We start from the raw sequence: 121896 nt of genomic DNA on the forward strand, positions 1-121896 counted from the left end.
AATGACTATATAGGTCTTGTAGAGGATAAACAGGCGCTTCTTTTGCGCTAGGTATCGAAGGGCGCTATGTTCAAAAATCTGAAACTAGAGCTCAAAATTTGAAAAAAATGTCAAAAAATTAGGGGGGTCTGCCTATTCTAGGACTTCTAGAGAAAAATAATGAGGGGTGTCACGGGGTATGACTATATAGGCCTTGCAGAAGAGAAACAGGCGCTTCTTTTGCGCTAGGTATCGAAGGCCGCTATGTTCAAAAATCTGAAACTAGAGCTTAAAATTTGAAAAAATGTCAAAAATTAGGGGGGTCGGCCTATTCTAGGACTTCTAGAGAAAAATAATGAGGGGTGTCACGGGGAATGACTATATAGGTCTTGTAGAGGAGAAACAGGCGCTTCTTTTGCGCTAGGTATCGAAGGGCGCTATGTTCAAAAATCTGAAACTAGAGCTCAAAATTTGAAAAAAAATGTCAAAAAATTAGGGGGGTCGGCCTATTCTAGGACTTCTAGAGAAAAATAATGAGGGGTGTCACGGGGTAAGACTATATAGGTCTTGTAGAGGGGAAACAGGCGCTTCTTTTACGCTAGGCATCGAAGGGCGCTATGTTCAAAAATCTGAAACTAGAGCTCAAAATTTGAAAAAAATGTCAAAAAATTAAAGGGGTCGGACTATTCCAGGGCTTCTAGAGAAAAATGATGAGGGGTGTCACGGCAAATGACTATATAGGTCTTGTAGAAGAGAAACAGGCGATTCTTTTGCGCTAGGTATCGAAGGCGCTATGTTCAAAAATCTGAAATAAGAGCTCAAAATTTGAAAAAAATGTCAAAAAATTAGGGGGGTCGGCCTATTCCAGGGCTTCTAGAGAAAAATAATGAGGGGTGTCACGGGGAATGACTATATAGGTCTTGTAGAGAAGAAACAGGCGCTTCTTTTGCGCTAGGTATCGAAGGGCGCTATGTTCAAAAATCTGAAACTAGAGCTCAAAATTTGAAAAAAATGTCAAAAAATTAGGGGGGTCGGCCTATTCTAGGACTTCTAGAGAAAAATAATGAGGGGTGTCACGGGGTATGACTATAAAGGCCTTGTAGAGGAGAAACAGGCGCTTCTTTTGCGCTAGGTATCGAAGGGTGCTATGTTCAAAAATCTGAAACTAGAGCTCAAAATTCGAAAAAAATGTCAAAAAATTAAAGGGGTCGGCCTATTCTAGGGCTTCTAGAGAAAAATAATGAGGGGTGTCACGGGGAATGACTATATAGGTCTTGTAGAGGATAAACAGGCGCTTCTTTTGCGCTAGGTATCGAAGGGCGCTATGTTCAAAAATCTGAAACTAGAGCTCAAAATTTGAAAAAAAATGTCAAAAAATTAGGGGGGTCGGCCTATTTTTGGACTTCTAGAGAAAAATAATGAGGGGTGTCACGGGATATGACTGTATAGATCTTGTAGAGGGGAAACAGGCGCTTCTTTTGCGCTAGGTATCGAAGGGCGCTATGTTCAAAAATCTGAAACTAGCGCTCAAATTTTGAAAAAAATTGTCAAAAAATTAAAGGGGTCGGCCTATTCCAGGGCTTCTAGAGAAAAATAATGAGGGGTGTCACGGGGAATGACTATATAGGTCTTGTAGAGGATAAACAAGCGCTTCTTTTGCGCTAGGTATCGAAGGGCGCTATGTTCAAAAATCTAAACTAGAGCTCAAAATTTGAAAAAAATGTCAAAAAATTAGGGGGGTCGGCCTATTCTAGGACTTCTAGAGAAAAATAATGAGGGGTGTCACGGGATATGACTATATAGGTCTTGTAGAGGGGAAACAGGCGCTTCTTTTGCGCTAGGTATCGAAGGGCGCTATGTTCAAAAATCTGAAACTAGCGCTCAAAATTTGAAAAAAATGTCAAAAAATTAGGGGGGTCGGCCTATTCCAGGGCTTCTAGAGAAAATAATGAGGGGTGTCACGGGAAATGACTATATAGGTCCTGTAGAGGAGAAACAGGCGCTTCTTTTGCGCTAGGTATCGAAGGGCGCTATGTTAAAAAATCTGAAATTAGAGCTCAAAATTTGAAAAAAATGTCAAAAAATTAAAGGGGTCGGCCTATTCCAGGGCTTCTAGAGAAAAATAATGAGGGGTGTCACGGCAAATGACTATATAGGTCTTTTAGAAGAGAAACAGGCGCTTCTTTTGCTTTTGCGCTAGGTATCGAAGGGCGCTATGTTCAAAAATCTGAAACTAGAGCTCAAAATTTGAAAAAAATGTCAAAAAATTAGGGGGGTCGGCCTATTCCAGGGCTTCTAGAGAAAAATAATGAGGGGTGTCACGGGGAATGACTATATAGGTCTTGTAGAGGAGAAATAGGCGCGTCTTTTGCGCTAGGTATCGAAGGGCGCTATGTTCAAAAATCTGAAACTAGAGTTCAAAATTTGAAAAAAATGTCAAAAAATTAGGGGGGTCGGCCTATTCCAGGGATTCTAGAGAAAAATAATGAGGGGTGTCACGGGGAATGACTATATAGGTCTTGTAGAGGAGAAACAGGCGCTTTTTTTTGCGCTATGTATCGAAGGGTGCTATGTTCAAAAATCTGAAACTAGAGCTCAAAATTTGAAAAAAATGTCAAAAAATTAGGGGGGTCGGCCTATTCTAGGACTTCTAGAGAAAAATAATGAGGGATGTCACGGGGTATGACTATATAGGCCTTGTAGAAGAGAAACAGGCGCTCCTTTTGCGCTAGGCATTGAAGGGTGCTATGTTCAAAAATCTGAAACTAGAGCTCAAAATTCGAAAAAAATGTCAAAAAAATGGGGGGTAGGGTCGGCCTATTCCAGGAGTTCTAGAGAAAAATAATTGGGGGTGTCACGGGTAATGACTATAAAGGTCTTGTAGACGGGAAACAGGCGCTTCTTTTGCGCTAGGTATCGAAGGACACTATATTCAAAAATCTGAAACTAGAGCTCAAAATTTGAAAAAAATGTCCAAAAATTAGGGGGGTCGGCCTATTCCAGGGCTTCTAGAAAAAAATAATGAGGGATGTCACGGGAAATGACTATATAGGTATTGTAGAGGAGAAACAGGCGCTTCTTTTGCGCTAGGTATAGAAGGTCGCTTTGTTCAAAAATCTGAAACTAGAGCTCAAAATTCGAAAAAAAATGTCAAAAAATTAAAGGGGTCGGACTATTCCAGGGCTTCTAGAGAACAATAATGAGGGGTGTCACGGAGAATGACTATATAGGTCTTGTAGAGGATAAACAGGCGCTTCTTTTGCGCTAGGTATCGAAGGGCGCTATGTTCAAAAATCTGAAACTAGAGTTCAAAATTTGAAAAAAATGTCCAAAAATTAGGGGGGTCGGCCTATTCCAGGGCTTCTAGAAAAAAATAATGAGGGGTGTCACGGGAAATGACTATATAGGTCTTGTAGAGGAGAAACAGGCGCTTCTTTTGCGCTAGGTATAGAAGGGCGCTTTGTTCAAAAATCTGAAACTAGACCTCAAAATTCGAAAAAAATGTCAAAAAATTAGGGGGGTCAGCCTATTCTAGGACTTCTAGAGAAAAATAATGAGGGGTGTCACGGGGTATGACTATATAGGTCTTGTAGAGGATAAACAGGCGCTTCTTTTGCGCTAGGTATCAAAGGGTGCTATGTTCAAAAATCTGAAACTAGAGTTCAAAATTCGAAAAAAATGTCAAAAAAATGGGGGGTAGGGTCGGCCTATTCCAGGAGTTCTAGAGAAAAATAATGGGGAGTGTCACGGGATATGACTATATAGGTCTTGTAGAGGGGAAACAGGCGCTTCTTTTGCGCTAGGTATCGAAGGGCGCTATGTTCAAAAATCTGAAACTAGCGCTCAAAATTTGAAAAAAAATGTCAAAAAATTAAAGGGGTCGGCCTATTCCAGGGCTTCTAGAGAAAAATAATGAGGGGTGTCACGGGGAATGACTATATAGGTCTTGTAGAGGATAAACAGGCGCTTCTTTTGCGCTAGGTATCAAAGGGCGCTATGTTCAAAAATCTGAAACTAGAGCTCAAAATTTGAAAAAAATGTCCAAAAATTAGGGGGGTCGGCCTATTCCAGGGCTTCTAGAGAAAAATAATGAGGGGTGTCACGGGAAATGACTATAAATGTCTTGTAGAGGAGAAACAGGCGCTTCTTTTGCGCTAGGTATCGAAGGGCGCTATGTTCAAAAATCTGAAACTAGACCTCAAAATTCGAAAAAAATGTCAAAAAATTAGGGGGGTCAGTTAGCAGCGGCATAACAAAAAAACTCATCATAAATACCAGACGCGCGTTTCATCTACAAAAGACTCATCAGTCACGCTCGAATCAAAATAATGGTTGAAAGGCCAAAATAAAGGACGAAGTTGAAGAGCATTGAGAATATAACATTTCTAGCAGTTTTGCCAAATACAGGTAAGGCAGTCTATTCCTGGTGTAGAAAAACCTTAGTTTTTTCAAAAATTCAAAGCGGTGTTAATTTATAAGGTTATATCAATGGTAAGCCAAGTCAATACAAGTGCTGACTACTGGGCTGGTGATACCCTCGGGAAAGTAAATCTCTACCAGCAGTGGCATCGACTCAGTGGTTGCATTTTAAGTTTTAATTCATCATAGATACCAGTATTTAAATTCTATATTTACGCCAGTCGCGCATTTCGTCTACAAGATATCAGTGAATGTCCTGTGAAGGGAAAACAGGCGCATCGTTTGCGTAAGACTTCAAAAGGTGCTATGTTCAATTTTGTCGAAAGGAACTAAAAAAATTTAATGAAAAACTCAACTGTCAGACAAGAACGCGAAAACCAAAAAAAAAAAAAACATATCATAGTTAGCAAAGACTAATTTTCAATTTCTTGTCGAATAAAGTCATAATTTCCCCATCCGAATGACATGATAAAAGAGTTTGTAGAATGTGTTATGTAAATACTGATAAAAAGAATGCTGATTACTGGCTGATTTTCTTTTTCAAGGGTAAGTCGAAAAGAAAACGACGAAGATGAAAGAACTTTAGTGCGAATGCCAGCTGGTATATAACCAAATTGGAATTGAAATTAAAAAAACACTCTTTGTCTTTTTCTGATATAATTTGTTAAAATAAAACTAGTTAAAAACACTATTAAATTTCACCTGAGTTTGATCAATAATTATCGACTCGATAAGTTCTTATCTGCACATGCAGCTCCTGTACCCGTACACAGCAAAACGTGTGTTTCATCTTCATTGTTTTCAACACTTTAAATAACCAAGTTTATAAAGTTATGTGATTGACACCTTGAAATAGGTCCTCCACAACTCATAACAGCAGCAAGATGGCAGATTATCAGCATGAGAGAGGCAGTAATGTCGCTGTGTCAATTGCACGTATTGTCGGTCATCATTTTCCCACTATAAGTCGTTTAGAGAATAAAAATTAGGCAATACACGATATATAAGACTATCCGAGATCAAAAAGAACCCCTATGCCACCTGCTAGGGAAAATCAAGCATGATGAAGCTTAGTCAGAAAGAAACCCATTGCATACAATACAATCCTAAAAAGAGAGGGATGGGCATACAGGAGCCTTTTAACAATAATTGTTCGAGATTGAATCATCTCTACTGGTTATTGTGCGATAAGACCATTTCAGGGACGTTTGCTTACGAACAGACACACAGTTATCCGTATCCAATGTAGTGCAGAGCTCGCCAAAATTGGAAATTAGCATCGTGGAGGAAGATCCAATATGTTCAAATGGAATTCGGTTCGTCTTCCTTGGCCAGATTGTAGCCCGGATTTGAACCATATCGAGCATATTTGGGACACTATTGGGCGGAAAGTGCACAAAACGACACACCAGTTCAAACACATCATGAAATAAACAATGCCCTTCATCCGAAATGGTTGCTGCTACCTTAACAACATATTAGCCGATTTATGGCAGGAATCAGAAGACGTTGAGATGCGGTAATCCGTTAGATTGGAGGCTGCGCACAAAGTACTAATTCTTTGGCGTATAACGACCAACCATGATGCGAACAGTCATCTGAAGATTAATTTTGAAATACCTGACATTGTAAAGTTCGACTACAGTAACAGTTGACAAATGCATTTTTTGTACAAAAAACACTACATTTTGTTATTAAAATTGTGGTTGCCAATGTTATCATAAACTATGTTTCAATAATATCATACACATATTTTTATTATATTTCATAAAAAAAAGAGGATGATTTTTCAAGTTTTAAAAAATCAAGGTGTTGCAATACTTTTTTCCATGTGTATAAAATACAGCCGTTCTAAAGATGGGCCCATTAGGTTTGTTAACTAAGCGTCATTTTGAAATAAGTCACTCGTCTATTGCAAATTAGCAGTCGATGCTCAACATAAGAATACAACGACTCGCAACTATGTGAGTTAAAGAACATGGGTTGTTAACTATGCACTATATAACCGACTTCATCTAGTCAGCCGTTTAACAAACCTCATCTTCACAAAAGTACAAATCGGTCTAGGTGTCTCTATAAAAAAGTTTGTTAAACGGATAAAATATTTCGACGTGTATTCGAGAAACGATGCTTGATCGGTGTTCGTTTGAGTGAAAATTGGATTACAGTTCTGTTTCAACAGAATAAAGAATTCACGTTTATTCTTCGCATCATTTATGTTTTACTTGCCAATATGACTAAGTGCCGCCCAAGACCAAGAAGTTGTGATGATCCAGGTTGCTTTTCATACCATATTCAAGTCAAGCATTTTCATAAAACTATGGACGGAAAAGATTACCGAATTCAACAACAAAGAGATCAAAGTACTATGTATAAAACACTGCGTTGATGTCTACTCTATCGATCCCGCAAGATTTGAGGAAACTCGAGTTTTTCTCGACCACTGAGATCATACCATGATGGGGAAGATGAACAAATACTTTAAAGCCAAATAGATTCGCACTTGCGTAATTGGTACTTTAGATGATCTCATTAACCAACAAAAACACCACCGAACAGAGATCGACTTAGGACATGTGGCCGCAACTTATAAGAAATATAAAAGATAATAAGGTGAAGTGTAACTTGTATGCAGACATACTAACTATACAGCAGTTTCAGTTCCGCGTGATTACCAATTCCAGAATTTTAACAATGAGAAAAAACAGGGTTCCCGAACTTCTGAATACCTCGTGTCGCATCTATAATCGTATAATTGGGGTGGTGTAAATGATATCTTGGAGGAATGGAAAGGTATTCTCAGTCATTTATTTCTTGGTTCAAACAATAAGACATGGAGTCAGAACCTCTATTTTCAAACACAAAGGTTCGTGGTTTCATCTGGGTCAGGATCCCTAATAGACCTTGAGATGAGGAACTCAGATGACGTAATTAAAAAAAATATTAGTCCGCCATACAATTGTGGATGCTGTGATTTTAAAAATGGACATAAATGAACAATAAGAACTGTTTTATAGAGCTGGTGTGATGAGAAAAGAAAGATGTAGATTTGACCTGAAATAAATTATTAGAAAGGACAATTTTTTTATTGAATTTTATGATCAGAATTTTGGGATTATTTCATGAGGAGACTGACATTTTTCACCATCTTCCGGGGTCCATCAATTTGCGAAAAAAGTAATCTCACTTGCCACCCCGAAAATTTAACCAGACATGTATAAATGTATCAGCTTCGATATGAGCCATCATACATGTTCAAGTAAACGATATGGACTGAGCAACGGAGGAAAACGTTACCATTACGGCCTATGGAGAATTAATTGTAAATGTATACCCAAATTAGAAGCTTAATTCCAGAAGTTTTCAGGCTGATTTATGGATGATTTCACCTTGTACACCACCGAAAATGATGGTTAGTAGTTTTTTATTTATACCTAGTTATTATAAATGGTTTAAGATAAATATTATTGATAAAGATCAGCAAAAACTCAATGAAACTTTGCTTTTAAAATGCATTACTGGCACGGGGCTGAACACTTTTTTTAGGCACAATCATCACTTTGTTTACTTCCGAGAGATCCGAAAGGAATTTGTTTACTATATTGAAAAAGGCAAGAAACAACTTTTAAATATTATTAAATTGTAAGTAAACATGACACAATATAGTCTTTGTTATGTAATTATCACTTCGGTCTACAGGAATACCTGATAATCAAGGGCAAGGGAGATAACACACTTCATACGAGTAAAGTGAGATACATCATCGCATGTGCTTTTATCCAATGATTTGACCCCTGGTCAGTAGATATCATATGCAAAAAAAACAGAAAAAACATGTACATGTTTTAAGAAAATCATGAACTAATATTTTTAATGCGCTTGAGCAAAACAATAGATATTGTCATTTCTCAGTGAAAAAGGGGGAGGGTCAAACCTTTTTGAAAACAATATTTCTGCACCTATTCAACTATTAAGCTAGTTAGCTACTACCCATTGCTTCTAAAATAAAAGGTTTAAATGAAGGTGACTAAGCCACAAGGGAGAAGCATTTGTCTTTCTTTGTGATTAAACTTTCAAGAATTAGATTTTTCTCTCTCAATAGTACTTATGTATTTAAATCAAATGATAACACAGCCTGAGTAATTTTTTTGTCTTATTTCAGTTCCAGACATATCATTACTTTTTAACCTGAGATGGCAAACTAGAGGTTTTAAAAAGTCCTGAATAACTGGTAAGCATTTTGCTTTATTAGGCAAGCTCTAAATTGTTTATTTATGGTATTTATGCAATTGAAATTACAGTCGGTATGTTAAAAATATGCAAATATGAAAACTGTTGCTATGGTCTTGGTATTAAATGAAAAGGCTTAGTTACAGATCGTATCGACTCAATATTTCGAGTTAAATCTTGCGGCAACTGTTTCTCACGTAACACTGCAAACTATATTTAGCTCTATTTTGATCTGTCGTTATTTAATGACGCCATAATACATGTGATGTCACAATGTTTCCTTTAAAACCTCATGTGGATTTCTCACTAATAAAAGGTTTTCACTGAAATACATGTTAAAAACATTTTTTCTCAAATAGAATTATGTGAAAGGACAAGTTTTGAAAATTTGCACTATATTGCACTCTAATTATATGATAAAGATGACTTTCCAAGTAGTTAAGAGTGCTTTCCACAGTTTTAAATACCAGATTTCCACTAGTAAGAATAATTATTTTGGTGTTGGTTTTTTTATAAAATCTTCATTTTTGCATAATTTCTCTGTCAAAATGCACTTTAAGGCACAAGAAAATTTTATAGAATGCTTTAACAGGGTCTGTGTATTGTAATTAAAGGTTATAATCAGAAGTTTTGTCCTTGTTTTGACTAGTGAAGGTATTCTGGAAGAAATTAATTATACAAACACATTGTATTCAAAATAAATGAATATAGCGACGAAAGTGTCATTGCCTTATAGTGCTAAAACAACTTTATTTTTTTTCAGAAATGGACAAAAATACACAGATTTATTCAGAATGTTATACCGATGAAGATCACATAAAAATATTTGGAAAAATCAGAAGTATGAATTTCAATATGGGTCAGGATCCCTAATAGACCTTGAGATGAGGAACTCAGATGACGTAATTAAAAAAAATATTAGTCCGCCATACAATTGTGGATGCTGTGATTTTAAAAATGGACATAAATGAACAATAAGAACTGTTTTATAGAGCTGGTGTGATGAGAAAAGAAAGATGTAGATTTGACCTGAAATAAATTATTAGAAAGGACAATTTTTTTATTGAATTTTATGATCAGAATTTTGGGATTATTTCATGAGGAGACTGACATTTTTCACCATCTTCCGGGGTCCATCAATTTGCGAAAAAAGTTATCTCACTTGCCACCCCGAAAATTTAACCAGACATGTATAAATGTATCAGCTTCGATATGAGCCATCATACATGTTCAAGTAAACGATATGGACTGAGCAACGGAGGAAAACGTTACCATTACGGCCTATGGAGAATTAATTGTAAATGTATACCCATCTCCGTTTCTGCGAGACAATTTCAGGGACCAAATTTTCGGCTCTTCCTTCACACCATTTGCGAGTATTGTCTTCTGGAACAACGATAGTCTGTCGGAAGGATACGCGACTGATCACGTGTTAAAAGAGAGCCATACCACTTGCACGTAAAAGACAACTTGTTAGCTTCCAAAAAAGAGCAAGCTAATGGCGCTACAAGGCATCACTCGCACAATAAAAGTAGAAAGGGGTATGATTAATTTAACTAATAATAACTTGTTTCCAAATACACTTAAAATAACTATGCTTAAACATCTCTAGAAGGTCTATAATCTTGATGATTCTCCAAGACTGTAAAGGTTATGAGAATGTAAAGGGTACTACTAGTAACCAATGATTCAGCGGATTTCTCTGATAAATCAGAGTAACTACTATGAATATATGCTGCATTCTATTAAACAAGAGATGTCGACGTGCATCAATTTAATTGGCGTGCCGGTGCTATTGAGAGCAGTGACTTGCGGGTACACATTGTCTGTAGGTGAATTTATGATATGTATTTGTGTATTAGAGGCAGTAACATGGCTACCTTGAAAACACGATAGTATTGACGGGTAAGTTATAACTAGATGATTGTGAGGATTGAATTAAAAAAATCTAATTTGACGGATTTCTTAATCTTAACGAACATTTACTGATTTGTTTGCTAAATCTCTTCCACCACCTTTTTATACGAGCAATCTTCTGCAATTTTATCATGATGACCTATATAAATATCACTTTTTTGTGAGTATGAATATAAAATTCCTCAATTTTTATATCGAAACTATCCAGTTATTTATCCAAAATTCTTCTAAAGTCTTGTAAGTGCTCGTTCATTTCAGGAACAAATGGCTTTAAGCTTTGTATTACTTTTCCTTCCTTGAAATAGAAATAAAGGACTTCTTAACTATGTGAGAGATGTATTAATCATAGAAAGATGTCAAAGTGACGTGACATTACATTGAGTGCGGCACATAGTAAACGCCATGTGTGTGGTATTTACGAGAGGTATGAGTATGATGCAACGTATTAACCTCAATTTTTAAGGTTTCGATATCTACTCTAGTTTGTCTCAACACATCTCACTCTGTGAATCTATTCAATTTCTCTTTCTTGTTCTTCTTGTTTTGCTTACCAAACATTCATCACCTGGATCTCAGCTGCCGTTTTATTTTCGTGAAGTTAACAAATCAATGGTTCTGCATGTTTGCATTTGTGGTCATACTTGTCCAGCTTCTTCATTATTTTTTCTCACGTTCTTTTATTGCTGCATCATATTCATTTTATATCCGTTTCATACGTGCTTTTGAATGAACCAACATTTCAGTACAGCATCCGAAATGGCCCTCAGAGATTTCAGGAGGGTGATATTGTGGTCATTCATGTTCCAGTATCTGAAGAAACTACACTTGATCGTCCCTTTTTATCAACGACCCTTTCTGTTGTTATTTTCCCTGAATTTTTTTTTTCAAGTTGGATGACCGTTTCCGATGGATTTGGGCTCTTTTTGGTGAGTCGTCCAAGTTCGTCCCAAAAATGTCCCATTGGCGATAATCTGAAGACATTACTGGCCACGGCAACACTCGAATGCATGCGATTATTCTCCAAAACTCATTAAAATGTGTTTACAACGGGCGTTTTCTGTTAAAAATGTAGTTTAACGATGCCTTCGGAGAAACTATAGCTAGTGGACCCAGAATTTCGTTCCTATACCTTTTTGCAGTTAGGTTTCCTTCACTAATTGTCAGATCGGGGCGTTCCTTGTAGGTTGTCCATTAATTCGCCACCCTAAAGCCAACTTGTTTCCTGTACGCACGCATCAAAAAGCATGCCTTGCACCTGCGGCAGACCATGTCTCTGCCGTCGATAAATGTCAAGTTGAATTTCGATTCAGCAGTAAAAAGGATTTGACTCCATGTTAGTCTATGTCATCGAATCTGTACCCTATCCATTTAACTCGCGACATCCTTCGATTCTGCGTAAGGATAGGTCACTTCAACGAACGACGAGCTCTTAGGCTGCCTAGATGAAGTTAGTTACAAACTGTTTGCGCATATAGCCTATTTTTGTTTCTTCCATGAGTTTCTCCAAATCGATTACGGAGATGAATAATGCGGATTTGCCAATCTTCACATAACTGCGTTTCACGTGAGTTACAACCTCGGGGACGTTAAAATGTTGTACCAGTATCTCTAAGACGAGTCTTTAGCGCCTTTCAAAGTCATTCTAGAGACATTGAATAGTGCTCGATACATTTAATGATCAAAAGGACAACTCAGTTCCATCTCTATAAAGGTAAATGGTTGAAAAAAATTTGTTTGAAATCGGAAAATGGCGTAAAGTTATCTTCGAATTTAAACAAAAATACTAAATGATCACGAATAAATTATTCAGGTTATTAGTTTTAATCGTGAAAATATTACAAACTAATATATTAAATATATTTTACTTAAAAAGCAAAGTAATGTTTCTCTTTTTATATGTACACATGGAAAAAAGTATTGCAAAATATTGATTTTTTAAAACTTGAATAATCATCCTTTTATTTTGGATGGAATATGATAAAATATTTGTAAAATAATATTGAAACATAGTTTATGAAAACATTGGCATTTTAACGAACAAAAAATGTTTGAAAAAAAAATATTTATCTAACCACAATTCTAAAAAACAAAATGAGGTGTTTTTTTGTACAAAAAACTGCATTTTACAACTTTTACTGTTGTCGAATTTTAAAATGTCAGACATTTCGAAATTAATCTTAAGATGATTGTTCACATCATGGTTGATCGTTATACGGCAAAGAAATAGTACTTTGTGCGCAGTCTCCATTTAAACGGTCAGCCGCCACTTAACGTCTTATGATTTCTGCCATAAATCGACTAATTTGTTGCTTAGGTAGCAGCAACCATCCAATTCTGATGAAGGGCATTGCTTATTTAATAACGTGTTTGGACTGGGGTGTCCTTTTGTGCAAAGTGTCCCATACATCCTTGATATGGTTTAAATCCGGGCAATGATTGGACCAAGGAAGATAAACAGAATTCCATTTGAACAACGGATCTTCCTCCACGATGCTTATTTCCAATTTTGGCGAGCTCTGCACTACATTGGATACGGATAACTGTGTGTCTGTTCGTAAGCAAACGTCCATGAAATGGTCTTATCGCACAATAACTAGAAGGGATGATTCAATCTCGAACAATTATTGTTAAAAGGCTCCTGTATGCCCACCCCTCTCTTTTTAGGATTGTATTGTATGCAATGAGTTTCTTTCTGACTAAGCTTCATCATGCTTGATTTTCCCTAGCAGGTGGCATAGGGGGTCTTTTTGATCTCGGATAGTCTTATATATCGTGTATTGCCTAATTTTTATTCTCTAAACGACTTATAGTGGAAAAGTGATGACCGACAATACGTGCAATTGATACAGCGACATTCCTGCCTCTCTCATGCTGATAATCTGCCATCTTGCTGCTGTTATGAGTTGTGGAGGACCTATTTCAAGGTGTCAATCACATAACTTTATAAACTTGGTTATTTAAAGTGTTGAAAACAATGAGGATGAAACACATGTTTTGCTGTGTACGGGTACAGGAGCTACATGTGCAGATAAGAACTTATCGAGTCGATAATTATTGATCAAACTCAGGTGATATTTAAATAGTGTTTTTAACAAATTATATCAGAAAAAAATAAAGAGTGTTTTTTTTTTATTTCAATTCCAATTTGGTTATATACCAGCTGGTATTCGCACTAAAGTTCTTTCATCTTCGTCGTTTTCTTTTCGACATTCCCTTGAAAAAGAAAATCAGCAAGTTATCAGCATTTTTTTTATCAGTATTTACATAACACATTTTATAAAATACTTTTTTCCATGTGTATACATCTATTTTTATCAGACAACACCCGCACGCGTACGTGGACGAGGGTACTTATACCGTCTTTAAGGTTGTGGCGCTTGTATTGTCATTGATAAAGTTCACTGGTCTGTATGTAGTTTTACTATCATACTTTTTTAACAATGCAGTACTCTTTGCTGATTTTGGTTATATGGTACAAAACCTCTGATATGAAAAAACTGTTGAAAGAATAAAAAGTAGACTGTCTATTAAGTCTGTAAGTGTATATAGAACTTTAGGTTATATACCAGCTGGCATTCGCACTAAAGTTCTTTCATCTTCGTCGTTTTCTTTTCGACATACCCTTGAAAAAGAAAATCAGCTAGTAATCAGCATTCTTTTTATCAATATTTACATAACACATTTTACAAACTCTTTTATCATGTTAATCGGATGGGGAAATTATGACTTTATATGACAAGATTTAGAAAATTAGTTTTTACTGACTCTGATATGATTTTTTTTTTTTTGGTTTTCGCGTTCTTGTATGACAGTTGAGTTTTTCGTTAAATTTTTTAAGTTCCTTTCAACAAAATTGAACATAGCACCTTTTGAAGTCTTACGCAAACGATGTGCCTGTTTTCCCTTCACAGGATATTCACTGATATCTTGTAGACGAAACGCGCGTTTGGCGTAAATATAAAATTAAAATACTGGTATATATGATGAGTTAAAACTTAAAATGCAACCACTGAGTCGATGCCACTGCTGGTAGAGATTTATTTCCCCGAGGGTATCACCAACCCAGTAGTCGACACTTGTGTTGACTTGGCTTATCGTTAATATAATCTTATAAATTAACACCGCTTTGAATTTTTGAAAAAAACTAAGGTTTTTCTACACCAGGAATGCACTGTCTTACCTGTATTTGGCAAAAATAGGAATGTTTGGTTCTCAATGATCTTCAACTTCGTCCTTTATTTTGGCCTTTCAACCATTATTTTGATTCAAGCGTCACTAATGAGTCTTTTGTAGACGAAACGCGCGTCTGGTATTTATGATGAGTTTTTTTTTTGTTATGCCGCTGCAGGCTGACCCCCCTAAATTTTTGACATTTTTTCAAATTTTGAGGTCTAGTTTCAGATTTTTGAACATAGCGCTCTTCGATACCTAGCGCAAAAGTAGCGCCTGTTTCTCCTCTACAAGACATATAAAGTCATATTCCGTGACACCCCCCATTATTTTTCTCTAGAACTCCTGGAATAGGCCGACCCTACCCCTATTTTTTTGACATTTTTTTTTGAATTTTGAGCTTTAGTTTCAGATTTTTGAACATAGCGCCCTTCGATACCTAGCACAAAAGAAGCGCCTGTTTCCCCTCTACAAGACCTATATAGTCATATTCCGTGACACCCCCGATTATTTTTCTCTAGAACTCCTGGAATAGGCCGACCCTACCCCCCATTTTTTTGACATTTTTTTTCGAATTTTGTGCTCTAGTTTCAGATTTTTGAACATAGCACCCTTCGATACCTAGCGAAAAAGAAGAGCCTGTTTCTCCTCTACAAGACCTATATAGTCATACCCCGTGACACCCCTCATTATTTTTCTCTAGAAGTCCTAGAATAGGCCGACCCCCCTAATTTTTTGTCATTTTTTTCAAATTTTGAGCTCTAGTTTCAGATTTTTGAACAAAGCGCCCTTCGATACCTAGCGCAAAAGACGCGCCTGTTTCTTCTCTACAAGACCTATATAGTCATTCCCCGTGACACCCCTCATTATTTTTCTCTAGAAGCCCTGGAATAGGCCGACCCCTTTAATTTTTTGACATTTTTTTTCAAATTTTGAGCGCTAGTTTCAGATTTTTGAACATAGCGCCCTTCGATACCTAGCGCAAAAGAAGCGCCTGTTTCCCCTCTACAAGACCTATATAGTCATATCCCGTGACACCCCCATTATTTTTCTCTAGAACTCCTGGAATAGGCCGACCCTACCCCCCATTTTTTTGACATTTTTTTCGAATTTTGAGCTCGAGTTTCAGATTTTTGAACATAGCACCCTTCGATACCTAACGCAAAAGAAGCGCCTGTTTCTCCTCTACAAGGCCTATATAGTCATACCCCGTGACACCCCTCATTATTTTTCTCTAGAAGTCCTAGAATAGGCCGACCCCCCTAATTCTTTGACATTTTTTTCAAATTTTGAGCTCTAGTTTCAGATTTTTGAACATAGCGCCCTTCGATACCTAGCGCAAAAAAAGCGCCTGTTTCTTCTCTACAAGACCTATATAGTCATTTGCCGTGACACCCCTGATCATTTTTCTCTAGAAGCCCTGGAATAGGCCGACCCCCCTAATTGTTTGACATTTTTTTCAAATTTTGAGCTCTAATTTCAGTTTTTTTAACATAACGCCCTTCGATACCTAGCGCAAAAGAAGCGCCTGTTTCTCTTCTACAAGACCTATATAGTCATTTGCCGTGACACCCCTCATTATTTTTCTCTAGAAGCCCTGGAATAGGCCGACCCCTTTAATTTTTTGACATTTTTTCAAATTTTGAGCTCTAATTTCAGATTTTTGAACATAGCGCCCTTCGATATCTAGCGCAAAAGAAGCGACTGTTTCTCTTCTACAAGACCTATATAGTCATTCCCCGTGACACCCCTCATTATTTTTCTCTAGAAGCCCTGGAATAGGCCGACCCCCCTAATTTTTTGACATTTTTTTCAAATTTTGAGCGCTAGTTTCAGATTTTTGAACATAGCGCCCTTCGATACCTAACGCAAAAGAAGCGCTTGTTTCCCCTCTACAAGACCTATATAGTCATACCCCGTGACACCCCTCATTATTTTTCTCTAGAAGTCCTAGAATAGGCCGACCCCCCTAATTTTTTGACATTTTTTTCAAATTTTGAGCTCTAGTTTCAGATTTTTGAACATAGCGCCCTTCGATACCTAGCGCAAAAGAAGCGCCTGTTTATCCTCTACAAGACCTATATAGTCATTTCCCGTGACACCCCTCATTATTTGTCTCTAGAAGCCCTGGAATAGGCCGACGCCTTTAATTTTTTGACATTTTTTTTCAAATTTTGAGCGCTAGTTTCAGATTTTTGAACATAGCGCCCTTCGATACCTAGCGCAAAAGAAGCGCCTGTTTCTCTTCTACAAGACCTATATAGTCATTTGCCGTGACACCCCTCATTATTTTTCTCTAGAAGCCCTGGAATAGGCCGACCCCTTTAATTTTTTGACATTTTTTCAAATTTTGAGCTCTAATTTCAGATTTTTGAACATAGCGCCCTTCGATATCTAGCGCAAAAGAAGCGCCTGTTTCTCTTCTACAAGACCTATATAGTCATTCCCCGTGACACCCCTCATTATTTTTCTCTAGAAGTCCTAGAATAGGCCGACCCCCCTAATTTTTTGACATTTTTTTCAAACTTTGAGCTCTAGTTTCAGATTTTTGAACATAGCGCCCTTCGATACCTAGCGCAAAAGAAGCGCCTGTTTCCCCTCTACAAGACCTATATAGTCATATCCCGTGACACCCCCATTATTTTTCTCTAGAACTCCTGGAATAAGCCGACCCTACCCCCCATTTTTTTGACATTTTTTTCGAATTTTGAGCTCGAGTTTCAGATTTTTGAACATAGCACCCTTCGATACCTAGCGCAAAAGAAGTGCCTGTTTCTCCTCTACAAGGCCTATATAGTCATTTGCCGTGACACCCCTCATTATTTTTCTCTAGAAGTCCTAGAATAGGCCGACCCCCCTAATTCTTTGACATTTTTTTCAAATTTTGAGCTCTAGTTTCAGATTTTTGAACATAGCGCCCTTCGATACCTAGCGCAAAAAAAAACGCCTGTTTCTCCTCTACAAGACCTATATAGTCATTCCCCGTGACACCCCTCATTATTTTTTTCTAGAATCCCTGGAATAGGCCGACCCCCCTAATTTTTTGACATTTTTTTTCAAATTTTGAGCCCTAATTTCAGATTTTTGAACATAGCGCCCATCGATACCTAGCGCAAAAGAAGCGCCTGTTTCCCCTCTACAAGACCTATATAGTCATATCCCGTGACACGCCCATTATTTTTCTCTAGAACTCCTGGAATAGGCCGACCCTACCCCCCATTTTTTTGACATGTTTTTCAAATTTTGAGCTTTAGTTTCAGATTTTTGAACATAGCGCCCTTCGATACCTAGCGCAAAAAAAGCGCCTGTTTCTTCTCTACAAGACCTATATAGTCATTTGCCGTGACACCCCTGATCATTTTTCTCTAGAAGCCCTGGAATAGGCCGACCCCCCTAATTTTTTGACATTTTTTTCAAATTTTGAGCCCTAATTTCAGATTTTTTAACATAGCGCCCTTCGATACCTAGCGCAAAAGAAGCGCCTGTTTCTCTTCTACAAGACCTATATAGTCATTTGCCGTGACACCCCTCATTATTTTTCTCTAGAAGTCCTAGAATAGGCCGACCCCCCTAATTTTTTGACATTTTTTTCAAATTTTGAGCTTTAGTTTCAGATTTTTGAACATAGCGCCCTTCGATACCTAGTGCAAAAGAAGCGCCTGTTTATCCTCTACAAGACTTATATAGTCATTCCCCGTGACACCCCTCATTATTTTTCTCTAGAAGCCCTGGAAGAGGCCGACCCCTTTAATTTTTTGACATTTTTTCAAATTTTGAGCTCTAATTTCAGATTTTTGAACATAGCGCCCTTCGATATCTAGCGCAAAAGAAGCGCCTGTTTCTCTTCTACAAGACCTATATAGTCATTCCCCGTGACACCCCTCATTATTTTTCTCTAGAAGCCCTGGAATAGGCCGACCCCTTTAATTTTTTGACATTTTTTTTCAAATTTTGAGCGCTAGTTTCAGATTTTTGAACATAGCGCCCTTCGATACCTAGCGCAAAAGAAGCGCCTGTTTCCCCTCTACAAGACCTATATAGTCATATCCCGTGACACCCCCATTATTTTTCTCTAGAACTCCTGGAATAGGCCGACCCTACCCCCCATTTTTTTGACATGTTTTTCAAATTTTGAGCTTTAGTTTCAGATTTTTGAACATAGCGCCCTTCGATACCTAGCGCAAAAAAAGCGCCTGTTTCTTCTCTACAAGACCTATATATTCATTTGCCGTGACACCCCTGATCATTTTTCTCTAGAAGCCCTGGAATAGGCCGACCCCCCTAATTTTTTGACATTTTTTTCAAATTTTGAGCCCTAATTTCAGATTTTTTAACATAGCGCCCTTCGATACCTAGCGCAAAAGAAGCGCCTGTTTCTCTTCTACAAGACCTATATAGTCATTTGCCGTGACACCCCTCATTATTTTTCTCTAGAAGTCCTAGAATAGGCCGACCCCCCTAATTTTTTGACATTTTTTTCAAATTTTGAGCTTTAGTTTCAGATTTTTGAACATAGCGCCCTTCGATACCTAGTGCAAAAGAAGCGCCTGTTTATCCTCTACAAGACCTATATAGTCATTCCCCGTGACACCCCTCATTATTTTTCTCTAGAAGCCCTGGAATAGGCCGACCCCTTTAATTTTTTGACATTTTTTCAAATTTTGAGCTCTAATTTCAGATTTTTGAACATAGCGCCCTTCGATATCTAGCGCAAAAGAAGCGCCTGTTTCTCTTCTACAAGACCTATATAGTCATTCCCCGTGACACCCCTCATTATTTTTCTCTAGAAGCCCTGGAATAGGCCGAACCCCCTAATTTTTTGACATTTTTTTCAAATTTTGAGCGCTAGTTTCAGATTTTTGAACATAGCGCCCTTCGATACCTAGCGCAAAAGAAGCGCATGTTTCCCCTCTACAAGACCTATATAGTCATACCCCGTGACACCCCTCATTATTTTTCTCTAGAAGTCCTAGAATAGGCCGACCCGCCTAATTTTTTGACATTTTTTTCAAATTTTGAGCTCTAGTTTCAGATTTTTGAACATAGCGCCCTTCGATACCTAGCGCAAAAGAAGCGCCTGTTTATCCTCTACAAGACCTATATAGTCATTCCCCGTGACACCCCTCATTATTTGTCTCTAGAAGCCCTGGAATAGGCCGACCCCTTTAATTTTTTGACATTTTTTTTCAAATTTTGAGCGCTAGTTTCAGATTTTTGAACATAGCGCCCTTCGATACCTAGCGCAAAAGAAGCGCCTGTTTCCCCTCTACAAGACCTATATAGTCATATCCCGTGACACCCCCCATTATTTTTCTCTAGAACTCCTGGAATAGGCCGACCCTACCCCCCATTTTTTTGACATTTTTTTCGAATTTTGAGCTCGAGTTTCAGATTTTTGAACATAGCACCCTTCGATACCTAGCGCAAAAGAAGCGCCTGTTTCTCCTCTACAAGGCCTATATAGTCATACCCCGTGACACCCCTCATTATTTTTCTCTAGAAGTCCTATAATAGGCCGACCCCGTAATTCTTTGACATTTTTTTCAAATTTTGAGCTCTAGTTTCAGATTTTTGAACATAGCGCCCTTCGATACCTAGCGCAAAAGAAGCGCATGTTTCTCTTCTACAAGACCTATATAGTCATTTGCCGTGACACCCCTCATTATTTTTCTCTAGAAGTCCTAGAATAGGCCGACCCCCCTAATTTTTTGACATTTTTTTCAAATTTTGAGCTCTAGTTTCAGATTTTTGAACATAGCGCCCTTCGATACCTAGCGCAAAAAAAGCGCCTGTTTCTTCTCTACAAGACCTATATAGTCATTTGCCGTGACACCCCTGATCATTTTTCTCTAGAAGCCCTGGAATAGGCCGACCCCCCTAATTTTTTGACATTTTTTTCAAATTTTGAGCTCTAGATTAAACAATGACATAAAAGGTGCTATATTTTTCAGGGTAGGACTACTTTTACATACGTTCTTAATTGAAGTGGCTGCATTGGTGGCCCTACACCTACAAATAATCCGTTGATAGATGCAGAGTTATTGTGGTACTGAATATTAGCCTAAAAAGTTATGCGACTTGTTAAATCAATGGATTGGATAAAACCATTTCAAAATTGAGTTAAAATTGCTCTATTTTAACTGATTTTCTGCCTTTTGAATATTTTTTTAATAACGGCCGTTGTTGTCTTATTCTGTTTTTTGGTTTCTCGATATATCGCCTTATTGTTCGCTGGCTTATTGTTCGCTAGCTATTGTTCGCTAGCTTCTGCCTGGTTGATTGCTAGACAGATTACGAAATGTGCATTTAACAAATTTGGAGTAAAGCTACCAACTAAGCACGGTCTCTGAAATACATGGAACATTTGTCACGTATGCGTCTGCTCAGTTACACACATTAAATTATACAGAACCTCAAATATATGCAATTGAATTTTAGAATGGCAGTGTCATGATTAATTCGTCAAGGACGCCGATTTCCGTCTGCAGACACAATTTTATTTCATTCTTATATTTGATATTTTACTGGGATTAAGCAAAATGTCTTTGGTTTTTGACATCACCAACTTGGAAAAACATTTACAAAATTTTATCATCGGTACAAGGACATCATTCGTCAATATAAATCAACGTTCAGACATCTGATACGTTCTGTTAATTCACATCCAATCTAAAATGTTGATATTTTATACAAAGCACAAAAAGGTCGTAATTCACCTTAAAATATTAAGTTAACTAAACATTTAAACATACTTATTCAGAAAGGAAATATAGTTACGATACTGTTGTCAGTTTATTCAAGATGGCATATTGAAATTGATATTGATTCAGTCACAGACTTTTTATACGACCGCAATTTTTTTTGAGGTCGTATATTGGTATCACGTCGTCGTCGTCAGCGTCGTCCGAAGACGGATGGTTTCCGGATAATAACTTTAGTATATGTGAATAGAAATCAATGAAGTTTTAACACAATGTTTATAACCACAAAAGGAAGGTTGGGATTGATCTTGGGGGTCCCATCAGTTTAGGAATAAGGGGCCCAAATGGGCCCAAAACATACATTTATCTAGTTTCAGGACAATAAGTTGTGTACAAGTATTTCAATTACTCTGAAATTGTACCACGATGTTTATGCCATTTAGTAGAAGGTTGGGATTTATTTTAAGGGTTATGGGGCAAACAGTTAAGGAATTAAGGGCAAAAAAAGGGCCAAAACAAGCATTTTTGAAGTTTCTGGACAATAACTTATGTTTAACTGTATGGATCTCCCTGACATTGTACCACAATGTTCCATATAATGAAGGAAAGGCTTGGTGTCAGTTTGGGGTTTATATCCCTGAACATTTAAGGAATAAGGGGCAAAAAAGGACTAAAAAGTAGCATTTTTCTAGTTTACAGACAATAACTTGTGTTTTAGTGTATGGATCTCTCTGAAATTATACTACACGGCTTCTTACTACAAAGGAAAGGCTGGAATTATGTTTTGGGGTTCTTGCTTCAAAGGGTGTTTCAATAAGTGAGGGGCCAAAAAAGGGGCCCAAATATGCGTTTTTGTAGTTTTCAGTCAATAACTTGTGTTTAAGTGTATAAATTTCTCTGAAAGTATACCACAGGTTTACATACTACAAAGGGATGGTTATAGGGGAAATGGATCAAATCATTAAGCAATTAGGGGAAACAAGGGTTTTTCTGGTTAAAGGACAATTTAGACAATTTGAAAGCAGTGTAAGGGAGGTAATCCAATTCCAATTAAAATTTGAAGAATACTGTTATTTATATGTTTGATTACTTGATTATCTCCCTTACACTGCTTGAAAATTCTGTTAAAGGAAGTGATAATTGTCTTGAGATGTGTAGCTGTAAATTTTTTTTTAGAAGTTACTGTTAATTAATATTCATTTTAACCATGACTAAGTTATTTTATATTTTAATACTTTATAATGTATTTTTAAAATGAGTAGTTATTGTTGCCAACTTGATTAGAAATGAATTGAGATTATTTTTTAATAAGGGATTTGGAGAGGTGAAAAAATAAATGGGGAGGGTTGAGGGTAACATTTTTCTCATTTCAGATTTCAGAAATTAAAAAGAATTTTTCTTCAAATATTTTTTTTTGAGGGGTTTTATATTCAACAGCATAATGTATGCTCAAAAGCAACAAAAAAATTAAGTTCATTAGACCACATTAATTCTGTGTCAGAAACCTTTGCTGTGTCAACTTTTTAATCACAATCCAAATTCAGAGCTGTATCAAGCTTGAATGTTGTGTCCATACTTGCCCCAACTGTTCAGGGTTCGACCTCTGCGGTCGTATAAAGATGCGTCCAGCGGAGCATCTGGTTTAATTTTTGTTTCAATTGTCACTTTGATTTGTTTCTTTTTTAACTTAGTAAAATATTGGACTCGGACTTCTTTTTAAACTGACTTTTACTGTGCGTATTGCTATGTGTTTGCCGACTTTATTCTTCATTGGCTAGATGTACAGGGGAAGCATGAAACATGTTTAACCCCGCCGCATTTTTGCGCCTGTTCCAAGTCAGGTACCTCCGGCCTTATTTAGTCTTGTATGCGTTTTTTTTAAATTTTGGTCAATTTATATGTTGAGTGGGAAATCTGAAGTATATCATATTGTGTACCTTCGGGTGTGGGAATTTTCTCGCTGTATTGAAGACCTATTAGTAGCCTTGGGATGATTTTATACTCTTCGGTCGGGTTGTTGTATCTTTGACATATTCCCCGTTTCCATTCTCAATTTTATTGCTATGATTTTTTTGTATTATGGCTTCGTCAAATTTAAGTCATATAAAGGTTGATCGAAGCCCTAATAAAACTCTGATTGGTATCTTTCATTACGATTTATTTGACATGGTGTTTGAGTAGTGTGTCAACGATGACAGTATCCTATATTTATTCATAACTTCAGATGCAAACTATAAGGAGACCGTGAATTGCTATGGTTCACAGAACCAAATTTCTTAAACATTTTCTAAGTGTGTATTTATATTTATGCAAGCGAATACACAAGAAATTGTTAAATTTAAGACTTTTTTGTTACCTTTGACCACCGGACCGTCCACTGTGAATGTCGGATCGTCATTTGTTTAGTATGTAACATACATGAAATGTAATACGGGAGAATACATGCATGAATTTAACTTAAAAATACATGTATGGAAACAGTTGGCTGTCACGGCTCAAGACAAATGCAAATTCAATGATGATTACCATTTGAGAACTTGCTTTGAAGAATAACAATAAGTAAAACATATTTAACTCTTCAATTCTTTCAAAGAATATGAAATTCAATAATGATAATGATAACTTAACATTGAATAGTGAATAGATAACTTTTTCATTATTCATAATGGAATTCAATGTTAAGTGGTGAATAATGAATAATGAAACATAAACTATTTCATTATTCATCACTTAACATTGAATAGTGAATAGTGAACTATTTCATTATTTATTATTGAATTTTGAATAATGAAAAATGAATAATGAACGTACTTCAGCGCGGTATTATTTCGTACACAAATTATTTTCAAAATTAACTCTTTTGTACTGTTTAATATACATGGTATATGCACTATGTAGATATTGTGCTATTCAATTTCATACATTACTTATAATACTAATGTTAACAATGGTTAATTATTGGTAGAATGAATATATTGAATCGGTTGTAATACGATACAAAAGGAAGTTTAAAAATTTCGTCTTTGGTATACCATAAACACCATGAATTTCCAATAATAAGGTAAGCGAATATGTTTGAATTAATATATCAATACATTTGTTTTATATCCGAATAAGTTAATTTTCAGCTGAGGGTCTGTCAAAGAGAATTAAAGATGGTGACTTAATATTATATTTACAGGAACTACGGTTCTATTTGTTATTATCTCATAAAGAATCGAGTTAATAACGGCCTTCTTTTCTTTTCTTATTTTGTGTTTGTATTTAATCGTAAACGAAATTACAATTCGTTGCCAGCTCCTCCTTTATTTTAGGTGTGGTGAATTTACTTTATTAGGGATTTCATTAATTGTAAAAAAAAATACAGATTGAAAAACAACTACCCCCCCCCCCCCAAAAAAAAAATGGCGAACTTAAATGTAAATATACTAGATTTACTAACTGGATGTGCGTTGAGATTATTAAAGCCGCAAATTACCTCCTTGACAGCATTTATGTACGTTTAGGCAATATAGTTTTAGGTATTCATATGGGCACCAATTGTGTTCCTTTAATATCAGACTTATTCCTGTGGTAGCAATACACAGTTAGAAGTTTATTTTCGCATTATGGCCCCTGTGAATTTTTTAAATATGAAAGTTTTTGTACAATAAAATTGATTTTTAGATAATTGAAGAATAATATAGCCTTCTAAGTGGGTTTATATGAACATTAAGATTGTTTTTAACATGTTTTATAGGCCATTTATATGATTGACAGTCCGTATTTTCCTATCCGTACCGTTCATAGGTCCATACATTATTGTAGTGTTTATCAACAAAGATTTTGCGCTCGATCTTTTCAATTCAATTTTATGGAAAAACGAGCAGATAAGCATATGATTTTTTTGGGACCACTTGATAGATATAAACCTATGGATTCAGGGAAGGTATCACTGTAATTGATTGAAATTTTCCTTTAGACCAAATTTTGGAGACTTTTGTGACATGTTCACCCCCCCCCCCCCTTTTTTGCTATATTTTGTATCTAAGAAATGCAGATTGTTGACATGGTTACACCCAAGACGGATTATATTTCACCCTTATGACCATTAGAAATCAAATCTATGGAAGATTCTCTTTCTATAAGTATATACATGCATAACACACATATAAAGCCTTCTTTGTTAGACAGGAGGGGAAAGAGGGTGTTTAAAAATTTTGAGTGTCAATTTTAAGTTTTTTTCCTAACTGTGTATTGCTACCTGTACTTAAACGAATAACGGTATATGCTTTAGAAACAGGAAAGTGGTCCATCAAGTAATCCCTAGTGTTATTTTATTTTTACTGAATAACTGATGACTTAAGTAGGTCCATTTCGAGGGATGTATAGCCAGTGAAGGTCATTAAAAACTCCAGTCATTATAGAAAGTAGGCAACATACCTGGTAAATGTAAGACAAGATCACGGTACACCTGACACAAAATTAGAACAAAAAAACAACGCTTTCAATCTTTTTATTAATCTTCAAACATGCATAATATTTATTTTACTTGTGAAAAATTCAATGTGTAGAGTACAGCACAATTCTGAAGATGTGAAATGCCAAGCACAACATAGACATGACCGAAACGAATAATGTTGATTCTATATGGAGGCAGTGTTCTGAAGATGGTAAAACAAAGCCCTGGTTTGTTATATCTGTCATTGGAGATACTACTAGTATTGTCCCCAGCACTTGGGAGAAATCAGGATTCCAGAGTAGTTTGATAGATACAGCTAAAGGAGCAAAAGGTAATTCACTAATAACGCTGCAATTTTACTCGCAGGAGTCAGCCATTTAATTTCCTTAAACATTGTTTTTTAACATCTTGGTTTCCTTAACTAAAGAAGAAGAGTATAAGCTTCATTTGACAATAAGACTAATAAACACACACACACACACACACACACACACACACACACACACACACACACACACACAAAACTATGCGACACGCAACATTCTTTAACAGTTAAAGAATTTTCATATTCATGTAATGAGTAAAAGAAATCCAAAAGATAGAATAAGGGACACCCAAACTCATAACTCATAAACAAACTGAAAATGTCAAGGCAAAAAAGGGAAAACGACAAAAAGACAAACAACTCCAAATAGGACAACCGTCTTGTTGCGTATGTAAGAACATACCCAGTGATAAGTCTAGTTTGTTTGGAGAGAAAGGGTTAAATGTAAATAAACTCATCATAAATACCACGACTAAATTTTGTATATACACCAGACGCACGTTTCGTCTACAAAAGACTCATCAGTGACGCTTGAATCCCCGAAAATTAAGGCCAAATAAAGTACGAAGTTGAAGAGCATTGAGGACCAAAATTCCTAAATGTTTTGCCAAATCCAGCTAAGGTTATCTATGGCTGAGGTAGAAAAGCCTTAGTATTTCAAAAAATCTAAATTTTGTAAACAGTTAATTTATAAATATAACCGTATCAATGATAATTCATTTCAACACAACACAAAAGTGCTGACGACTGGGCTGGTGATACACTCGGGGGAATAAATCTCCACCAGCAGTGGCATCGACCCAGTGGTTGTAAATAAACTCATCATAGATACCAGGACTAAATTTTGTATATACGCCAGACGCGCGTTTCGTCTACAAAAGACTCATCAGTGACGCTCAAATCCAAAAAAGTTAAAAAGGCCAAATAAAGAACGAAGTTGAAGAGCATTGAGGACCAAAATTCCTAAATGTTTTGCCAAATCCAGCTAAGGTTATCTATGGCTGAGGTAGAAAAGCCTTAGTATTTCAAAAAATCTAAATTTTGTAAACAGTTAATTTATAAATATAACCGTATCAATGATAATTCATGTCAACACAACACAAATGTGCTGACTACTGGGCTGGTGATACCCTCGGGGACATAAAACTCTACCAGCAGTGTCATCGACCCAGTGGTTGTAAATAAACTCATCATAGATACCAGGACTAAATTTTGTATATACGCCAGACGTGCGTTTCGTCTACAAAAGACTCATCAGTGACGCTCGAATCCAAAAAAGTTAAAAAGGCCAAATAAAGTACAAAGTTGAAGAGCATTGAGGACCAAAATTCCTAAATGTTTTGCCAAATCCAGCTAAGGTTATCTATGCCTAAGGTAGAAAAGCCTTAGTATTTCAAAAATTCCAAATTTTGTAAACAGTTAATTTATAAATATAACCATATCAATGATAATTCATGTCAGCACAATAGTGCTGTCTACTGGGCTGTTGATACTCTCGGCGAAATAAATCTCCACCAGCAGTGGCATCGACCCAGTAGTTGTAAATAAACTCATCTCAGATACCAGTACTAAATTTTGTATATACGCCAGACGCGCGTTTCGTCTACGAAAGACGCTCGAATCCAAAAAAGTTAAAAAGGCCAAACAAAGTACGAAGTTGAAGAGCATTGAGGACCAAAATTCTTAAATGTTTTGCCAAATCAAGCTAAGGTTATCTATGCCTGAGGTAGAAAAGCCTTAGTATTTCAAAAATTCCAAATTTTGTAAATGAGACGGAAACGTTTTGCAGCGGATTTGCAATATACTATGAAACACATGGTTTACTGGAGTAACACTCTCAAATACACTAATTTCAGAATGTTGGATCTTTCACAAAGGCGGAAAAGGAAAACTGAGTGAGACTGTAAGAAAAGCAGTAAAAAACTACAGGGTGATGACAGGACAGAGGATTCCAGATGACAGATCGAACAGAATCAAACATTTCGATATCTGGAAAAATGTAAACAGAGCTAATATTAAACTTATAGCTATACAGTCCACTGAAAAACGACAGTCTGTGAGTAGCAACCTCATATAGTTTCCTAATACTATATATATAGCTTTTCTCCCAACTGACATGTAGCTTTTGTTTGCATTACTTTCGTATTTATTTGTATATATTCAGTAAGCCGGGTCAGGGGAAAGCAAATTTAAGCGTTCCTTTTTAATGTGTAAAATGTTAAATAGGCTTGGAAGCATAATATTATCTCTCATTGACAACGATACGTGTATACTGATATTGACATATTAAATAAAAAATATTTCTTGCAGTTAGATTCCAGTATACAAAGCGATAAATTCGACAAACATTTTGAGATAGCTGATGACAAATTTGCAGATGTTCATACAAATCTACTGAAGAAAATTGGACATGAAAGGGTGAAAATTATGAAGCTGCAAAAGGATCTCAGTAAATATTTAGTTATAATCAATTCACCTTCATGCTTTTCTTGATGTGCTAATCATAAATTGTGAGTTTCATGTAAACAAAATTAATTTACCTCAGAATAAATTTCAAAATGGATTGACGAGTTTTGAAAATCGTTATAACTACTGTAGCCTCTTACTAAATGTTTGTCGTTGATGGAATATGTTCGTTGTTGTTCTGCAGTTCGCTTATTGTGTCGACTATTATATCATTTGTGTGTGCGTTTCTCTGGGATGAATGTGCGTGTGTTTCATTTATGTAGTGTTGTCATTTTAGTGAACTATTTTTTTAACATTGTCATAAAGCGAGAGGTTTGGCGAGTAATCAAACCAGTTCAATCCACCACAATATTTCTGGTTATGTATTGAATTTCCTGTACCAAGTCAGGAATATGACAGTTGTTATCAAATAGATCGTTTATATGTATGTTTGCGTTTGTTTTTAATGCACTTCAATGTTCCTGCTGTTCCTGTGTTTACCTCTTAAAGTTGGTAAAATTAAACTCGTCATAGATACCAGGAATACATTTTGTAGTTACACCAGACGCGCGTTTCTTCTACATATGACTCATCAGTGACGCTCGAATCGAAAAAATAAGTTAAAAAGGCCAAATAAAGTACGAAGTTAAAGAGCATTGAGGACCAAAATTCCTAAAAGTTTTGCCAAATACAGCTAAGGTAATCTTTTCCTGAAGTAAAAATGCCGTAGTATTTCAAAAATTCAAGCATTTTGTAAACAGTTAATTTACAAATATGACCATATCAATGATAGTTCATGTCAGCACTGAGGTTCTGCCTACTGGGCTGGTGATACCCTCTGGGAATTAAAACCCCACCAGAGGTGGCATCGACCCAGTGGTTGTAAATAAACTCACCATAGTACATTCTCCGTTTTAATACTGTGATGTATTGCAGCTATCAGGATTCCAGTTATAGTGATTGTAGCAGAGGGAGATATAAAGACAATCAGACATGTAGATCAGATTCTCCAACAGGGAATACCTGTAGTTATCATTAAAGGTTCTGGGAAGGCTGCAGATGTTATATCAGAGTATCTTATATACGGGTAAATATTGAGTCTGTCAAATTCTATTTACAATTTACCCAAGTGTTTTCCTAACTTTTATCGTCACCGTTACGCCAAACATTTAAGTGAAAAAATATAGAAGTGCAGTTGACAACATTATAAAAAAAGTGTTCAATTATTTCCAATTGTTATTAAAGGCCATATTTGAAACACCATATAAATTTTAATACTCTTCAAATGAAAGACAAAATATAGTACAGGGACGTTTGAACTCATAAATCGAAAACAAAATGACAAAAAACGAAAATACGACTAAAAGACAAACATCAGTACACAAAACGAAACATAAGAAACTGAAGACTGGGTAACACGTATATCATATCAAACCAGAGGCGAAATCGTATGCTACGTAATTTAATTTACCTTGCAACTGTTTTGATTCGAGGACTTGTAGATGAAATCAGAGTCTTATGTACTCAATTAAAATCCAGGTATTTCTTAAGAAATTTTACAACCGCTAACCTTGAAAAAAAAATCGTTTCCGGCAACAACTTTCCTCTTAAACTTACATATTTACATCATTGTATATGAAAAGTGGACATATTCAATTAAACATGTACACATTTGATATGAGCATAAGATTAAACCACCTGAATTTTGTGAATTATGCCTGGAATCATTGAAAATTATTGTACTTTTATTAATATGTTTTTGTTTTATTGTTCTACATTGTGTTATTTGTTTTCTTTTTTTGTATTGTTTTTGTATAAATATACTCCATGTATCCCCTTAATCATTGTATGTTAGATTATAATGTTTATTCTCTGTACATTTGTTAATTTGTTTTAGAGAATAAAGTATGATCTATTCATCCATCTGAAACACTAATCAGTTACATTATTTTGACGAAATGTCGCGTTTTTGGTTATGAATTTAAGTTTTAACCAAAGGGTCTGGCGTTAATATAAAATTTCAATCCTGGTATTTATGACGAGTTTATTTACAACCACTTGGTCAATGCCACTGTGATGACTTGAGTTATCATTGATATGTTCATAATTATAAATTAAGTGTTAAAAAAACTTTGAAATACTAAGGCTTTTCTACCTCGGGAATAGAATTACTTTAGCTGTATTGGCAAAACGTTTGAGAATTTTGGTCCTCAATGCTCTTCAACTTCGTACTTTATTTGGCCTTTTAAACTTTTATTCCGACGTCACTGCTGAGTCTTTTGTAAACGAAACGCGCGTCTGGCGTAAATATGAAATTTTAATCCTGGTATTTGTAATGAGTTTATTTACTGTAAATTCAACATTTCTTCGACGGAAAACAAGTCTTTTAATTTGATGCACTTCTAACCTTCCACGTTTAGTTTGATACTGAAAGATCCAATCAATGTCATTTTGGTTATATATGTGTACAAAATACCGTAATGTTCTTACTACATGTACACATGGCCATATCATTGTGTTAACCCGTTATATATTTGTTTAAGAATGCTTAATTCTCCAATCAGATGAATTGAAAACTTTAAAAGTATTTAGGTTTTAAAAACTGAACAATTCATGTGTTTTATTTTCATATAGATTTCAATATAGGCTTTTTATTGGAAAATTGCACTTGTTTAATGTTTCGCCGTTTTCAGTGAGGATGTATTAAAGAGTACAGCACCACTTTTGCTCGGTACATACACACATCAAGATGATCTCATGAATATAGAATTATTAATGAAGAGCATTCAACGCCAAGGTCATATGGTAACATAATTTTATCATAATTTGTTCTATAAAGTTAATAAACCACAAATGTCTGCTTTACATTGGTTTACTATTGTCGCCTTTGTATATCCATGTCAGCAAATATCTACAAAATACATGCAATTACAAATATGTACGGATATTGCCCTTATTTTAAATTATGCACAAGCAAACATTTTAGTCTTGAATTTTTTTAAACGACAGCTCTACTGTAATTTCAAAGAGACTGTTTTGTATCGAAATTGCAACATATACAAACAGACAATAGTAGAATACAGCTGTTCAATAGTCATGAATCGATTTGCTTCAAACAAAAAAAACAGGGCCTCAAACCAAAACTACCAAATAAATACAACGGAACAATAAAAACACTGTACTGCTACAAAAACGAACGCCAACATACATAGAAACGGACTATTAAATAACAACGGCAATATTCCTATATGCTTCAATTGTGAAACAATGTAGAAAAGCAATTTACATCTATATTCAAGCATTCTATTTTCATTTTGACTTATGTACTTTGTCAATATGACATTTTATTTTGTTTTTCTGTGGAACATATTTGTTTTTTACCTATCAACACAGGTTGTTTTGTGCACATTCACATCGTTGGCAATATAATAGAATTTCATGCGACTGTCAAATAAGTGAGAGGTTAAGCTAGCTATAAAACTAGTTTTAAAACCACCATTTCCTACATACGGTGATTCCTGTTTAATGTCAGGATTATGACATTTGTTATTCGTTCGTTTGATGTGATTGAGCCTTTGATTTTGCAATTTGAATAGAAACTTTCTGTTTTGAATTTTCCTCGGAGTCTCGGTATTTTTGTGATTTTTTTCTTCTATATCATGTTTGTTTCAGATATCCATATTTGACATTAAAGACCCGACGCAACGTTCTCTATCTGACACAACTACAGATGCAATATTACGAGCTTGGTCTATAGGGACAACAAACAATAGTCTACCGAACACACCAAGTCCAATAAACATAGATGCCATGAAACAGACAGGAAACAGATCAAGAATTCAAAATGAAAAATACCCAATACCAAACTTGAAAGAGATCGCAAGTAATTGTCCACCCTTTGTATATAAATGATTATCCACAATGGTTTATATAATAGCAGTTTAATGTGTTATCAAAGATCACACAACTATATCCATAATTGTGTCAATGCAATGTTGGACAGTTTTAAATGTTTAAAAAGAAAACAATCATATAAACCCAATAAAGTTGCCAGAATAATTGCTAATTAAAAGTCTCCACTAGAGACTTAATGATGTAGTCGAAAGCAGCTTTATTAGCAAGCTATTAAAGACCCCAAAATGACTAATGTACAACAATTCAAACGAGAGAACTAACGTTTTTTTTTATGAAAAAGAAAAAAGTAAGCCAAATATGACACAAAGCAACAAACGACAACCGCTGATCACAAATTCCTGAGTTGGGGCAAGGACACATCGAATTTTGCAGGATAAATATGTTTCCGAGCGTCGAAACATTCCCCTAACTGGAAATAGTGGTGTAACAGCAAATAAAAAGAACAAACTATGAAAACGGTTATAAAGTGCTTTAGCCTGTAGATCGAAATAAAGCACAAAAATAACTAGCAAAACCATTTCAGACACAAAATTTAAGTACAAATCTGAGAGTACTCGGATTTGGTAAAAATTAGTCCAAGGTCAATGCCAATTTATTATAATTATGTGTCTAAGAAAAATGGTTTTATTTTATAAAAATACATCTGTTATCTCTTCTTTAACCGAATAATATTTTGCGAATAGTCACTGAAATTGAAGTCTAACACAACAAGTAAAAGTTAAGAAATCCAGAAAGAATCTTTCATATAACTAAAATCAATAATATGAATGATTATTTACTGTTATTTTTTTTTTTTTACAGATTTTGAGGAAATTGAACCAGATAGTTCAACAGAAAAATTGAAGAGAAAGTCAAATTTTCTTGCACCTATGACGAATAATCGGGACACAGGCTCCCCGGTACCATTAGCTGAAGAACTTGCAACCCCTGCTTTTTCCAGATCAAAAACACTAAACCCAATTGGAGTAAAGACGTGGTTAAACCCATCATCATTTCCGTTATACTTTTTCATTGCATATCAACTTATTCAGCTAAAATTTAAGGAAGACGAAAAATTGTGTCGCGAGGTGAATAATCAATTTCTTACCTAAGACATCCGTGCGTATGTTATTTTTTTTCTGAAATATAATTGGTTTTATGGACGATTGTCAAAATAACTTGTGAGCCTTACTTAAATATAAAAAAACTTTTGAGAGCGTATCAATATAAGATCCTTATATATCTGCCTCAAGTTCACATTGCCATGTAGGATTCCGGTAAAGTTAGCTATACATTTAAACACAAATTGATCATCATATTTAAATAATGACAGTATCAAATCAAAAACAAATGTGCAGATTGTAACGTAATATTTTGCGTAAAACAATATAACAGACATAACCCAATGACAACCACTGAACTACAAGCTCCAGACTAGGGGCAGGTACTTATAGAATGTGACTGGGTTAAACATGTTTGTTAGCGCCATACGTAATGCCGACTTACAAATTAGAAACTATATCTTTACGCCTTATTTAAAGTCAGAATTTAACGTATCTGTTATAGAAAGCAATTGAAGAATGACGAGTACTCATACTTTTCATTTCAGAATCTAACTTACCTATTAGAGAAAGCCATTGAAGCAGATAAACTAGACTATGTTACTGTCTTACTTCAAGAACACGATGTACAGTTTGACACAAGGTGTTTCCCACATCTTTACGCGGAGGTATTGTTTATGTTCGTAATACGTCTGTCTTAAAAATATTTTGACTCCTGTATTCGAGACATGATCAAACAAATAATGCAACCTTGTGATACTGTGTCTAAATAGTAAATCAATGATGAGGATGTCAGATTTGACCACATTATAGAAAGTAGCCATATAATCAAATTCAGCCTTGAAAATGGTTGACAAAGACAGCATTACAGACATTCAGAACCCCCAAAAACTTATTTGGAATATGATAAAGAATTTGATTTTTGATTTGATTTTTTAATACTCTCTCTATTCTGTCATTAAAAATGTCTTTAATTGTTCTGTAATCTATTTAAAAATGGTAACAAATGGGAGAATTCACTGAAAAAGAAAAAAAAATGATATACTTTTCTTTATCTTTGATTTGTTATTCTTTGTTTGTTTATAAAACAAGGAGATGTGATATGATTAAAAATTAGACAACAGAACAGTACTGGGATGTAAACAGAAAACTCTATGAACCTCATCTACACTTCAATTTATTGCAAAACTTCAAAACTGCCATAAAAGCCTATTTAGGTATGATTAGATATGAGCAAACTCTTTGCCTTAACACATATAGCGTCAATGTATTCATAATACAGTTTTTGCTGAAGTCTTGACTCATATCTATTTTGTAAATTCATGTTTAATATGACAATTTCAACATTTGCATGATGTCATATTGACATCACAAGTAACTTTGTTGCGCATTTTTGCATTATCCGTTACCATCATATTGGAAATAAAACTAATTTTAAACCACGCGATACACACGTGTACATTAAAGAAAATAATATCATACGTTTTTACATTTCATATTATCAGAAATGTGCATTTCTAAAATTATCTAAGAATTAAAAGGGATTTTTTATGCCCACCTAGGCGCATTATGTTTTTCGTCCGTAAATTCATCAATCTGTAAATTCGTCCGTTTGTCACGTTTCAGACTAAGTTTTTTGGTCAAGGTAGTTTTTATTTTCAATCAACTTGAAAAATTTATATTCATGTTCCCTATGGTATAATCTATAATTTTTATGCCTAATTACAATTTTTGACCTCAATTTCAGGGTCTACTGGCCATAGAAAATGATAGAGGTGTTGGGCATCAGTGTATTAAGAACTTAATTTTTGTTTATTCAGTTTGTTACTGAAGTCATTTGTCAATCATCATTTCTATTTTGTAGACAGTAAAATGCAAACTTTGTGAACACGACTGTCAGCATCTTTACTCCGTAATTAAGGTAATTAACTAATGATAAAACTTAAAGTTTCTATTTTTATATAGCAGTTGAATTTCAAACTTTGTGAATTTTCAGATCAGTTTATTTTGCTATATCTTATGAATAAAACTCTCCAGTTTAAACAAAAAACCTTTGAAAAAAGTGGCAAATGTACTAGAGGAACATTCAAACTCATAAATCGAAAAATAAACTCACAACACAGATATTCCATAGCAATAACACAAACTGTGTTGGCTTCAATTAAACTTTGGAAGGGATAAGAGTTGTCTAAAATACTTTCCCGGTTTTTTTTTATATTTATTGTAGCAACACCGAATAAACTTATCACCAAAGTTTATCCACGATATTTTGTTGAGTTCGTATTGCTCAATTGTTATTGTTCTATGTATATTTTGTGGATTTATATTTTCGATGTTTTATTTTTAATTTTCCATAACGTTGTCGCGTTGTCTTCGATTTATACGTTCAAAAAATGTCCTATTGTCATTTCCCTTTTCTTTTTATTATTCGTAGTTTTTGGTTGTCAATCTGAGTTACATAGCAAACTTATAAGCAAATTCTATTTTTATTGTACATCAGTATGTAAATTTTGTATTATTGTTAAAAAGAATATTTGCTATTTTGGTGGAATGTAAAACGCTTTTAGTTTCCTTTTCTAGATGAAAAGTGGATCAAGGATTCTTTTTGATGAAGATGACGACGATAATGGTCATTTGTGCATAGATTCTGCTCGAAGCATTTGTGCAACATTTCTTCATTATCCAAGAGGTAAACTATACTATCGTTGATATTTATCTTTGGGAGATAATGTAGTGTAGAGAAAGGATGTGATGAATTGTTTAGAAGAATTTAAAAGAGGCAAAAGATACAAACCAAAGGGACTTTCAAACGCATATGTCGAAAATAAACTGACTGCTAATTTCTGTGTCATTTTGGTCTCTTGTGGAGATTTGATTCATTGGCAATCATACCACATTTTCTTTTTTAGATTGACAACGTCTTGGCTAAAAGAGAACAGACAAACAACAGTATGCAATACACAACGAATGTTTACATCACTTTATGTATAAATTGAATCCAACAATCTGTGATGCGTTAGTTTCAGAAATTTATGTTACTAGCAGTTTTGAACTACAACTATATGAAAAGGAAAAATGTGAGAAAATACCTGACATAAAAACAACCAAAAATAAACAAAAATATGGCATTGTCAGATTAACCGTGTTGCCAACATTGATTGACTGTTGACAAGTTTCCGAATTTTCAAGAAGTCTTTCTTTGCATTTTTTTTTGTATTCGCTTCTTGGTAATAGTTGGTATATAAACATACTATGTTAATATACCCGTAAAGGTTATTACTATTCCAAATCATAAAAGCCTTTCAGTGCTAATTACTAATTTTATCACATGGTAATCAATTATCCTGTTTATTTTAATTTCAGTCCACGGAGAATATAAAGAAGCAATTTTTCATGACTTATTGATATGGTCATTATTTGCACATAGACCAAAGTTGGCGACAATGTTCTGGAAAGCATGTGATGATCAGCTATGTATGTTTATAAAGGTTACAAATTGTCAAAGTCTAAGCATGAAATATTTAGAAAATGAGTCTTTCTAATGTATAAAAATACGATGAAAACTTCTTGTCCTCGTATCAGTCTGTAAATACAAAAGCATACTTGAAGTCAAATGAAAGGTCTTAATATTCATCCTATATAAATATAGGAAGATGTGGTATGAGTGCCAATGAGACAACTCTCCATCCAAATAGCAATTTATAAAAGTAAACCATTATAGGTCAAGGTACGGCCTTCAATACGGAGCCTTGGTTCACACCAACTAACAAGCTATAAAGGACCCCAAAATTACTAGTGTAACACTATGGCTAGTATCTGTAAAAATCTGCCTGAACATGAATAAAATATATGAATCTGGACGTTAAGCAAACACTCATAAAATCAATTATAAAACTGGGTTTTGTTTTCATGAATGGAACAATTCCTATCTGTATTTCTTTACTTAAAATGCAGGAATCAAATTGCAATTTCTAAATTCTATGAAACATTTTATGTCTTCAATGTATCACAGCTCAAAAGGGATAGTATTTTTGAACGAGAGAATATAAAACGTGGGGCAACATCTAAAGTCGTCATCATTATGACTTGCTTCACTGTGTTCTATGAACACCAAGAAGCACCTAACAACTCACTTATCCTTTTTGTTTGTTTCTTTGGACAATTAGTTGCCAATATCAGATTAAGACCAAAATACAGAGGGAATATATTCATTGCGTTTTAGCAATAAGATGACTGTTATCGCGTCTGGATTCTACATTGTTTCTGGTCAATATAAACATGCACGTTGTTTCATTTGATTTGATTGTTTGTTATACATGAGGCTGAACATTGAATAAACAATTTGGATTGCAGTGACCTCTCTGTTAGCAACTGGTATTTTGAAAAAAATGGCGTCCAGTGCAAAGGAAAACGCAGACCAGTCCGTCTTTGAGGATCTAATGGAACATGCAAGGCAAGTCCTTTATATTTTATATTTTTAAAAGCTGACAAGAATATGAAAAAAAATGATAGTCAATAAAATGAAAAATAGATTTAAAACAAGTTAAGATATATGAAACTTCAACCGCAAAAAAACCCCAACAAAACCACAACACAAAATAGTGTTTTTGATGTATATCATTTGAAACTATATCTTGCACGACTGTATCACCCACAACAACTTTGCTATAATCAATAATAATTTAAAGCTCATACTGACACCCCAAAAAATTGCTTCATTTCATAATTTAACATGAATAAATAGACAGTGCTGCTCTTATTTTAACTCAAGTTGTTGATTAAAGTATCTATATTTACTTAGTCTCTTAGCTCCTACGGGGAGAATATACCATTGACAAAACTACCTCCATCTAAATCTGTCAAGCGCTTATTTTATTTAAAAGCGTTCAAATTATGTTCCTGTTGTTTCATTCCAAATTCTGTGTCACTGCGTCTGGTGTTTCTTCGTCTTCTTCGGTTACGTTTTTTTGTTTTTGTAATAATGTTTTTTCTGTTTTCTGTCTATTTATTGTCTTTTATTCTTGATTTGAATGTTAAAAGCTTCTAGATCAGCTTTTCATCATATACCAGTAGGTCATCTTTCTTTCCTTGTCAAACCATCTGATGATGATCATGATTTTCCCAAAGTAGTAGTTAATGTACAATTTGAGTCTTGACAACATTGTTTGAGTTTTCTCTATGTTTCTGCTCCGTCCTAGAATAAATATTTTACATTTGAGTTGAATAATTGTTTGTTTGTTTCTTTAGGCACTACATACTTTCCGTAAAATGTGAAAGATGACTCTGGCTTTAGCGATTCTTGATTTAACATCAGCGTCTGTATCGACTTCTTTATTGTCAATTCTTAATCCGAAATAAGTACACTCCACCTCCTAAAAAAGGAATGGATTTTTTTCTGGGAATTGTGTTTTGCACTGGATGTGATTGCTATATCATCCGCAAAAAAAACATGTTTTAAGTGGTTGTCATATCGTCCATTGGATTCTATTTTTTATCCCTTCAGTTGATTCTTTTATAATGTAGTATATTACAAAGAAAACAACGTCGAAAGCATGCCGGCTTGTTTTACTCCAGCTTTGACATCAAATCACTCGCTTGGCTTTCCTTCATGTATAACTCTGTATTTCATTTTATTATAGGATGACGTTTATGAATGTCCGTGGTATTCCATCTATAATGACCCTTCCTATTCCAAAAGGTTTCTATGACCAGCTGACAAATGCTTGTTCAAAGTGTATAAACTTAATACATATCTATATTTACATATACATAACATTAATTTCAGAGTATTTGAACGTCGATCCTTGGAGATGCAGTCCACTTTGTACAAAGATCATCCAAAGGAAGCTATGGAATTGATGACCACTGAGGTCAGTGTCTGGGATATCCATATCAGCCCTCTGCAGTGTGCATATGACAACGATTTATATGACTTTATAGCTCAGCCATGTGCACAAAGATGTTTGAACACCATATGGTATAACAAACTAGGCACTAATTTCTGGGCTTCGGCAAAGGTAAATACTCGTATAAAAAAAGTAAAATCACAAAAAACTGAGCTCCGAGGAAATTCAAAGCGGAGAGTCCCTTATCAAATTATTTGCTCTTGTAAAATTTTGGAAATCATTTTGTAGTAAGAAACACATCTCCCAGTGCAAATCCTTTTTTTTTTCCTTGGCCATTGAATATCGTTCTCTGCTTTAGTATTTTTCATTTAATGTGAACTATGAAATATAGGTATCTTATCCAAAGCTATAATTTCATTAGTATTTATGACTACGCGATTATTCGTAAATGAATAATTTTCAATTAAATAATTGGATGATCACATGTAGTATATACAATATAATATTCCTCGTCGCTTGATGGTGACTTCTCAGAATAAAAATTGGAATATATACGTTTAATGAACACGGAATTCATATTTCAAACTTTTGTGAGAAATTTAAAAGCAACTCATTGGTTACCAAAATGAGTGATTTCATGTTTGCTGGCCCTCAGTTAGATACGCGAGCGCTAAAGTTGTTATTTATGATTAAAAAGAAAAACAGGAAAAGTTACCTACATTGTATAATTTTTTGATGATATTTATTTAATTGTACTAAATATGTTTCCGTCAAGCTGTCATGTGCTTCTATTGTTTTAGAAAGGATTTAGATTCAGAAAAATTGGCGGGAAATTAGCAATCTGTAGATTCCTGGCAGCTCCTTTCACAAAGTTTGTTATAAATTATGTAAGTAGCAAAGAACTTAAGAATACTTTTATATTGAATATTATTCCAATATGCTTCCCTGATTAATAATTTAATGATAAACAATTGAAGTGACATAAACAGAGTTTTGTCGTATTATGAATAGGTAGATTACAAATAAATCGGTCATGTGATAAATGTTTTGAAACTGTAAATACACATAAGACAATTTTCAATAATGAGTGTAGGAAGTATATAAACGTTTCATCTCTTTTTTAATTTTTATACTAAACCACAATACTTCATTTTGATATTTCTGAATGGATTACATCGTTTTGATTAAAACGAAGTAACGCTGCTGACGTAAACAGCATATCAACGTCTGAAAATCAACTTAATATGCTGTGGAAGAACAAGTTTTACTGTATACAATTGATAAAACGAGAAAAAGCGGACTAAAATCCTTTGCTTCTTTTTTTTTAATTCAAAATAAAAACAAGTTGATATTCAAATAAACATATTGAGGAATATTGTTTTTATAACAATAACCATGATAGCCCTATTTTCGTATCAAACAAAACCTGTTACTTCTTGTTTCGAATAATTTTTTCGAATATAACGGAATTGATTACTTTTGTAGAATCAAAACTCATTGGAAAATTTTGATAAATTGCATGCTCATATTGTACTTTTCTAATCTGTTCCCCATATACTTTACATCATTATCGCATTTAGAAAGAAGGCTTACCTAATTAAATGGGAACTTAAAAGTCAGAATCGGATGTCAATATACATATTAAAATTACTTTAAATAAAAGTTAAAACTAAAAATGCCCTTTCCTGGATTTAGATATCTATATCTCTACCGGGAGATTAAAAAAAGATGATTTTTACACTTCATATGGTATGTAATCCAATTAATGACAGTGACGTGATGTTGTCATATCGTTAAATATGGCCCTTTTTTTGTTGTTTTTGAATTAAGATTGATTCAGTCATTGGATCTTTGAATAGTGAATAAACACATTTATTTTGGAAACAGTTGTTGGCATAATACGAGCTATGTTCTTCTCATATGATTCATGATGGCATGCTACTAAACTCCTAACGGGAGGGTTATCGATTATTGTCGATTTTCATTTGATGAAGACATAATCTTTCAATCAGTTATATCGAGCCTGCATGTTAGAAGCTGGAGATTTTAGTATGTATTTTTTGGCTTTGTGTCTGAGATTAAACATTGTCTAGAGGTATAAGGGAAGGGCCAATCTAACAAAACATGTCTAACCCGCTGCCTTTGTAAGTCATGTGTGTGTGTGTTTTGATTTTTTTTCAATTTGGTTTTGGTTCATTTGTACTTTTCGGCATTTAGTCTGGCGTCAACTTTTGGATTAGTTGAAGACCCATTAGTGGCATTGGGCTGGTTATTTCTTTTTTTATTGGTTACATTTATCTATTCTGGATTTCACAATTTCCATTTGGTTTCGTCTTTCAAGTTGGCAATAACTAACGAAACCAAAGTTGAACGGAAAATGGTAAAATAAAAATCCACATTTTTAACTTGAAAGCACAAACATACGAAAATTCCAAACCAAAAAGATTCATAAACGCCCTTTAAGACGAACAGATAAAAAAAATCTATATACAACAGAAGACCAAAAACAAAAAACACACTTAATTACTCGATGCTGTTGGAATCCAAAACTTCAGATATGTTTATTCATATATAATCAAAACGTTTGGAATGCGTTATATTTTGCTTTCAGATGATTTTTCTGGCAGCTCTTGTTATATATAGTGCTTTCCTGCTAACGTCTGTAAAAAGCTACGAGGAAATAACCTGGTATGAGGGATTTGTTTACGTCTGGATGTTTGCAGATATTATTGAGGAGTATGTGGTAAGACATCTATTGACACGCCTTTTTGCAACATATTTTTAACTTGATAACATATTAATACGTTCATCGACCAAATTTTTTCAATTGAAGAAAGTCTCCACAATTTTTGTTTCGTCCTCAATGCTCTTCAACTTCGTACGTTATATGGCCTTTTTAACTTGTTTTTATTCAAGCGTCACTGATTAGTCTTTTGTAGACGAAACGTGCATCTGGTGCAAATACAAAATTACCAATCCTGGTATTTATGATGAGTTTATTCACTGCTTTTGCCATTATAATATCACGAAAAGAGAGTGCATAATAATCTTATTTACTTTAAAAACTTATAATTACACAAAGTCATTAACTTGAACATGAAAATCATAAAACATCATAAGTCAAAGACAGACAGAAATCCCATCGACACAAAAGCGAAAAGTCAAACAAAAAGACAAGCTAAAATACTGAAAACTAATTGTGACTCTCGAAAGGTGAACATTGATGCTCTGTAGGCGATAATCATGGATATGAATTGCACAATTTTAGTTAGCATAATGACGATAAGATAAGTAAGTTAAAAAGATGAAAGTGTTTTTCTTTACCATATACTGCAATAAAGGCGGGGCGTAAGATACCAAAGGGCAGTCAAACTCATAGATCGAAAATAAACTGACAACGCCACGGCTAAATCAGAAAAAAAGACAGACAAAAAATAGTACAAAAGACACAACATAGAAAACTAAAGACTAAAATAACTGTTTATATATATGTATAGGTTCCAAAAGTGATGGGACGAGATGCCAATACAGATAATTGGTACAGATTTAGGAGATACATAGGCGATTTCTGGAACGTTTTGGATACAATATCATACATAACAACATTTATTGCCATTGGATTGCGCTTCATTGACCTTAAGTGGGCAAGACGTATTTACAGTTTCAGCTTGTTCATGGTCTATATGAGGTTTCTTCATTTCGTCCTCATTTATAGGAAAGTTGGAGTCTATGTAATCTTGATAAAAGAAATGGTATGTCAATGTAATATTTATACTTATGCGTCAAAAATAAATTTATTTTTTCATTAATTTAAACATTATTTCAATAAATTCATACAAAACGTAAATATAGTTCACAAGTCACTTACTGATAAGTAGAAATCAAAACCAATTTGAACACAAAGTTGAATGTGCATTAATTTATATTTCATAATGATGTTTAGATAAAGCTCTTGTCGACATTTGATCTCTAATTTTTTGCACTTTATTTGATAAGATCATTATATTTACACACTACTTTTGATTACTGAATAAATATTACATATTTGAGCCTTTTTCAAATTCAAGATGAGAGACTTGGCTCGCTACTTTGTCATCTTGATTGTGTTTATGGTGGCAGTTGGGGTAATGTACCATGCAAATAGGTATCCAAACCATAATGACATGTGGTCATCACATGGAGTTGAATACTGGAGAATATGGAGGATATTGAACCTTCCTTATTGGCAACTATATGGAGAAATATTATTAGATGAATTGCGAGGTAAATCTAAAAATAAGCTGTGAAATTTAGAAGAAAAAATGCTTAATGTATGAACTATGTGCGTTACTTGATAATGTTTACCTCAAATCAAAGAAGGGAAATATTTATCAAGGAAACAGTAGTTGGTGAAATATTTCTTTAGATAATGAACCTCGCTGACTGTTATGTGTTGTCCTTTTGACATTGAATTTTTTCATAATTAAGAATAAAAAATCAGAATAAGTACAGAACTTCTAGGAACATTCAAGGCGAAAAGCCCCTAATCAAATGGCAAAATCAAAATCAAAAGGTCAAATGCATCAAACAAATGGATAAAAACTGTCATATTCTTGACTAGGTACATGAAGCGTATTCATACTTTTAATACCACTATCATTCGAATTCAAACCAAACACATATACTATACCTATATTCTAATTAATTTAAACCCGTTCTCTTTTCCACAAATTAGATCCGCGTTTTCAAACGATCAGATTTGTTCTTAGTAGTTCTTTAATGTATCCCAACACAAGGAAAATCTGATAGTTCAAGTATAGTAATGCAATATAGTAATCCTTTATGCATATATACATTGTACAATGTACATGATCTGGGAAATCCGCAAGTTATGTATTTCATACAGCCTACAGTTGCAATAAAAGATAGTTTCCTTTTATGAAAAGCATTTGCTCAATCTATTTCATGTTTCTGCAAACGATTACTTCAAAAGAGTCTATGCGTGAGCTTTATCGTAAAGCTTCTGTTTGTATTTGAATACAATTCTTAAGTTCTCAATAAAAGATGTTTTTTGTAAAAAAAAAAAGTTTATTTAGATTCCCTTTTTTTGCCAGAACTACAAAAGTTTGGAGTAATACGTCCAATATCATTCAAATTTTAATACCATGAGACTTTCAGTGCATCTCGTGTTATGAAAGGAGAAGGTCCGGTAAGGACCGATTTTGGCCTCAAATTTCATGTTCATCTGACGAATGATTTTGACCACTTTTTAAACACTTAAGTGTCTATTTTATTTGAATCAATCAGTTCATGTGAAAGATTTTAACTGATTAAGTCATAAAAAACGCACCGATTCAAGCTGAAATACGAAAAATCTACCAAATATGCCGAAAAATGTCATTTTTCAGATGGTTTTTGTCAAAAATGAAAGTGGCCGCATCCGTGTTGATCCTCAACCTTTATATATGTTATGTATTATCAAAAAATACAACTTACATTTCAATATTAAGGATGAACACGAATGCGGCCACTTTCGTTTTACACGAAAACCGTCTAAAATTTAACAAATATGCTAGAATTGTGAAGGTTTCAGTAATTTAGCATGACTAAATGGTTCTAGTACCCGATATATGTGCATTGTATTGTCAAAATCAGCCCAAATGTATGTAGCAGAAGCATTTTACTGTCCAATGAATAACTTACGGTTTACATTTTAACAATTTTGTAAAACTGCTATATTTTGGGGCCAAAAAGGGGTCTTACTGGACCTACTCCTTTGAATAACCTTCTGGTATCTACTGCTTCTATTTCATAGTGCTTACATATCAGTATACCTTAAGCGCATCTGCATTGAATGTTATACACTTTTACTGTATTTATTTTCCTTTTTTGTTTTTACGTAGGTGAAAATGAAACAGAGTCGTGTTCAAAAGACTTATCCGACTATAAAGATAGCCACGCCATAGAAGAATGTGTTGAATCTGATTGGATAATTTTAGTAATTGCAGCCTTCTACATGTTGTTATCAAACTTGCTGTTAGTAAATCTTGTGATTGCTTTGTTCAGGTAAAGCATTTAGTTAAACATACTACAAAGTGTGTTGTCTTTTCAAACGGTCAAATTAAAATATTTATAGGTAAATGCTGGTAAAAAGTTTTTCTTAATAGAAACAAAACACAAGTAGCACAAAAACCAAAATATCATTCTATCAAAACATACATTGTAGCAGCTCTTTTATGAAACATTTCGAGTTAGTATCAACTGGATCAACGATAAGAATTGCAACTATGCATACATTTTATTTTAACTTGGAATCTATAATAACTATAAGCATTTATACAGGCAGCAAATGTATAATCGTAGAAACTTGTATTGTACAAGAAGATTTTGGTAATTAAATTTGTACATTTGACTTGATTATAAATAAGAATAACAAGTTCAGACAATTTGTGCCGCCAAAGATATAATATAGCGTAGTAAGAAGCCAGTCAACGCTTCGATATTGAAATGATTCTATGCTATTTTTCATTAAATCTCCTATGATGAATGAAAAAAACATTTTTGAAGGAAGGAAGTTGACTTTACGTGTATTTGGCTATTCCTTGAATGTTCTCTCTAATCCTATTAAAGGTAAATCTAGCAAAGCGAATAGTTTGCACAAAATATAAAGTGTTATTGACATATCTATATACCCACATGGTTAAATCAATTATAATTGTAAATTTTAACACATAACATGCATATGCTTTGAAGTTTCGTAAAACAAACCAATGTTAAATATGTCAAAAAGTAAGTATCCCTTGCTAAAATTTATTTGTCAATGTAATTTAAATATTTTCACTTCAGTCTGAACCGAAATGTTATCTATATACAAATTGTCATATTTTTCTTATTTTGTTACAGTGCACGTTTTGAGAAAGTGAAATCAAATTCAGAGAAAATCTGGCGCTATATACGGTATTCTTACATAATGGACTACAAAATCAGACTCCCGGCAGGCCTTAATCTTGTACTCCGACCTATAATGACGTTGCTATGGATATGTGGCAAATGCAAACACAATAAGGGTATCAAGTTAATTTATTCATTCAACATTTATTACTTTTTCAAATAATAATTATTGTTTAATTTGTCGAAAAATTTTATTTTTTAAATGTATTTCATTAACAATTGTTCTACTGAAACGGTTAAAAAATACTGATTTGAAAAATGAAAACTGTCAGATTGCGTTTACTGTTTGCACCTATGAAAAAAACCACCAAAAGGTGTGTCGTTCTTTGACCTATGGAATATAGCGAGGTATTCAAAATTGATTGATGAACCAAAGTCTAGTACTTTTTCACTTGAAGACAAACAGATTCCATATTTTTATAAGAGTGTCACCATGTCGATGACCATCGATACCGAAACATTAATATCTTAAATTCTTTCTATAATTTCACGTAATAAAATTAAACAAAATACACTTTAAAATATCTTGTATTACGACTTAAAAATTTACTCTATGAAATTAACATTTGTTATAAAACTTTGATTTTCATACCATCATTTAGTTAGTATTTCGATTTAGATTAACTTTTTAATGTTACTTTGATATTTTTATTTCATGATGATTGTATACCTTAGCTATTCTTTAAAAGTTGGAACACCTGCGTTATACATTCTTCATGAAATAGTCAAATGTTCATGATGTTTCGTTAGGGTAAATATGATAAAAACAATTAATATGATATACTTGTTCTATTCATTGTAGTTGATAATGAATCGCTCAAATACAGACAAGAAGTGAAGCGTGCATCACTGGAACATATAAGAACATTACAATCAATGTGCGTTGAACGGTGCATATAAACCATCAACAACATAAGAATATCTGTGGTTTTGAAAGCAATATTTGAGCAACAGTTACTGTTTAAGAATAGAAACATTGGGTATTCACGTGAGATAGAAAGTCTATCTATTTATGTACAAGTGTGATATTCTAAAGAAAGTTTTCGTCCATAATGTATATATGTTAAAGACGCCATATCTTAAATCAAATTGATAAGGCGGTAGGTTATTTTTACCTTTGAAAACGATTTCACATCAATACAGAACTATTTAAAAAAAAATAATAAATGCGAAAACAAAAAAAAATCCTAAGAATATACATTGTTACATTATGAAAAAAGAGTTTCATCATCACATAACATTTTAAATTATTAAAACACCATTTTAAAATTGTTCTCTAAGATACTAGAAACTGTGAACCTCATAAATCAAAAATCAATATACATGCGCAATTTATTATTTTATTTCAATCTACCATAATTGTTGTATGGAATGATCCTGTAGTGAAGATATAAACAAAAAATGTACCCAAAAAAATATTGTTTGACAAAATGTTTATACAAAAGTGGTTATATGTGGCAAATATTTTTTAGTTATAAAATGTTGTTCAAATTTGGTTTTATCAGAAATGTTTATGTTAACTGGTAATTAATAAAACTGAGAATGGAAATGGGGAGTTTGTAAAAAAGACAACAATCCGACCAAAGAACAGAAAACAGCCGAAGGTCACCAATGGGTCTTAAACTCATCGAGAAAACCAATCACACGGAGGAGTTGTTCAGCTGGACCCTTAACAAAAATGTGTACTAGTTCAGTGTTAATGGACGTAATACTAAACTCCGAATTATAGAAATGATTTAAAATTAAAAATCCTACAAGACTAACATAGCTTTCTACCTCAGGAATAGATTACCTTAGCTGTATTTGGCAAAAATTTTTAGGAATTTTGGTCCTTAAAGTCATAAGAAACCTTAAATGAAAAAAAAATAATGCATATGTTTTTTATAACTCAATGGATAGTTTTCATTGTAAAACTTATGTACATATACTTTTTTCTGAAGAAAATTCTTTAATTTATTCATATTTTGAAGAAGTTTACTTTATTTGAATTGCTTCCTTCCAGCAAGCAATTCCCCCGATATATTTTCCGTATGCAAGGTGACCTCAGTGTGACCCATCTTGTAAAATTCCAGTGACCACAATACGCATGGATGTCCTTAAAATAAACTATTATCTGAATTTACATATTAAACACGTGCTCAATTTCCATGCTTTTTTGTTTATTTTTCGTCAATTGTTGACAAACAGGTGACAATCGTTACACTTCGGCTACAAAACACGAACTTTAATTACCTGCCATATTTTCACACAACACTGACCGATTGAAAAAAAAATTGACGATTATACGAAATTTACACGAAAAAAATTATAAATTCGAGCACAGAAGACTAAGTTAATGATGTTTGTATGCATTGGTTTAAGAATTGGAAGAACATTATTTTTCACTGGTCACTCGTTTCTTATGACTTTAATGCTCTTCAACTTCTTACTTTATTTGGCCATTTTTCACTTTTTTTGGATTCGAGCGTCACTGATGAGTCTTTTGTAAACGAAACGCGCGTCTGGCGTATATACAAAATTTAGTCCTGATATCTATGATGAGTTTATTTATAGGCAAGAGGTTCCTGTCTTGGGATCAGGCGCATAAATGCGGAGGGGTTTAACATGTTTTTTGAGATCTCAACCAACCCGCTATACCTCTAGCCAATGTGAAAAAATCACACACACAGCAATACGCACAATAAAACTCAGTCTAAAAGAAGTCCGAGTCCGATGTCAGAATAGGTTACAAAAGTAACTTGGAAAACTGACAATGATACTAACAATGTTTTGAGGGGCCGAAAGTACACGAAATGTATTACATAATTTAAATTTAAATTTACGGTTTCTTTTATATGTCGAATATTAAAGTATACCCACATCGAATGGAATAATATAAGCGGTACTTTTTTTGTATATCAGACTCGCATTTGGTCAATTTATGTCTCTTCAGTCATGCTCGAGGCCAATATATTAGAAATTCCAAAATATTATCCTATCGTTGATGAGCTGATTAACCAAAAGGACCCTTAGTATAGACAAAACCGCACACGGAATCAGAGTTTTGCATGAGGGAGATAAAATAAATAAGATATTGCACAAATGAATTTCAAAAGAAAGTTATTCAAATTTTATTTTATTAGTATCAAAAAGGATTTTGAAAAGCACGTTTAATCCATTGGTTTTAGGAAAAGTTATGGACCTAGATTTAGAACAATTCTTTTTTTAAAGATATGATTCAAGTTGCTCCGCTTGTAAACTCATGATCTGATGAAAACTTTCTATGAAATAAATCACGACACGTTAAAAAAAACATACTATTGTAGAAACGAATATGTTCGGAAAAATTAATTGTTTTAAAATATTTTGGACTAGTTTTTAAGATCCTTGTATTGAACGTCACTAATTAACATTTGCTTATTATTCAAAAATATTTTAGCACTTAAAAAGACTTTTTAAATACCTATCACAGTTGTATTTTAAATCATCGAGCTATGCAGTAACACATAAAATAACCAATAACAAAGTTTACCTGCCTTAATTAAGACGATTATTCGAAGTCAAATATCAGGCTGCAAAGATAAGAGAAAGTCAGACGTTGAAGAATAATCGTAACATGAATTGCAAACATTTAACGAATCATACAACAAAATGTATATGCTTATATTAAATGACTAGAGACATTACACGTGAAATGTAAAAAAGGAGTTAGATTTTTTTGAAAACAAGGTAAGAAATATGCAATATTAATTTCGTAAAAATAACATTAAATTGGGCCTAAAAATCAATGAGACTGTAACCCAATCGATACTTTTATTCAACGGCAATCGAATTTTCGACGACACTTTACAATTGTTAAACACTGGAACTGCATCAAGTTGTTTGACGCTCAAAAGATTAAAAATTGATTTTCAATACTTCTTTTATGTTTTTGTTCTATTTCTAACTATTTGATATTTAAAGCTAAAATGAATAACATTCATGTGTTATAATCTTTATCACTAAAAACAAACAAATATATCAACAAAGATAAGCAAAAAAGCATACAGCAAAAATCAAACAAACATTAATTTTGAACACAACACAACACATTGGTGGGATGTACAAGGAAAAGGATATTTAAACAAATGACTAAAAATAGAGGTTAATAATTTACAGGGTCAAATAAAATATCACTTAGATACGTAACTAAGATGATGAACAATGTCTATACTTAGCATCTATGCTTCGATACCATATATTTTTTATGTGGAATATTTGTCAACAAGGTCTTGATATCTTTCGATGAACTTTTTAAGAAACATTTATTAAAAATGTATTCAAGTTTTGAAAAGGTGTTTCAATTCTTATATATGATTATAGTTTGATGTGTGCTCTTGTCATGTACAAATCAGTGGCGTAGCTTGCATGTATGCTCAGATGCTCAAGCATCCACATCATTTTGATAAAAAAAAAGATTTAAAAAAAAATTGTGTTCGTAGGAGTTAAACTCGTATGTGTCCAAATGTAACAAGAATGGAGATATGAGGATAACGTCCAATCATTTATAAAGCAGTATACGAGGTCTTTTATGTATGATCAATTAGTTTATGTAAACAAGATGTATCAATCGCAGAAAAGTGTTTCTGACTATTTTCGTGAAAAGTCTATGTCGTCAGCTACGGCAAGCCCAGACAGAGGATGATGACAGGCAGACCCGAGGGGATGTCTCATCTGAAATTGGGCCAAGCGGAGAGATGGCTTCTACATCTGACGTAGCAACGTTACTAACAACTAAACCACCATTTATATCCTAATATCGTTTCCTCTGACATGAAAGACGACGTGATAAAAATGTGAATTTGTAATAGAGTGTGATCATTCATGGGCTTATATGTACCCGTTTCCATCTAGATACAAACAATAATTTTTCAATAAAAGAAGAGCCAATGCTCCCCATATTGCAATTTTTTTTTTATCTATCCAAGAAGCAAGGACAATAACTAAAAATAATATCTAAAGAGAAATAAAAGCTTCAGAGCAAATGCAATGGGATTTCCATTATAATTTTTATTTCAAAGGGGCATTACCGGTTAAAAATATTTTATCAGGACTTATTTTTGATAGTGTCAAAGACATTGCTGATGATTTAAGTTTCATAAAAATCTGGCAAGAATTATACACATGAGAGTGCCAACAAGACTGAACAGACGGTGGGACGGACGCCCGATATTTCCATGTCCCCTGCAACGCGTTAAGCGAAAGAACAATTACTTCGGTTCCTATATTCCGAATTTCCGGCATATACAGATGTGCCACTGTAATGGGTCCGTTTTTGAGATGTCAAATATAAGATTTGGTGGAAACTTTTACATCAAATATTTATCATGTTTATGAATTGAATGATGGTAGTTTTGAGAAAACAATAAAATTATGTTGGAAATATATGAATGGGTGGGTATTTTGAAATTACATAAAAAATCTAACACGTGTCGGATTCTGGGGGAGTACACGTGCAAATAGGAAATGTCCGAAAAAAATATATAATTTTCTGCATAAAAAGATATCCAAAATTTTTTCGCCTCGCTACGCTCGGCAACGTTTGGCATCCACATCATTTTGACCCTGGCTACGCCACTGCAAATATTGACCTTTATACACGGAAACGAGAGGTCAAAATTAAATACAGAAAGAGAGATCAACATGAATAAGATTTTTTATTAACAAAAGGCTCTTACGAGCATGTGTCTCTCACCTTATTCTATGGGCATATCAAACAGTAAGCACACTCTCCAACATTGTACACGAGAATATACTTCATGACAAATATCTCTATTTTGTTGATCTTGTAGTACTGATCTTTTAGTCTGTTTAGTTTCTTTGACTTCGTGCCTTGTTGGTCATTTCTTTAATTTTAAGAGTTTATTTTTCTGCTATAATGTTAAACATTAGAAGTATAACAGATTTGTTTTTATCTCTCTTAAGATCATATTTTCATGATGATAGGCAAACATGAAAAATATTTTGTTTTGTCATTTATGTGTCATAACTCCAATAAGAATTGGTCTAACAGTTTAGACATATAAAGACAATCGGAAGAGCTCATTAATCTGAACATATTTGTTCCTTTCAGGTTTTTTCTGTTTATAAAGATTCTACAAATGATAAAATGATAGACAAAACTTGCATTTTACCCCTATGTTCTATTTTTAGCCATGTCAGTCCTGTTGGTTGGTATTCTAGGTAATCTGACACCTTTTCTTATTCAATACCTTACTAAAGATTGTGGCCAAGTTTCGTTAAATTTGTCTCAGTAGTTTCAGAGAAGATGACTTTTGTAAAAGATTAAAAAAAAATTACCATGAGGGCAATAACTTCTAAAGGGTCGATTGACCCTTTTAGGCAAGGTGAGCTAAAAAATAAAAGGGAAAATGGCAGATATATATGATTTACCTTTACAGAGATCACCATGTACTCAATTTATCATTACCAATCTGATTTAATTTGCTTGATCGTATAAAGATTTATATTATTTTAATAAAACTTCATCAAAATGTACATTAGCTCATTTAAAGAAAGTTTGTATTGTCTAGTCCTTATGAAAATATTTTTGCAGTCATCCAATAAACACTGATAAAACGTTCTTATACTGGTATCTATAATTAGTGAATTGTGCTTTAACTCCTCCCTTTCTACGCTAATATGTGGACACAATTATCATTTTACATTATAGCCAGAATCATTCAAGGACCAACATAGAATTAAACGTAGTACGATTTTAACAGATATGATTATCAATTAAATGATTAAATAAATGAGAATGGTCTAAGTTTATTAGGATGTTACAAGTATTCAAACTTCCCTTCGTTTATATTTTGATAATATACTTTAACATTGAGAAAAAACATCTCTTTTTTTCGTTAAAGAAATACTTTCTTTTTAGAAGCAATAAAAGCATAAAGTACATTATTTATCACATTGCAGTACATTCGTATATATGAACATCCATAGATATGAAATAATATCAAGTTCCTGTTGTACGATTACAACTATTATAAAAAAAAAAAGCGAAGCATGCTATAAACATTTAGGAATGAATAAAATTTTCAGATAGAAAACATTGATTTTCTTAATTTTCTACTGATATTAACTTTTTGAGTATAAATTTGTTCACGCATCGATGTCAATATTATGGAATTTGATGCGACTGTCGTACAAGTGAGAGGTTTAGCGCTATAAAACCAAGTTCAATCCACCATTTTCTACATTTGCACATGCCTGTACCCAGTCAGGAATATGATAGTTGTTGTCCATTGGTTTGCTGTATTTTATCATTTGATTTTGCCATTTGATTAGGGACTTTCTATTTTGAATTTTCCTTGGAGTTCAGTATTTTTGTGATTTAACTTTTTTCATATTTCAGTATTGTTGGTTTACATTATTGAAACAACCTTTTTCAATTTGAAATAATATGCATCGATTCTATATATACAAATCAATGCCTGAAATACATTAGCGATGACAATTCTAAACAAAACTTTTAACCGTGTAGGTCGTGTCGTTTAAAATATATTTTGATGATTTCTGAAAAAAATTTTGATGACTCTTTGAAAAAACATATTGTGCATTTTACAAAATTAATTTTAAATCGTGGTTTAAAGTCACAGTGATACCAATCTATAGTCTACGAGCCTTGAAAATCAAATTATTTAAAAACAAGAAAAACCTAATAGCAAATCTCGTATTTCATAATGTGAGTCTATTATGTGGCTTTTAACGAATAGGTAATAACATTATTTCGAAGCACATATTTTGAATATAATTTTATCTGTAGTTAATATCTTTAACAATTTTCCAATATATTGCAAAACACGAAAACAATATTCCAATTTAAAAGTATCCTACATATTTACCTGTAGACTCTGTTACTTTCAAGGTTTTTTTCTAAAGTTTTCAAATGAAAATTTTCTTCAATATCTTCTCCTTTATTTATTTCAAACACTTCACAATCAATCATTAAAAACACGGTAGTATCAAGGAACAAATAAATGTTTTCATAAATTAATGATAATTTTTAAATTAACCCCCCCCCCCCCCCCAAAAAAAAAATAAACATTGCAGTTGGGCTTTCATTTGACAACATCTTCTGAGATTGCCAAAAAAAAATCCTCTTTTAGCAATAGCATTCTACATGTAAATTTTAAAAAACGATGTCTAATGTCATTCCGTTTGTCATTCAAGCGTCGGGTTAAATGCCATTTCAATTTCTAAAATCTTCATTTGTTCTGCAAAGTATAGAGTCTATAACTTTTTATACATCTTGTAATGTTTTGTAAAATATTACAGTATCTTTAGCATACATTAATTAGTAAAACATTAAGATCTATTGAAATAAACAATAAATATATTATATGATCGCCAATTACACAACCATACACTAGAGACCAAAGACGTAAATGTAGGCAAATACAGTTCAGCATATTGCCTTTCAAAATTATCATCACCTATACAGTTAAGCCAGTTCAACGATGGAATGAATTCTAGAAGGTGCATGCAAAGCTGAAATATAAAACCAGACGAGGAAATTGTGTCTGGTTTTCAAATGTCTTAAAAAGACAAAAAAGGATTGAATAATAAAGATTTTGCAGTTTTAAATATAATTATCGAATTCTAAATTATAGTGAAATAAAGAAAACAATTAGAAAAAGGAGATGGAAGAAATCGAAATTTGTGAAGATGGTTTGATTAACGGCCAGCTAACAGATAAACACAAGAAAAAGAAATCAAAGAAAAAAGTTCACAAGTCACGTCAGTATTTAACTTTACTGTTTTCCGATATATTTATTATACTATCATTACTACATTTTTCATCGGCTTTCGATAACAATAATTTTACGCTCACTCAATCTGTTAGAGGAGGATTTAAACGATCAATTGTTACACATTTCTATACAAAAAAATAAAACTTTTTTTTCAAAACTTTAAAGGAATTCTTTGGATTATTCTATATATCATCACACACAACAGGTTCATTTTGGAGAAAACTTAGTCCGAGATTACTCTGACGTCCAACGGCTGTTTTGCCAGACAAGCTGGGGCCGTGGGACGTCAGAGTTCGTCCCATATCAAAAAGTGGATATTTGCCCATCCAAAATAGATGCGCTGCTTCGTCGCTTCTGGTGCCGACTGACGGCCTTGGAATTATATAAATCGGGCATCAATCTGTTCATTTTTCATTTATCTTTTCATTTATGCAAGTTTCACCTACCTGCCAACTTTTATTTTTCCATATTTTAACAGTTTTCACAGAGACCCATCGATTTCTGCATTTCAAATGGACGTCAAGTTACGAGAGAGTTCGTGGTCTCGAGACTCAAATATGCAAATTTTGTAGGAGATCGATGTTTAACATTTAGTAGCCAACCACGATTTTTCACCTCCTTTACAGGAGATCGGTATTAAGCATTTAGTTCCGACCACGAGAACAATCGGAAGCTCTCGGACATTTAGATAACTTGCATCGTGAATGAACGAGGTGTTACATTATGGTCATTTGCATAAATCATCACTGTTTTCTCGTGGTCACGTGATAATCTTTGAAAATGAAAGGCAAAATGCAGAAATCGATGGGTCTCTGTGAAAACTGTTAAAATATGGAAAAATAAAGGTTGGCAGGTAGGTGAAACTTACATAAATGAAAAGATAAATGAAAAATGAACAGTTTAATGCCCGATTTATATAATTCCAAGGCCGTCAGTTTGCACCAGAAGCGACGAAGCAGCGCATCTTTTTTGGGTGGGCAAATATCCACTTTTTGATATGGGACGAGCTCTGACGTCCCACGGCCCCAGCTTGTCTGGCAAAACAGCCGTTGGACGTCAGAGTAATCTCGGACTAGAGAAAACTGTAGATGCATCATTATTCGTTAGATATCAATCTTCGTGAACAACCACGAAAGAATATGTACAACAAATTGCACATTTTCTTTAGGCTTCGTATGCAGAGATTGGCAGAAACACAAAATTAAAAATATCTCATTGACATACCTCCGGATCCCCTTTTCTTTATATTTTAAAGAACTTTAAAAATAGAAAATAAATAATTTTTTTGAAAAACTGAACGTTTATATTGGAAAAAGTTACGTTGTGTAAATTATAACAGTTATTTAAATTTCAATCCATATTAAGCTTTTGTTTTTTCCTCCTCGAGCAAATCATTACCACATTTTAAAGAATAATTTTCTTCATGATACATGTTTTATTATATGCACAGTTTGGTTGCGATCTAACAAAGAAAGTAGATATATGAACTGCAGCGATTGTGTAAGTTGGCCCGTTTCAAAAACATAATTGATTCTATAAAAAAAGAGATTAAAAACGTAATGTGTATGTATGTGCATGAGAACCCTCTCCTTTTTCCTCAAACAAAAATCAATACACAGATATATTCACTCAAACCCCTCGGAAGAATAAGCGGTACACAATCATTTTCCTTCCGAGGGGTTTAAACAAGTATTATATAATAATACTTAGCAAAAAAGGTCCAGTTTCAAAAATACACCAAAATTCACATTTTACCTACTAGTATTTCGTGAAGGAAATGCAAATTTCGTATGGCTTAGTCCAAATAGCTTTTTACTGTCCAATATCTTGCAAGGACGTAAAAGACCCTACGAAAGTTTATTTGTCTATGTTTTGTAATCATTGCACAACTATTGAAACTTGGCCATGCATTTGTTTTAAAATAAGATATAACATCTAGAAAATAAATTTTAAAAGACACATTAGACAACCGCAACGGAATAATCGCTTTGACGTCCGAAAGTTATTAGCCAAGACATACATTGTAATATATAAAGCTAGTTAAATATATTTTTAATGTTTAAAGAAGGTGCGAGCGATATTATAAAAATTGTTTTTCAAAACCTAACAAAAACGTAAGTAAAGAACTATTAACATGTTTAAGTAGTAAATATTTATCAAAAAACAAAGGTTTTTCGTACACTAGCTTTTCGAATTATCATATCAAGGAGTTGAGAACCCTTGGTGATCCCAAAGTGTAAATTTCTAAAATAACACTACGTGAAATGTGCGCGTTACATACCAATGTCCATCTAATTTGACAAAGTCAATAGGAAACTTGAGTTGCCAAAGCTAATACTCTCGTCCACCCTGTTATAAAAACCATTCTATGCACTATAATATTTTGCCATTTTATATCAATGCAAATGTTAAACGACATTGAAAATGTATGAATGAGATAACTAAGATCTCTCCCCTAGCAAAATGGTTTTTATACAAGATAATTTATCAAAAATATTCTTCGGTTACTCTGCTCTAATTTGTTCTAACATATGCGTGTTCTTATTTGGAACATAATACCATGAAAGAAATCGAGCTTTTAGATTCACGTTCATCAGAAAGCCCAAAACCAAATAGTGAAAGCCAAAGATGTCTTAATACACAATTCGCGAAAATCTACAATGTTTATGACAAAAAGCAACATCGTAAAATAGCTAATATATATAACGGTCATTCCAGTCTGAAGGGGTTATAGCCATATTACCTGAATAGTTTCTAAATTTATCAACGAAGAATTAGGAACAATACATTTTATTTCTTTAGCAAGAAGTGTACATATATCATGTCCATATAGAAACACTGATTATGGAGCTAATGAAACTAAAACTGACTAATATAGTAAACTAGCAGCGGTATCGACCTAGTGGTAGAAAATTTAGATAACGCTTTGATGATTTGATGGTCCGAAGCATTTATCCCTATTAACATTCATTAAGAAAGCTCAAAATCCAATAAAAAGTCACCCGTATACGTAAGAAGCAATATTATCAGAAAGAGACGAAAAATGCAAAATTTCCGTGAAAAATAATTAAACTTTACTTCCTTTAAATTACTTAATTCATAAACAGAAAATAACCGAACAAATGAGTATTAGATGACATCTGACACCAACATAAGTGGCATGGATGAAAATCCAACAAAGATCCATAAAAGTTGAGCATAAATATTAGTATGGCATTTGTACTACGTATTTAAACATAAAGCTATAATAATAAAAAAAAAAGGCCTATTAAGGTATCAAGAGAACTATAGATGATTTAAACAATTATTTTTGTTTCTGCTTAGGTAAGAATACAGAGATTGAGGAGGAGCCGGAATTACGATCTAGAGAAATAGAGGAGGAAGCGGAATCACGATCTAGAGAAATAGATGAGGAAGCGGAATTACGATCTAGAGAAATAGAGGAGGCTGCTCAATACTGGAACAAATGTTCTGAAAATGGAAAAACAAAACCCTGGTTTGTGATATCTGTTGTTGGAGATTCCTGCAGTATGGTGCCAATGACATGGGAGAAATCTCTATTTCAAGCCAGTCTTATTGACATGGCTAAAGGTGCAAAAGGTAACATAATAAATCAGTAGGCTTTGAATAATTGATAAGAAAAGTATACGGTAGTATCTGTATGTACATATTGTTACGGAACGGGTGGGTGTGTAAAACATATTTATTCAGGTTATCACAATGATATATATACTTTAAAATTCCACTATCTGTCAACCCTGGTGTCGAGTCACAAATTATGTTAAACTTGTAGTGTAGCAGGCAAACGACTAAGGCAATGGTTTAAATATGGAAGCACAGAATCTCACTCAGATCATTAGGTCATTGACGTCAATAAACAAAGTGATGCAAATGGCGGCGATTGTTGATATTCTGTCGAATCGAAAAATTGACAAATTGGACTTATCTCAGCTTATTTTTAGCATGTATGGGCCCCAGTTACAATATTCAGACATTACGAAAAGAAAATAGCAAGGTAATAAAGAAGGGACGTGTAAAATAATGTTAAACATAATTTGGGAACAGTTGTTCAGCCAGGGGAACCCCTGGCCAAACGGTGAAGACAAACCCTACAAGTGAGAGATTTAGCTACAAATGTAGCTATAAAACCAGGTTCAATCCACCAGTTTCAAAATACGGTCTTCAACACAGAGCTTTGGTTCACACTGAACACCAAGCTGTAAAGCGTCCCAAAATGTACTTGTGTAAAACCATTCAAACAGGAAACCAACGGTCTAATCTATATAAAACACGAGAAACAAGAAACACTTTTGATCCACATCAACAAGCGACAACTGCTGACCGTAAGGATTCTGACTCTTGACAGGTGCAAATAAATGCAACGGGTTAAAAAGTTTTAATATGCGCTAACCTTACCAAACCGAAATCAATAGTGTAACCTAACAATATAGAAGCACACACTATACAATATCAATTGAAATGGCTTAATCGAATCAATGGACTCATCACCAAAAACAAGTTTAAACACACTGAACGAATAAATTTTATCTATATCACAATCTGAACACAAAATTATTAAAAAATGAGGTTTAGACGTAAAATAATATCAGAAACACAAACATAATCTTTAAAACATGCCGCAAAAGAAAACAACGAACACAAAAGACATGTAAAAAACACAATAATGTTGTAGTTCGGTTTACAAGGGTTTAGGACAATTCATATTACAAAATAAATATTTTTTTTGTTCATCGTACAAGAATAGAAGTGAAAATTTATCGTTATATCAAACACTTATCAAACGTGCAAAATATCAAAAATAGTGAGACCTCATATAGATTAAAGTAAACAGTAATTGACCAAAATACATTACAAATTAACACGAAACTACGATTTGAGAGTACTCGCAGTTACTGAGAGATAGTTGAAAGCCAAAAACAAAGAATACAAAATCATGCATCAGAGTATATCATTACCTAATCAAGAGTACCTTACTGTTTTATTAATATTTCTATATTATTTGATATTTTTCTACCATTTTTGCTCCATTGTCTATTGCACGGGAAATTATCGTTCTATTGCACTGACCTCTTATTCTGAAATATGATTAGTTAAAAGGTATGCATGTTGTCCAATTAAATTGGATTTAAACGTTCTTGGATTTTTTTGGTTTGATTGTCTGCAAATAACTCCCGCGATGGAGCGGTTTGCAAATATTGATGATGGAGACTTAATGATTTCTTGTCATTTAAGTTACTTTGATTTCATGTCCGTTGAATTTCTAAAATAATGGTTGTAAATGCTCCTTACAAATTATAATTAATACAGTTGCTACTTTCATGTGTTTTATTTCTAAAAATTTGTTAGAACTGACTCAGTATGTATTAGGTAATAAACAGTTATTGAATCTGTAACAGTGCAATATATCAAAATATATTTCCCTCTGTATGAAGATCAGCTCATTGTTCTATTGCCCTCAGCCGTTGGCTTCTGGCAATAGAACAATGAGCTGATCTTCATACCTCGAGAAATGTATTTTAATCTATTGTATAGTTACATATTAAATAACTGATAACGTACATCAAAATCTATGACATCACTACACACATGGGCATAATGAATAAGTTGAGATACACAAATACCGTATGATGTAGCCAGAGGAACATCGCCGTTAAAAAGGACAATTAACAATAGGGGCGAATGAATAATCATCTAAAGAGTTTAAGTTATGGTTGAATGTTTAACAATATGATGTACGATACATTATATGAAGATTTTTTTGTTCACAGAATGTTGGATAATACACGAAGGAGGACATGGCAAACTGAGTCAGTCAGTAATAAAAGCAGTGGAAACCCATAGAATAATAACAGATAACACGTCCACTAAAGAAGGCAGACAACCAAGAGTCGTTAAACTCGTCACTATATCAAGGACTGATATATTAGAAGAGGTTAATACCATATTATGGAATATTAAACTACGTTGTAAGGAAAACCTGCACAATATTTGCTCATTACTGAATATGTACAATTTATGCAAATTATCACACCATAAACAATATTTATACATTCATAAGTTGCTTAAAAAATCCTTTACTGTTTTCACAGATAAATGTGATTGAACTATTTTTCGAGCTCTCTATACTATATCCATCTTTTGATTCACTTTTATGTTTTTTTAGAATAAAAGTAAAGATCAAAGAGATGAAGAACATGTTGTGTCTGGTGTATATCATAATGTACATACAGAATTTCTGAAAAATATATATCAGTCAAAAGTTACAATAATGAAGCTTGATAAACAAGAACTGGGTATGTACATATATAAATCTATTAAGTAAAAGATAAAATTCTAGATAGGAATAGCTAAGAATAATTTCATGGAAACAGGTTATTCTAAGAGTATAAATAATATACCATAATAGTTATCAAAGGTACCAGGATTATAATTTGATACGCCAGACGCGCGTTTCGTCTACATATGACTCAACAGTGACGCTCAGATCAAAATAGTTTTAAAGCGAAAAAAGTACAAAGTTGAAGAGCATTGAGGATCCAAAATTCCAAAAGGTTGTGCAAAATACGGTTTAGGTAATCTATTCCTGAGATTAAAAAAATCCTTAGTTTTTCGAAAAGTTCAAAGTTTTGTAACAGGAAATTTAAAAAAAATGATCATATAATTGATTTTCATTTCAACACCGAAGTTCTGACTACTGGGCTGATGATACCCTCGGGAACGAAACGTTCACCAGCGAGGCATCGACCCAGTGGTGTAAATAGTTATCAAAGATACCAGGATTATGATTTAATACGCCAGACTCGCGTTTCGTCTACATAAGACCATAATCCAGGAAATTTCTTTAACCTGAGCATTCACTCTGAATGTAAAGGTAAAAACATATCTCTCGTAGCAGAACAAATAAAATGTAAAATGTAATTGTTCAACGACTGATATGTAAGGAGAGTTTTTCATCTTTAACAACTGACCTTGGAGTAGGGGCTTTAAGGGTCAAAATCGGCCCCACTTCAAAAGTAGACAATTTTTTTCTCAAAATATCCTATAGGTGTCAGCTTTCCAAAAATATATATATTTTGTATATATTACTTGAAATCACTGTGTATGACGTCATCAAAGTGAACCCCTTTATTAATACCAAAAACGAATTTTTAATCAATTTTGAAACTAATGTTGTTATTATTGCACGTATTTGAGTTAAAAAATCAAAACAAAGATACCTTATTATATACAAAACACACAAAAAGACGTTATAAGAATAAATAGTTAGATACTTTCTCTTTTGTGGTCTCGATTATTTGTATTTACCATAGCATATGTTACCATGGTTTCAAAAATATGACGATACAAAATCTTACCCTTTTTTTACCGTGTGTGGAAATTTTGTTTCATCTTAAAAAATCAAAAGTCTTTTTTTAATTGTTGTTTCTGAAATAGCAGACAGTTTGGTCGATGCGTTTTGAAAATGACATTAGTTCATGTATATTTAACCACAAATTAACCAATAGTCTTGAAACGTAAAGAATTTGTAGAATATGTTTATATTATTTCATCTAGTATATCTGTAATTTTTTCTGTGTGTCCGGCTGTGAATATGCATATGTCATTTTGAACAAGAACAACTGCAAATAGTTTAATTAGAAACTGTTCAACAGAGTTAAAACACATAGCATTTTGTATTTCCACAGTAACCGCTACCTATCAACAACATCAATATGTTAAAATTGTAATTTGAAGGAGCGAAAATGCCTCAAATGCCCACCACAATTACTGATGGCTGCTGTAACTTATGTTTGTTGTGGTGAAAAGAATGTCTGTGTAAACCACTATTTAACAAGTACTATTTATTTATTCAATAGAACTTTTTATGGAATGAAACCCTTTAAAAGTGATTAAATTCTAAGTTAAGTAAATGAACAGATGGTTTTCAGTAATACAGACATACTACATATATATACATTAATATTTTAAATATGACTATAACATTAAAAACTTTAATTACAATATCAAGATGTTAAAAAAAGCGGGACAATAGATACCAAATGAACAGTCAAACTCAAAGACGAATAAAATGCACTAGTATAAGGCCCAATTCAACATATTTATCGAAGATTTCTTCTATGTAAGATATCATACTCTTGAAATCGTGAAAGGGGTTGAACATGTGTAACCTTTTTGTTGTCATAACTCTCAACAAAGAAAGATTTAATATGATAGATTGCTAACATCATGATATAAAATTATTTTAGCACATAACATAAAAGTTGACATGAGCTACACAATCATTCTTCAACGCAGTCACTTTCATCACTTTCATCAATAATTTCGGGTTCTGGCATATTACGTGCATCTATGAGATATTTTGTCCAATCGTCACCAGAACAATAGGGTATGTCCAAACAGCGAGCATACCCTAAATACCAGATAACTGCCGAAACGTGTGCACACATACCAACTACTCTTGCTCCAGCACGACATTTGCAGAACCAGCCAAGAACAGTCACTTCATCGTATTGAATCCATAACAAATGAGCTTTAGATGAAACATGTCTACTTTGGATTTTTGCACATATCAAATTGTTTTCCTGTTTATGTACTAGTACCTCAAAGTCACTGTTTTCAGTAACATGTTCAGCTACGTATGATTTAGCCAATTTTATCTGGTAAACGCCTAAGGTAAGGTTTCTGAGATCTTCTTCAGTAATAGAAGGAAATTCAATAGACGCAGCATCAATCTTACACCAAGTAGTAGAATTAGATCTAATGCGGTCAAGATTTTCCGACTCAATTTTTTCTTTAAGGAGATTATTTTGCTTAGAAAGATAAATCATTTTACATCCAAGTAATTGGTCTTCCTCTGGATCACCAGAACTAAGTGGTTTGAAATACTTGTTGCATATTGAGCATACAATGCGTAGGTAATCTCCAATATACGGTATTTGTGAGTTAGGCATCACATGGTTAAAGAACACCCATGTCTTAATTCTGCCATTTGCGGATTCAACTACCCAGCGAATCTTTGTTATTAATCTTGAAGTATTGCTTTCTTCTGTAGTAAACTGTGCCTGGCCTTTCTTTAAGAACGAAGGCATTTCTGTTTGTATTCCTAATTCCTCAAGCAGATCAATTGAGTCCCGAAATCCATGGTCAACAATGAAAACATCATCTTTCTGCAACCAACTTTTAATCTGCTCATTGTCTGAGGCAATTATATGCTTAAGTATATTGGCGTCATTATTTTTACTATCTGCCAGGTATGGACCCATAACGCTGACAAAATAACCTGTAGTGGTTACGAAAACCATGGGTTTGACAAGAGGCCGATGCTTATGCATGCTGAATGTACGGCGTTGAAACTGAAATTGACCCCTTTTCTGGATATATATGTATGTTCCGTCAATTACAAGAATTGCAGGATTGAATTCATTGCCAAATAATGTCTGGGCAAGAGGTCTAGTATGGTTTTCAATTAAGTTCTCTCTAGAAATATGGTTGAATCCTAAGTGCTTTGGTACGAATGTCTGCATAATATTTTTTCTGACTGTTGTAACTGCTCGGCGGATCGAATCTTTTCCTACGTTAAAAATAGTTGCCATAAGTTTGTTGGACATACCTGACCGCATTTTTGTCAAAAAAATGCCTAAGCATGTTCTTGAACTACGCACCTTCGTATCTCTAATTGAAACGAGATGTGATGCTAAATCACTGAATGATGTTTTATCAATGCCTGTTAAACTGATGTACTCTGCATCACTTAATGTGGAGTCTTTATCAAAATTCAATCTTTTGTCTTCATTTTTTAGGAGTAGCATTCTTATTTTTTGAAGAAGGTCCAAAATATCACTTCGGTTAAAATCTGTTGTTTTTCTTAAGTCAGATAAACATTCAATGGCTTGTTCACTGAAATTCTCATCAGAAATATGACCAGGGCAACATCTCGCTCCTGCAGGTATTATAATATTATTTTGTACAAATGTAGTTAGCCTTGTTGAGGAAGAAACAACAATTAGTTTAGGACCTCGTTTCCTGCAAACGAAGCAGGTTGAGTGGCTTCCACCTATTGAAGACAGCGACAACGTTATAGTTTTAGGCGAAACAAGTGTCTGTTGTGATGTGCTTGCTGCTGGTAGTACCTGTTTGTCTGGTTTAGCATTGGTAATTGACTTGTCATCATATTGTCTGTAATATTTACGTCTACATGCTCCACATATAACATCACAACTATCAACATTAAGGAAAAAATATTTGTACAAGTATTTGCGTAGTCCTTTATTACCTTCTCCACCAAGAAACCGTCTATCATGATTTTTTGTCCTCTTAGTACAGAGAACACACGTAAATCGTGCTACTTTAGACATATCCTGAAAGATGAAATAGAATATTATTGGAATTAACAAAGAAATTTAATTTCAATTACAAGTAAATCATTAATATTTTTTTCTATTTTGAAACTGTGCGTGTACTGTTTTAAATTCAGCTTAAAATTAAACCCGTTCAAATATGAAGAAATCATGGAGTAGACGGCAAACTAACAACACACTACAACTAAACGAGACAATGAATTACGAATTGTTACATTTAAATAATAAAAGAAAACGTGAATGTTAGTATTCGTATTTAATCATATCTATTCTATTTTATTTTATATTTTATTCTGTGATTTATCTGCTTCAACTACTCGTAGAGCTCAAATCTGTTATACTATTTTTAATAGAGAATGCGATTTGAAAAAAAAATAAAACGAAAAGAGAACCATAAACAGTTATTATTATTTATATATTAGTAGACGTATGCGAATCGCTGTAAATTGTCCTATCCTTTGAGATGCACCATTGACATTGTATGTGCAACTAGTATGCTCTGATGTACACTGTTTAAAGCATGCACAAAGAATAGATGTGGTATAATGAATCTTCGTATTGCAGTATAATGATTACTTTAGATTTAGGCGTATTATCACACATACCTTGTCTATTAATATTGGTAGATTAATATGTTTCTTCTATCTTCTTCATAAAAAAAAGAGTCTGAAACAAAATATAGTTTTTTTTAGTGTAGTATAAAAACAATCTCATTTAAAGAAGCTGTTAATTTTCGCTCTGATACCAGAGTATGACAACATCGGATTTTATTACAGATAGTCTATAAAGAGTTCAATCAACAAAGTGAAAATAATTGAGTTCGTTAAAAAACATTATTTAATGTTGTCATGTAACATAAATTATACAACTCCGTTTCTTTTGAAAGAAAAAAACAAAAAAGAAAAAAATTCGGTATGTGTGAGATACGAACTCAGACAGCAATCTCCAAACGCCACGACCTAACGATCGCAGCTATGAAAACTGACACAATATATTACAGTAAATATTACTATTTAAAACTGGTGGAAATCTATCGCGTTATAAGCTTGACGTCTGCAAGCGTAAACTTGTTTTTATTAATACTGTGTAAACTACATGTCTGATTTCTTTTATACACTTCTTTAGAATTATATTTGCTCAAAAATTATATGATTTAACATTTATTGCAAAAACCTTGGTCTGTTACTACAAACACACAGAGACCGACGAGTTTTCTTTTTTTTCCCCCCAGTTTTTCTCCCAGTTTTTCTTAGTTTTTTTATTTGCCGGTTTCTTTCGCTTTGATTTTGTAAAGATCGAGATAAATACTTTTGAATGAAGTTTCTCACTGGAATGTAAAAAAAAATATAGCGTTGTGTTCATTTTGTTTTAAATTCATGTTCGCTTCATTGATCGATTCTGACTTCAATTCCTGAACTATTTCTAACATTTTTTTTTTTTTATATTTCTCATATTTACCTCCAATTAAGTCAAACAGCACCATATTCTTCACCTTTCTGCTTACAATAAACGTAATCATACCGATATTTCAGATTTGTTGTTACAGTATTTATGTCACCATTTTGCAGATCCGCATAATCATGATAATCATGATCGAACCACAAGTGCGGAAAGTTTAAAACGGAGTTCCGAAACCTCTAGACTTGAATGACTGTATTTTGTATCATTATAGATCTTAGTACAACGATCTACTACAAATTATTATCAAGATTGAGGCACTATAACCCAATAACATAAGCAAAGTTATTGTTGGCAAAATTGGCTTTTTTTTTAATCCGGGCTTATCCGTTATCGCAGTCTATAATCTAGAAGTCACCGTACAAATTCGTTGTTTTTCAGTAAGATTTTTTTTACGTACTAAGTCTCAATAAATAATTTGAATAAATTCTTAATGTTTCCAGACATGTTTTTATTTTTTGGTAATTAAAAGTTAAGAATATTCAAGAAATAGGAATGCACAAATCGGGTTTTGGTAGAAGAATCTCACTGTAAAGCCACTATCCTAGGCTAGTATTGCACTGCTTGAAAATGAAAAAGTTAAATTAAAGTATCGCACCAATCTTGCACCAAAAAGAATTTTTAGGGGATGTTTCAAAAGTACATGCTTAACAACATATTAATTTTTTTCTTTGGTGCAAGCATGGTGCGTTGGTCAAAATAGAGAAAGAACATAGTATTTTTGTTATTTTTTGTACATTTCTATAATTTGACGTCATTAACACCCACCATTATGACGTCATCAACATGTGTTTTTTTTTACTGCAACAACACTTCTCAACTCTATGAATCATGTTTTAGTAAATTATCGCAAAAAATCGGCAAAATATAACTTTTTATTTTTTTGAAAATCTGGGGCCATTTTTGGCTGTTATACCCCCTACTCCTTTGATTCAATTCATTAGATGTGTAGTAATGGCATGAACAATCATTGCAAAACTATGCTGATGCGGCTTAAAACAATCACCAATCCAATCAATCAACGAGAAAATGGACAGAATTTCATTTTATCACATATATATTGTTTTCAGCCGTGTATCATCATCCCTGGTGGTCAAATGATTGAATCATTCAGTAGTAATCACTTGTTTAGACGTACTTTCTAACATATAACTTAGCTAATCTGCAATCAATTACATCTCCATGCCTCAAATATCATGTACTAAAGCTCTAGATTTTATTAAAGAGGAAAATTAACACAAGGGCCACCAAAAGCGGAATTTTATATTCAGTCTAGGTGGCCCAGATGTCTAGAGTGCTGGACACATCGCAAGCGGAGTTGTTTCGATATCCGAATATCATGAGCGCGAATCCCGGCGAGGGAAGAGTTATTATGAATATAACTTGTGTTCTCAACCATGTATCACTTTCACTGGTAATCCAATGGATGAATCTGTCATAGAGTTGTCACTTGTTTAGACGTACTTATCAACATAATTATGAATTTTAAATATTCCCTTCTTCGATTCTCAATTTGACATCAGTATTTTTTCATGTCAACAAACAAGATATGACACTTAGCTGGTGATACCTTCTTGGACGCAACGTTCACCAGCAGTTACAGTTTACAGTTTTGGACATGCACATACATTTGACTTCTTCAGAGCTGTAAGATATAAAGATAAATTCAGGATAAAAGAATAACATATATTATGTTCTTCAGACGTTTAAACTGTCTTGATGAAATATTATTCCTTTGTAAATAAATATAAAAAAAATATATGTGATGCTATATTTTCTTATTACAAACTGTACTTTCTAAAATCTATATTTAGAACCAACTATTTTATAAAAGATTTTGCAGCTGTTTATATAAAAAAAGAAGAAAAAATTCAAATCTGGTAAACACTACTTTTTTATTGGCAAACTTTGACTTGTTTGTGGATCTTGGCATGCTGATCATTTCTGTAATTTCTATTATGCAACTTTAATTTTTTATCATATAGATCAAAATAAAGGAAAGTTATAAAAATAGTCATAAACGGAAAACTTCAACCGTGCAGGCTCATTCGTAGATCTAGTCTTACTGATAATTTTTATAAATTAAAGTTTCTCTCTGTCTCATTTTCATAATAACAAGCAAAAATAAAGAAAAGGTAAAATTTGTCATTTGTTGGCAAAAAAGCGAAGAACTGTTCATAGGATTGATAGCCCAAAGATGAGGATGTTTAACCCTCAATTGTGTTTTGAGCAAAATTTAATACAAGAAGTAAGAGAGAAACTAAACATACAACATTTTCAGTAATATAAGATCAACAAAAAAGATGTTTGTGTCATGACTTCTATTCATGTCAACCATGTTGGAGAGATACCCTTACGGAGTATCAACATAGGCATAGCTGAGCGACACATGCTCTTTAGAGCCTCTATTTTAATTTCCTGCTAGTGAGGTATTTTTGTTATACTTTTTTATTTTAGATTTAGATTACGAAAATGAGTGTTGGATGTAGTAATCCATTACACGTGCTGGAGATTTTTAATATCTTTTAGCACAACCCAAAGATAAAAATTATCTTTATTTGATAAGAAAGAAACCAAAAAAGATCAACATAAGATAAACAATGTTTTTTTTTTTTTCAGTTGAAGCAGATTAAGAATTTTTGTTCTAGTTTTTAAAATTTATACATTAGTATGCTTTCTTATATCTTAAATGTATACTGCTAAATGTTAAAACTTGTTTATTTTTTCAGAGATAATGATACCAATTATTGTTCTTCTTGCTGAAGGGGATATGGACTCTTTGAGACATGTGAATATGATATTGAAGCAAGGCACAACGGTTATTGTTATGAAAGGTACCGGAAAGTCTGCTGATATCATTATACAGTATCTTGAATCTGGGTAAATATAAAAATAAATACGGAGGTAGAAGAAGAACTTGGAATAAACTCATCATAGATACCAGTACTAAAATTTGTATATAAGCCAGACGCGCGTTTCGTCTACAAAAGACTCATCAATGACGCTCGAATCCAAAAAAGTAAAAAAGACCAAATAAGGTACGAAGTTGAATTCCTAAAAGTTTTGCCAAATACAGCTAAGGTAATCTATTCCTGAAGTAGAAACGCCTTAGTATTTCTAAAAATCTAATTTTTGTAAACAGTTAATTTATAAATATAACCATTATCAATCATAATTCATGTCAGCACATTATTGCTGACTACTGGGCTGGTGATACCCTCGGGGAAATAAATCTCCACCAGCAGTGGCATCGACCCAGTGGTTGTAACTCATCATAGATACCAGGACGAAATTTTGTATATACGCCAGACGCGCGGAATATGTTAGACGTACGTTTATCCAGAATCTTTTTCATTCGGTTATACGTTTTCCGCAATAATTTTCATTTAGTATATGAAAGGAAGAACCATTTGCAAATGATATTCTGATTTTGATTTTTTTTTGTAATAGCGATTAATGTGACCGGGTATAGTTTTAGTAAATATGTACTGAAGGAAATTCTCAGATTATGTTATGAATAAATGTAAAACTCTGATATGAACATACTGAAATTCTTTATTATTTATATTTTAACGATTCAATCGTATCTTTATTATGTTACGTTAATTCCAATTTACTCACACTGTAGTTTAAGCGTTTACAATGGAAATGCTGATCATCATTATGTTTACACGATGTCATAACCATTGAAATTTGAAGAAAGGAGCAATTATTGAAAACCAATATTATCTTAAATGTTTTCTACAGAAAAAATATCCTAAAAAGGAAAGCTCCATTGCTGTATGGAATAAATTTTAATGATTATAAAAGTCTTAATTCTCTGATGGAAAGCATAGAAAAGCAAAAGCATTTGGTAAGTATAGTAACCGTTGTCAACTTGAGGCATTGATTAAGGTAAGGTTTGCGTACACAGGGAGATAACTCGAATTCAAATAATTGAAAAAAGAAGGGACCCGCCATTTTGAATTGCTTTGATTGACCAATGTTCGATAACTACAATATTATAAAAAATAAAACAACACCTACCTCAAATTCGCCGTTTTGATGTAATTTTATCAAAATTTGAATCGTACAAGTAACGTTATGACCTTCAGTTTGTTAGTTTTCATTTATATGACGTCACGTTTAGCCATAACGTCTTTGTGCAAAAACCATTCATTAAGTTTCGCGGAGTTTTATTTTATTTCATAATTGTACATTTTGATGCCCCCGCCGTAGTAAAGGGGGTATTAAGTTTTATCCTTGTCTGTTTGTTCATCCATCCGAACGTACGTACCATAGTGTACGTCTGTTTTTATAAAATTGGTTTCCGTTCTCTAACTTTAGTTAGCATCAACACACTGATATAAAACTTATGCACAATGCATTTTACCACAAAAACACAGAATAAATTTGAATTTTGATGTCGTCACTTTTACAGTTCTAGATTTACGAGGGGTCGGACAGGGGATACATTTCTCCTTTCCCCCGTCCCCTTTCTCTTGTCTCCCGACGTAAAACCTTAAAAAAATGTATGGGAAGCTCATTTCAATAGAAATCGATCACCTTTCACAAGATAGAAGTGATGTTTATTCTGCTCCAAGAACGCTGTCTCTTTCATTGAATTTGTAAGTCTGATGCACGCCGTTTCCGATTTTTATAAAGTATAAATACAATTTATAGAAACGCAGGATTGAGTGAAAAACGTCACATTTTTGTGACACTTTTAGTCAATTTCGTTTAAAATGGTTGGAACTTACATAATGCGCCATGTGTTTTACTTACAGAGGATGCATATATATATTCTCAGATATTTTTATTGCATAATTTTTACGAATGACAGAATGTTGAACTTGGTCTTTTCAAATGTACAGTTAGCAGATTTGTCCCAAAATACGCACACAACCCACACGTTTACATCATTCGAAATATGTGCTATTTTATCAATCACTTTTACAACTGACGGAATGTTTCTTATAGTATTTTTTTTATGGATGCATTAGACACAACTATTGTATTGTGTCGTCCTGAACATGCCTGATCTATTTGCCACCGGACATTTTACAACCTCTTATCAAACAAACGTCTATGTATATCAGTCAAATTGGAATCAATTTTATCTAAAAACAAGGATGGTAACATGTGTCTTTACACATGCACGTATGCACTATAAAATCTGGGAAATTGTTAGTTTTTAATCTTTCACTGTATATATGAGATCATAATGAAGTAGTGACGACGCTCGGCCTGAGTATTATTTTGAGGTCGTTTCTGAATTTTTCGTTTCTGTTCTCTACCTTTAGTTGCTTCGACTAAATGTTATAAAATTTATACGTAATGCTTTATAATGTTTTATGTTTATACAAAAAGGGGCATCATCAGTGTCCCATGGACACATTCCCCATTTATTCCAAGCTCTAACGTTTTATTTTAAATTACTGTGGTTGAAGAGTAGCCACAATCAATTTTGATTTGACGGTTGCAAATTTCCGTTTTACTGGCTCCCCTACGCGTCGACGGTAAAACGGCATTTGCGAACATCAAATCACAAATTGACGGTGGGGACTCCTCAACTACAGTGCCGTTACTCCCTGGGAACTTCATTGAAGTGATTTTAATTTATTGAAAGTATGTGGAAGATTTTCATATTACGGGTCTACATAACTACATTTCTTATTTTAAATATGAACAATACATATACGACTGTCATTTGTATTCCCAGGCCATTGTCTGTTTCGTCTTTTATCATGTATAGGAGCATGTAGTTTGTTTGTTTGGTCAAAGACCCCAAATCTGAACATCATGTGTAATAATTGGACAAATCATACCAGTAATCTATCTTTCTCCTGCAATGCTTTCCATGCTAAGTCATACATATTTGATCATATTTGAATAACATTTGTAGATGTCTAGATTTAAATGAATGGAATAAACGTGGCTTCTGTAAAGGATTTTACTAGTCAAAACTGATGTCTTTTCATTCATTTGCTGCATACAAACAATTTACCAGACATGGGCAATAAAGCAATTTTAATTACTTTTAATGGCAATTTGAATGCTTTCCTAGATTCAAAATATTGCAGTTTGAAGCACTGAACGAATACAAGTTTTTCCTTCAAAACCAGTGTCTTGTACATTTTCTACATGTATTAATACACAAGTATGACCAAAGCTAAACACCTCCTCTTCCGACTGATAGGTGGGGATAAAAGTTAAGGGACAACATCAAAAGTTCAATGCAGGATAAAAAAAACTTAATTCACGTAGTTTGTTCGCTGACACCCCCTTTCCCCCTCTAACTTAATTTGGGAAAAATTGATTGACCAATATGGATATATGTAAAATTCATGTCAAATTAACAAAACTTGCAGCAACTTTTATCCCCCCACCCCTAAACTATTTGAATTAAGTTTTTTTATCCTACATTGATCTTTTGATGTCATCCCTAAAATAATCACTGTTTTCTCACATTGATTATGGTCAATCTCAAAAAGTTACAAGACAAAAAGATTCTTTGTTAAAAGATGCTTTAAAAATGACTTTCTTCTTTGCAGATCAACAAACAAAAAATATTTTTTTGTTTTACAGAAATGACAAGATGAACGCATAACGCCCATTACCGTAAAAACGAGTTCGGGGACATATCAATTTTATTAGCTCATTATAATGCAAATAGTTAAATCGTTATGTTCACAGTTTTTTACAAAAACGGTGGACCCGGAAAAGGGATATTTTTGGCTTTTTGTTACCATGGCAACAGGTTTTTTTTAACCCAAAAATTGAAAAATCTTGTTTTTAGGAACTTTTATATGATTTTTTTAATTAAAATTTATTATTAATGAATGGACCACAATTATTTATACATGTTTTATTCAGTTTTATTTTTTTATAGTCACTCGCATACATTATTATTTCAGAAGAATTCAAATACAATTTTCCCTAAAAATCGTCAAAAATCGGAATTTTGAGCTTTTCACCTGAAAAAACGGGACGGGCGATGTTCGATATTTTTTCATTAAATGATTGGGTACTCCTCCCTGAACAAAATGATGTATCATATTGGTACAATATCGCTAAGAAAAAAATCCAGGTTTCATGCAAACCTTACCTTAATATGTCAATAACACACTGATAAAGACACCATTTAAATTGCATACGCACGAAAGACCTTAATACTACAACTCGACAAAATCTTCATAATCATTACTCGTTTTATTTCGATTTGGTTGAAAACAAAATATACAAATAAAAACCAATAATAAACATCACAAATAAATACATATATACTGACTTTCTCGTTAGCCTTTTTAAAAGTATAACTTATCAGGAATTAAGAAAAATGGAAAAATAGAAATATGCAAATATTGATAGATATATATACTGTATCACTACATATGATATAAGACAAAAGGAGAATCGTGAAGTAAAATTTTAATAACAGCAAAGTTTTTGCAAACACGTCATGAAGATCACGTTATATGATGTGAATACTAGTAATAAGTTTCAATAACAAAGTTCTCTTCGTGCCGTGCGCTTGAGTCTTAAATTGCTCTTAATTTCGGGACCATTGTGACTCCTGACTTGGAATATGCGATTTGATTCTATGATCTGACCTCTATGTATAAGCCATTCCAAAAAGAACGCAATGGGCTTTTTCTAACGGATGTAAATCATTGAAACTAAGAATATTTTTCCGTTTAAGGTTCGAACCATTAGATAATACAACTTCTTTAAACAACTTCTTTTTCAGCATGATGTATAAATCTGACTATAATCGAATGTTAAATACTCTTTAATTCTGTGTAGTGTAGTTTGCATTTACAAATGGAAAACCGTCTGCTTTAGAATCTTTTTGATTCATTAATTCGCCTATATGTTAGGGAATACACCCTTTTCTTGGATGTTGTATATTACATTTGTTAGTCATGTGGTTTTCTTTTAGTAATAATTGACATTCTCGAATTTCACTTTTGTTTCTAAGCCCGGATTCATTTCTTCCATTGTGTGTTTATCTTGTGAATATACGTTCAGTTTACAAATTCATTCTTTCAAATAAATACAAATGCACAAGAACGCTACTTACCCAATTTGTATTTTATCCGTTTAGGTCATCATTAATATTTGATATTACTCATACATAATTCAATGATGTGGCTTTTTATTACATGTACACCAAAATCTGAATAGTGAAGCCTTTTTCAAATGATTTTTATAGTTCGTTTTTACGTTGTACTTTTTCATCACTGTCCCAGGGTAGAGGAAGGATTGGGGTCCCGCTAACATGTGGATCCCCACCACGTTATGTATGTATGTGCCTCTCCCAAGTCAGAAGATTGTAATTCAGTGATTGTCGTTTTTTAATGTGATACATATTTGTGTTCGTTCATTTTTTTGTACATAGATTAGGCCGTTAGTTTTCTCGTTTGAATTGTTTAAACTGTCATTTCGGGGCCTTTTATAGCTGACAATGTAGTATGGGCTTTGCTCATTGTTGAACATCATAAGGTGACCTATAGTTGTTTAATTTCCTTGTCACTTTGTCTCTTGTGGAGAGTTGTCTCATTGGCAATCATACCACATCTTCTTTTTTATAGATATAAAAGTCAAGAAATATTTCGTAGTATCTATATTTTATGGTAAAACCTTTCTGATAACTCAAAATTTTTTATTTTGATATTGTTTTATGTCTTCTATCACAAATCATTAAATTAATGTGTGTTAGTCCAATTTAAAAAAAAAAATATGATTTTTTAAAGATTCGGGACAATTTTTTTCTTCAGATTTCTGTCTACGATGTTAATTGCTCAAATGAAACTTTGTCTAACATAGCGAAAAACGCCATTTTATTATCATGGGACGAGAGGCGTATTGAAAATCGCAAGAGGGAAGATGCATCTGAAACCAATATAGGAACTAATAGGGATCTCATTGCTAGTAATTATTTTTATACTTTTTATTCCAAATAAATCAAATTGTATTTAGAAATGTATTTTACCTGTGGAAAATGGAAAGTGTTTGAAAGATAAAAAATAAAAATAAAAACAACAATAAAATGTTTTTAAAATTTTAATCATATGTGGATACTGATCAATCGTTTTTCGTCGTCCAATTGCATAAAGAAGAAAAGAAAGTGTCTTTTCAAGCATTTCAGTAGTATTCCACATTCAAAACTGAAAGTCGTGTTAAAAAAATGCAGTTTATTTTTGTTTAATTTGAAATGGATGTCAATGTAGATTTAAATTCTACGAAGAAATATATAACACCAAGAGACCTTAAATAAACGATATTGAAATCATTAAGATACTCACTTTTTAGTTGACATCAAATTTGATATTTTTTGGGATTGTATTCCACAGACTCGTATTGAAAACATGCTCTTTTCCTTGTCGAAAGGAGATTATCAAGTAAAGAAGATGTTTTTGTTGACGCAGACATGTTTCGTTTAGTATTGCGACAATTGTGTTAGCATCTTACGCAGGATTGTTTTAAATGTTTTTGTGTCATTTTTTTCTTTCACACTTTTCTGTTACGTTTTATACATGATTTATGTTTAACGGTTTAAAATTTCAGGTTTAAAATATTCTGATATTGACAATCATGCAGAGCCAGAAGACGATTCAAGGAAATTGTCACAATTAAGCTCGATCCAAGGAGATTCAAGTGCAGATAACAAAACGTAAACATAATAAGTTCACCTTGTCTGTTACTATGTCCCGGCTGGTAATCTACACAGGCAGAACATTTGGTTCTGCAATGAAAACCGTGAGAGGATTTTCTGGTTGTGCTTGAGTGGAGTAATTTTCACCGCTTCAAAAGGTATGTACATTTCTAAATCGCAATGTTCTTATTCAACTGATCAAAATATTGAAAATCGGAGAATGCTATGCTGTGGAGAAACGTAAACGAAGATATACATATATTATTTACTGTTGTACATGGAGTTGAACTACTACTAAATCACTTGTACCACGAGAAATTGCCTAAAAAGTGACATTTGAATTTTGAAATGGTTCTATTATAAACAGACCTACAAGTTCAAATTTACTTTTTTTTTCGGTCAATGGGTATGAATGTCGTTTTTGGCGACGTCTACGCTGTCCAGTATTGATAGATGTCTTCATAAATCTTTAAACCTCATATTTTCATTATTTCATGCGTGAGGGGATCGGTTCTGATTGAGGACATCTTGAATGCGTGACGGGACGTGAAATTATATCAGTATATCCAAGCTATGAGTCGTTAAAAGTTGCTAAATTCGGTTTAATTCTTCATGAAAAAAACACATTTGTGTGCATAAAAACACATTATGAAATAGAATTTTGAAATAAATTGATGGAGGCTAGGTTTTATAAAATGTTTTACGAAGAATAAAAAGAAAAATAGTGTCAACGTTTTTGTTTCTTGCTAGAAATATTTTTTTAAAGTTAAAATTTTCCCTATCATCTCAGTATGTATTTTCTACGAAAATAGTTATCTCCCCTTGAATTGCTTATTTGACAAAAAAATGATTGTTAAAACACAAGTTTTGATATTTGTTAGAATATTCTACAATTACTGTTTTGGTGAGGTAAATAATTTTATTGACCGAAGTGAATATCAGTTTTAAAAAAGTCAATTAAACCACATATTAACCGAAACAAAAGACAGTAACTCTTTTATTCAATATTCCGAGAGAAATGTATGTAATGGCAAATATTTACCAATACAAATTGTACATCAAACGTTTTTTATCAAAATTATGCATGTAAAAGCACGCGACGTTTTGCGCGGTGAATATACTTTTTCCGCAAATGAATGTGCTTATGTATTCAAAATCCCATTCATATAAAAACCAACTAAAGTTTTATTGATATGGAACAATTTGATTTATACAAAAATATCACCAAGTTTTCTGTATATGAATAAACAGTCTAACCAATAAATTGCAAATAAGTCTCCAAACTAGACCGATTATGTGCTTAAATCCGCAAATTTGGACACATATATGGAACTTATTGGTTAGATTGTTTGATCATGTAAAACAAACTTCGTAATTTATTGATATTTCAAAATTCAATCACACAATTTAATACACACAAATGTATTTTTTAATAAACAATTTAACCAAATTTAGCCAACTTTCAACGACTCATAGCTTGGACATAAAGATATAATTTCACGTCCCCTCACGCATTCACGATATCCTCAATCAGAACCGATCCCCTCATGCATGAAATAATGAAAATATGAGGTTTTCTAAATTAATTCAGACGTCTATCAACACGGGACAGCGTACACGCCTCCCAAACCGACATTCATACCCATTGACCGAAAAAAAAAAAGTAAATTTAAATTTGTAGCTCTGTTAAAAGAACCAATTCAAAATTCAAATGTCACTTTTTTAGGCAATTTCTCGTGGGACAACTGATTTTGTAGGAGTTCAACTCCATGTACAACAGTAAATGATACATGCATCTCTCCGTAAACGTATTCACCACAGCAAACCATTCTCCGATTTTCAATATTTTGATCAGTTTAATAAAAAAAAATTGCGATTTAGAAATGTACATACCTTTTGAAGCGGTGACAATTACTCCACTCAAGCATAACCGGAAAATCCTCTCACTGCTTTTATTGCAGAACCAAATGTTCTGCGTGTGTAGATTACCAGCCGTGTATGTAACAATATGAAAAGAAAAAACATTGTATAAAGCTCTCGCTTTACTTAACGACAAAAAATAAGGCTATCGATTTTATGAATGTAAATTGACTATACAATTATAACTTCAAATAAAATTATTATTCACAAGTAGTTTTTTAATATAACAATTTGAAAGTGTAAAAACTGATTATTTCATTATATCTTAGATCAAACGTTAAACTATCGTGTAAACTGTATAACAACACAATATAAACAAGTCGTATTGTATAAAAACTTCCAACAGTACAGGGTACACATACTGAAGTCGTCATTATTGAGAGCCAATATATCATCCAAATATCAAAAAGTATTGTTAAATTTTTGTACCAAATGTTGTTTCGATGGGTCTTTGCTAATTGTATTCATAAATTGTAACTCATAACAATACAAAAAAGGTCCGCAATAAGTGGTGCACAGATAGTCATACAAAATATACAATATTGTAAATCAATTTTATATGCCATGTACATGTACACGTTTTCTAACAAAGAAATGTAGATAAAGAAGGAGAATACTGGCTGAGCTCGTCCTCCTTTCCATTATACTTCACCATAGCATATCAACATTTGCAGAGTGAAAAGGAATTTCAGTCACAGGTATTTATTATAAATTGCAAACATAAGAATAAAGTACGGTTGCTTATAGTATTGATGAAAGCAAGATATCTTCTAAACGATTGAAAAATTATTATTTTACATTGTGCCAATATTTTTGTATTTTTATTTAACAGTTGGATCCTTTGTTGTGTATCTTCCTATCCAATTTATCAGATTTAAACATTGTTACATTTCTTGTACTTTAGCAAAAATTTAATAATATTATTCACTATTAAAAGGAGGTCAGTTGTCTCCCGACCTTACTTTATCGATTTGCTAACTGATTATTTTTCATATGCTATATTATTTAAAACCAATAGTTATTTTCACAAACGGCACGAGTTGTATTAAAGATTTCTTATAAAATGACATTACAAGCGACATAACCCACCGGTCTTAACATGCTCAGTCTATCGCATTGAATCAGGACAGAGGAGAGCATAGACTAGATATAGGAAGATGTGGTGTAAGTGCCAATGAGTCACTATCCATCCAAATAACAATTTGTAAAAGTAAACATGGATGTTTTGCTCTTTGAATACGCATAATATTTTTGTAGATTTTATTCAAGAATTCATCAAATCTTTTATTAAATATTCGAAAGAAACCAACAGAAGTCAATTTAGGAATACGATATACAAGATAAAAGATAATCCAAATTCGTTGAAATCCCTCGTAATATTTTCAACGACTCCAGATTACCTTCGTTAAACATATGTAAAAACAAATTGTAAGACAAACTAATATATGATCTTAATAAAAAAACAACAAATAGTAAGTTTGAATTTTGGCAATTTTTTGTCATTGATTTATTAGGACAGTTTAACTATGTATCAACTGGCCAACGAATTTGCATTCATCGACAATTTCTCATTAATGGCCAAGTTAAAACATTGAAGGGCAACCATCAAATGTTTTCTCCAAATGACAACTGGGCTACCAGACGCCAACTGTGATTAATTTAGCCCTTCAGTAAAACTATGTATTCAGGTAATATTCTGTCCAATCCATGACGCTTCTCTTGTCAATATCTGAAAATATACAACAAACAGCAGAAAAATATTCTCAATGGTGGGATAGGGTGGGTTTTTATGTTCCCTCTGAGTTCAAATCACTATGTGCATCAAATTCTGGATGATTTAATTGCCAAAACCATTCAAAGGAGTAATAACTACAGTTACTTGAATTCAAATACACGCTTATTATTTGCTCATTTCAACTTATCTATATACTTTTTTTCTTTTCTACACTGGACACTGTTAGTGTGTAGGACAGTAATGATTGACTATTTTTGTTACCTAGTATTTTGTAATGTTAATAAGAACTGTTACACTGTGGCTAAACCACACCGGCAAAAAATGTTCGGACTCGATGGTATCTAACATCCGGCACAATGACGGAACATCAATAGACAGAAGAAAGGTAGGTTTCTCCTTATTTTTATGTTTTTTATGATATCGAAGAATATATATACATAATATACAACTATTTTCTATTGTGAGATGCAATATTGACCTCATCCGTTCTATATCAACGGAGAAATAAAAAAAAATGCACGTCAAAATGACGAATTGAGTGAATCTCGACTGGAAATTGTTTAATTTCTCGTTAAATTGTTCACATTGTACGGAAAGAAAGGTACGGGAAGATAGATACTGACACGGAGATTGCAAAACTTGTCATTATGAGCATCTCAATACTTGTATTTCTGTGTATGTAACGAATGAAATATGGGTCATGTCAAATTAAAATACACCGGTTCTGTCAATGTTGTTTACTACACAATTACCCTGTTTCGTCTATATATATCACCCGGTTAAAAAAAAAATTAAAACCAACAATGTATGAAAAGCAACGTTAACACGGATCTGAACATTGTCTCTCGAAAGAATTTGAATATGTATATTTATTGTAAAGTATACTTGGCGTGTCTAAATCTATTTTAAACGATCACTTTTGGACATAGGTAATTATAGTAATACACATTTTCCATATGAAAGAGGGACGAAAGATACCAAAGGGACAGTCAAACTCATAAATCTAAAACAAACTGACAACGCCATGGCTAAAAATGAAAAAGACAAACAGAAAAACAATAGTAAACATGACACAACATAGAAAACTAAAGAATCAACAACACGAAAAGGCGTATCCCTAATTCATTTAACTTCAAACTAATTTTTAATGGAATATAAATATTCAATAGCAAACACAGATATCTAATTATTTTATAACATTATGATATTTTTTTATATAGGTTTTGAGATACATCGAAATATGTGACCCCCCCCCCTTTTTTTTTTACAAAAAAAACCCTCAGTAACGCTTAAACAAAATTTAAAACATCACCAAAGAGTATGCAGAAGTTAAGATTTATATAACTAAGAAGTGTGTAAAGTTTGATGTAATAATGATAAATCGTTTTTGAGATATGGCGCGACATGTAAAAAAAAAACACACCCCTGTTTTACTTACAAAGTCCTGTAACTCAAAAAGATTTAATTTGATTTTCACTAAAAGGTTTACATATCGTTTGACCATTATAAGAAATAACTATGTTAAGTTTCATGAAAATACGAAAAGCTGTTCTCAAGTTACGGTGCGCTGTGTTTACGTTGGACAGAAGGATAGACGGATAGATAAGATAGTCGGACGGACGGACAGAATGACTGATAGATGGGGAACGGACGAACGGATGTATAAAATAATACGTCCTGTCAAAATTGTGACGGGCGTGTAAATACGCCAAGAAATAAAAAAAAAAACTCGTAATTAAAGGTCAATAAGTTTTATAAGAATAACGGCCAAGTCGACTTATTTGCATATCTTGTCTTCCCTATCATTTTTGCTATATTACTTTTATATATTTGAAAATAATAAATAGAAATTGATAAAAAGAACTTGAAATTCGTCATTAAAGGGCAATGCAATAACTCCTTTAAGAAGTAATGTGAGAATTTTGAAGTAAATGGACAAATGGTAGAGCTCAACATTTTGAAGATAATCATCTGGTCCTTTCGAATTTTCTTATCTACGGCTGTTTTTAAATAATTGACATCATGCACTTGCATGTCTCCCTATGTTAATTTTTTAGCCATGAGGGCCATCTTGGTTGACAAGCGGGGTCACAGTAAACTTTTTTAAAACTAGATACCCTAATTATAAAAAAAGACATATGATTTTAGATAAGGTTTGTTAAATGCAGCCTAGTAATTTTAGATGTGAAAATGTATGTAAACAATTTATTGAAAGACATTGAACGACGGTCGACCGGTGCCAAGTGATGACAAAAAAATGACTTTTCCTGCTGGGTCAAGTGAGCTAAAAACAACAAAGAATTTCAAACAAAATTGCACCGTTTTTGAATTTAAAAAAAAATGTGTAACAACTAAAAATTTTACGAACGAGATAATTTGATCGGACATAGCAAACAACTTCATTGGCGTTCTTTTTCAACAAAAATAAATAAGACATATAATTTATACTTACGTGTACGCACTGACATGTCACAAATGCTTAAATGATCGCTATTCAATTTATTTTGAAGGTCTGTAAGATAAAAAAAAAATGGTCGCAGAAACTTAACCGATTGTTTTTGGAACCATTTAAGTCGAGGTATAATGAATCCTGCCAGACGGACATGAACACATTCTAATTATAAAAACCAACAACACAAAATGCTTAACATTTACCAACTAATCAAGGACATAGGTTCACGATCACATAAATCGTCATGTGGCCAAAAGAAAAACTAATATAGAAATGAGGTCAAAGGCAAGGGCAATGGACATATGGCAAATAGAAAAAAAATCGTTAGATCTGTGATCCATACATGTATATGTTTCAGTCAAACCTTCTTACATACTTTTGACATATGCAGCTTTATACAAATATTTCAAAACGCTATGTATTCGAATTACTGGGTCTCGCTTGTTTAAAAATATCAATGAGAATGTTTATAACAAACATAATCAAACTCACATAATCCTATTTCGCGGATGTCCCTGTTTTCTCACAATGTTTTAATTCGGTATACACTTTATAAGATAAGTGTTGAATCTAGAAGACGAATAGGTTGCAACACCCCACCCCAATCCCACCTTTGATTGCCAAAAAACTATGTATTTAACGATTTTTTTGAAAATATTGTTCGACTCGCTACGCACGGTTGTATGTAAAGGCTGTTCAAATTACATCCACTGTGAAATAAATTGAATCCGTCTGTCCGTATATATTGTCAAAATATATTGACCTGTCAATGTATATTTGTTCCGCCTAACAGAAATTCCAATGGAAGCATTGTTATAAACATTGTCATAATATCTATTCCTGTCGGAACAAATATTCTTTACCATTTATTCTGTGATTAGATTACCTATAAAGGTGCCCATCCTATTGTGAGAGAAAAGCACATACAAATTGAATGTTCCGATTTTAAGACCGTAAACTCTAATTTCAAATTCAAACATATTTTCCATAATTCTTATAGAAAACGCATATTTAGAGAGCTTTAACCTCAGTTTGCGTTATAACCTTCATTTCTATCTATTCTAAAATTTTGGAATGCAAAGTAAAATTAAAATTATTTATGTTCTATAAGAGTAGGCATTCAAGTGTTTGCTTATTATTTATTTGAATCCGAAACTCATATAAATAATAAGCCGTTGTCCTGTGAAAGATAAAATTGAGAAAGGAAATGGGGAATGTGTCAAAGCGACAACAACACGACCATAGAGCAGACAACAGTCGAAGGCCACAAATGGGTCTTCAATGTAGCGAGAATTCCCGCACCCGTAGGTGTCCTTCAGCTGGCCCCTACAAATATGTACACTAGTTCAGTGATAATGGACGTCATACTTAACTCCGAATTATACACAAGAAACTAAAATTAAAAAAGAACTTGTTTTCAAACGACCCACAAAAATCCTTTTTAACGCTGAAGTTAAATAATCAATTATAATTTAATGCGATTATGATTTTTTTTATTTGACAAATCCGGGTTATACATTGTGAAATCTATGACAAAACCGGGTGGTAAACATTGACAAAACCGGCCAGTTCCATTTAGACATGACCCATTTCTTTCGTTCCATACTCAGAAATACAAGTATTGAGATGTTTATAATGACTAGTTTTGGAATCTCCGTGTCAGTATCTATCTTCCCGTACCTTTCTTTCCGTACAATGTGAACAATTTAACGAGAAATTAAACAATTTCGAGGCAACTTTCACTCAATTCGTCATTTTGACGTGCATTTTTACCCATTTCTCCGTTAATATAGAACGGTTGTAGATCATATTTCATCTCACAATAGCAAATAGTTGTATATGTATATATATTCTTTGATATCATAAAAAATATTGAAAATAGGGAGAAACCTACCTTTCTTCTATCTATTGATGTTCCGTCATTGTGCCGGATGTTATATACCATCGAGTCCTAACAATTTTTGCCGGTGTTGTTTAGACACAGTGTGTTTTCCGAGGCTACATCTTGTATGTGGAGGTTCGGATTTTTTTTATCAGGATGATAGTTCCCTTAGAAAAATGAAAACATCACGTTTAATAACTTCTTGCGTCCGAAGCGCTTTTATAGTTTAACCTTCATCAGGAACGATTGCTGTAACGTATAATCTAAAATTGGTCCTTTTACCCTGATTTTATGTTTTAATTTACTCCTGTAGCCTTTGAATTTAAAAGTCACATACAAGGCAGTAGAACTATTTATCCTTTGTCTTCTCAAAGTGTTTGCGGTTCTACCTGGGATAAATTAATACCAATCTTACATATATCACCTCGTAGATAATTCCATATCTGGCTACATTGGGTGCACTGCACAAGAGACTATAATTGGCAGGGAAGATAACATTCCTGGTTTCCTATTCACAGCAATCTGGTATGCTATAGTGAGGCTGAATGCAAGAGTTACAAGCACAATACCACAAAACCTACACTTTACGAATTATACAGCCATTTCAGCAGACTAAGACTTATATATATATTTTTCTTCTCAATGATGTATTCTTTAGTTTATAAAATCCTATTTGTTCTGAAAAAATAAAAATAAAGAAATTTAAAGCTTTATGATAGTATTAACATTTCTTTTGTTGAAATAAGTTTAACACACAACCTGTGTACTCCACTTACTTTTGTAAGCTTTTTTCTTTAACAGCTCAAAATATTTTGTCTGAGGAAAAAAATCAAATTTACTGATGAATCTATTAGCAGCTACCATATCATTTTTTCATAGAACATTATCAGATGGAATTTAACAGAATTCATCTAGAAAGAGTATTGTATTTTAGCAAATCAATTGTTATTATACTTCTTATTTTAAATTAAGATGTGTTTATACGGTAATAATGTTTTGGTTGCAATTCATTTTTTATTTATATCTACAAGAACTTATAAATTAGTATACAATGACGTACTTGTGTGAAACAGACAAACATTGAAGAGATCATTTTTTAGTGTCGGTAAAGGATGTTTGTCTTTTAACCTATTTACGACTGTGACATATGATAAGTTTTCAAAGGTACCAGGATCATAATTGCATACGTCAGACGCGCTTTTCGTCTAATGGTACATGTTATGTCTACAGCAATATTATTAATATTAACGGTTTAAATTTTTGAATGTTATTCTTATAGTGTTTGTTGAAAAAAAGATCGTCTGTAAAAAAAATTGACAGCCACTATATCTTATTAGTGTACAGTCATTTTCAAATCAATTGGATTAATGCCGGCGTCACATATTGGCATATAGACCGGCGTGCACCAGACGTACAGAGAAAAAAAAATAAAAGTCGGTATATGTTAGTTGCACTCCAGAGGCAGCTTAAAAAATTTCATCCAGCTCAAGCGTTTGTCAAACGTATACCTGTACGCTACATGTATAAGCATGCAAAACATATGCTTCAAACGCGTTGAAAACGCTACAGATAAGTTTGAGACACGTTTAGGGCACATTGCATACGCTTCAAGATCGTTCGACTTCAACTAAAACGTATGCGGGTATCTTCGTAACAAACACTCCATAATAAAACGTCCCAGGCACGCCGAAAGCACAGATTATCGTCCCAGATACGACCGGGACGCGTTTCAAATACGTTTAAGAGACTTTATTCCTTCGTAGCGTGCATTCCATCTACGTTAGACACCCATCAGGCATACGTCTACATACGTAACCTGAACGCCCGATAAACGCTAAGGTACGCTTCTCGAACGCCAAATACACCCTTAAAGCTCGTTGTGCACACGATACAGATATGATTGACAGGTTGAATGCATCCAAAATTACTAGCATATTGACAGCGTACATGATTTTTTACCACGCCCGGCAAACGGACGATCTATACGCTGATGTGTGACGGCGTTATGAAAGGCTACTTATCGTTTCATCTGTTACCGTGAATAAAGCTATTAAAAAAACTGCCAAACATATCTCCGTGTTTATTTTTGATGAGTCATTAAAAAGCGTCTATGAAAATCAAGATATGATACATTGTGAATAATTTTATTAGAAATGTTGCTCTGCATGTTCATCCGTTCACCAGTTATAGGTGTAATACCACTAATGATTTCCCCTTTTAGTCTTTGTTGAATTTACACTTTCCAAAAAATTGTGCAGAATGTATCTTTGTTTCAAATAAAGAAATACTTGACATGAGTAAAGTTTTATCTTGTCCAGTACTATAGAAAAAAAATTCACCCAACATTTCATTGCATATAAGAAAATAACCATCACTGCAAGTTAACCAATCAAATCCCCCTTACTTTACCTGTGTACAAGCTTTAGTAACCATGTTAGCTCAAATTTTCAAAGTATTCTATAGAAACCCCAGATAAAAAAAAATAATAGTGCTCTGAAGTACCCCAAGACATATGTTTATGACACAGAAAATGTTTTACTGCAATAAAATGTAGGATTAATGACCTACAACTGTCAAATTCATGGGAATATTTTTTTCGACCTATTTTCTACATCTACAGTGTACATCCTACAACCGGATGTGACGTACCATGATTTGGTGATATTACACCTATATGGCACATTCATCGCGTCGACTTCTTCATATTTTTTATCTTACGTATCATAATGATGGTCGATATAATGATATAAAACTTGTCAAGTTAATTTCTAAGATTATTTGTCGATTTGTTGCAGTTTTTTATATGTTTAGAAGTTTAGTATGACGTTCATTTTCACTGAACTAGTACACATTTTTATTTAGGGGCCATCTGAGGACCACCTCCGACTGTTGGATTTTCTCGCTTCCTTAAAGACCTTTTGGTGGCCTTCTGTTGTCATCAGCTTTTTGCTCGGGTTGTTGTCTCTTTGTCATATTTCCCATTTCCATTGTCAATTTTATTCCAGTTATAAACAGTTGTATTTATTTTGGAGCACCATACGAGTTATTAAGTTCAAATTTTTGCTATCGTATTGTTTTTCAATTGTATGATTCGTTAAATCTGTATTTAAAAAAAAACAAATTGGCATTTATATTTTGTCATTTTATAGCCATTCAATATTACAGTCATAACATAGTATACTGATGTCATTTTGATATATTTAAACACAATTTGCCAATTGTTATGTTAATGTATCACTGAAATTGAAACCAGCTACATGCTTTTTGTTACAAACATGAACTATTAGATACCAGGTAAACAGTTTTGTGCAAGGTCCGAGCCACTTACATGTACACAATAATCTGCTGGTTGCATGCCCACTTGCTATCTTAAAACTATACTCAGATCTGTTTGTGATTTCTGTTTTAAGTACTTTGTACAATTACTGACAAAAGCGATTGAGGCGGACAATATAGACTACGTTACTGTACTCATACAAGAACATGATGTTAAATTTGACCACAGCTGTTTTCCGGATCTTTACAATGAGGTAATTATGTAGATTTTAGTTTTTGTACTTTAACCTTAATGAAGTCGACACTTTCGTTTAAAGATTTGAAATTGAACTTATTGCAAACTTTCCGGCATTACATGTACATGCTAATTAAAAAAAATAACTCGTTTGAAAATGCAAAGGAACTGTAGGTGCAATCCACACTCAGTTTTCAATAAAAGTGTAAATCAAGTCTCTTTAAATATAGAATGAGTTTCGAATATAAAGTTCAGTTTGTAGACTGCACCTGTCTGAGATCTTCTTTAAAAAAAATCTCATTATATATAAAAAGCAATAAATGCCAATCCGTTCAGAAATATCACGATATTTAATATACTATTCAACAAAGGAAATGTTACAAGGCAATGTATTTGCCATGTATAATAAAATTGGATGCACTGAACCACGGTAAATAATTGCCCAATTGGTATGATATTGCCAGAGTGTCGTTTTCTTATCAAATCCGTTGATTTAAGGCAATAACGTTTAAAAACCGTATGTTTACCCCAAAATTCGAAAATTGATATTTAAACGTAAAACTTTTAACTTTAGCATGGTATGTTTAAAATTTTGAATGCCTTTGCAAATATTTGAGAATTTAAAAATGAATGTTATTCATTTGATCAATTAACAGTTTTCACTATTCATTGTATTTCATTATAAATTTGAATTCAAACTAAGTCTTGTGCATCGTTACTTTTGTGAACTAGTATATTTCTAATATTCAATCTGCAGTATTGATCAGAGGTGTATTCTTGGAAGTCTTTTGGCATCTACACAAAATTATTTATCACAAAATTTATATTTTTGCAGTTATGTCAAAACTTTTGATTTTGCTACGCTTTTCATTATCATTTTTTCGTATTCAACTCGAAGCGCTTTACTAGAAATATTTACTTTCAACATTTTAAACTACGAATTATCAAATACGTTTGAAGCAATAAAGGTTAACTTTTATAAATTGTTATTTGGATGGAGAGTTGTCTCATTGGCACTCACACCACATTTTCCTATATCTATGTAGAAAAAAGCTTGAAATCAACACTAAATAAATTAAGTATAAAGTAAGTATCACCGGCACCATGACACATCGTTTGTTTGTTACAATGTTTTAATCACTAAACTTGATAGCGACATATTTTTGCGAGCTTTTATCTTTAGACACCAGATTAGTTGTGTGATATGCCTTTAATCACATTCATTGTGTGTGCGATTCTTGCAGGTTTATAGCTTTACGTAATTTGAAAATTAATAAACTACTGTTGCTTTAATTAGCAATATTTGTTTTAAAATAAACTACCCTGTCTAATCAAAATGCTAAGAAGCTAATTTAATGTAGAATTTATAATCATCACAAAAAAAAACATTTTTTAGAACGGAAAACACATGTTTGGGTTATTTGTCTGAGAAAGTTTAACTAAGTTTCATTTTATATATTTAAGTATAATGATTCTTATGATACCAATACAGAAGCATTTAAATTTTACACAATATATTTATTAATGGCTTAAATACTTAAAAAGTTTCATATGGCATGTTTTCCAGGCTGTAAAGTGTGAAGATTGTAAACATGATTGCCACCACCTGTGCGCCGTCTTAAAGGTAAATCGTGTTAATGAATTGAAATAATGCAAGTAGTAATGAAAAAAAAACATTGAAAAATGACATTAAAGTATTTTTCTAATATTCAATCTGCAGTGTTGATCAGAGGTGTATTCTTGGTAGTTTATTGGGATCTACACCAAAATAATTTACCACAAAATTTACATTTTTGCAGTTATGATAAAAATAAGGAGATGTGGTATGATTGCAATTAGGACAACTATCCACTTACGTTCAACTGAAGTTTATGTAGGCAATTTTAGGAGGATTAAGGTCTCAACAATAATTTTGTTATCACACACATCTCATCACAATAAAACATTAAGGAAATTGAGGATCATTCACAATATATATAGAGATCGATACATGGCTTTTCTATATCAACACGAGGATCATCCCAAGAGGCTTAATGCGGGGTTCACACATTGCCCATTATTGCTCCCGTTTGAGATCAGACAGCGATACGACACGAAATGTAAAAAAGTCGGAATACTATCCTTAATTATCTGGAATGTCCTATCATTGTCTGAACGCAGTCGTTTAAGTTCGTAACAGATTCCTACGGGTCGGGAAGGGTCCGAATAGTTCAGCGAAGCACCCCGACAGTTATGTGCGTCCCGTAACATTCGGGGAAACTCAGCCGATTTTGTGTAGTCGGATTATAATCGTGCTTATGTCTTGACAGATTCTGCTTTATTGATTCAAAATCCTAACGATGTTCTGTGTATTCCAGACGGTGTCCTGTGGAACGGGAATGATCTGGAGAAATTTTTCATTGCTATTTTTCTGCCGATTGAGTTCAGATTGCATCCAGCTCTTGTCGATTGCGAACCGTTGTTGCCGAAACCGTTCCGGAACAGTCCCGTTATTTATACGAAATTCGTCAATGATACCCACGTCAGAGTCCCGACAATTACAGAATACAATACGACTGAGACCAGACAAAGCCGTTTGCAATACGATAGAGCGGACCGTGATAGGATTACGTTCCGACAGTACCCGATCATCACGAGTATGCCGACAAATTCCGAACGGATAACTTCTGTCAGCGTCGGTTCAGTGTCTGGTCACTGTCTTATCTCTGTCGGATTACATTTGGTAGAATCGGGACGCAGTCGTGACAGACTCGGTCGAATTTTTCCAGGAGAAAGATACAAATTGGATTAGAATCGGATTGAGAACGGGATTATCGGGATAAATTCGCTTAGAAACGGTTGAATATCGACGCTTCCTGAACAATATCTGATTGTTGTCGTGATTAAATTATTTGTTTTACAAATTTTAATTAAAGTTTGAATTTCCATTCACGATTCACAGGATCTTGATCAGACTTTTGACAAATTGTAATCGGGAATGGTCCTGTCAAGGAAGGCAGTAAAAATCGTGAATGTGTGACCCCAGCTTAAGTCGAGGGATAATACCTGGGCCGATATTGAAAAAAGATTCATGTATTTACCTTTAAATCGTATACTTCTGATAAATTGTTTTTACATACGGTATAGAACATGTATTAATCTTTTTTCGAGCGTTGAACAAATAAAATATATATAATTCGAGAAATATATGGTTATTATTTATATACCGCAACCCTTACAAACGGTTTTAATGAAGGATTGGGGATAAAAACCTAAACTTTGAACCGGAACTCGTTAAATTCAGTTGACCTGGGGCCGTGTCAATGAAAGTATCCTAGGAAATGTCCTAAGATATGTCTTAGGACGTTATTTAGGATGGTCTTAGGACGTGTCTGAAACATGTCTTAGGATGTAAAACAAAGCTGTCTTAGAACAGTCCTAACTACGATGGTCCTAGGACCATCCTAACACATTTTGTTAATTGAAAAAATATGTTGAGATTGCTATGACATAGATTTAATGGTATTTTAGTATCTATATGTATAAAGAGAGGGAGGAAGACTTTTATATGGAAAACAATTAACGCAAAATAAAAGCTAAAGATTTAACGTTATTCTAATAAATAACGTTGTTTAATAATATGATAAAAGATATATAAATGAATTTAATACGAAAACAAAAGTAAATAGTCACGAAACTTTGTTAAATGCGATGTTCGTGCTGCAATTTTAGTCGATGAACTAGTTTTGTCCTTTGGTCCACTCGATTTAATTACATGTATCGAATGAGGATTAGTAAAAAAAAAAAGTCATATTTTCCCCATTTTTTAATTAATATTGCACCGTTTTTAGTTTAGTTGCAAAAATGTTGCTTTTATGCTTGTATGTGTTAGGCTTCAAAAAAGGCAGCACGAAATAATACAATGTAATACAATTAAATCTTTAACAAAAATTGAAAATAAATTTGTTGTATTAATTTAATTCTCATAACAGTATGATAGTTTAATATTGTATATGTATTTTTAGTATTGAGTTTATGCCATATTTGTTGTTTTTGTTAAATTTTAGGACATTGTAACCTTTAGGACTATCCTAAGACACCTATTTGTATGTCCTAACTTTAGGACCAAATTTAGGACATATCTTATTTTAAGAGAATTTCGTTAACCTGACTTAGGACTAAGACGTGTCCTAAGACCATCCTAAGACATGTCCTAGTCCTAGGACAGCTTCGTTGACACGGCTCCAGCTGTATTCTATATTGTTGTCATAAATAAAACTCGACAAAAATGAATAGCCAACATTATACACAATGGAAAAAATAAATTCAGTGACTGCAAAAGGATATTAATATATGGTCGAAGCAATAAGACAATAACAATCAAAAACAAGGAATAAACAAAGACTCACAGTCATTAACATCAACAGATATAAATAATAATTAAGAAACAACACGAACTCCACTAAAAATTAAAAATTGGGAGTGAAATCAGGTGCTAATGTTGAATATGAGGTTTACACATAGAAAAGCACTTTCTTCGGGGTTGTATTTATTTAAAAAAAAAAAAAAGGAATCTCAAATGGTTTTCTTAACCACATCTATATATATGATAATATTGGGAAGTATGCCAAGAGTAAACTAGAGTTGTCAAGTTCTCAATGATTCAAGTGTAGACAGTGGGTCTTTTGAGAGTTTTTGATCCAACTTAAACGTTATACATGTTAAACATTTAACAATTTTATGTTCTCAGAAGAAGAAATCCCATGTAGATTTATTTGAAAAGTATCAGAAAAGCAAAGATGGTGTCGAGGCAAAGTCTGAGTCGCAGTGCATTAAAGTCGGTAGAGAACTATGTCGACAGTTTCTTAATTACACGAAAGGTCTGTAGAAAGTTTCACTAACAATAAGCTGAACTATTGCCAATTTATATAGGCAAAATTGGACCAATGTCTTCATTAAAATAAACGGTAATGTGTATTAATATCAGATATTATGCATGTACACAGGGGTCACTTCATAATAGTAAACAGTATGAACTAACACATAATCTGTAAAATAAAGTACTTCATCGTTAATAATTAAAATCAATGAAAATTATTTTAGCGATTTTCTTTTAACATTTCAATATCAAAATCGTTTGAATTGTGCTTCATCTTAAAAGTTGTGATATATGCATTTACTAGAGCCAATAACAATATTTTAAATTGCACTGTGACATACACTTACAAAAAGAACAGTCCTAGATGCATGATCGTTTTTATTAGTTGCCACTGACTTCAAACTAGCTGTCAGTAACTGCAAGTACTCTCAGATCTGTACTTACTGTCTTTTTGTTATCTGGATATACAAGTCCCCGGCAACGTCCACTCTGTGTTTTAATTAGATGTATTTATCTATATATACAACTCGTTTAAACATCAACCCAACAATGTTAGACCTGTAAATTTGCTTTCGCAAATGATTTTGTTCTTCCCTCGCCGGGATTCGAACCCATGCCAGTGAGAGATATCGTGCCACCAAATCGCCTGCACTGTAGACGTCCCGCTAGACCATACGACCACCTGGGCTATATAAAATGAAGCTTTCAGTGGCCGGTTGTTACCTTTAAACGTCAATTTTAATCTAGCATCGTACTACAGGACATGATATATAAGGTATGGAGATGTTATTTTTACAGATCAGCTAAATTATCAATAGTAAAGGATCCTTCAAATTAATGTAAGATACAGTCACAGAAAATAATTATATTTATAAGTACGACAGAGCCAGTGACAACTCTACAACAGATTTATCCATCGGATCACCAGCATTGATGGTGATACATGGCTGTGTACATTATGTATATATAACTCGTCTAAACATCAACCCAACAATGTTAGATCTGTAAATTTGCTTTTGCAAATTTGTTTGTTCTTCCCTCGCCGGGATTCGAACCCATGCTACTGAGATATCGTGACACCAAATCGCCTGCACTGTAGCCGTCCCGCTAGACCACACGATCACCTGGGCTTCATAAAATGTAGATTTCGGTGGCCGAGTGTTACCTTTCCACGTCAGTTTTAATCTAGCGTCGTACTACAGGACATGATATATAAGGTATGGAGATGTTATTTTTACAGATCAGCTTAATTATCTATAGTAATTGATCCTACACAATAATGTAAGATACAGTCACAGAAAATAATTATATTTATAAGTACGTCAGAGCCAGTGACAACTCTACAACAGATATATCCATCGAATCACCAGCAGTGATGGTGATACATGGCTGTGTACATTATGTATATACAACTCGTCTTAACATTAACCCAACAATGTTAGATCTGTAAATTTTCTATCGCAAATTTTTTTGTTCTTCCCTCGCCGGGATTCGAAACCATGCTACTGAGATATCGTGACACCAAATCGCCTGCACTGTAGCCGTCCCGCTTGACCACACGACCACCTGGGCTTAATAAAATGAAACTTTCGGTGGCCGGGTGTTACCTTTCCACGTCAGCTTTAATCTAGCGTCGTACTACAGTACATGATATATAAGGTATGGAGATGTTATTTTTACAGATCAGCTAAATTATCTATAGTAAAGGATCCTACAAATAAATGTAAGATACAGTCACAGAAAATAATTATATTTAGAAGTACGTCTGAGCCAGTGACAACTTTACAACAGATTTATCCATCGGATCACCAGCAGTGATGGTGATACATTGCTGTGTACATTATGTATATACAACTCGTCTAAACATTAACCCAACAATGTTAGATCTGTAAATTTGCTTTCGCAATTTTTTGCTACTGAGATATCGTGACACCAAACGCCTGCACTGTAGATCTGTATATTTGCGAAAGCAAATTTATAGATTTTACATTGCTTTCGCAGATTAACAACATAAGAACTGATTTTTACAGTTCGTTCTTATGTTATGTTGTAATGTTACACCTATACCTATAAGCTGTATTGCTTTTGGTTTGAAATAAACTATTAAACACCTCTGTCCCAGATGAGGGTAGGATTGGGCGCCCGCTAATATGTTAAATACTTAGCCATTAAAAGAATAAATCTAATACATTATATGTTTAGATGAACTAGAACATTTTCTTTGTGAGTATTATAAATATATAATACAGAATATTAGATCACGATCGAAATAGGTATTAAACGACAAAAGGTCTACTGTTTGGTTTTGTTTCATTTAGGAAAGAAAACTGAAGAGACCAAATCAAGGAAAAATGTTGTAACAGAAAACGGTTAGTATATGAATGACATTGATTTTTCTTTTGAATTAATTATTTAATATTTACACTTAAATTTTGGATGAATTATATAAAAAGTATTTTTTACTCTACGCAGTAAATCAATTATTTCAAGATTTTATTTGAAATACTAAATAAAGTTGTTTTTTTAAATTCTGATGTGTATCAACGACCACCTTAATGCGTCCGAAAAGAGTATCTACTTCTTCTTTCGCGGGGATCAAGGATCACGATAATTCAGCGCTTTGGATAATATATTTTGCAAAAAAGTGTTATACATAATTTTAGGTCACCGGTATTAACGTGGGGAACTGGATACTATAAATATGAGAACTCTATAAATATGAGAACTAACACCGATGGAATCAGGAGGTTTAGACAATATTTTGATCCTGCAACATTTGATTGTAATTGAAAATTTTAGTTGGAATGGGGTTGGTATAGGTATAAATTTTCAAACTCATCTTTTAAATATAAAAGTATTTTTCGAGTGAACTGATTTATTATGAAGGTTAGCCCAAGTTGATGGCATCGATGCCTCTGTTAGCAAAGGAAAGCTTAAGAAAGGATCTTTTCTCTTTTTTTATGTTTTCCCATGCAAACTGGTTTTAAAGACGTATATCAGAAATGGAAGCTTTACGCTTTATTTGTTTGAATGAGGGTTTGTAATAGTGGTTTTCAAACATAAGTTGTACAAAGAGTGAAGTTTTGAAAGAGCCAATAAATAAAACGTCGTACAAAATGTGATGAATACCTAACTGCTGTTGTTTGAATAGCAGGAGGTCATTAACGGAGACATCACAGAGAGCAGGGGATGTATAGTGATGATGGCCATAGCTTCATCTACGTCTGCAAGAGAGTTGAAATGTTTTTCACAATCATCGAGCTATAGAAAGGACTATATAGAATTTATGTACCATCAACTTTGTTATTGCAACCATATAATGTCGCATTTCCCAACTGTCAAATTCAGCGGTCCCTTTTTGTCTACAGAGATGTTTTGCAAGATGAGGAATGTTAGTCTTGTGGTTTATTATTATGAAGATGCGAACTAACATAGAAATACTGAATAATCAGTCTGGTTGAAACGCTGGCAAACAATGACGCTTCTTGTGTTGTTGGTGTTTGATATATTGACTCACATATGTTAATTTAGTCTTCCGTTCGTTTCACTGTTATGCATTAATCAGCAAATGTTACACTCCATTCTGTAGACGACATTTGTTGATTTAAAATTCAGATCATCGTAACTTCTAGTAAAATTAGACTTTTTAGTTAAACTGCTAGTGAATTGAGTACATATTATTAAATTCCACAGGTTTTGATGCCATTGGAATCATATTTTGAAATGTGTCAGTGTTGTTCAGAGTCATTAAATGATATTTCAATGGAATATGATTTAATTTACTGAATGGTCATTAATATATCTATTTTTTACTTCTTTGTCTTTCTATATATCAAAGGTTAGTAGTCATAGAAGAATGATTCATCCCATTTGTATTGTCACTATTTTGTATTGTATATAAAGTGAACAACAATAGCATAGTTTTAGTTCATTCTGTTGTTTGGTGTTCAAACATGCTTATATTGTTCTCTTATTGACAACTAAGATAGTAGAACTAAGATCATTATTGGTCGACAATAGATAAATAATTTCAGAGATTGATGCATGGATTAGAGTAAGGATTTTTTTATGAACGAAAACTTAGATTGTCAAAAATTGATTATATTGAGCTGTAAAAAAAGGGTATATTTCTTTCGTCATTTCTAAAAATCCCAAATTCTTTCACTCTTTTTTCTTTAAACTTCTAAAATCGCCCCTTGTTACGTCTAAAGTATTTATATAAACAACAGAAGATTTGTAGATCATGTCGCCGAGAAAACATATTATCGATAAACATAACCAAAATACTTCAAGCTGATAGTGTTCGTAATATAACTGTAATGTAAAAATCCACCTGTCAGTACAAAATACTAAGTTTTGCGTCAAAAAGAGCTTTTACTTTTGTAAAAGAAAAACCTAATGTCTTGAAAGGAACTGTAGTACTCATATCTTAGGAGTTTAGCGTCACATGTTATTTGTTATTTTTACACAACAAAAACTGAATGCCTTGTACAAATTATGATTTAATTTTTTTTCAGCTAAAAGTGAAAATACTGGCGATAACAGATATTATCAAGATTTGTTGATATGGTCATTGTTTGCACACAGACCTAGACTTGCCCTGTTGTTTTGGAAATGGTCTGAAGATAAATTAGGTTTATTTTATGATATAAAAGATAAAATAAAATTTAAAAAAAACACAGAAGAATATGCAACTGCAAATGTATTTGTTAACTAAATAATATTAGCCATACTAAATAGTTTATTTTAGAGTCTATAAGCATATTGTTGAAATGTTTCTTTTTTAATTTCTAGGAGTTTTGACCTGTTCCATTATCTGATTGGTCAAATATTTGTTTGATCATTCATCATAAGCATTATTTATATAACCTATGTTCTTATTGTAGTGACAGCCTTGTTAGCTGCTGCTTTATTAAAACGTATGGCGCTTAAAGCAATAAAAGTTGCAGACAAATCTGTGTATGAAGAGTTGATGGACCATTCAAGGTATGCATACCCCTTTCTATGGATTACCCGTAATTTCTTTGACGAAAATCCTTAGTAACTACTAGAGACGATTAACATGATGATGGTAGGTCAACTGTATACCGCCATCTCGGATTGTAAAATAACAGTTAACTATAGGTCTAGCTCTTTGTATAAATCTGCAAATTTTGAAACAGATTTATAATTAACGGGTTATACTGTTTATTGGAATAATGAAAAACAAATGATGTATTGTTAAAATTTGGCTGATTTATCAATTAATAAATATCTGTGTATGTTCAAGTCAAATTATTAACTTACCCACCTAAAGGGAGATTACTCAAAAAGTATTTTTTATGAAGGAATGATAGAGCAATTTTCGATTTACCCTGTCGCAATAAAACAAGGTCGGTCATAACATTTTATTTTTGTTTTCGTGAAAAATATTCTTAAGAATGAAATTATCTTCTCAAAATTTTATCTCATAATTCCTTTTTTATTTACAAAAATGTGTTTTGTGATGAACAATCTGCAAATTTGGGTAATTTTGCACGACATATACCTTGGAAAATAGCACGGTGACCCTTACTACTAAATTAATTATTATTGAAAAAAGCACGGACAAATCAATATTATGGCAAAGCAAAAGAAAATTTTATCTGAGAAAGTATATATACACATGGTCCACCAAAATTGTCTTTCTCTCTTTTAAAGTTCATAAAGATTTATTTGTCAAATTTTTAAGAAGGTATGATTTAAATGACAATCAAAATATCAAAACACCAAGTAAAACATGATATTGAATGGAATTGTGAAAACTCTAAAGATGCAAACTAAAATGTGGACGCCATATCAAACACTTTTGCTTTAGTCATATAAGTTGATAAGTCAAACGTCATATGCAGTAAAGGACTTTTACAAACATCATTTATAAAGTTTAAATGCCTATTTTTGGACTTATGTATTTCTATATATTGTTGTTTTGCTTTGAGATTTTTTTGTTGTTTTCGCAACGGCATTGCCAAGTAGTTTTCTACTTTTCACCCAATGACTTGAATTATTTTTGACGTATTTTTGACGTCTCCTCTATAAGGTTATTAACAACTCACAATTTGACTTAGGATGAATTCAGGTAATCTTATGTATGTTCTTTTTGGTCATATATTTATCAGTTATGGACTTTTGACGAGGTCAATACGTTATGTATTGACCTTCTCAGATTATATTTACCGAGGACGAAGTCAAATTTTATTTGAAACACGTGATCGTTATAATATCCAATGGAAAGAGAAGAATGCTACACCATATGCAATATAACTTCGCATTTATACATCCCTGTGTGTGCTTAGGTTTTAGTGTGCTTGAGTGATATAATTATTGAAAAAACTCTTTGGACGCCTAACATCTATACCATGCGTTAATTAAACCTACATTACTTGATATAATCAATACGTTTCTGTAAGGTTTTTTTTTTGTTCGCCGGAAACATAATCAGTTAAACAATAGGCTAAAAATGCATTTGTATAATATTATGGTTGAAATAAGGATAAAGGAATTAACCTGAATTATATAGGAAACTGTGAATGTCACATAGCCGTAAGCTCTTTACAAAATATCTAGTAGAACCACTGAATTAGGATATGAAAGATGTGTTTCAAAATTCGTTATGTGTAAGATAGACATACAGCAAATGTTTTCTATGAAAAAGATGAATCGAAAAAACAATACAAAAATACACGTTTTTGAATAGAAAAATAAAAACACTGGACTAAACATTAATCTTTGAGAGCTTCATGAAAGACTTTATGTTTTTCCCTAAGTCTCATAAAATTGAGCATTTAAATGAGGAATATGTAAACGAAACAACAACCCAACCAAAAGCAGATAACAGCAGAAGGCCACTATGGGTCTCCACGCAGCGAGAAAATCCCGCACCCTGAGGTGGGCTTAAAGATGTTTGCTAGTTCAGAGAAAATCTACGTCATACTATACTCCAAAACATTAACTGAACTAAATTGTACAATTACATACAAGATGCGGAGGAGTTTTTTATGATATCTTAACTTTCCCCTATATCTCTAGCCAATGTAAAATAAAAAAAAAACCAACAAAGCAAAACGCACAAATAAACTCAATTTAGAAAAACGACGAGTCCGATGTCAGAATAAGTAACAAAAGAAATTAAGCAAAATGACAATGATACATAAATTAACAATGAACTATTGGCAGTTACTGAAATGCCAGCTCCAGACCTAATTTAAACTGATTGAAAGAGTATGTCTTCATCATACCATCATAAAATAAATTAGAAGAACATACCCGTATCATGCCAACAACTGGTTTTAGAATAAATTTGTTTATTTCCGTTGCAAAAACCATATGAGTGAATCAAAATGAAAACCAAAATATACCATCCTTAATGGCCTGACAACCGTATTATAACTATGTCCCTTTTTAATAAGTCTGTTTAAAGGTTTGGTTAGATTTGGAGATGAATGTCGACATTTTTGTGCTTTGTAAACCATAATATTATAAATGATAGGTATTGAGACTTTTCTTTTATTTATATAGACTTTTCGAAAAACGGTCCTTGAAAATACTGGAGACACTTTACAAGGAATATCCAAGTGAAGCAACGAACCTCATGACTTCTGTATGTACTGTTTGGGATATAGATATAAGTCCTCTGCGCTGTGCATACGAAAGCGAATTTTATGACTTTGTAGCTCATGCATGCTCTCAAAGATGCCTTGATAAAATATGGTATAATACACAAGATGCATCAGCTGGGGCGAGTCAAGAGGTACACTAATTCGTATTGTAGCTATAATGGATGTTTCCATGTTATTTTAAAAAAAGCTCTATTGATAGCTTACGGAAGATATCTAACTGCTGGCTTAGGCGGCAACATCTAGGTTATCAACAGCGTTTAAACTTGTTTTATCTTAGGAACCTAAAATTTATTTTGACGGTAGATTAAAATTTGCAAAACTACAATTTTAAACATAGATTTTTGCGCTTGTTTTCGAGATAAGACAACTATCCAACCATTAAAAATGACGTAGACGTGAGTAATTATTGTAGATCAGCTAAAAAGAAAGGCCCATACATGATTAAATTTGAACAATTCAATCGATAAATCAACTGCTTCAATTCTAACAAACACTTTTATGAAAAAAAATATTACAAACAAGAACAAATGTCAACCATTTTGTTTTTACGCTAGACGCGTCTACAAAAGACCCATCAGTGACACTCGAATCCAAAAAAGTTTAAAAGGCCAAATAAAATACGAAGTTGAAGAGCATTGAGGACCAAAATTCCTAAAATTCTTGCCAAATATAGCTAAGGTAATCTAATCATAAAACGCTCTTTATTGTGGACTAACACATACACAATGTGGCGGGGTTACACATGATCCCGATCGCTCAACCTCCCCTCGTAACATGAACAGGGGTGTTATAGCACAACGAAAGTGCAAACTGTGAAAATCAGTTGTATATGAACAACCCCAAAAGATTGGTATCAAGCACAACAAACAAAAAAAACATAACACATTAGACAAAAATCAACGATATAAGAGTCTTGCAGTTCCTGTGGTCATTCATTTTGTCTTTTGTTTTTAAATGATGTTTCATCCTCCCCTTTTTTAAATGCATCACAACCTTTGATGGATACTGGAAAAACGAAAAAATTATGGGTTAAACCTTGTTGTTTGGGTAGAGAAACCTCGATTTTTTATGGCAATGTTAAACTTTCTTTCAACAAAATCAGAAAAAAAAATCTTTTTATCATCACACACAACAGTTTCACTTGAAATAACAATAAATGTGCAGAGACACTATCATTAAATCATAGAAACATATTTTGTGATTAGCGTCTATTTGTACGATGTAGTTCTAAGAAACTGGTTATAAAGGACGTATTGATTCCGAATTAGTTTCATATGTGTATTTTCAGTCCATTCACAAAAAAAATGTTTGCATTATAAAGAGTCCTTGTCAAAGTACATAAAAATGAATATAAAAACCAGGAACATAAAAAAGGAAAGTCCCTAATCAAATGGCAAAATCAAATGATAAAAAAACATCAAACGAATTGACAACACCTGTCATATTCCTGAATTGGTACAGGCATTTTCAAATGTAGAAAATGGTGAATTAAACCTGGTTTTATAGCACTTAACCTCTCACTTGTACGACAGTCACATCAAATTCCAATATATTGACAACAATGCGTGAACAAAATGTCACCAATATGGTTACAACAACAACACAAGCCCAACCAAAAACTGACGAGAAGTTCAAAGTACAGAATAAATACTGCAAAGTAACAAAGGAGTAGGGACATTAAGGCCTGGTTTTGGCCCAAGAAAAAAAATGTTTGATTACTATTTCAAAATGGCACATAATGTTTAAAAATGCGTAGGATCAAGTAATATAAATGAAAAACAGAAATATTTTATCTGATGACGTCACAATTACGTCATAATATGTACTGTTTTCACAAAAAAAAATGAAAAATCCAGAATTGATGCAGTTTTCTATCTTTTTTCCATAGTGGAAACATCGCTCACAGCCAAAAAACAACAAAATAATTCAACAGAAGCCTTATTATAACTATTGACATAAATTCACCAAATATAAAGTTGTTTCTTGGGTATGCACATACTTGTTCAATCTAAATTGTACTTCAAAATTTGATGAAAAACAAGGGAAAACTTGAAATTTTAGAAAAAATGCAAATTTAGTCATGATTTGTTGCCATGGTTACTTGTTCAATGACAAATTTGTTTTGTTTTTCTGAATACCTTGTACCTAGTTTTCAGTTATTTAAGTATATGTATGATAACTTTTAAATTTGGAGTAATTTTTGGGCCAAATAAAAAAAAAAGGCAGAGGACAGCACAAAATCAAAACAATGAAAACCACATCGACTTCACAATTACAACAAACACAATATAATAAACAATATTTTGGCAATATGTAATAATATATTTGTTTATTTTTTTTTTAAATTTTATCTTTAATCATTTGCTGTACTTATAAAAAGACAGGTAGTGAGTGGAAGTTTAGAGTACTGAGAGCTCCGCGTACAAAATTTATTTTACATTACGTAAGTTGAAGTTTATAAATGATTTGTTATAAGGGCAATCGATAAATTAGTATTTTATACTTCGATGCTTCACATACTTCGTAATTTAAAAAAAAATAAGGAGATGTGGTATGATTGCCAATGAAACAACTATCCACTAACGTTGAAACAAAGTAGATGTAAACAATTATAGGCAACTGCATACCCTTCGATAATAAGAAAAAAAAATCATACCGTATAGTCGGCTTTAAAAGGCTTCAACATGATTAAAAGGGGAAAAAATCAATTTCAATAAAAGAAAAAATGAAATTCAATTAAATGCTCAAATATAGATATAAAAAATTGACGTTGTTAAAAATAATATATTTGATATCGGTAGTTCATCACTTTTTTAAGATGGATTATATTCTCCAAATCTTGAAATATAACGAATACTATTTTGCTTTTTAAAAGAGCTATGCATATGGCGTTGCTATATCATTACTTTTAATGCAGCATTTTCTTTTTAGATTATCTTTTTAGCAGCTGTTGTAACATACAGTGCTTTTCTGCTCACGAATCTCAAAACAACGGACCATTTTGGTGTATATGAAATATGTGTGTATATTTGGCTGTTTTCTGACATGATTGAAGAATACTTGGTAAACACATTTTAACCTTCAGTGTTCATTTTTCTTACACTATTACCGAATTTTGAATTTTTCGAAAAACTAAGGATTTTCTTATCCCAGGCGTAGATTACCTGAGCCGTATTTGGCACAACTTTTTTTAAAATTTTGGATCCTAAATGCTCTTCAACTTTGTACTTGTTTGGCTTTATAAATATTTTGATATGAGCGTCACTGATGAGTCTTATGTAGACGAAACGCGCGTCTGGCGTACTAAATTATAATCCTGGTACCTTTGATAACTATTTACAGTTTGATTTGTCAAAGAAATTTTGGACAACGTTACATCTTGTATTTCATATATGATTTGAAGAAAAGCCGTCATTGCGATAACAGTGAAGGTACCCAAATTGCACCCTTTTTGATATTTTGTCCTTTCTTCATTTAAGATAGATTTATCTTTTTTTTTAAATTTTGGTTCATTTATATATTTTACAGTTTGGTGTGACATCGATTTTTATTTAATAAGTACACGTTTAGTTAAGGGGTCAGCTAAAGCCCGCTTTGGATGTAGGATTTTCTCGGTGTGTTGAAGATCGATAAGAGCCTTGGACTGTTTATGCTCTTTGGTCGGGTTTTTGTCTGTTTGTACATTCCCCATTATCATTCTCAATTCTAAATTGTATAGTGTCTAAACAAAAAGAGTAAGATTTCTGTAAGATGAGTGCAAATCGGGTCCTTGGTGCAATTTGGATACTGTGAAACTAATTTTGAAATTTTGTGTTAAGAACTCTTTCAGAGCAAAAACCACATATTCCGCAGCTGAAACATTGACACTTACGTTCACATGAAGCAATACTAGTGATAAAAAAAATGTCTTTCTATCATTTTCATATACATTATAAATGTATAGACATCCGTGAACTTAGATAAAAATCATCAAAAGTAATTTAGTACCGGTCTTTGTAAGAATCATGCAGGTTCCTGTTGATGGGCGATTCTTGACCCCTCTTCAAATGTCTTTATATTTTGTTTATGATGAAGGTATGGTATGAAAATAAGTTTTCTGTATTAATTTTTTCTTTTCAACTTTGGTTGCCATGGAAACCATCCTTACAAAATTTTGCCTAAATACGTCCATAAGTAGCCTTTGAAAATTGAAATATAAAGGATTTTAAAGAACCATAGAAATAAAGTTAATCAATACAAACAATATGTATATTTACAGTATTGACAAACACAACCCCAAACTATACAAAAACGTTAAAATTTTGAATTTACTAAATGGTTTGTTTCCATAGTAACCATTTAAAAATGTGTTAAAATTCGAAAATGAAAAATTTCAAAAACTTTAAAATTTTAAATCTGTTTATCTCCCAAGATTAACAATACCATGACATGTCATTGACAAATTTTGAAAGACCACATTCTATATATTCAGAAAATAAAAAGAAAGTCGTGTGTTTTTTTTTCTTTAAAAAAATAATTTTAGTCAAAAATTGTCAATTTTCACCAAAATTCAGATTACCAAACAGATGAATACTGAAACATTTTGAACTTAAAAAGCTAAAACATTCCATTTATGCGTGCATTCCTGACAAAATTTGGTAATTATAAATGAGGAAATATGATTGATAGAGATATTTTTGTAGAGAAGGACATTTTTTCTTTCTGGGCATGGTGCCCCCCCCCCCCTTTTTTTTCAAAATTCAAAAAATCATTAATAAATTTAAAAAATGGAATTCAATTGTGAACATTTTGAGCATTAAAACATGAAATTTCTTCAAAGGGTGAGGGCAATAATAGAACCCCCTACACCATTTTTATATATTAGATTGTTTTTTAGAAATGGGGAATATCTTGCATCAATGATTATTTGTCCCTTCAATATATATCAATGAGTGGCTTAACAATTCCATTTAAATGTTCTTTGTATCTGTCGTTTTTTCTTCAAAAGCAAAAAATGAATTTTACCCCTATGTTCCATTTTAGCCATAGTGGCTAAGTTTCTTAAAGTACAAGGAAATAAAAAACTAAATTTATACAAGATTATAACTCCCAAGTTGGGCTGAAATTGATTAAGCATATTCAATATCAAAAGAAGATTTTTTTTTTAAAGGAAGCAAACTAGATGAACAAATTGTGAAAAATTTCTTTAAAGGGCTATAACTCCATACGGATTCAATTGACAATTCTGGTCATATAAACTTATTTGTAGATCCTACTTTGCTGAAAGTTGTGCTGTTTACAGTTTATCTTTGTCATTAATAATATTCAAGATAATAACCAAAACTGCAAAATTTCCGTACAATTAACAATTAAGTGGCAGCAACCCAACAATGGGTTGTTAGATTCATCTGAAAATTTGCTCTTAAAAGGCTTTAGTGTTTGAGATATGAGCTACACACTGCATTTTACCCCTATGTTCTTATTTTACCCATGGCGGCCATGTTTTTTTTTACAAAATAGAAAATAGAACACAAACTTAATTCTAGATATCCTAAGGATCATTCAGTTTATAAGTTTTACTGGAATTGGTTAAGTAGTTTCAGTGGAAATGTTTCAAATATTTTACACCGGACAGACGACAACGGAAGCAAAGTGATGGCAAAATTCACAGTTCCTTTGAAACGGTGACCTAAAAAAACTACGTCCGTTCTATCATAAATAAACTGAAAATAAAAAATAAAAAATTTGTACCATCGAGAGCGCTAACAAGGCAACTTTCCATAATTTTAAATATTTTTAAGGGTCATAACTCTTTTAAAAAAGTCAATTGTCCATGATTATAGAACTCATCCGAGATATTGTTGATATTAATCTAGTGTATAAGTTTTATTAAAAATCTGGCAAGAATTGTACCTGTGGGAGCGTTAAAGGGGCTATTTTCCATAAATTTATTATTTTCAAGGGTTATAAATGTTTTTATTAAAGTCGATTGACCACCAATATCTAACTTGTTCGAGATATTGCTTATAATAACCTAAAGTATTAGTTTCTTAAAAATCTGACATAATTTGTACATGTGCGAGCGCTGCAAGGACAGCCAGATGGACACAAGGACGGATGGCAATCAAAATTTTAAGCAGACCATGTTTAAACGAAAAAAATTAAGTTCTAATTTCGATTTTATTAATTGAAAATTTTTTGGTCGCATATTGGTATCACGTTGGCGTCGTCGTCGTCCGAAGACATTTGGTTTTCGCACTCTAACTTTAGTAAAAGTAAATTGAAATCTATGAAATTTAAACACATGGTTTATTACCATAAAAGAAAGGTTGACATTGATTCTTGGTGTTTTGGTCCCAACAGTTTAGGAATTAGGGGCAAAAAAGGGCCCAAATAAGCATTTTTCTTGGTTTTCGCACAATAGCTTTAGTATAAGTAAAAAGAAATCTATAAAATTTTAACATAAGGTCTCTATGACCACAACAGGAAGGTTGGGATTGATTTTGGGAGTTTTAGTCCCAACAGTTTAGGAATTAGGGGCCAAAAACAGGTCCCAAATAAGCATTTTTCTTGGTTTTTGCATAATAACTTAAGCATAAGTTATTAGAAATCTATGAAATTTTAACACAAGGTTTATAACCACAAAAGAAATGTTTGGATTGATTTTGGGAGTTTTGGTCCCAACGAATTAGGGGCCAAAAGGGTCCAAAATTAAACTTTGTTTGATTTCATCAAAAAATTAATTATTGGGGTTCTTTGATATGCCAAATCTAACCGTGTATTCAGATTCTTAATTTTTGGTCCTGTTTTCAAATTGGTCTACATTAAGATAAAAAGGGTCTAAAATTAAACTGAGCTTGATTTTAACAAAAAAAGAATTCTTGGGGTTCTTTGATATGCTGAATCTAAACATGGTCATAGATTTTTGATTATGGGCCCAGTTTTCAAGTTGGTCCAAATCGGGGTCCAAAATTATTATGCTAAGTATTGTGCAATACCTCTGCGGTCGTATAAAGCTGCGCCCTGCGGAGCATCTGGTTTATTTATAAAAATACTATTTTTGATATAACAAAAATAAAAAAATAAAATATTTTTTTTGTCTTAAATCAGTGGTTTTGATAAAATAATAACACTCTGTAAAGATTAGACAAATGGGACAGTTTTAATCTTGGTACAGTGTTTCCAATTTCATTATCTATGGAAAATACATTGCCTTGCATCGTTCCTTTTGTGGACTAGTATACTATTGCACAGAGTCAGATTATGTACACATAATGGCTGTTACTATTTACCTCCCATGTAAATCGACATGTATCGAAACCTTTATGCAAACACTTATTTGTCACTATGTCGATTTAACTGTGCTAAAATTGAAATTGAAGAAGAACTACAGAACCTTTCTTTTTATTCTAATATATAATAATCTAACTTATCTAAAAAATTTGAAATAAATGCGGAATGTGTCCATTGGACACAGATGATGCTCCCGCTTCCATATCATAAAAGTCATAAACGGACATGACTGAAGACACTTACCAATTGTGTACTAACTTTTATGGTGATAAGAATTGTGTAAAAGTTTCGTAACATTTGGTTGAGGCAAACTAAAGAAAGAAATACAAAACAAAAAATTCAGCAACTTTTTCCCTCTATAAAGAGGCATTGCATAGAACAGTGAAAGTTACACCACCAAAATTCAAAGTTGATCTGCATTTGGTGGTTTTAAGCATTGTGTATAATTTTAATAAGATCTGGTAAAGACAAACTAAAGTTAGAGAACAGAAACGGAAATTCAGCAATATTTCTATTTGTAAAGGGGCATAACTCTTGGACGGTTTAAGTGACACCACCAAACTTAGTCTTGTTTTATGGTAATAAGCAATGTGATTAGGTTTCATAACATTTGGTTGAGGCAAACTAAAGATAGAGAACAGAAACCAACGTTGGGACATACTGACGGACGGACAAGGGTTAACCTTAATGCCCCCTCCGCCACTGCGGGGGCATAAAAATATGTAAATATAACAATTGATTAAATTAGGCAAAATTTAAGAATGGCCATTGCACATGGTTGTCATAAAGGTTTGAGAATCAAAACAGTATACAATAGTTCGGACCAGCAAATTTTCCTCAGGGCCACAAGGATAATATTTTTGAGAACCATAAAAAAAACGTGATTATTCTGCGGTATACAAATAATAATTCAGTTAGGTTTTAAAAAAAATAATAGACAAGCTGTCTTTTTCCACCATATACAATAGAAACATTGACAAATTCTTGCATAATTAATGTAGATCGTTGGTATATATTTCCTCAGATAGAACATGTAGAATTTGTATGTCCCCACTGTAGCAAAGGGGGCATAAAGTTGTACACTTGTCTGTAAGTATGTCCGTTCCAGAGTTATACCCTTATACAAATGGAAAAAAAAATGCTGACTTTTTTGTTTCCGTTCTCTAACTTAAGTTTGCCACAACCAAATGTTTTGAAACTTATACACAATGCTTATTTCCATAAAATTCAGAACAGTTAGAATGTTATTGGTGTAACAGGTACTGTCAATAAGTTATGCCCCTTTAAAAATGGAAAAAATGCTGAATTTTCCGTTTCCGTTCTCTTTTTTTCGTCTGTCTGACATAGTTCATCTTACCCTGACCTCATTTTCTTAGAACATTGATAATGTTAAGTTAATATGATACTTGTATTAAAATCTTTACATAAAACTTACAGAGTTTCAAAAGTAATTCAATTATAAATAAAACCAACCAGACATTTCAGGGAGAGTGTTCTTGTTTAGCAGATCTTAGTCTAGGGTTAAAGTTTTTAAAGCATCAATCTGTTTCAAAAACCAACAATGAGTTGCATTAAATTGTTACTGTAACTTCTTTATAGCCATTTTGAAAGAGAAAGTATCCTGAGCTAATTTTTTTTAAATGTTCATTAAGATTTGTTTTATAGATAATCATGTTATGCTCATTGTTGAAGGATATACGGTGATCTGTGGTTGTTTATTTCTATGTCTTTGCTCTCTCTGGTTGAGAGTTAATTGCCTCATTGACAATTACAACAAATCCTCTTATCTTTATACATAGACTTACTAGTAATTAAGTTTTGGATTCAACTTTATTCTTTTTCACTGACAGCATCAGTCTTAGACACGACAACGGGTTATGCGTATTACCATTTTTTTTTTTTAAACTTCTGAGAAATCTTACATATAAGATTGAAGGGAGGGGGTACATATGCTGCCCTCAACTTTAGAAGTTGTGTTATGCTTAAATTCTTAAAATACTTAGTTCACAAGTAAATACAATGAGATACCACATTTCTTTCAACAAATTTTATAATTTTGAAAAAAAATCGAAAAAAAGGGGGGTGCACCATACCCAGAGTGATGATTTTTCATTTTGTACAAGTATATCTTCATTTATCATATATTCTCCTTTAAAATTAACAAATGTGTGTCAGAATTGCACATATAAATGGAATGTTTTAGCTTTTTAAGTTCAAAATTTTTTATTATTCATCTGATTGTTAATCTGAATTTTGGTGAAAATTGACAATTTTTGACTAAATTTTTTTTTTTAAAGAAAAAAAAAACACACGACTTTCTTTTTATTTTCTGAATATATAGAATGTGGTCTTTCAAAATTTGTCAATGACATGTCATGGTATTGTTGGTCTTGGGAGATAAACAGATTTAAAATTTTAAAGTTTTTGAAATTTTTCATTTTCGAATTTTAACACATTTTTAAATGGTTGCTATGGAAACAAACTATTTAGTAAATTCACAATTTTAACGTTTTTATATAGTTTGGGGTTTTGTTTGTCAATACTGTAAATATACATATCCTTTGTATTGATTAACTTTATTTATATGGGACTTTAAATTCCCTTATTTTATATTTTCAAAAAGGGTCATTTTTCACATATTCAGGCAAAATGTTGATTTGATGGTTACCATGGCAACGGGCATAATACAGGGAAAATAAAGACAGAATTTTGACCATCTACCAAAGTTCTTATGATATAGGGCAAAAAAAATTACTTCTGTGACATGCCATGAATCACCTTCTGCATGATTTTTACAAAGACCGGTACTTAAAAACTAAATTATTACAGATTCCAATATTCCAAAGACTCAAAAACCCATTAAGGACAGCAGGCCATAAATACAGTTTACGTAGATACATGAGTGACTTTTGGAATGTTCTAGATACTGTTTCGTACATAACAACGTTTGTCGCAATTGCACTGCGATTCTCGGATACCACCCTTCCTTGGGCAAGACGTGTCTACAGTTTCAGTTTGTTCTTCATGTATATGAGATTTCTTCATGTTATTCTCATCTTTAAGAAAATAGGAGTCTATGTGATTTTGATTAAAGAAATGGTAAGTTATAATTCTGATGTCTCTTATTGAGTCTTTTTTTCTACTGGATCTACTTACAGTGTATTCAGTTATAATGTTATTGCCACTTTGATGGTAAATATGAAGAATATGTACGTTTAATTGGAATCGATGATAACATAGGCGGTCTCTTTCATTATATAGGTATATCCTTTCTTTTTTTTTGAATGTGGGATGCAATGAATGGAGGTAACATATTGGTAGGTTTATATGTAAATGGGTCATGTATTTCTATTTTCTGTTAGGATGTTTGAAAAAACAGTGTTCTTATCTCTTTATGTAATGATATAAATGATCACATGTGATGAATAAGTTATTATGATACCTGGGAAATATATAAACTGATAAAAGTTGTAATCATCCTATGCATTATATATGAACACGAAGGGATTTTCGTGTAAATTAGTAAATGAATCTGTACCCATATTTGCATGTTGTGACCCTCCCACCTTCTCCCACCTTCGGATGTATAGATGATGTTATTCGCTTTACTTTATGCATTTGTAATTAAACGACATATAATTAATTCAACGTATAAAAGATATTGTTTGATTCATTATGTATGCGCATTTGTGGTCAGTGATGCCTATATTGAAACTTTGATAATCAGAAAGTATGAAACCGAGTATAGCAATAAAGATAAATAGAACCGATTAGGACGTGAAAAAGGAAAATGAACTTAAAATATCAAGAACATCACAAATCCTTTTCCTGAAGTATAAGCAAAAATAAGACAGGCTCAAATTCAAAGTCAGGACAATGTAGCTCAATGGTTGTCGTTGGTTCATGTCTGTCATGTGTTTTTTTTTAGTAAGTTGTATTGTTATAAATAAACCATTAGTTTTCTCGTTTAACGTTTTCACATCATCATGTCCGGACCTTTCATAGATGAATATACAGTATGGCATTTCCTCAACGTTGAATGACTTACGGTTGCTATTATTGATTTGATTTACTTCATTTGTAATCTGATACTTATATCATTGTCGATAATACCACATCTTTAATTGAAATTAGAATTTCAAGATCCACAAATAGACATTGAATTATGTTTCAAATTGAACAAAGGCTACTTTTTGACATATATATGTTTATTGTGTATTGATCATGTTGATGTTCGATATTCATAACTCTTTTTGTTTGTATCTTCAGCTTTGGCTATGTAGTTGATGGGAGTTACAAACTAATATAATGGATCAAAACTTATGTCAAACATAAATATAATTAGATCACCGTGGACAATAAAATTAATTGTAAAAATACGTATAGGTCAAGGAAACATACTCGTTCACCTGGCCCAACTGGATAAAAAAAAAACAGATAAAGAAAGAGGTACAAAATACATCTCCCCTTTAACAAATTCAATATCCCTAACGTGTAAAACACTTATTTCACCTTTGTCAGGTCAACTTTTGATTATATTTGTTCCTTAAAGACCAAACTACCACCGATTTTTCCTTAAAATGTTGTGTGAAGATATTTAATGACTTGAGGAACAAAACATGATGAAAAAAAAATAGGGGTCACCGACTTACTTTTGTCACTATAGCAACCTCAGTATCGTGTTTTCCCGAATATTAACATGCTATTTGCTTGTTATCAAAGCTCTAATTAACCTGAGTAAATTTGTGTCTATCAAATACAGGTTCCAGTGTTTCAGACTCTTATTGTTTTGATCTTTAAAAATATGATTTATTTCATTCCCGCAAAAAACAAAACGTAAAAATGAAAAATGTTTCTTTCAAGTATTAAAAAATATCTACCAGTGATTTCAACATTAACATTTCAAGGTGGAAAGAGCCATGTGAACTCTTCAAAATAAAGCAAAATAGTATATGTCTCCGACCTTTCATAAAGGTATGAGTAAATTTCATGTTTTTTTCTCGTTCGTTTTGAAGAAAAATTGAATCTGACATCATAGTACAAGTTTTCCTTAATGGCGCACTGTTTGAAAAAATTTGGATGTTTGGTACACACTTTTAAATTTTCAAGAATAACAACTATATTCACCTACTTTATTATCCAGTAATACAAGACATCACATGTATGTATTTGTATCAGATATCATGATGTTGTTTCCGCACAATATTAACCTTCAGAAACACCATCTGTCGGAATGAAAAATTGTTCGAAATAACCTTTTACGCTAATTTTGATAGGAAAGTCTGTGTTTGTCATCTGCCCTTCATTAGCAAACTTATTAGAAAAAAATAGAAATGAAAGATGGCACTGGTTCTCGGGCCACTTCAATACTTAATTGATAGGGGTGCCGCCTGGTTTCTCTTACCCCACCTTATAATTTATATAATTCATATAATTTAGATTTCAAAAATGTTTATCTTTTCCCATATTGTTTGGGTTTGAAATGTTAGTAGTTCTTTGTTAATTTATGTATTATTGTCATTTTGTTTAGTTTCTATTGTTACCTATTTTGACATCGGACTCTGAAAACCGAGTTTTACTGTGCATATTGCTGTGTAATTGGTTTTTTTTTCTACATTGGCTAGAGGAGGGTTGAGATCTCAAAAAACATGTTTAACCCCGCCGCGTTTTTGCACCTGTCTTAAGTCAGGAGCATATGGCATTTGTTAGTCTTGTATGGTTTCTTTTACATATTTCAGAGTTTGTATGACGTCCATTTTCACTGAACTAGTACATATTTTTGTTTAGGGGCCAGGTGCGAGATTTTGTCGCTGTATTGAAGACCCATTAGTGGCCGTTCTCTGTTTTCTGCTCTTTGGTCGGGTTGTTGTCGCTTTGACAAATTTCCAATTTCCATTCTTAGTTTTATTGATGACACAGATGGAAATGAGATGTCATGTGTGTGTGTGGGGGGGGGGGGGGGGGGGGGGTACTAGTTAGTTGATGTTTTCAGTTCGTATCTGTGAAATGTAAGATATGACACATTTATACTCTTGAAGTAGCTCATAAATAACTGTCAATAGTTCGATTCATGATCTATGGTGCCTTATGTCACATTTATCGCATCAAATCCCATCATAACTCAATGTTTCTGGGTGGTCGTCACCTAATCTGGATTGGGTTACGCTTTGTTGTTTTCCTCTAGTCCTAGAGTTTAGTTCTATTTCACCTCATAGTACTAGTATAAGCCATTATAATAAATGTTGTTTCACATTTGATGCTGTTGATAATGCCAATGGCCATGTGTTCGCCCTGTTGCTGCAATGTTTTTCTTTAGTATACAGGTTGTTGTTCCTTTGATTAACTGGTTGATAAGTTTGTTCACATTTTATGTAGAAATCTTGTTAGTAGTATGAGGTTGATTACATTCATGATCATTCATGTTGATTATTATATTTTTCTGAAACTGTTGTTGATACTAAAAATGTTGGTTGCTTTTTTTATTCTTGGTATAAAGCGGAAAAGCCCGTGCTGACCAGTGATTTAGAACATTGTCTATTTATCGACAGTCTTAATTGGCTTTTGAAGAGGTTCAGTATCCAGATATGTCGTTCATGTATGTGATGGTAATCCGATGCTGCTTATAATATTCAAGATGCTTTGTGTTTTTAGTCCTGGTTTAGCGCGGTTCGATGAATCCCCTTTTTTATTTCGATCTTACTAGTTAGTCATTTGAAAATTTTGGAGTATAGCTAATAATGGTACTGTTTGTTTCTATGATATTGTTGTTTAATTTGAAAATGTGTTCTACCAGATCTATTTGTTGTGTAATAAAGTTGTCTTGAGTTTTGTGGTGTTTTCGGACGTTTCCAGTATGGTCACCCTGCCTGTGTTCTACCGATATTTGGTTTGTTGGGTTGACTTTTTGTTTTAACAAATTTATTGTGCTGTTCTTGACATGTGGTTTTGCTTATAAATGTGACGAGTTTTACGTTCGACATGAGTTGTTAGTTATAAGAAGATGAGGTGTGAGTGCCAATGAGACAACTCTCCATCTTTCTAGCATTAATAAAATTAAAAATGGAATGTTGATTTCTGAATTATTGAATTTGCGCTGATCTAATATTCATTTTTTTTTCGTGTTATATATCTGAAATGTTTATTTTTAGGAATTTCTTATTGGTCAATAGGAAATTAAAAATTCCAACCAACTGATAAATTTCTGAGCTATTCACGCATAAGGGAACTCGTCAATGAAGTTTTTCTCCGTTTTGAAAGGATTATAAACCGTATGGATTGCACATTTTGAGAGCTTGTGGTGCAACAGTTGCAGTCAGTTTTGGCTTAGCAGATATATTTTTAAAACGCAAAAATCCGATCTATCAAAAGCTGGTTACATGAAGGCCAGTTTAGAGTCTTGTTTGCTAGTTTGGAAACCATACAGCATTTATTTCTTTTTTATTTAGATCTCGTTCTTTGGGTTCAGCAGCGGCATTGTCGTGCGAACGGCTATTCAGTTTACGTTTGATGTAATTTTATGCATATTATACGTAGTATAATTTTTTTCCTTTACTTGATATTCACTTCCCATTTATCGTTTTGAGTTAAACGATGATGAATGGTTTCAACAAGAAAAATCAAATTTCTTTGACAGATGAAAGATTTAGGACGTTTCCTTGTTATACTCATCGTATTTATGATGGCTGTTGGTGTGATGTTCCATGTAAATATGTATCCTAATCATGAGGACATATTTTCAAATAGGGTACAATACTGGAAAATTTGGAAGATTATTAGCTTTCCATACTGGCAGATTTATGGAGAGATATTCCTCGACGATATTATGGGTAATTTTCTTCTTCTTTTTTGTTTTTTCATACAGCTGGATATTTTTTTTTTGTATCCCGCAATTGACCTATCAACTATACAAACACATGTGTGTAACGTCCATAAAACGATACACAGTATACACGTACTATGTTCGTTTATATTATCTGGGTAACTTGGTTTCTCATTTCTGGTATGAGCAAACGGTTATATTCAAATTAAATAGTTTTCGTCGCCGTTCGATATTGGGTTTCTTATTGCGGTCTGCGTTTCATGCATTTTAAATTCATTCGAAAATAAATTCAACGGGTTGAAAGGGAAAAATTATACGCTTTTTTTTCTCATATAGAAAAAATTCGGTAATACGTAACTATGTATGTCAAGAAAACGACAAACATAAGTAAAAATTCCTTGTCATTTATTCATAATTCACGCACGAACTTGTCTAAAAAAAATATGTCTCGGTACATTACCCTCCCTTTCAGGTATAGAGATGTGGTTCTTTTCTGAGACAAGTGCATGTGACCATCCACAAGAACTTGCGGTCATCCGATTTTCAGCACCTCAGTACTTTGGTTTTCAGATGCCTTACCAAAAACATCTCCCTTTTAACAACATATCGTATCAGATAATACTTGATGTTTTTTTACCTGGTTCACTACTGAAAATGAATGTTCAATGCGAAATAATGAAGTAGTCAGACGGTTTTGGAGGACTGGAAAGCATTTATTTAAAGGGACATTTTAAAGATTTATAGATATAAGAAGATTAAATATGAGTTCAAATGAGACATCTTTCCATCAAAGTAATAGATCTAAGTACAGCTTAAAACACGGAGCCTTGGCTTACACCGAACAATACGCTATAGGCCTCTAAAAATGACTAGTGTTGAACCTGTCAAACAGGAAAACCAACGGTCTAATCTGTATAAAAAATGAGATTCAAAAGTACAGGTCAGATTTTGTGGAATCAATCTAAACGTGTACAGTATGATCCATCTTTGGCACAAGTTTGTTTCATTGTTTCCAAAAAAGAAAGTCTCCCATGCATGTGTAGGGAGAATATCGGACATGTATTGTTTCGATGCGTTCATAAATTTTTTTTTTAAAAGTTACATATGTGAATAATAATTTTGATACTTGGCTATTTAATTATGATGAATGTCTATAAAATCCTTAATTGATTGGTTTTGCTTTTCGAAGACCAGTTATGAAATTGGAAAGATGTTACTCAAAACATTTTGAATTTTAGCAATGGCCTTTAAACTTCATATTAACATACAATATTACTTATATTGCCATAACGAAAAAACTGCTATCATATTTTAAAAGTATCACATTGATATTAGACTTTATATTTTTTGTTTATTTATGTACATAAGAAAAACACAGCACTTCAAATTTTACACGGACATAAACTTCTGCTCTTAACTAACATCTTGTACGACGTAGGCAACCTATTTTTTTATAAATTAACAGTTTGCAAAAGTTTGAATTATTCGAAATACTATAGATTGCCTAAGCCGTATTTTGGCTTTTAAGCTATTTTGATCTAAGCGTTACTGATGAATCTTATGTTGACGAAACGCGCGTCTGGCGAAATAAATTATAAGCCTGGTACCTTTGATAACTATTCTTAATATATATTTAGACTTGATTGTTGTTTATATTTGAACAATAAGTTTAAAAGTTCGTATTTTCTTAATTTATCGTGGAGTGTCTGCATATTTACAATTCATATAAGACAATATCACTTTTTCATATCAGATTTTTTCGATTCGCTTCTCGCATAGACGGATTATATGCTGAGTTTAGTTATCGTAAACAAACGCATATTAATTGATATACATTGTTATCTTTTATATCTTGATAGGGATTGATAACAGTTCTTGTTCTTACAATCAATCAGATGTTGAAAGATGTGTCGAGTATGATTGGATAAATATAGTTATTGTTGCATTCTACATGTTGTTGTCAAACCTGTTGTTAGTCAATCTGGTCATTGCTTTGTTTAGGTAAATTGCTTAATATATAAAACGAAAACTTTATTACTATTATATTTTTGTTTACTTTACAGAATAACGTACACACATGAAATGATAAGGAATATAAAAATTAGAAGATGTGGTAAGATTGACAATGAGACAAATATCCACGAGAGACAAATGACACAACAATTAACAACTACTGTGAATTCATTTATGTTCGTGGTTACCAATTTTCGTGGATTAGGGAAATTTACACGTTCGTGGATATTTAGTGTCATGGTTTTACCGAAGTTTGCTGAAAAGCCTGTACAAATTCATTTATTGGTTGAACATTTAATTTCGTGGTTCACCTGTACCCATGAAAATTAGTATCCAACGTATAATAATGATTTCACAATATACGTCACCATACGGCCTGCAATAATGAGCAAAACTCATAACGCATAGTTATCTACAAAAGGCCCTGTTATAACATATGTAAAGCAATTCATACAAGAAAACTGACTCCCCGAATCATGTATAAAATAATGAACAAAAAAACAAATATGATAAACAGAAACGAACTACAACCACTGAATTACAGGCTCATGACTTGGAACAGATAATACATACAATGTACATATCACCGTTCTACAAGTTTAGACACATCGAGCACAGGTTTGAACGGAATTCCTTTCAAAATATTTCGGATATACTGTAATACGTTTCACCAACAAATCGAGTCCAGTCAAAAATGATCAAAATGGCCAGTAGTACACATTCAAAACAAAAAAGTTTATACGCATAGGTGTAAACATAAAAATATTTTAGTAATTGATGTAATAAATGAAAGGCTAAAGACTGGTGATCCTTGTATGCTTTTGAATAGTAGAAACATTTTCGAATGAATTGTAAAATTTAAGGCGTATATTTCCTGTTTCTCAGATATGGGGTATACTAAGTTCCAGTAACCAGTACGATCTGATGTGTAGTCAACGGTATACTGATTTCTCTCCCCATAGATATTTGAAAGTGAAATAAATTAAATCATATATGAATGGGGACCAATAGTATGTGGTTTGCATTTTATCAAAATTTAGTACACAAATTGTTCTAAAATTAAGAGGATGATATAGCTCACATACGAAAAGTTATCTCAAGAATAAATACACCATTACTATTAGAAGTATATGAGAACATATATAGTTTGTTACAGTTTGATGAGCCAGGCCAGTGTCGTGAAAAATAGGCCTTTTTTTCTAACAAATGTTGCAGTGGATGGGTTGGGCAAAAGGGTTCCAATTTATGCACTAGGCTTCTAATAAACTACTTACCTTAGCTGGATTTGGCAAAACTTTTAGGAATTTTGGTCCTCAATGCTCTTAAACTTCGTACTTTATTTGGCCTTTTTACCTTTTTTTGATTCGAGCGTCACTGATGAGTCTTTTGTAGACGAAACGCGTGTCTGGCGTATATACAAAATTTAGTCCTGGTATCTATGATGAGTTTATTCATATGCTGTAAAAAAAATAAAAAAAAAACCTTTTTCCACCTGATAATGAAATTGATTCTAGTATTAACCGCTTATATATAATTAATAATATACATTTAAAACATACTAAAAACAATTACGTCGATAAAATGCTGATGACAATAAGTGATCAAAGGAGAGTATTATTTCAATTACATGTTAGAAAAATTTGCTCTACTTTTCAATTCTTTCAAACAACTCATTTATTTTATAGAAATACAAGAAAGGTTTATTCTAAGCTGTGAAATGTGATAGGCATCTGCCACTGCTGGTGGACGTTTCGTTCCCGAAGGTATCACCAGCCTAGTAGTCTACACTTCGGTGTTGACATGAACATCAATAAAGTGGTCATTTTTATAAATTTCCTGTTTACAAAACTTTAAATATTTTCTTCCAATGCATAGATTACCAGAGCTGTATTTGGCACAACTTTTTGAAACTTTGGATCCTCAATGCTCTTCAACTTTGTACTTGTTTGGCTTTATAACTTTTTTTTTATATGAGCGTCACTGATGAGTCTTATGTAGACGAAACGCGCGTCTGGCGTACTAAATTATAATCCTGGTACCTTTGAAAACTACTTAAACACCATGAAAACATCAACTTATAAAAAAAATAAGTTCATTTATTTTTGCTTGAAATTTAGTGCACGTTTTGAAAAAGTGAGATCCAATTCAAAGAAGATCTGGAGCTATATACGATACTCCTATGTAATGGAATACCGTGTACGGGTACCTGCGGTAGTAAACTTGATTGTAAGACCAATAATGGTCATATGTGGGTGTGTTTGTTGCAGAAAATGTAAAACACAACAAGGTCAGCATTGGTAATAATTTAGATTTCTGCATGTAACATACAATGGCATTTACTTAAAAGTGATTAAAGTGCAATTACCGAATACTAATGTCCAGATATAAACAAAACAATTGTCGGAGTATAAACATTCGGAATGAGATTATGTACCTCTTACAGTACAACATAAATAGTTGTAGTATGGATGATAAAGAGACAACTATTTACAAGAGACCAAATAACGTAAATGTTAGCCATAATATGTTGCATTTCAGCCTTTAACAATTAGCTAAACGTTTACCGCATAGCAAGCTTAAAAATATCCCGCCAGAACAAAATAAATATGATATACTGTAACAAATGACAACATTTGAATTGAAGGGTCCTGACTTGGGACATGATCATATAGTGTGTGCCGAGATTAAAATTACTGGGGTTCACGCCATCTCCTAAGCTGGGACAAAGTATCAACAGCATAAAATAAGAACAAACTGTACAACACAATGCACGAAAAAATAAATATGAAATACAGCATCAAAATTCAGCAACTAAATTACAGGCTCTTGATTTAGGTAGTCATTTCCTGATCTACATTCATCAACGCCATATCGATTCTAAGTAAATAACGGACTCATTATAATATCCGTCCATGTTGTGCATGTATTTACCTATAAAACTAACTCTTTTCATAACTTTGTATTGCTCATTTATTCAAATTCATAACAAATGTCGAAATTTGAAACACAAACGTATTAAAATATTTGAAATACAGGTTTGTTTTATTTTCACATATTTAATTGTAGTCAGTGATTCCTCGACACAAGAAAAGGACCAACAAGAGTTGCAAGAGAAGATGCGAAAGCAATTACAATATATCAGAACACTGCAGTCGGTATGTTCCGTTCGGTGCACATAACTCTGAAATTGGAATAATATCACATTGTCAGCAGTTTCGTTTCTGTACTAACGAAAAACATTTTTCATGAATGACTAGAAAATAAAACAAACAGTTCAAACAAAAATATAAAAAAAAAACTTTTTTCTTTTTAAAAGTCAAACAAGATCGGGAATTTTATCTTATATATCTTTACTTTTGAAACTAGCCGTTTATTTACAAAAATTAGAATCAGTTATGATAATTTACTTATAGAAAACTGCATATATCTTATTATACCTCGAAACCAGACACCATGTCCAACTTGTAAAACCATAGAAGATGAAACCCACTTGTTCTTCTAATGTAAATATAATAAATTATTATATATTAACATTTTTAATATTGCAATAGATAATCTGATAATTTCAAATATGTTAGAAACTGAAAAACTAGTAGTCCTGCTAAATCCTTTAATAGAATATAAACCAAGTAAAAAAACGGGTTCCTTTTATATAAAACAAGGTTAAGAGCTGGCGACTGTCCTACGCAAACAAATGTTGCGACCAATTCAAGAAGGTGATAACGTAACTGTTCCCTTTCCTAGTGGGGATCCAAGATATCTCTGGTTTCTTGTTTTTGGACATGATAACACAAAAATAACGAAAACTGTAATATATCACTATTTATGTCATAGTGTGACTGTAATATGCTTTCGTCTGTTATAGTAAGCCTTTTTTAATTATTTTTACTACCATTGTTCACTTATTTGTTTGAATCCTTAAACTAGTGAACTTGTTTGATAATAAATAAACTCATCACAGATACCAAGATTGAAGTTTAATATTTACGCCAGACACGCGTTTCGTCTACAAAAGACTCATCAGTGACGCTCGAATAACCAAATGTTAAAAAGGCCAAATAAAGTACGAAGTTGAAGAGCATTAAGGACCAAAAATTCCTAAAAGTTTTGCCAAATACAGCTGAGGTAATCAATTCCTGAGGTAGACAAGCCTTAGTATTTAAAAAAAATCAAAGTTTTGTTAAC

General features: G+C 32.9%; 3 protein-coding genes and 1 long non-coding RNA gene across 4 annotated transcripts; 3 read left to right on the plus strand and 1 right to left on the minus strand.

The window, feature by feature from the left end:
• Nucleotides 1-7562: 7562 nt before the first annotated feature.
• On the plus strand, nt 7563-9680 carry LOC139519458 (uncharacterized). The gene is made up of 3 exons (XR_011663594.1): nt 7563-7810; nt 8561-8629; nt 9392-9680. It is a non-coding gene; the product is annotated as an uncharacterized lncRNA (long non-coding RNA).
• Nucleotides 9681-24393: 14713 nt separating this feature from the next.
• On the plus strand, nt 24394-47849 carry LOC139519459 (transient receptor potential cation channel subfamily M member-like 2). The gene is made up of 21 exons (XM_071311563.1): nt 24394-24477; nt 25970-26188; nt 28039-28238; nt 28493-28631; nt 29564-29714; nt 31321-31432; nt 32300-32510; nt 33344-33609; nt 34131-34250; nt 35447-35503; nt 36163-36271; nt 36946-37056; nt 37936-38035; nt 39368-39599; nt 40229-40315; nt 42040-42171; nt 42926-43180; nt 43496-43691; nt 45311-45473; nt 46311-46474; nt 47161-47849. Exons 2-21 carry the CDS (start codon nt 26017-26019, stop codon nt 47256-47258), a joined length of 3075 nt encoding a protein of 1024 aa, XP_071167664.1. The 5' UTR covers nt 24394-24477; nt 25970-26016; the 3' UTR covers nt 47259-47849.
• Nucleotides 47850-49788: 1939 nt separating this feature from the next.
• Nucleotides 49789-121681, plus strand: LOC139519461 (transient receptor potential cation channel subfamily M member-like 2). Its single transcript, XM_071311565.1, has 24 exons — nt 49789-50066; nt 54998-55124; nt 58463-58738; nt 60928-61091; nt 61323-61452; nt 69705-69855; nt 70723-70828; nt 75735-75888; nt 76525-76630; nt 79125-79230; nt 80533-80652; nt 89680-89736; nt 92842-92971; nt 95289-95339; nt 97488-97604; nt 97857-97956; nt 100507-100738; nt 102988-103050; nt 103539-103670; nt 110709-110978; nt 115513-115705; nt 117558-117699; nt 119829-119998; nt 120778-121681. The coding sequence occupies exons 2-24, from the start codon at nt 55028-55030 to the stop codon at nt 120888-120890; spliced, it is 3180 nt and encodes a 1059-aa protein (XP_071167666.1). The 5' UTR covers nt 49789-50066; nt 54998-55027; the 3' UTR covers nt 120891-121681.
• Nucleotides 62459-66506, minus strand: LOC139519460 (uncharacterized). The gene is made up of 2 exons (XM_071311564.1): nt 66123-66506; nt 62459-65517 (listed from the first exon to the last, which is right to left on the minus strand). Exon 2 carries the CDS (start codon nt 65512-65514, stop codon nt 63439-63441), a length of 2076 nt encoding a protein of 691 aa, XP_071167665.1. The 5' UTR covers nt 65515-65517; nt 66123-66506; the 3' UTR covers nt 62459-63438.
• Nucleotides 121682-121896: the final 215 nt, after the last annotated feature.

The sequence above is a fragment of the Mytilus edulis genome, chromosome 4, assembly GCF_963676685.1.
Source record: "Mytilus edulis chromosome 4, xbMytEdul2.2, whole genome shotgun sequence".
Taxonomy (NCBI): Eukaryota; Metazoa; Mollusca; class Bivalvia; order Mytilida; family Mytilidae; genus Mytilus; species Mytilus edulis.

Bases quoted from the DNA above. Each gene is read 5' to 3' on its own strand.
- LOC139519461 (XM_071311565.1), top strand. From the start codon at position 55,028: ATGGAAGAAATCGAAATTTGTGAAGATGGTTTGATTAACGGCCAGCTA. The intron at 76,631-79,124 runs GTAAACATAATA...TTTCTAACAAAG, and splicing joins TCAAGTGCAGATAACAAAAC to AAATGTAGATAAAGAAGGAG. The intron at 103,051-103,538 runs GTAAGTTGAAGT...TTTTCTTTTTAG, and splicing joins CAAAATTTATTTTACATTAC to ATTATCTTTTTAGCAGCTGT.
- LOC139519459 (XM_071311563.1), top strand. From the start codon at position 26,017: ATGACCGAAACGAATAATGTTGATTCTATATGGAGGCAGTGTTCTGAA. The intron at 45,474-46,310 runs GTAAAGCATTTA...ATTTTGTTACAG, and splicing joins CTTGTGATTGCTTTGTTCAG to TGCACGTTTTGAGAAAGTGA. The intron at 46,475-47,160 runs GTATCAAGTTAA...TATTCATTGTAG, and splicing joins CAAATGCAAACACAATAAGG to TTGATAATGAATCGCTCAAA.
- LOC139519460 (XM_071311564.1), bottom strand. From the start codon at position 65,514: ATGTCTAAAGTAGCACGATTTACGTGTGTTCTCTGTACTAAGAGGACA.